The sequence below is a fragment of the Rattus rattus genome, chromosome X (assembly GCF_011064425.1).
Source record: "Rattus rattus isolate New Zealand chromosome X, Rrattus_CSIRO_v1, whole genome shotgun sequence".
NCBI classification, from domain to species: Eukaryota; Metazoa; Chordata; class Mammalia; order Rodentia; family Muridae; genus Rattus; species Rattus rattus.
In genome coordinates this window covers 128527356-128639120 of record NC_046172.1, presented here as the reverse complement: position 1 = coordinate 128639120, position 111765 = coordinate 128527356, and the positions used below count along the sequence as shown (strand labels likewise).

The following is a 111765-nucleotide window of genomic DNA, read 5'->3' as shown; positions in this document are numbered from 1 at the left end:
GGGCTGAGCTAGGCTTGCTTATAGAGCTAGCTGTGCAATGCTTTCATGTGATCTTTCCTGAGAGAGGCATAGCTGAGAACTTCTGGAGTCCTTCAGGGTCCCTCAAGGCTGAGGCCTGGCTGTCTCTACCAAACTGGACTGCTGGTGTATCCATGAAGTGTTTGCCAGTGGATCAAGCTGCCGATAACCAGTGAATTAAACTGTCAATTTCCAGACAACACAGACAGGAAGTGCTCCAAAGAACCTTTCTAAACATGTCCACTTTCCCCATACCTTTTCTTTCCCATTACCTCTGGTGGGTGGTGAGCTATAAAGGAGGTTAAAGCATTTAAGAACCATCATTAAAAATAGGTTTTGAGGGGTTGGGGATTTAGCTCAGTGGTAGAGCGCTTGCCTAGCAAGTGCAAGGCCCTGGGTTCGGTCCCCAGCTCCGAAAAAAAGAAAAGAAAAAAAAATAGGTTTTGAAAAAAGTTAAAGTTAAGGCAAATCCTCCTGTGCCTTTTCCAGAGTGCTATATCTACTCGAACTCCTACCTTCTACTTCCTGCCTTTGCCAATAGGCCATAGGCTTTTTATTTTATCTAATCAAGGGTGACTTAGGCATGCAAGGAAGGACAGTTTTCTTTATGTTTCTATAGAGAATGAAAAAACATATGGTTACTACCAAAAATTATGAAGATTATATATGATCTGGGAAGACCTGCTAGCTAAGACATAAATGTCTCTGCATAGCCAATGAATCTTGCCTACCTGGTCCTCATGACTTATTACATGCTATCCTTTTATATAGCATGAATGGAGATTTATATTACAGTTTGAACTTATAAAGTTGATAGATGCCTTTCACCTCCTCAAACACTAAGTAGAAAATTGTTAGCTGATTTATGTACACCACACATTCCATACATGTTAATGCAGAAATGCACCTACAATATTACCTTTAAAAGTGTGTTTTCAGGGCAAACAGACCATACACCAATGAAGACAGAGCAAGTAGTCTGGGTGAGCCAGTCTCACCCAGTAACTGCCCCACTGTTTCCTCAAAAATTTGTATCCAGGTCAACCTTAAAGCAGCTAGCTAGCTAAGATGGTTCAGCCTCACAGACTTGTTTCAGCTAGGACTTTAGTTAAGCCTATCACACTGAGACTGGACAGCAAGTGAAACAGCCAGCTCTCCCAGGATTTGGTCAATATCCCAATTTTCTTAAGAGTCCCCAAAAGCTTCCTTCACACCAGACAGTAGGAAGCAAATTTTAAGAACACAATGGCCTCATTCCCAAGAGGTGGGGTGGGTGGTTTTTGGTTGCTTGGTGGGTTATAAATATTTGTGGGCATTTAGGGGGGTTGGCTTCAAGTTGTTATTAGTCATAGTCAGGGAGGATTCAAAATAAAGGAGGTTAGATTCAGAGATTCTCACCTCTATCCTTTCCTATCTTTCTTTCCTATCTAGTGTTATGGAGGCGGAGGAGAGAAGGGGATGCTAAAACTTAAAAAAAGGAGGGGGATATAGGATGATAGGATAAAAGGTAGTTTATTGAATCCACTATTCTCAAATATTTTACATTGGAATGGATTACTGTATATTGATAGAAATTTAAGGTTATTTTGTTCAACTCTTGTACATATGCAACTCATTAAACAATGTAAAGTCTTATCAAAGCTATTATTGCAAACTGCTTAGTATAATTAAAAATGCAAGTTAGTATTTAGTCACCTATAAATAATCTTACTTTTAGTCTTGTTAGGTAAAGGTTAGTTAATTACAGAATAAGCTTTATTTTAGCTCATGTTTTCAAATTAAGCAGAGTAAATAGTTAGAAACAAGTACATTTATCTATTTTTTTTCCCATCTTTATTAAAATTTGAGTATTTCTTGTTTACATTTCAATTGTTATTCCCTTCCTGGTTTCCGGCCAACATCCTCCCCTCCTCCTCACACCCTCTATGAGTGTTCCCCCCATCCTCCCCCATTACCATCCTCCCCCATTTATCTATTTAAATATGATAGTCTTCAAACACTTTGCAGATCCACAGATTATGGCATTTAAAGATGTTTTGATAATAAAAGACTTTTCTGACAGTTATATCTGCTCCTAGCAGCAACTCCAATCTACTTCAACAAAGATGGGCATCAAACTTCCACATGTAGGTTGCTTCAAATGTGGTAAAGCGGGCTGGAGGGATGGCTCAGAGGTTAAGACCACTGTCTGTTCTTCCCAAGGTCCCGAGTTCAATTCCCAGCGACCACATGGTGACTCACAACCATCTATAATAAGATCTGGTGCCCTTTTCTAGCCTGGAGGCACACATGCAGGCAGAAAGCTGTATGATGTATACATAATATTTTTTTAAAAATGTGGTAAAACTAGCCACTGAGCAAAAAACTGCCCTTCTGGATAAACAGGATACTAGAAAGTCAACTGCCCAATTTGCAGAGACAAAGTAGGCCAATCCTTCAAAATTTCTGCTTCACAGATAAGCCTGTCAGATATTCTGGGCCTGTGAGCTGAAGAATGAATGCCCCAATGACACAGAGGAACTTTGGGGACTGTCCAGGGAGCCAGCTGTCTCTGCCATTTCTAGTTTTAGAAGCTGCTTGCTCTGCACCTCCTGTTTAATAAGGTAATATAGCTTTCCCAGATCTCTGATGGGGTTGAAGACTAAATAATTATAAAGTTTTCCTTACTAAAGATTAAAGACATAAAAGCTTAAGTTGTTTAGGATCTAAGATGTTTTTAGGTTGATAAAATTCAAGTCATGATAGAAAGTGATTTAGGTATAGAACTTTGGACTCACCAAGATAGGATAGTGGAATTCTTTTTCTAAGGTTGCCATAACATACAGACTGGACATTGTAAATATAATTGATAGTTCTCATAATTGTTTTTCCTGTACTTAGCTTATTAGAAAAAAGGTTTTATTTTAAAAGGGAGGAAATGTATTGAGTTTTGGCTTAAAAACCCAGTTATAAAATTTGTGTTTTAACCCCATGTGTGGGATATGGGCTGCTTCAGTTTGTCCAGTCCTTCACTATGATTGCCTCATGGTCTAGAGGGGTTGTGATTTTTGCCTGCTGCTCCCACTGCTGTTATGTTTGCTATTTCTGGATTATTGGACTGCTGGACATTCTGACAAAGATTAGACTTGCCCCAAGAAACATGATGACCCTAATTAACAGGAAGTAGTCTATTTTGTTGGCCACCAAGAGGTCTATACTGTTTCCTCTCTAACCTTCTTTCTCTCCTACCTAGTGTTGGGGAGTTAGAAGGATGATAGAGCTATAAGAACTCAGTAAAATGATATGCCAACATGAAGCCTTAGTTAGAGGTTTTAAACCTAATGAGGCTGTGCTCCCAGCCCCAAGTTGTTCCTTATCTGTCCTAGGCTGGGTCCCATCTCAGGCAGAGAAGAGTCCGGTCAGGAAGACATAATGGATACCACATGCTAAGAAGTGCTGCTGTGGAGCACAGAGGTGATGTGAGCACCAAGAAATGGGCTACTCACTGGTCCTTTATCAGGCACACAGCAGCACTGAGCCTATAGGAGGCAACTTTTGGTACTGAAATGGGTGAGGAATAATACCAACACATGGGGCTGGAGAGATAACACAGTAAAGATTGTGTACTGCTCTTACAGAAGACTCAAGTTCAATTCTCAGTACTTAAGTTGGCCTGTAACTTCAGCTCCAGAAGACTGTCTTTGTTGTCTGAGAGAACCTGCATACTCAGTCACCCACAAAAGTACACATAATTAAAATAAAAGGTTGGGTGTGGTAACCTTTAAATCCAGCACTTGGGAAGCAGAGGCAGTCTGAGGCTTACCTGGTCTATAATAGTGCCAGGGATGCAGTGAGTCTTGGACTCAAAAAAATAAAATAAAGGTAGTAGCAGAGATGTCAGTATTGAGACACCGAGGAAACATGTCACCGCACAGCTTCTCTCTCAACCAGGGACCTGGAGAGGCACAGGGGTGGTATGCTTGCTCCTCTCAACCTTCTGGCACCTAGACCTGGCTATAGGCCAGGGGTGCCTTATCTCCAGACTTTCTTATCTCCAGTCTTCTGCCCAGTTAGCATTATTCAACCAAACCATAGCTATACTACCCAACTGGCTACTGGACTGCCAGGGTTAATAATTCTGTCTCACTCTTTGTATGCTTGGCTTGTGCACAATACCAGAGGATTTGGTCCTGCAGTGTTGAGTATTCATTACGTGTCATACACACCCCTGAGGCTCCCTGAACTTACAGTGGGAAGTTTATAGAGGCTGTGGCTTACATGTCCAGGAAAACTGCCAATGGCCAACTAAATGTTTGCCTTAGTGGAAGGACAGGTGAACTGATTTCTAAATGCAAAATCAGCAACTGTTCAAGAGGCCCCTCAGCCATAGGCTTATAAGGTACCATGTCTACAGAGGCCCAAGGGGTGTACCTTGTTCTGGAGCCCTCTTTGAAACCCATGGTTTCTGGTTACAAAAGGCCTCTACTAGCAAGTGAACCTTGGGCAGGTCCCAGCTTCTAATCTCCAAAGGTCACAAGACACTCTTGACACACGGTAGATACCAGATGGTTATTTCAAAAAAAGTCTTTTTTAATTGTTCAAAATAGCACAAAACAACATCGCACTATGGTAATATTGAGTCACAAGGGTTACTCTACAATAGATGAATGGGTAGTACTGTCCTCAGAAATCAAAGGGTGCTCGGGAGAAGGGATAGGGAAAACAAAGGGAACAGGCGGAGTGGGTTCGAATTTGACTAAACATGACTTTCCACAGAGAAATATAATACAATACACTAGAGGCCCCAGGGGGTACAAGCCAGAGCTGCTGAACACATTGGCTGTCCATTTTTAAATCCTTCAGTAACTTGCTTGCAAGCATTACTCATTGCCTAAAACTTGGGTCCTGGAGAGAGAAAAAAATCCAGAGCTTGGGGACAATGCTACAAAATTAATTACTGAGTTGGTATTTGGTACCTACCCATAGCCTCTGTGGATAGATATGGCATACCCCACTGCCATCCTGGGCTGCCTCCAAGGGGGTCAAAGTCCCACCTGTTCCCTGTTCCTGCTGTGTTGTTTAGGGTCAGTCTCTGCAAGTGATGCTGATTAAGGTGGACACCACCTTTAAGCCCAAGCCTCTACATGTTAAGTGCTAACCCACAAGGAATGAAGTTTAATTGTCTCACACTGTTCCAGAAGCAGGCAGGGGCTAGCAATAGGATATTGGGGCAGTGTCTACCAAGTCCCACCCAAGACACTCTGTTTCTCTCCTACTCTAGCTGCTCTTTTAGCTTTTCCCCAGGAAGACCCCTGCCAATGATTAGCTGGGGGGGGGTAGGGGGTGAGGGGGGGATAGGATGGAGGGTGGGGGAGGAGATAGGATACACATTCTGTACACAGCTAACAAAAAGGATAAACCCCCACACGCTAAGGCTAAAATTACAATAAAAATGTTAACTTCATTAATTTCAACTTAAAAAATACAACAAATGCAGCAGTTGGTGATGGGGCCCCCAGGCTCAAAAAGGTAGGCCAAAGCCAGGGTTACTGGGGGCCATTCTGTGCCCATTGGGAGGATTTCACAGCCACTGCTCAGATCAACCAAGTCTCCCCCACCCCCCAACCCCTCTCTTTTGTAAGGAGAGAGAGGTGTTGAGTGGGAAACTCAAAGGCCTCTGAGATACTTAAGCTTCCTGTGACTTTGCTGGGCGAGATAGGTCTGGCTAAGCTTGAAGAAGGGATGGGAGGTGGCTGGAAATACAAGGATAGTAACAAAACAAAACAGAGTCAGACAGATACCCAGGATGGATACCTGCTGGGAAAAGCCTCTGAGAGAACTTGGGGGATGCCCTTCCCCCTCCAGCCCTTGGCTGTCTCTCAGGCCAAGGGTAATGAACTACAAACGAGTGCAGGCTTAAGTATGGGAACTATCTCTTTTGTTTTCAGTTTTAATTTCTTTTCCCAAAGTCTCTGAACTGTCCAGTCATACTCAACCCAGGGAGGGCATTAGGTAGGGAAAAGGAAGGAGCACAACTTGCACTTACTCGCCGTTCTTTCCAATCTGCCTTCTGCTTCCTCCCAACAGCAATGGTAAAATGTGCTTTCTTTATTGTAAAAACAGAGGGAAAGGGGGAGACTGAATGGTGGCCAGTAGCTGGTGAGGGTGAAGTGCAAAGGCCAGGTGGGCAGGGCGGGAAGGTGGGCCCTATAGGGCATTCCTGAAGCAGAGGGGTCTGGAGGATCCAGATGCTGGCCAGCTTCCTCACTGACCATCAGCCTTAGACTTCTTTGGAGCAGATTTCCTTATATAATAGAAAGAAAAGGAATTGTCATTAAAGGATCCCAAAAACATCACAAAAACACCAACTCATGACCTTGTATGGATATAATCCCAAGCAGCTGATGAGAAATGGAGCTTACTTCTACTCTAAGTATCCCCCACAGAAGATTCCTGAAAGAGACTTGCTACTTACATTTCTGGAGACGACATGGGCCGCTTGCTAGCTGGCTTGGTGCCAGAGCTGTCTTTACTGGTTTCTGAAAGGAGTGGGATGGACGGTCAGCAGTTCAGGTAAAAAGAACATTTGGGTGTATCCCACTTGTCACAGTCCTGACTGCCCTTATCATCCTTCAGGTTCAGATCTTGCCTCTTAATGCCCCTCCTGAGACAGATAACTCTTGGGAGCTAGTCTCAGCCTGAGCTACCCATTTTAAGGGCCTTGGGACATGCTGTTCTTGAGTCTAACAGCTTTTGCTTTCTTCTAGCCCTTCCTAACCTTTCTCACTTTTAGGTATCCCAGGGTATCCTCTGTCCACCCCTAGAACACAAGAGCCTCTTCTATAATATCCTATACTCTCTCATCCAATGACTGAAGCCTCCCTAGTCTAGTTAGGTATCTTTGTTCCACTCAGTGCTCCCCTCTGTACCTTCCCTAAAAATTGCCCCAGAAGGCTTGTGAACACTTACCTTGCAACCACCTCACTTGTGTGGCAGGGCCGTAGCCCTTTTCATTGCGGGCAGCAATGCGGAAGATGATGGCAGGCTTTGTAGTATAGTCAATGTGGGCGTTGGAGAGGCTGGAGGACTGCACAAGGCAGGAAGGGCTAGGCCCACAGTATACTCGCATGAAGGCCAGCTGGGCTGGGGTAGAGCTCTTGGGCTCACCACTGGCCTGTGAGCTCTGGATGGCCAGGTACACAGAGTACTCGATAATCTTGCCGGAGGTCACAGAGGGTGGCTCCCAGGTGAGGTGAGCACCATCTGGGCTCTAGAAGCCAGGACATAAAGTCAAGCCTTGTCATTTTCAGCCACTGTGGCTTTAGCCCATCCTACCTATGCTCAGAGATGCTCAGAGCAAGAGGGCTAGAAGCTTCTAGAACTGCTAATAATCCCCATAAAAATAGCTCCTCCCAATACAATAGAAATTCCAGGGGCCAGTGAGATGGCTCAGTGGTATGGTAAAAGTGTCTGCTGCCAAGCCTGATGACTGAGTTCGATTTCCTTGACCCACATGATCTCCTCTGACCTTCACATGAGCACCATGGCACAACTATGCCCCCCCCATAAATACAAATGTAATAAAAAAATAAAAACAAAAACAACCCAGATATTCCACATCAAATTTTAAAGAACTTTAAAGAGCCTTTATAACACCCCTCCCCAAACCCATTATCTAATCCATAACTTATCACTTAGCTTCTTGGTGCCTCATTTCTGCACTTGAAAATAGATTAAAAAGACCCAGGCCTCCTTGGGACTTTCAGATTAGATAAAAGATTTAACAATGGAGAGCCTGGCATGTATCTTGTCTAAGGGTGAATGTAGGCTGCCTTGCCCTTCTCTGGTAGACTCTTGGTCTAGCCACCCCCTGGCTCTGTTCATATGTACCTCCCTAGGACAGACAGTTGACCAACAAGGAACAGAAAGGTGGCCCATAGAAAAGACTCACCTTGCTGATTTTAATAGCACAAGGAGCCCCTGGAAAACCAGGCAGACAAGTCTTAAAGGCTGAGATCTCACTGAAGGGGCCCCGGCCACAAGCATTGATTCCAGCAACTCGAAATTTATAAGCTGTGCCTGGCTGCAGCTCCTGCTTCTTTAGCTGGTTATAGTCTGGAACGGTGCCTGAGTCATCCTAAGGAAAGAGGTAGAAAACTAGTAAAGAAGAAAATGGTTTGAGGCCTGCGGTCAAAAAGGATACTTTGGATTAGGGGGCAGTTCAATGCTAGAGTGCTTGTCTCTGGGGCTTGGTGCCATTAGGAAAGGATCAAGTTTGACTTTCTTACTTACTCTTTGGTGGGGAAGGGTCTCCCTCTGGCTGCCTGCTACTTCCTAATTGTTCAAGTGGTTACAAAAGATTAAGTTCTTTTGTGAGCGCCTCTCACAAGGCAGGGAAATTAAGTTTGTTTTTATGACAATTGTCTCACAGGCATGGCAAGATCCACCCCACTATATCTAAGGGTGGCAATTACAGGGCATACTTACATCTGACTGAACAGCATCATCTGGTGGCAGAAAATAGTGTGTCACCATTACACTGGTACCTTTAATGACCCCCACATCAAACCACTGGTTCTCCTTTTTTATAGGGGCTTTGCTGGGTGGGGGTGGCAAGTCTGGTTTCTGGGGGAACAGAAATGAGATGACATCAAGTCCTTGGGGCTCAGAGCCAGTGCTACCCTATCCCCTGGGGCCACTGAACCAGACTTACCACACCCAGGGACTCAATGCCATTTGCCACTTCAGTAAGGGTTGCTGCAGCCTGCATCTTTGCTGGACTGGCTACAACAACAGGCTGAGGAGCCACAAATGTGTTAGATGGAGCCAGACCTGGAAAGAAACAAACTATCAAGGAGAAGGTTCTGTGTTGAGGCAGAACCTCCATGCCACCTTGCTACACCATGTCCACCTCCCATCAGTTCAACTCTATCAATGATTTACCCAAGCCAAAAAGCAACCCAGCTTACTCTCAGTAGCTGTTGAGGGTAGCAAGGCCACAGTGCTGGGGACAGCACTAGCTAACTCATTGAGGCAGTTGCTCTCGATGGATGGGTCATTGAGACTGTCAGCTGGGGCCAGAGCCTCAGTGGGAAGGTGGTGCTGTTGCTGGGCTTGGGCTTGAGCCTCCTGGAGCTGCTGCTGCTGCTGCACAAGAGCTGCAAGCTCCTGCTGTGTCAGCACAATGGGTATGGTGGTAGCCTGACCCTCTTGGCCTTCAGCTGAAAGATGACCCAGTTCTGCTTGTGTCACTGCTGCTGCTGCTTCAGATGTATCCATGGGCTCCCCAGTGCCTGCTCCAGGACCAAGAAAACCACTATTCAAAAGGAACACACGTGTGCCTGGCCCAATGGACAACAATGGTGTCCCTGAAATTTTGTTTCCCTAAGCTTTTATCCTGCCCACACCTTATTACACCCCTCACCACTCATCCCCGTGTCTCCTTCCTAGACTACTTGTCCTACACAGTCCTCTCTTGAGTTACACTGTGTACTCTCGCAGGAAGCAAATCTCATCTCAAGTAGTCCCCAAATGGTGCCTTAGCCTGCTCTGTAATTGTAAGGCGTCACTCATCCTAAGGGGCCTATCCCTCAAATTCCCAGCTGATACCTACCCATGACAGCCTGCTGTGCAGCCTGGAGCACAGCCTGGATGGCCAAGGCTTGAGCTTCTTCCGTGGCTGCAGCTTGAGCAGCTGCTTCAGCAGCAGCAGTCACTGCCAGCTCCTCTGGAGTGAGCCCTGTTACCATAAGGGTTGTGGTGCCCGCCTGGGCTTCAGCCATCAGCTCTTGGGGAAGTGATAACTGGTCTACTTCAGACTGTGTGGGTTGGGGTGGTTGGACCACCACAGTGGCCACAACAGCAGAGGTGGTGGGCTCCTGGCCTGAAGATGGGTCCCCAGTGCTGCTCAGATCCACGGCGGCCTGGAGCTCAGGGGTCTGGGAGGCTGACAGGACCTCGGCGGACTCCCCCATCAGGGGTGTGGAGGCAGACTGCAGGAGTTGCCTTGGAGGCAGCTGCTGGCGAGGCCCTGGTGAGACCTGGAGTTCCTCTGGGGGCTGCAGGATGTCAACAGCAGAGAAGGGCATGTCAGAAGTTTCTGTGTTGGCTATGGTCACTGTTATCGTGGCTGGGATGGGGACTTCGGAAGTCAGAGCCCCTGGGGTAGTCTCAGTCAATGATGAGATGTTCTAGAAAGGGAGAGAAGCCCCCGTCAGAGGGAGAGGGGAGGAGACAAAGGCTAGAACCAGGTATTGGGGCTGAAAAACAAGATAGCCTTTGTTTTTTCCCTGTAGGCCTATGGTATCCAGGACAGGCTGGCCACTTTTTACCCCGATGATAAATGTAAATGGGGAAGGTAAGTCAAGATGCATCAGCAAGGGTGTCATGGCAAGAGGAAAGCCCTTGGGTCAAGTTTCCACTCAAGCCCAGACTACACTGTAGAGATGATGGGGAACAGCCGAGAAGGAAATCAACAGCAGAGATAAAGTGCCAAGGCGCCTCTAAAGGACTGTCTGCCTCCTGACTCCCAGACACCAAGATTGCCCTTTTATGGTCTCGAAGAACCACCAAGGAGCAATACCATACTGATACAAGGGCGACATCTAGTGTCCATTTATGAAAGCACAGATGAAAGGCATAGTGGGCAGAAGACCACAGAAGGGATCCTTGGAGAAGAGGCTTACCGGCACAGAAGGACCTGGGACTGGTGTAGACTGTGTCACAGTGGTCACTGCTCTTGGCAGTGTAGAAGACACAGTTGTAGTGATAGCACTGGCACTGGTGATATTTGTGCTGTCACCTTGGGTACTTGCCACTTCTCCTTGGTCACTGGCAGCTGGTGGAGGGTCTGTGGGTGTGTTAAAGGGGAGACCACTTGACTTCCAGTTGCTTTTACCACCATAGGATTCCTAGGACCACCCCTCTCCCTCATGGCTAAAAGAATATCTGTACCCTAGTCTACCAGATACTTCTACTCACCTTGGTTTGAGCTCATGTTAGAGGTGACAGTGGTGGCTGTGTGCGTTGTACCTGTCTCGTGGGTCTCGCAAGGAGGATTGGAGCATACCCTCTGTGTTGGGAAAGAGGCCAGCAGTGTGGCACCAGCCTGGGAGGTGACAGTGGGCACTGCTACCACCTCTAAGCCAGACTCCAGGGTCCCATGAGAGGGAGTGGCATCAGGAATCAGGGCACCCACACTGACTGACATAGTGGTGCCAGTGGAAGTGGTCTGGTGTGTCTCGCAGGGATGGCCACTGGCAGGCTGTTGTCCACCCTCAGGCTGGCCTGCGCCTCCATTTGATGTGGCAGTGGTAGCTGTGTGTGTGGTGCCCGTCTCATGAGTCTCACAAGGCGGGTTAGAGCATACTCGCTGAGCACTGCCCGCATTGGAGGTAGTGGCGGTGTTGGTGGTACCCGTCTCATGGGTCTCACATGGTGGGTTGGAGCAGACTTGGGTCACAGTAGCTGAAGGGCACAGCAGGGCCTCTAGGGCTGTCATAGTCATGGTGCTACTGGGAGAGCTTGCCTGGAGGCAATCATATTGAGATGTGGGGACCACCCGAGCTGCACCAAGCTCCCCAGCAACCATGATAGAACGGGCTGTGGTTGGGGTATTGGTTGTGTAAGTATGATATGTCTCTGGTTGGCGCCCTGTGGGCACGTCCTTGCTGCTGGGGCCACTTAGCCCAACTCTGACACTTGGAAGGGTTAGTTGCACGAAGGCAGGGCTATGGCTCCCAGTCTCCAGTGCCACACTTGGCCTGAGCAGTGGGCCAGCTGAGCATGGAGCTCCAGTGGCCTGCACAGTCATGGTGGTGCTGGTCATGTTGGTCTGCTGGGTTTGGCACTGAGGCTTCACAGTACCCTGGGCTCTCTCCAATGCCCCAGGAGCCACAGTGATCCGCACTACAGTGGGGGTGTTAGTGGCACGACGAGCGTCTCGCTGCTGCCCAGTGCCCATGCTGGACATTGCTGTAGTGGCAGTGCTGGTGGTGCCTGTCTCATGAGTCTCGCAGGGAGGGTTTGAGCAGCCATGTTGCCCAGCCATGTTTGAGGTGGCTGTTGTGGCAGTGTTGGTGGTGCCTGTCTCATGGGTTTCACAGGGGGGGTTTGAACAGACACGGACCACATTACCATTCTGTTGTCCCACAGCTGAGGTCACAAGTGAAGCAGCTGCCTCCTGTCTGTCACAAACAAACTGCACCTGGGTAGGCTGAGGATGTCCCCCAAGATTAGCCACAACAGTGGTGGTAGCTGTGTTGGTGGTGCCTGTTTCATGGGTTTCACAGGGTGGATTGGAACACACCAGTGTCACAGTGCCAGGTTGTACATCACCCTGGCCTGAGTCAGCGATAGTGACTGTTGCTGTGGGTTGCTCTGTAGTAGGTGAGGCCAAAATGGACACAGGAAGGTCATGTACGGGTTGGGCCTCAACTCCGCTAGGTGCTGTGATCAGAGTCACCTGGGTAGGCTGGGAGACAGGCTGGGGAAAGAGAACAGAGGAGTTAGTGCCTGAACTATGTTTTTTCGAATTTGCCTCCCCTACTATCCTATGATCGCCCATGGTGGTTGGAAACACCAACTCTGCTGCTAGGTATCCAGGGTAAATCTAACATAAGCTTAGCACATTATCTCAAAACAATAACTTACTTAGAGATGAGGGTGAAGGGGCAATGAGGTAGAGCTGGGGCGGGAGAAGTTGGGCTATATTCAAGCCTTTTTCCAGACAGTGTACAAAGGCCAGTAAAATAGATCCCTTATCACTTCTTGTCCAGTTTGAGAGAAAACAAATACTATATGCATATTATGAAATCCTAGTGTCTGCAAACTGGACATAGATCACATATTTCACCAGGAAAGACTCAAGAGATTACACCATGTATGGAAAAGCTATCATAACTATACAGGTCTACAGAACTGAATCTGGAAAGGGGAGAAAGGCTAAAATGCCCCCTACTGTCATGTCGGAGTGCTGCTGTATGGTGGTACATCCTTAGGACCCACTTACCTGCATTGTGATTGTAGGTGTGGTGAGCCCACCAGCAGCTGTTAGTGTAGTCTGTGCAGCTGACACTGTGATAGCAGTAGGGTTGATCACCTGACTTGAGAGTGTAGCAATGGTGCCCAAAGTAGTGATAGGTGTAGCCAGAGAAGCACTGGTGCTATGTGCCCCAGCTCCGGCAAGGCTGGTGGAGACAGTGCCTGTCACTGTGCCTAGTGTTGTAACACCTAAATGGAGGGAAACACAGAGGTAGAATTAGGCCTATTGCTACCACTTTCTACCTAGCAGCCTGTTTCTCTGGAGAGGGCTAGGGAATGGGAGCCCTGCCATGTAGCCACCAAGGACAGAAGGCTCTGGAAGAGAGCACCTGTTATCCTCCCCCAGCCATTGCCGAGGACCTGGCCTGCGGGCTACACACCTGTGGTGCCCTTCACAACCAATGTGGTGACAGCTGGCTTGACAGCGGAGACGGTGACAGGGGTGACCAGGCGAACGCCGCCCATGGGCACAGTGCGGAGGATGGTGCCTGGCTGTCCAGGGGCCCCCTTTAGCACCACCTGGAACACCAGAGCAAAGTGCCACCAATGTCACTTTCAGGCTGACTGGACTGTGCTGCCCCTCTCAGGCCTGTTAGGAGGACACATGTGGTTTGTGCTAGACTGAAGTGTAGAGGGGCCATGTGTGCCTCACCTGGGTCACTCCTTGTTGCCCATGGCCAGTAGCAATCTTGGGGACAGCAGTGATGATTTTGGCAGGTGCTCCTGTTCCTGAAGTCATCACCTTGGTGGTGATAATTGTGATGGGGGACTTAATGCCAGGACTGCTGGTAACACCTGCATTGGAGAAGGGTCCAGAGAAAACAAGCTTGAGACTTCTCATCTTTTGATTCATACTCATCAAAGCAAGGGCCTTTTAAAGCTGTGTGTTTACCTGTGGCGCCTGCCTGGTGATGAATACTGACAGGAATGGTCTTAATGATGGTAGTATTGCGGGGTTGGTGGTGCTAGGAGAGACCTACTGATGCCCAGGATAGGCTTGGTCCCCTGCCCACTAGCCTGTGTGGTGGTGATGATGGTTGTGGGCTTGCCATCTGCTGATGTCACCAGCTTCAGGGTAGTCCCTGCTGGCAGGGGTCCTTTGGTCTGAAAGGGAGAAGTTATGAATTAACAGGAACTACAGAAAGGAATATTAGGTTTAGCTATTCTAACTCAGAGAATATTCTGAATACTGTGGGTGCTGTGGTATCAGCAAGGCCCTTGAGCCATTTGTACTCATGGGATCTTCTATCCTTGTTCCCCAATGTCCTGTTTGTCCCTGTGGGCCTGGGTTTTAGGAACGACTTCTGAAAGTGTGGTGCTCACCTGGATGATCTGGAGTCACAGAGACCTGTAGATCCTTGGCTGTCACTGCTGATCTGAACTGGTTTGGTGCTGGACCACTGACATCACTTTTCAAGATTGGAAATCTAAAAAGGAAAGGATGGAGCAGGCAGTAATCTAGAACCAAATAAGACCATGACCTGGGCGAGAACTCTACTGGAATTGGACCAAGACAGCGAGTCACCAGTGGCATTCACCATAGGCTGGCAACTGTCACACACAGCCAGGTGGTGCCTGTCACTCACCAGAGCACTGCCTCCCGGGACAGAGATGGGGCTCTTCACTAGAGTGATGGTCTTGGTGACTCCGCCTACCACTGTGGTCACCACCTGGGCTTGCTGGGCCACTGTTACAGTCCCTGATTTATGTACTGTGATGATAGGGCGGGTAGATGTGTTGGCAGCAGAGGACACAGATGTCCCCACTTGGGCAGCTGCAGTCTTTAGCATTCGAGTAGCTGGGTTGCTCACCTGGAGAAGCAGAGATGAGTAACGAATATAGCAGCAACATAATGGCTATAGCTCTGCTGACCAACTCCATCCAGCTTGGTTGGCTGAGCAGCAAGAGAACAGCCTGAACTCTCCACAGGTCTAATCTAAGGTTGTACACCCTTAAAGGTAACTGCATGTTCCATAGCCCATGCCACTGATTATAAACCAATGGCCTGAAAGATTGGCCCAAACCTAGAGCAAATGGTCACGGCTTGTTCAATCACCAGACCCAGAAGATAAATGCTCACCATAACAGGTGAGGAGGCCACCTTCACAGTGGCTGGAAGAGTGGTTGTACCAGGTGTCACAGCCACTGTCTTGACAATGGTGGTGCCTGCTGGGACACTTAGCACTGTGGGTGCTGAGGAAGGAGGGATTTTCTGTGTGGCAGCAGCAGCAGCAGCCAATGCAGCCATCCCACTCATCTGTGGGTTGCTGCCAATCACCTGTGGTGGACACAAAGCATGTGAGCTGCAAGGGGTTCTACCTGCCACCTGCTTCCCAATTCAATGACCCTCTCAGAACCTGCCAGGGCTCAGCAGCATCCCTAATTTTCCTAATGCAGGCTCCTCTCTCCTAGTACAAAGGACAAGTAAGTAGGTGCTTGTCAAGTGGTCCTTTTTCTTTTGAGAAAGGGTCTCATGTAGCTTAGGCCAGCCTCAAACTCATACCAAAGATGACCTTCAATTTCTGATCTTCCTGCTTCTACCTCTTAAATGTTGGGATTACTGACATGCATGATACTGACTTGGTTAATGCAATGTTAGAAACTGAGTCTAGAGCTTCATGCACGCTAAGCAAGCCCTCAACCAATTGAGCTACACCCCTAACCCCTGAGTAGATTTTTAACCAAAGAACCATAGACAAGCTAGGCCTGGGGCATATGCTTGTAATCGTAACTACTTGGGAGGCTGATGCAGAAAGATCACAGCTTAGTGATATTCTAGTTCAAAAGTAAAAGCTAGGGGTGTAGTTAGTTTGTGAAGTTCTTAATAGGGTTCTGTCCTCAGCACTGCAGAGATAAATAAAAAGACCATAGCCAGAACTGGAGATGTATCTCTGTTGGCAAAATGTTTCTGTATACTTTGTAAAGGTTACCCTTAGATTATTTTAAATGCTTATTTCTCTATCCCACTATGAGGAGGAATTAGGGGAAGAGAGCTAGAACAAGAAAGGAGAAAAAAATGCAAGTAATATGTCTGGGAGGAAGCCTGATTAGCTTGAAGGTTTAGAATGGAGTAGTAATTGTTCAGTATTTGACTCAAGGCAATTTTAGTAAATCTTAGCCTCTATGTGTAGTTATTGGGGACTAGCTTAGGTGAAGAAATAAAGCCACCATATTAACTTAGTACATACATTTATAATAAAAATTCATTTTACATATCTTAGTACACATGCTTAGCAAAACACAGTAATGGGTTTCACATATAACACTATCAACATCACTGTTGGGTATGGTTCATACTTATAATTCCAGACTCAGGAGGCTAGGACAGGAGAATCTCTAAATAGTAGAACGCCTGGGCTACAGAGTAAGGACTCTGTCAAAATCCAAAACAAAACACACCCTTTGAGTTAAATGCAGCTCATTCTCATAGATTTGGGTCAAACCCAACTAACTAGATTTTCTCCTCCACCTTCTGAATCAGTAAAACCACAATGAAAATGTCGAGGATTCCAACACTTCTGGTTTTTTGAGACAGGATTTCTCTGTATTACCCTGGCTGTCCTTGAACCCCTGCCTCCTTGGTGCCGGCATTAAAGGTGTGTGGCATTTTTAATGCAGTAGCATCTTACAAAGAACAAGAGCATATGATGGGAGCTGGTGGGCTTCATGCATGCTAGGCAAACATTCTGTCAAGTAAACTACACCCAGGAATGGAGATACACACACACACACACCACACACACACACACACTCGCTCGCTCATTTATGTATTTTTAAAGATCCCATGAGAACTTGTTTATACTATTTGGTCACCATAAAGCCCCACTCAGTAACAGATCCTTACCGTCCCCTGGGCACTCTGAGTGGGTACAACCATTCTCACACTGGCAGGCAGGGAAGTCACAGTGACAGGAGCTTTTCCAGCCTGGCTTGCAGGTCTCATGGTGACCAGTGGTGTTCCTGTTGTAGCTTGAGGACCAATCACTTTGAACAGCAAGGGTACCTGATAAAGAAAAAGGTTGATCATCAGGGTACTCTTCTATACATATTCAACATCTGGTAAATTGCAGGCGAACCGGGCTATTCATGACCTGCATGTGCTTTATGTGACCAATACCCGTCCCAACAGCAAGACAGAGAGCACTTTTATGTCCTATTTCAAGAACAAAACCAAAGCTAAAACCAACAAAGAACAAAGCAGCAGCCACTATTCAGGCAATGAATGTCTCCAGTGACTAGGCCCTACACAAATGCCTATGGCCGACTTACCTTGAGTCCTGGCTGCAGTGGGCACAGAAATGGAGCTGCCTGGCACTGTCGGCAAGACCTGGATGGTGGTTGTGCTTGGGGGTGCAGTGGCAGCCTGGGGCACAAGTGTGATGCCTACTTGGTCCAGTGGTTGTACAACAGCGTTTTGGCAGCTGCTGCTGAGCGAGGGCTCTTAGGAGGTTAGCAGGCAGAGGGGATTGACTGGGAGTGGGGAGGTAGCCCATGCAGGCTGTAGCCAGGGAATGTCCATTTTCTGGAGTTGTAGAAGGTAACCACCGGGCTGTTGCCACTGCACCAAGCTAACCTCCAGTGAGTTGGTGTTGGCTCGTACTAGTTGTACTCGGGCTGGGGGTGGTGGCTTTTCTGTAATATAACAAAGCCAACAGTTAAGATAGGCAATAGTGAGGCTTAAACAGTGGAGAATGGCAGTGGCCCAGTACCTTACCTGTCTCCAGATACCACAGGTCCTTGCAGCAGACCTGATTGTTCCAGGCCTTGCGGTAGCCATCACGGCCACTCCAAATATACAGGCGAGTATTGATGGCAACAGCACAGTGGCCTGCTCGAGCTCGAGGAATGTTGTCCTCCAGTGTATCCATCAGGATGGTTTCCCAGGCCATGGTATCTAGAGGTGCACAGGTGCTGGAGGTCACACAGAGGAAAAAGGAACCTGTTCCCCCAACTCCCAAATTGCCCTCTATTGTTTCATTGTCAGGGAAGGTCAAGTTACTGGAGTATCACATTAAAAGTAAATAAAAATGAGGCAAAAAGAGCATAAAAAGAAAATTAAGCCATATATTGGGAAAGTATCTGGAAGATTACTCCTTGCACATAAAAATAATACAATCCGGGGCTGGAGAGATGGCTCAGTGGTTAAGAGTATTGACTGCTCTTCCAGAGGTCCTGAGTTCAATTCCTAGCAACCACATGGTGGCTCACAACCATCTGTAATGAGATCTGATGTCCTTTTCTGGTGTGTCTGAAGACAGCTACAGTGTACTTCTTTCTATATAATAAATAAATAAATCTTAAAAAAAAAATACAATCCTAAGAGATGGGCAAAGGGAAGCACAATAAATTTAAAAAATCAAGTAAAGATCTCAAGAAAATGTGTGCATCCAATCAAAATAAAAGCAACTCAATTATTTTGTTTTCGAGATGGGATTTCACTAAGATCTGGCTGGTCTTGAACCCAAGAAATTTATCTGCTTTTGCCTCCTAGATGCCAGAATTAAAGCTGTACAACATATTAAACAATGTGATATTTGCTGTGCATGGGTAGGCAAGATAGTAAGGTAAAAGGGCTACTTGGCCCTATGTATGGCAGGCTAAGGTCCTGGAGCTATTGCCTATATAGACAAGTCCCTACAAATGAAGTACAAGAAACAACACCTCTTCTGTGCATAGTGCATAAGTGCTTTTGCACTTATGGATGTCAGGCACGTATGAAGAGCCCATTCAAACTAAAAGGAATATTGCCTGAGAGTTTTCTACTCATTGGATATTTCTGGTAATTAACCCATGAGCCAGAGTTTGTTTCCTGCATACCCTAAAAATTTCCCAGGGCCATTCCATCCCTAGCCACTCTAAGCCCGAGAAGGCCATACCCAGGTTGAGACAAGCCAGTGTGTTGGTACACTTCCATTCCTTCTCGTGTGTGGCCACTTTGACATCGTCCATGACAAGGGGCACCCAGCCACCAAATACATACATTCTAGGAGGATGAAGGGGAAAAAAAGCAAGAGAGGATTGAAGAGAAGTACCAAGCTAGAGGCTACCTCTTTTACCCAGAAAGTTCTGAACACGCTCAGTTCTCTAGAAAGCCCCAGGAGTTCCCGAAACTGTTTAATATGGCACTTTAATATGGTATCCCGATGGTTCACCCTTACAAAGAACTGTCATTTTTTTTTTTGATAAGGAAAGCATTGTTTTATTCATCTAAGGTGCCTCCATGGACCCTAGACCTTGGCATTCACAAATAATCCCGATTCAATGAGGAACTACACAGTCAGTACTTAATATGGTAGCCTTACAGGTCAAGAAATGGTCTCAGGCTGCATTACATGCAGTCCCTCTACCCTTAATCTGTCTTTATGTTTAATAAGGAGGGTATGGGCCAGACCTGCCAGAAAAAGGCCTCCTTGGGATTGAGGGACAGTTGATAAACCTGACTTGAGAAACCTTCAGGATCAGGGCAGCTCAGGTCCAGGAAAGAAAAAGAACCTCACTTGTTTTATGGTGGTTTGCAGAGTGGAGCTCTGCGAGGAAGGTGCCACCACTAAGGGCTGGGCTTATTCCCATGTCAGTGTCTCTGCAGAAATGGAAAGATTGTAACAACCGCATCTGTCTTCCTAAATCCCTCAGCAAGCCCTCTAATTTATTGCCCTAGCAATTATGTTCAGCAATTCCTAATGCTGTTCAAGATGATCTGGACAAGGATTCTTCCCAAAAAGTACTGGGCAATTTGTATAAAGGCAGTACCACTCTCAGGTTGGACACTTAGGTTATCAAACTCGCCCCAAACTTTTTTTTTCTTTTCTTTTTTTCGGAGCTGGGGACTGAACCCAGGGCCTAGCAAGCGCTCTACCACTGAGCTAAATCCCCAACCCCCTCCCCAAACTCTCTTTTGCACTTCTACTCCCTGCAGAACATATTTACCCCCATGCCGCTTTAGCACTAGACAAAACCTCAAGTTTTGCTTATATTCAAACACTTGGATGCTGTGACCCTCAGGGAACTATAACCAATATCTACCCCACATAATCCATCACCCACTTTGCCCAAGTAAAACAGTTACAGTAACAAATTTTGTCACACTAGTCATATCCAAATATACCATTTCACATATAGACTGTCCACTGAAAAGTGATGGGACTCTAAAGTGAGTCAGGATTGAGGAATTCCACATTGTAAAAGATTGTACTTTCTCCCTATTCTCTCAAAAGCCATATAGTGCATCAAGCATTACTCTGTTTCCTATCCATTAGTAAGGCTAAGGGGGACAGCTTCCCATGAACCCCACCTCACCACGCAATGACAGCCACCGAAGACCAGCTATCCAGAAGATCGACTTTGCTCTAAAGCTACTGGAATAGCAGCAATTTCTTACCAATGTCCAGGGTCCAAAGGTCCCCTAGCCTGCAGCCACTCATCCCTCCATAGATCACCAGTTTGGATTTCTTGTTATCTTTTTCAGTGTAGACCACAGCAGTATGTGACTCCCGGGGTGGAGGCAGGACACCATAAGTGATGGGAATGTCCCAAGCTACCACTCCAGAGCCTGGCCGTAGTTCGAGAATATATAAGTCATTCAGGTACCTGAGGAAGATCAGTTATAGCAGACCTTGAACACATGCACCACAGGCTTTACCAGGTTATCTCAAAGTGAACAGTAAGATTATTAGAACAAAAGAGCAAAAGGCCATGGAAACCATAAATCTACTATCTTTGCCCCAAGAGAGACTGCTAGAAGCTTACAGGGTGAGTCCAATTGGAGCAATGGAAAGGGTGTATGTGCAAAGCTATGATGTCAGTCTTAAGTTCAGACTCAGTGGCAGCCCTTTTAGGCAACCATGTACATAATACCAGGCATTTTATCTAGGCCTCCCTAGAGTAAAGGGGTGTCAGCTTGGAACTACCTCCACATATTAAGAGCTTTGGCCACAGGCATTAGAAAATACCCATTAGGAAATGTTTAAGCAGAAGCTGCAAAGGAAACAACCAGGTCTAATTTCGGTTTGAGGGATAGGAATCAGGCCAATTCTGCCTCTTGTCCAGCTTTCTCCTACAAGACCTACCCAGGAGTTCAGATTTCAAAGCTAAGAACTTCTTGAAAGGGCACTCATTGACAACCCAACACAGGAGAGAAACATGGCTCTGGTGGAGTCAGCTGGCACAAAAGTAGACCCACCCTGGTGGGATTCCTTCACAGAAAAAAATAGGACAAAGCCTCACCTCGGAATGTTGTTCTTGGGGTCCTCACTATCATTGGCCAGACCCCCAAACAGGTAACATTTGTTGCCCACAAGGGAGAAACTGTGTCCAAGCCGAGGACACGGAGGAGGCCCGTTTTTGGGTGTCTTTGCCTTCAGTCTCTTCCATTCCCAGCGACTTGCCTACAAAATCAATTAATACTTAGGAGATAAAAGGTCACTGGTTGGGGGTCAGGGGCTATTTGTGGCATAAAGAGAAGACTGTCTGGAGTGAGAGAGCACATTGCTGAAACATGTAAGTTCTAAAGAATTTGGTCCTGTTCTCTCCTCTGACACTGTTCAAGGAGGGAACAGCATTGACAGACACTTAAGTAATCTCTACCACTGCCTCTCCTGCTTTAGCTCACAAGCCAGTACAAAGGAATACTATGGAGTTCTACAGGGGTCTGAGGCAATATAAGACAGTCCCAGGCTCTATGTTATTACCTGGAGCTCATAGAGGTCGTTGCTGTATTTTCCATACTCTACCATTCCACCAAACACCAGCAGGCGAGTACCATCACATACAAAGCCATAGGCTGCACACCCTGGAGGGATATCCCCTCTCACAGCTGGGATGAACCACTGGTTGGTCGCTGAAGAAAAGGAAACAAAGTCAAAACATCCAGGAGTGGGGTTGGGGATTTAGCTCAGCGGTAGAGCACTTGCCTAGCAAGCGCAAGGCCCTGGGTTCGGTCCCCAGCTCCGAAAAAAAAAGAAAAGAAAAGAAAACCAAAAAAACAAAACAAAACACCCAGGAGTTTCTAGAGCCCAAGTGTCCCCTGCCTCCTCCATTCTTATTCTTTAAGTCTTGTACTCTCCAACTCCTAGTCTTAAAGAGAGAAGGGGTTGAGCCGGCATACTATAAGAGCATTATCCCAAATCTCTAGCCATTTTATTCAAACCATATGTAGAATCCTGGCTTTCAAACTATTGTACAACTTCTCATTAAGGTCATCTCAGAAAGCAGTAAAGTCACCAACCAAGATAATCCATCAGCCTCTGGGAATCTAGTAGACCATAACTTCCTTCTCCTACTGTTTACATGATCATTAAACTTCTATACCCCAAATGCCTTCCCTCTAGGGTTCATGTTCCTCCTCTTCAGAGCCCACAATCCATTCTCTCTGCACCACAGAGTTAAAACAGTCAGAGCCTACAGCTGAACCTGTAGGTGGTACTGGAAACTTTAACTGTTATAGGCTGATGCCCCCCTTCATGCAGGCAGGAGACAGACAGGGAAGACCCTGAGGCAAGAATCGTCTGCTGACCTCCCAAACCTAGCTGCCTCTGCCTTGACTTCCCCACTCATCTCCTAGGTGATGGTCCACAGGCTCTGTGGCAGTGCCCCTCCCCCGCATCCAGAATGTTTTCAAGCCTGAAGTGGCAACCAAAGCAGAGCTTCTGTGACAGAAATTTCTCAAGAGCCCCTCACACTTCTAACTGGTCTAAGGTGGCAAGGTCACCAAGAAAGGGAGCATCCCTCAGGTACATCCTGGTTTCCCCTAAGACAGTACAGACAGTGGTCAAGCCTTCGGCTGGAATGGAGCCCTCCCCTAGGTTGCCTGGCAGTTTGTTCTTTCACCTAGGTACCTATGTCCTTCACATCTGCAGTGGCAAGGGTTCTGGTAATGTTATAGGCAAACACATTCTTCTACCATGCCACATGTTTAAAGGATAAGTCAGTCAGTCTGTCTGTCCATCCCAAAATCTCTAAGACTGGGGCCAGAGGCAGACCTGCTGCATATGCATGTCAGTCAGGTGAGATCTGAGAAGGCTGTAGGAAGAATTTCAAGTCCTGGATCTGGGGAAGGGGGGCTGCAGCTACCATGGGGAAGGGCTTCGAAGTCAAGACCAGTCCTTCTTCCTAGAAGTAGATGGGAAGTCAGGTTATGTTTTGGAGAAGGGGACACTGGAGGCTTTTGTGGACTAGTCTAAGCTGTTTGTCTGCTTCTCAGCCATACTATCCACACAGGGAAGCAGGTATACTTCCACAAGAAATAGATGTTGGATTTGGAAACCAATGTACTGAGAAAAGGAGGGAAAATGCTTGTTTTGCTTTTTCTGCCCCCTTTATTTAGATGCATTTGGGGACAAATTTCTCTCCCCCAACACCATTTATAAAATCCTGTGCCCTACCTTGCTTCAGGGAGGAGGGTCTCCCCAGGTGCGCCTGGAACAGCTAGCTAGCTATTAAGACTCCTCTGTGGTTTAGCTGAGTCACTAAACACAATACTACAGCCCCCATCCTCTCTGCCATTTTTCTGCTGGAGTGATGCAGCTTGTACTGCACGTGCATACATGTGTCCACACACCCAAATGTTGGCTCTTGACCTACTTTCTTATTCCTATACTGCAAACATGAATCAAGAAATGTAGGAAATTCCAACACTGAGGTATATCAACCTTGCACAAGTAAACAATCCATGGAAGGCCTTTCATCCAAAATTACAAAAAAGAAAAGCTAACAGGAAAGCTCTGGAGGCAGCCTCAATCCGGCACTCAGTTACCTGTAATCCTAGCAACTGAAAGGCAGAAGGAGGAAGACCAGGAGTTTAGGGTTAGCCTGGGCTATAAAAGACCTTGTTTCAAAACAAAAACACTCACAAACAAAAGACCCTCTTTAGAGTAAAATCCAATAGGGACATGAACCTGATTCACTATCTGTCTCATATATAGGCAGTCCCTCACTCAGCTGAGAGCCCTTGTGTTAAAGCATGTAGGTAGGAGTCATGAGGCAAATCTTGGGTAAAAGTTAAATGGCAAATGGGATTGGCCCACAGCTTTCCTATCTCATGCAGATCCACTGACCCAGGTGACCAGGCCAGAAGTTAAGTGTGATGTTCCTGAGCCTCCCAGATCACCAGTTTCTCCTCTGAGACCTAAGAGGTACTAATCTGGCTCTAGAATGTTTCTTCTGGCAAAGCAGAAACCCTTCCCAACTCCCATCAGGAGTCTGTTAGGGAGTAAAGTTCTTGGTATAGAGATAATACCATCTAACCTCACCTACGAATCCCTGTTTAACTCCCTGCAAGTATGCAATTATGTGAATTCCTAGCTCCACCTTATAAATCTAACAGCTGCTCTCCCTTGCTCTCAAACACCCAGTGGGGTATCATGTAACCCAATCCCCAGGTCCCTCATTGTTGATGTACCCTGGCAAGTCCCTGGCCCTCTAGCCTGACCCTCACCAGAAGAGGGGAATTTGAGGAAAGGAGGCCACCTGTTTGCAGGCTCCAGCATGAGATACTTTTTAATCTTCCCATCACCATATAGACTGAGGATACCCATGCAGCAGAGAATGCGGTAGAGTTCAAGGAATTATCTTCCTTTCAGCGTGATTGGTTATACCAAAATCATTTCTGATATGGCAGGCCCCAATGCTGGAAGGCACAGAGAAGCCCCGGGCCTCCAATTTCCCATCTGGTAGGTAGGCTTCGAACCTCTCCACTGATAGGAAGAAAAACTGAAAGAGCCTGGAACCATGCCCAACCCTTGGGAGCAGAGCAAGGGTGATAAAAGACATAACTGAAGGTTTCTCTGAGTAAAAAACATTTAAGTCAGAGCTTTGAAGAGTAAACAGGCTATTTCCTAATCAGCAAAACTAACAAGCTGATAAGGAAGTGAGCCTGAAAGGAGGGCCTGAAATAGATGAGGGAACAGATGTGATACCCATTTGACTTAATGAGATTTAGGTATAGTGACAGAGATAAATGGATGTATTTCTAAGGCACTGGTTTTCAGTCTATTAAGGTTCGCACTTTGTCCCACTTCTACCAGTAGCCCGTGGCAGTGCCCTAGCTTGGACCTGTCACTTCCCCTCTTGGACTCCAATTTCCTTATATGTAGGAAGTCCCATTAAGATATTTTATACCCCCCTTCCCCGACAAATCTAGGAGGGATTCGAATGTGGCTCAGTGGTACAGAACTTGCTCAGAGCTCTGTTTCACACCCAACCCTGAGGGATAGTGACTTCCAATACCCACCAAACAAAAGCAGCCTGGGGAGAGGGAACAATCAACACACCCAGCTTCACCGCAGCACGTTTATCACCTTAGACTGTGTGTATCATTAAGATTGAGGCCTCTTGAGTAATCTGAATTGCCTCATGGAAGTAAAATTCCTTCATGGGCAGTTGCAACCCCTAAGACCTACCAAAAGCTAGTAAAGGGTCTCTCTTACCCCATGGTGACTACCTCTATAGGGCAAAGTCACGTATGTGCCCACAAACCAGTAATTCCACTGGGTAATCCCTGGGTGACTTATACTCCACCCCCTGCAAACTGAAGAGCTGACCAAGACAGCCAAGTGCACACAAATCCTGGATCTCTTTCCTCTTTCAAAGAGGAGTTTCTAGGGGAGCATTAAAGAAGTACTAATGCCACAAAAGCAAAGGGCTATAGGCAGAGGCATGAACAGATTATGAACTCAGGCCTCTTTAGCACAGGACTGCTAGAACTCCCAGCCTAATAAATACATGGCATACCCTGAGACCATCAAAACAAGGGATACATCCATTAAGGTGAAGAATAGGGTATATAGCAGGGTCTGCTAGTTGCTCTCTCAAGTCACCTAAAAATTGATCAGGACAACTTGAAAACAGTTACTTGAAGGATTTCAGGCCTTTGAAATTAACACCAAAGTAGTCAATTGTTTTCAATAAACTAATGAATATGTAGAGGTCCCAGAAAGCCAAGACATAGGCCTGCAATGGACTTTGGAGCTGACTGTAATTAGGCCCCTGCCCTACTTTCTAAAATTGTATTTCCCTGCCAGAAAATCTGCTCCAGGCCTTAGTAGAAGAAAGGCAGTCGTCCAGAAAATGGAGAAGGTACTCCTGCTTCTGTGGAAGGCATCTCTAAAAACAGCTCTACTACTCCACAAGTTGTACCCCTGCCCTTAGCCTTACCTTATTGGGCTAATTTCTGCCACCACAGCTGCCTGGGCTGTCGTAGGCATCACCCCCCTCCCCTTCTGCAGAGGCCCTGAGAAAAGCCCTGCTCCCTGGAGGCAACAGGTGCGGAGAGACAAGGAACTCAGAGGGTTGAACAACCCACCAGTCTTTCAAAGTCAACTTGGGAGGGGGAATAGTTCAGAGGTGCAGAGGCAAGCCTGTACACCAGTCTGGCAGGAGGTGCTGGGAAATCCTGCAGGAGAGTCTGGCTCCAACCCTGTTCCATGAACTACCCCAAACCACGATCTCCTGCCTGCTTTCTGCCTCCACAGTGTGGTGTGTGTGAGATGGAGGGTGGGGGTGGGGTCAATTGCTTCACACTTGGTCCTGCCCACAAATCAAGAGGAGGTGCCTGGGACCGCAGGGGCCCAGAAAGGATGAGGGTGCACGGAAGAGGCTAAGGAGCTGGAAAGGGAGGAAGCACTGCAGGCTACATCTACTGCAGCAGAGGGAAGCTTCTAGTCTACCAGAGGCAAGGGAGCTGGATCTGTCTGGCCACACTAGTATTCCAGGCTCTCACCTGGACACAATGGCACATACTTCCAGCCTTGGCAAGCCCCAGCACTTCTCCCTCAGGGCAAGGAAAAGGCCCTGAAGGCCCTTGGGTAGTCAACTGGCAACTCAGGCCAATCCTGTACTAGACATACAGAAAAGTGCCAAGAGAGGCTACCACAGGGAAGGATGCGACAAAGCTCTGCCCCTAGAGACAGAGCAAAAACCAAGCAAGAAACAACATGTGGCTCCCATAAGGGAGGGGGCAGAGGCCAGGCTGCAGATCAGCCATACCTGCAGATAGGCTCCTCCCAATTTGCAAGGGCTTGGGTTTGGGGAAGGAGGCACCTTCTGGGACTGGTTAACCCCTTAAATCTCACAAGAAAAGAGGTATTGAGCCGCCCTTCAGTCTGCTATGCAGGGCAGGGTGGAGGAACTCAATTGTTATGGCACCAGAATAGGAAAAGAAACAATTTGAACAGAGAGAAAAAAAAACAACAAAAAATCTACAACTCATACAAGTAAATACCCCCCAAAGTGTGCGTATGTGTTGGGGAGGGGGGGGAGCAGTACAGCCATCAAAGCCATCCGTACTTGCCACGAGGATCGCATTGGGCTGTTAAAGTCTTCTGCACCTTTAAAGAGTGCTTCCCTCTTTGGGGGGAGAGAACGGATCTGTGATCTAAAATATTGTCTTTCTCCGGAATGCTATGGGCGCTGGGGATGAGGACTATCGCAGGAGGGGGGAGGATTCCGCCTGCGCCAAGAGAACACATCCGCTGCCGCGCCAGCCCCAGCCCACTGGGTAACGGTGTACGTCTGAAGTCACTGTCGCCCGCGACATCCCCTCCCCCTCACCAGTCGGAGTACAGGGTTTCTCTAAGTACCAAAATGCAACCTTTAAACACAGAAGAGTACGGGGGTGTAAGAACGGGGGTTGAAAAATCAAGGAAAAGGCAGAGATGGCAATAAGAGCGAAGGTAGAAGAAAAACACACCAGGGGAGTGAGAGATAGGAGAAGATGGGGAAGAGAAGGGTTAGGAGAGAGATGGAGGGAAGGCTAAGAGAAACCCAGGGCAGTAGCACTCACCAGTGTTGTACACGTGTAGTTCGTCCACTATCCCCTCATTGCCGCCGCCAAACACCACTATAAGCTCCTTGATAGCTACTGCACGGTGGCCGTGGCGGGTCGCGGCAGGACCCGACCAACCCACCCCCGTTTCCAGCGGGGCTGTAGAAAGCACCGCTGGCAGGATTAACAGGGGACACAGCCGACCCTTAGTTCGGTTAGGATGCAGTGGGAAGAAGTCACTGAACGGGAGGGATACCCTTAATTCTTCACACACCCCCTTTCGTCTAAGGCAGCTCTCACGAAGAAGCGGCTCCTTACACAGCGGTGGACGACTCCATGGAGGCCGCCATCTTAACTATCCTCCTTCCTTTGGCTCTTCCCCCCCTTCTCACTCGGCTCGTATCCTTAAAAGCTTCTCAAAACTGCAGAGCACCTATTTCCGAGAAGCTGGAGGCCACTGAGCGCCGTCGCTCTAACTATTTGCCTGGGTGTTCCCGCTTAGAAGCTCGAGCAGGAGGCTCTGGGAGCCGCCATCTTGAGCCGCCTCTCTCTCCTCCCTTCCTCAGTCGTAGCCCTCCCCCGCCGGAAATGGCGGAGCCCCGGCCCGGTTCCCACACCCCCCGTCCCCAGCACTGGCTGGCTTCCGGGGCGGGTGGAAAAGAGCCACAAATGCCGCGGTTGTCTCAGCTCCGTCGGCAGTCAGACCACAATTGTGGAAGCCGCCATCTTGAGACCGTCCTGCTTCCCCACCCAGCACTTAAGACACCGACCGCAGAACCCCAACGTTCCTAAATAATAAAGGCGTGTCAGAAGCTGGCGAAACGGACTCGAACTCCCGGGTGTTGTTCGGGGTCCCGAGCCGTATGGCTCGTAAGGTTTAGCACCTCTCCCTTGAGTCCGCCTCTGCAATTCAGGCTGCGCCGGCCGCCCTGGGAGCCGCCATCTTGAGACTAGCTTCTCTCCCCCCCCCCTATTCTCTTCTTCCTGGACAGTTCTTCCACAGCAAACCAAACAAAGCAGCGTCAATCCTCGCTTCCCTCCTTAAAGACTCAGCTTCCCACAGGAGCCATCGAAAGAGCAGGAGTTAAGACCAAGTGACAATTGTACAGCAGGAGAAGCGGTAACGGCAGGGCGATCATGCCTCCTCCCTGGGAGCCGCCATCTTGTGTGAAGAAGTAACAACTAAACATGGCGGCTATCGGGCGAGGGGGCGGAGTCAGAAGACGTCACCGCTCCCCCGCCTTCGCATGTCTTAGCCTCTGCTCCCAAGCCTCTTAAAGGACCCAAGGCTCATAAGGAATTAAAAGCTTCTGTAAAAACCAGTGCGTTTTCTACTTGCAGGCGAGTTGGTGCCGTTGTGCAGTAGGCTAAAGACAGTAGAGTTCGGGTCAGGAGCGGTAGCGCCCCGCCCTGCCCCTCCCCCCCCACCAGGGCTCCTCCACGCCTCCTCTCTGGGAGTCGCCATCTTGCCACTTCCCCACGCCCGGTCCTCTGCGGGCGTCAATAGCGACTTTTAGCACAAAACAAAGATGGCCGCGGCATCTGGGGATGCCCGGATGAAAATCTAACTCTTCTCCCCACTCACTCGCTCGGCCCCGCCCCCTGGGAACTGTCTCTCAGGTCGCTGATGGGACACAAACCCGAGAAATGGCCTTTAACTAGCAGTGGAGACATGGCTCATGGTAGTTAAGGGTGGCAAAAAAGGGACACTGCGATTGCACCCTTTGCTGGGAAGCAGCTGTTTTCCCGCCCTGAACACTCAGCGACGGTCAGAATCCGGCTACAGCAGGGAGCTGCAGGCGGGGCCAGAGCGGAAGGTGACGCCATGAGCTCACAGGGGCGGAGCTGCCGCCCGCTCCCAGGCCCGCCTGCAACACCCCGAGGAGTCGCCGCCTCCTCCCGCGCCTCCCGAACAACCGGGCCACGCGCTCCCAATTGCAGCGCGCCAGACTACCCCCCACCCAGAGGCCCAGCGAGACTAACGGCGCCAGAGCGAGGCGAGCACGAGAGCAGTCTGTCCCACTCGCGTCACCCGCCCCGCCTTCTTCCCAGGGCTTCTCGCCCCGCCTTTGCGCAGGCGTACAGTATCTTTACGGGTCCGCCCTTTTTTGAGATTTGAATTTTCCCCAGCAAAGCCAGAGAAGTAAAAAACCCGGATGGTGAACGCTGGTCTTTTCGCGCCAATATTGTAAGCTCACACAACAACCTTGAAAAAAGCGTTACGAGGGGTTGGGATTTAGCTCAATGGTAGAGCGCTTGCCTAGGAAGCACAAGGCCCTGGGTTCAGTCCCCAGCACTGAAAAAAAAAACAAAAAAAAAAAAAAAAAAAAAAGCGTTACGGTCTTCATTTCTACGTTCCAAGTCTCCCAGGAGGCTGCTTAGGCACAGCATTGTCATCGCTGTCATAGGCAGGTTGTAGCACAGGGGTCCTAAACTGATGTCTCAAAGCCTATACTAAAAGCAGATGATTTCTTCGCATTAACCTTTCTTTTTTCCATCCTTATTTTAACTAACTTCTAGTGGCGTTTCCTGTAATTGCAAATGTAGGAAGCAGAACATGGAGTATCAGAAACACCTGTGACTTTGTGATTAAAGGACATGTACAGATCAGTATAGGTCCTGTAGCTACTTTGTACAGATCTAGAAATTAAATTACAAGCTCTATTGGCAGTCTGAATAACTTTGATGTTACTGTATTGAGCCTGCTGTAGATCTTGCAATTTGTTATCAATAAGACATTCAAATTACCATATCATACTGTAAACAATATGTATTCCTTCCATGTATTAAATTTACATAGTATTCTCAGCTTTAGTTTATCCAATTGCAAGGCCAGAGATGTGCCCCTATTTATATGGTTGTACCATCAAGAGCTGGTGACCTTAGCCAGTTTCTTTTATAGTCCAAACTCTTCCCTGTAAAATAAAGGAACTAAGCTCCTGTTCTTCCAGGGGCTTAACTGAATTCAGCATGTTTTGCTCTCAAAATCAGAAGCTACTAACTAGTTCCTCTGGGGTCTGTGGGCTTATAGGTGGCTAAGGTTATCCAAATCTTCTGGGAGTGTCCCGTTTTATGCTTTCACATCTGCAGAAAAATCTCATTGGACAGTCCTGGGCACAATAGGATGATCTCATAAATACCACAAGCCAAAAGGCCACCTCTGTTCATTGCCTGGAGGTGACAGTGGCTGCTGCTTAAATCTATACAGCCACAAGAAAAATATGCGGGTAAGGAACATGTATTTCATGAAGATGCTCCTTAGCTGGTAAGTTGTTACACTTAGCTGGGCATAATGGTTGAAATTGGGAGCCAATGCCTGCTAAAGAACGAGTTCCTGTAGAAATAAAGGTGGGGTGAAGGCAAAATACAATATCACACTTGGCAGGATATTCCCAAAAGACTCAAGACCTAAGGGCCAATGCTACTAGTCTTCCCTGTCAGTTCCTTGGGGGAAGCTCTGAAGAGCTATTTGGTGTGGAACAAAAGTCCTGGCAGTTCAAGGGTACAAAGAATTAAGCTACAAAGTAGCCAGCTTGATTTTCCTAGGAGACTTGGGCAATTGGTTTCATGTATGTGACTTTCTTCTGGGGGACTCTGGTAGACACTGATCCCATTTGCAAGAAGGATTGATTTATCTATACCCTTCCTGGATGCCCTCCTCAGTCGACAGGATCTGACTCCTATCAGCGTTTCAGCATTCTACATATGTTGGAAGATAGTCAGGCTTATGTGGGTGCCCATATGGGTGCAGGGAAGGATGCAGAGACACCAGATGAGGCCTCAGCTTGTGTCCTAGCTGAAGCCTCTTCAAGGATACCTGTGGATGGCACTTTGACTCTAACCAAAAGTTTGGCTAGATGGGACATGATGAGATCCAAGGGTACTTATGAAAGATTTGGGGCCTCAAAATATAGACCATGTTAAACCTGGTTTGGAGGTGAGAATCCAAGAGCAGATGTGGGAGCCAGACATGAAGACACACTCAGGATGAAAGCCTCAGGGCTGGAGAGATGGCTCAGTGGTTAAGAGCACCGACTGCTCTTCCCGAGGTCCTGAGTTCAAATCCCAGCAACCACATGGTGGCTCACAACCATCTGTAATGAGATCTGATGCCCTCTTCTGGTGTGTCTGAAGACAGCTAAAGTATACTCATATATAATAAATAAATAAAAAAAAAAAAAAAAAGAAAAGCCTCAGTTCGGGGCTGGGGGATTTAGCTCAGTGGTAGGCGCTTACCTAGGGCATGCAAGGCCCTGGGTTGGGTCCCCAGCTCCCAAAAAGAACCAAAAAAAAAAAAAAAAAAAAAGCCTCAGTTCCTGATGGTGGTAATGAGTTTCAGCAGTGGGACCCACATATAATTAGACCTGGTGGTCCTTCCTAGCAACATACACTCAGGACAAGTAAGCCTCACATTAGGCCCAGCAGCCATGTCCCCAGGATCCAGAGAACTCTAGATCATATCTGAGAAGCCAAAGAGCAGATAGGTTTGGTGAGAAGGTAAGAGAGGAAAGTAGAAGCCAACTGTGCCCCACCCTAAACTTCAGGAAGGAAGTTGGATATTTGGCCTTGAAATTAAAGAGTACTTGCTCTTGCCTGTAATTCCAGGACTTGGGAGGTTGAGACAAGAGGATGGGGATGGTAACCAAGATAGGGACTAGCCTGGACTACTACAGTAGGGGTTTCTGTCTTAAGAAACAAACAATAGGGGTTGGGGATTTGGCTCAGTGGTAGAGCACTTGCCTAGCAAGCACAAGGCCCTGGGTTCGGTCCCCAGCTCCGAAAAAAAAGAAAAGAAAAGAAAAAAAAAAGAAACAAACAATAAAATACTGTTCGTTACTAAGTAGTTTGATATATATAATGGCCTATTCTGGGGCTGAGAGTGAGGCTCAGTGGTACTTACTTAGCAGACATGTATAAGGTGCTATACATGTTCATCCTCAGCAGTACTTCCCCTCAAAACCCCTGAAAACAAAACCAAAAAAAACAGTTTTATATAATAATTATCTGGCTCCCATGATTTATTATTTGTTTATTTATATACTACTGGGGATTAAATACAAGCCTTTATATATTCTAGACAAGGGTCCTACCACTGAGCTATATCTCCAACCTTTTGTTTTTTTTAACTTTTTGAGTCAGGGTTTCATTCAGGCAGACATCTCTTAAACTTTTAATCCTTCTGCCTCAGCATCCCTATCCTCTGAGGTTACAGATATGAGCCATGAGGCTACACTTTTCTTCTTGAAGTTGAGAAATTTTGTTTTATTTGATTGTTTTTCTTTTAAGTGTTTTTGTTTTGTTTTGTCTTGATACAAAGTTTTTCTCCGTGTAGCCCTCAGCTGTCCTGGAACTCAGTCTGTAGACCAGACTGGCCTCAAACTCAGAGATCCACCTGCCTCTCTAGTGCTGGGATTAAAGGTATGCACCACCACACCTGGATCCAAAAAAATTAAAAAATAAGTATATTAAAAATAAAGCTGGGGTTGGGGATTTGGCTCAGTGGTAGGCGCTTGCCTAGCAAAGCGCAAGGCCTGGGCTCAGTCCTCAACTCCAAAAAAAAAAAAAAAAAAAAGCTGACCATGCTGGCTTGCTCCTTTAGTCCAAGCATTAGGGAGGTAGAGGCAGGTGGATCTCTTGTGAGTTCAAGGCCAGCCTGGTCTACAAAGTGAGTCCCAGGAGAGCCAGAGTTGTTACACAGAGAAATCCTGTCTTGAAATACCAAAAATAAAATTAAAATAAAGCAAAATTTAAAAACTTGGGTGTGGTAGCTCATGCCTGTAATCTCTGAAGGCCAGAAAATAAGACAGGTAGATTATCACCCCTATGAGGCCAGCCTGGATTATAAATTGAATTCTAGGGCAACCTGGGCTACAGAAAGAAACCCCATTTCAAGGAAAATAGGATGGGGGAAGAATACTATGCACTGGAGACATGGGTATTGGCATCAAGAAAGAGCTGCCAATTTCCACATTTTATGGTTCTGGTTACATGGCTGAGAAAAAGGCAGGACTGGAAGGCACATATCTTGGCATTACAGTGCAGAGAGCCTAAGGCTTTTCCTTGAGTCTCTGCTACCTCTCAGCTGCAACTGGCTGTGCATATTTTCAGAACACTGAGTTGAGCCTGTTTCCCCTTCATTAGAAGTGGTGGCACATGCCTCTAATCCCAACGCTTGGCAGGTAGAGGCAGGAGGAAGTTTAAGTCAGCCTGGGCTATAATGTGAGAACTCTATAACAAACAAAAACAAAACAAAACAAAAACAAAGCAAGGACCTCTGGAATTGAGATACACTGTATACATGTATCAAAATGGCAAAGAATAATAAAATACTAAAAACAAAAAACAAGGACCTAGCATGGTGTGATGGTGCACATCTTTAATCTCAGCACTTTGAAGCAAAGGTAGGTGGACTTCTTTGACTTTGAGGAGAGTCTGGTATGCCTATCTAGTCTCAGTCCAATCAGAGATACATAGTGAGATCCTGTCTCAAAAAATAAAAACCTAACATCCCATGAGATGATTTATGATTTATCAAGGAAAACTACCTCCCACTAAGCCTGATGACTTGAATTAAATACATTCCTAAAACCTACTTGATGAAGGAGAGAACTGACTTCTGGTTTCTACGTGTGTGTGTGTGTGTGTACACATGAGAACACACACGCAAACACACAGATACATTTATTTTTAAATTAAAAATGTATGCTTTTAGTCAGGCAATGGTGGTACATATTTTAATCCCAGCACTCAAGAGGCAGAAGCAGGTGGATCTCTTAGTCAAAGCCAGTCTGTTCTACCAAGCAGTTCCTGGACAGCCAGAGGTACATAATGAGACACTGTTCATTGTTTCAAAGAGCAAAACTGAACACACACACACACACACACACACACACACACACACTTAAAAAAAACAAAACAACTTGCACAATTGCCTCTGCTTCTGTGACTGTGTGAATATAGGAAGTAGAAGGTAATTTGTGGCTCAGCCCTTTTGGTAGGATAGGAGGGGAAATCCTCATTGTCCTCCCTTAATTTGGCCCAGATTCCCAAACTCAGACTTCACCCAATGGAATTGGTTTAAAAAGGCCCTGGGACCAGCCTGGAAACTTCTACTTGTGGAATGCCACTACAGGGGAAGACTTCTAATTTGTAATGCAGACATGGAAAATGTCGCTCCACACATTTTAAAGCAACTAGTACAGTAAGCAGAATTTTTATAGTATATAGATGAAAAAAGACAGCATAGGCACCAGCAAAGACAAATCCAAGGTCCTCAGGATAAAGAAACTTCTAGAGCCTTCTAGAGGTTGTGAACTAGAAGGTGAACACACTGTGGATACTGTCTCACTTTTATTTACTTTTTATGGTGAAAACTGTTGGTGGAACTTGAGGCTGAGAATTGGCAAGATGAAAATTCATTTTTGGATTTTTTAAAACCATATTCTTTCTGTAACCACAGAGGGAAAAGGCACACTAGGTCTCATGCCAGGAGAACTCCGTGTAGCTGACTTTGGCTACTTTGTGGGTTATTCTTTCTTCTACCTTCTCTACCCAGTTTTTTTCTGACCATTTCAACCCCCTAACACTAGATAAGAGAGGAACAAAAGGATAGGAAGGAAAGAGACCCCTGAATAAAGTCAGGGGTCAGAAAAGGGGTGACATTATTGTTAGACCACTTCCTACTGACTAGGGATATTGAGTTCCTTGAGGCAAGTTCGATCTTCAATGTCAGGCTGTCCAATTTCTTTTTGTTGTTTCTTCTCTGTGCACAACTGTTTAACAAACCATGACCAACAACCCAACAACCCTCTCAGGGCTCTAGCATTTATATACTCTCTGAAAAGTCTCAATTCCAAACATCATACAATTGCATAAACTGCATAAACTGCAGCTGGTAAAATCACACCCCTGGTAGAGCACAAGGCATATCAGTTAGCTGCTGTGGACAATCTGAAGCAGTCCCATATTCCACACCTGGGATTAAAACAAAAACAGTTTCTTATATTTCTGGGTTTTTTGTTTTGTTTTGTTTTGTTTTTAGAAAAACCAAAATGCCAAAATTGTCAAAAGGTTCAAGAACCCAGTCAGTCCATGAGACTTGATGTCTCTACTGGTCTTTAGTATGTGACAGAATTCCATAGAAGTAAGTTCTAATGCCGGTGAAGGAATGGACTTACCACCCAGAGGAGGAACAAGCAATCAAAGAGAGTAAGCTTCCTTCTTCCATGTCCTTTACACAAGCTGCCAGCAGGTGTGGCCCAGTTTAAAGGTGGATCTTTCTCAAAGATATGGATTAATGGTGGCTCTTCCCACTTCAAATGATAAAATTATGAAAAAAATCTCTCGCAGTTATGCCCAGCTGCTTAGTTAAATCACAGATGTGGTCAAGTTGACAACCAAGAAGATCGATCACGAATCCACCTCTTATCAACATGACATTCAGCAATATCCTCTTAAGTCGTGCATAATTTCCAAATGAAAACGATAACTAGGTCATAATTATATCTAGCATGATTAACTATCCCTTCTACAACCCCAAATACATTATAAATTTTAGAATAGGTGGCAGTGTCTCTTTAGAGATACTCTTTTAGTATCTCAAACTTAAGTATAATCATTAATATTCTCTTAATTGATGTTGCATTACATGATAAAGAAATAGAGGAAAGAGTGCAAATATCTACACAAAGATGTTCTTCACAAAAGTTGACAGAAACACTGAAGTCATGACTGCAACTAGTCATGTGGCCTTAGCTGGTATTTATAACTTCCTTCCTCTGCTACCCATTCTGTATTTCCTGCACCGTCATTAAGCAACTCAGCTGGTCTTTTCCTGGAGGTGTGGCCCATACCTTCCTTCCTGAAGGGTCATGCCCTTCACCATCCTGCCTGGATTAGGTGTTATACTTTGCTATTGGCTTTAATCACAGGACATGGTAGCACCAAGGGATGCCCTCAAGGATCTCTAGCACTTGAGACAATCTTTCTTAACTCCATTGTGGAGAAACAATCCAATCCCCCTTAGTAACCAGCCACCCTTTCTAACACTGTTACTCCTTTCTTAGCTATTAGTTTAAGGGCATCAGAAGCCCAAAATGGCCAGAGGGAAGTCTGAACTTCCAGTTTAGTGGAATATTTGTTAAGTCCCTAGTCAGGGCGCTCCCAACTCAGGAATCAAAACTTCTGGTCAGCAGAACTTAATGTCCTTAGAAACAGGAAGCAAACATTTTTCTAGTGGGTCGCTAGGGAATAGTGAGTGGAACTATTTCTTTTTTCCACCTCGATTCTTGTAACTATGGATCCTGGGTATGGGAGAAACTGTACCATATATTGATCACTGACTCAAAACATATACTGCCTTCTGAAGAACCCTACCCCAATCTTCCAGGATGCTGCCACCTAATTGGCACTGTAACTGAACCTTCAAAGGGCTATTCCATGTTTCTATCAGACCAGCTGCTTCAGGATGATGGGGAACATGGTAAAATCTGTGGATTCCATGATTGTGGGCCCACTGTCACATTTCTCTGACTGTTAAATGAGTCCCTTAGTCAGAAGCAATACTGTGTGGGATACCATGACGGTGGATAAGGCATTCTGTAAGTCCACGGATGGTGGTTTTGTCAGAAGCATTACATGCAGGAAAAGCAACTGCATAACCAGAGTAAGAGTATCTACTCCAGTGAGAACAAAAAGTCGTCCTTCCCATGGAGGAAGTGGTCCAATGTAATTAACCTGCCACCAGTTTGCTGGCTGATCACCTCAAAGAATGGTGCCCTACCTGGGGCTCAGTGTTGGTCTCTGCTGTTGGCACATCTGGCATGCAGCAGTAGCTTTAGCCAGGTCAGTCTTGGTTAATGGAAGTCCATGTTGTTGAGCCCAAGCATAACCCCCATCTCTGCCACCATAGCCACTTTGTCTGTGTGCCCACTGAGCAATGGGCACAGGGGGATGTTTCTGGGGAAAGGGCAGACTGTGCACTGAACTGGTCATCTTCTCCCTTGATTATTGAACTCTCCTCAGCTGAAGTCACCTTTTGGTGAGTATTTACATGGGATACAATATCTTTACATCCTTCCATTTAGAGAGATGTATCCACATCTTTCTCAGATGGCTTTCTCACCAATTTTCCAATCATGTTCTTTCCAAGTTCATGACCATTGAGTCAGTCCATCAGTTCAATCCATGAACCCCCGAACAACCACACATCTAGATATTTCTCCTTCCAAACAAAATATATAGCCATGTGTACTGCCCCGAGTTCTGCTCACTGTTGAAGATTTCTCTTCACTGGTGTCTTTCAGGGTTGTCCCAGAAAAGGACTGTAATGCTGCAGCTGTCCGCTTCTGGGTGGTGCTGGCATAATGTGCAAAACCATCAGTAAACACCTCCTAGGTGCATGCTTAGCTGCAGCCAGAATTGTAATGGGGGTAGAAATGATAGGCATTTGGGCAACTTCTTTATGTAACACTTGTGCCTTCAGGGGCCTGCTCAGGCCCATCACATATATCTTACATTTGATAATGGATTGTTGCTGTATACATTCTTCTTCATGACTTGGTAGGTCAGATAACACCCAGCTCATGTCACATGGCAACTTGGTGGCCCATTGTCAAATATTCAGCTTCCACTAAGGCCCAGTAGCATGCCAAGAGCTGTCTTTCAAAGGGAGAATAATAGTGGTAGCGCCTTGCTCCAGATTCCCAAAGGTCTCTTCTGTGATTCACCTATAGGAGCCTGCCAAGGACTCCAGACTCCATCCCTCTCTGCCTCTGATACACAAGTACTATCATGTCTGCTGGATCATATGGTTCAAGTGGTAGAACAGCCTGCTCATCAACCTAGACCCATTGAAGAACCTTCTCCCATTCCAGGCCCCCCACAAAGCTAGCTGCTTTCTGGAACAGAGTAACACACCCAAGAGAGGAATGTGCTGTCTCTAGAATCCAAATAGACACACTAAATGGTATGCTTCTTTCTTGGTAATGGGAGGGGCCAAGTGTAATAACTTATCTTTCACCATAGGAGGAACATCTCTGCATTCCCCACACCACTGAACTCCTAAGAATTTCACTGATGTAGATGGTCCTTCAGTTTTGGTTGCATTTATTTCTATCCTCTGATATGCATATGTGTTATCAATGAGTCCAAAGTGGTTGCTACTTCCTGCTCACTTGGCCCAAGCATAATGTTATCAATATAGTACACTAATGCAATAGCTTGAGGAAGAGACAGATGATCAAGATCCCTTCTAACTAAGTTGTGATACAGGGTAGGAGAGTTAATAAATCCTTGAGGCAAAACTATAAAGGCATACTGCAGGCCTTGTCAACTGAAAAAAAATTGCTTCTGATGGTAGCATATCAATTGTTTTTGCCCATTTCAACTTATTTCACCTAAAACATGTCTAGTCTATAATGGAGACATTCTTACCTTTTTTGGAGACTTTCTTTAAAAGTACATATTTTTCTGTGTTTGCCATGGCATGCATGAAGTCAGAGAACAACTTGTGGGAGTCAGTTCTCTTTTGCTATGTGATCATGTGGTTCCTAGGGAGCAAACTCATGATCCCTCCAATTCTAGACCCCAGGAGTCTTGTCTCTGTATTCTCAAACACTGTTTATGCATTTCTTATTCACTGGGTAAACAATGCAGGACTATCCTGAACAGATCAAATGGATAACTGAACAGGTGAAAGGAGAACCCCAAAGAAAAAGGACACCTTGTCTTCACTAAGTGGCCTGTGAGACCTCAGGCCACTCAGGATGCTCAGAGGCACCTCTTAATTTCCCAAGGCCTGGTTACCAGAGCCTCCTGGGCTGTTATGTGACCATTGCTGTGATTTCTGAGATGCTTTAGGGCCTGGGTGTCTAGATTAGATGCTCTGTTGACAGCTGGCTGGGTAAGTCTCAAGTGGGAGCTCACTGGTGAGTCATAATGAAACCCACATGTGAAGAACCCTCTGGAAATGTTAGCAAAAGGCTCAGATGCAGTGCGTTAGCCTGCCTCTGTCCACCTTTCAGGATCTTGGTCCAGTGATAATATTTTTGGAGGCTGAAAGTGGCCTCTGCTTGAGAAATAACATTGTTCCATTAGGAGTGCTAGCTTAAAGGCATTTAGGAGGCAGAGGCAGGAGAGACTCTGTGAGTTTGAGGCTAGTCTGCTTTACATACTGAGTCTCTGGATAGCCAGAACTATATAATAGGAAGACCTTGTCAGAAAAAAATAATTAAAAATAAAAAATACCTAACATTCTTCCAGGAGTGATGGTCATGTCTTTAATTCCAACAATCTAACCCCACTGTGCTGGAGGCAGAGGCAGGGAGATCTATATGAGTTTAAGGGCAACTGGTCCTATATTTGAGTTTCTAACCAGTCAAGACTACATTATGTGACAATATTTCAAAAGAAATAAAACAAAACAAAACGTTCTAATGAAATACAATCCATAGATATAATAATTTGATACTTACATGCTGAATAATAATGGTAGAAAAAATTCAGTCTTTATTTTCTGTAATTAAATCATTGTGTCTATAATAGCAGAAAACTTATGTGTAGAGTAAAAACAATGCAATTCGTGAATTTAGTAGTTTTGAATCATACCAAAGATGCTTTTGACATCATGAGTTGGCATTGTAGGACATGATATAGCATGTCCAGCACAAAGTGAGTATGTAAATCCAGAATGGTACTACATACCTGTAATCCCAGCACTTGGGAGACAGAGGTAAGTTAAGGATTTTAACTAAGAAGTTGAGACCAGTCTCAGTTAAATAGAAAATTTAAAGTCAACCTGGGCTACAGGAAATCTTTTTTCTCCTAGACTACATGAGATTGTGTGTGTGTGTGTGTGTGTGTGTGTGTGTGTGTGTGTGTGTGTGTGTGTGTGTGGGGGTGTACATTCACATGTGCCACAGAATGTGTATGGAAATCAGAGGACAACTTGCAGGAGTTGGTTGTCTTCATTCATCATGTGATCCCGGGGATCAAAGTCAGGCTGGTTGTGTTTACACAGAGAGCCTTCCACCCTTCCCACTGTCAGCTTTAGAAGAAATAAATGAATGTAGTGCCTACTAGCATACTGAAGCTTACGCTGGCTTCCAGGCTCAGTCAGTCCCCATGGCTCCTTTTTGCTTTTCTCACTCCCTCCCCCTCCTCTATACTTCTCCAACCCAGTGACTTTGTTTCCCTTGCCCCACTCTCTGATTCCTATAATAATCTGCCATTTTGTCCACATATTTTCATTTTTCTTTCTCTCTTAGTGCTATGGCCCCCCTCCTGTCATGGTGTAGTTTAGTAATGGTTAGTCTACTACTTTTTCTCCCTGCTCTGAACTCTTCCAGATATCTCTGGATGTACTCTCCATCATATTTACAATAAAAACCCTCTCAACTATACCTTGGAACAGTCATGTTCTCATTTAATTCACCCATAAGCCCCTACCTTGTTTTGTGAGAAAGGGCCTCAAACTGGTCTAGGACATGCTCATTAGGCTAGACTGGTTATCCAGCAAACCTCAGAATCCTGTCTCAGAGTTCCCAGCTCTGGGATTACAGGAGGCCCTGGGATTAAAAGGACAAAGCACAAGAGGGAATCAGATTCCATTACAGATGGTTGTGAGCCACCATCTGGTTGCTGGGAATTGAACTCAGGACCTCTGGCAGTCAGTGCCCTTAACCACTGAGCCATCTCTCCAGCCCAAACTTCTGGGTTTTATTTAGCTCCTGTGTCAGGCAGCCTCCTCACTGGAAACAGGTATGCTGAGATGTGGATGATTCAAGGCAGTTTCACAGAGTCCTGACAAACTCGACTACACAATATAACAACACAATACACATGTGTTGTTAGCAAAAAATCCTTCATCACATGTCTTTTCATGTACTTACTTTAACAAAACATCCTTTCTCTTGTATATGTTTTAATAAAATATTCCTTCATGAGTCTGCCTTAGTCTTTTACCTGTGTCCACTTCAATAAAATGTTCCTTGACATATTTGCATGTCTCTGCTAAGTGACTTTGTAGCTAGCAGGGCCTCTGTGGGTCTAGAGAGTCACAGGCCTGGTGGATGTGCTGGAAGGCTTAGACTTTTTAATCTTCTTGTATTTTTCTGGTAAATTCTTCCATTGCCACCTTCTCTTTTGATCTTTGCTCCTGTTTCTCTCCAGAGCCCTGACCTCTTTTCCTTATACCTCTTTTTTCTATGCCTCGCCCAACTTCCAGCAGCGTTTCAGCCAGTATGTCTACAGTTGCCTGTTACTGTAGGCTTTCCACGCAGCCACTTTGTTCCCAGAAATAACGACTCTAAGACTTATAATATGAATAAAAGCTTAGGCCAATAGCTTTGGCTTATTCCAAGACTAGCTCATAACTTATTTAACCTGCTTAAATTATTCTGTCTTCCACATGGCTGGTTACCTTCTTCTCAGTTTCATGAATCTGACTCCTCCTCAGAGTTTGGGGCAAATCTACGACCTGACTCATTCCCAGAATCCACCCCACCTCTCTGACAGAAGTCCCACCTCCTATTTCCTGCATCAACTCATTGGCCATAAACTTTTCTATAGGTGATATTTTACAAAAGATTCTCTCTACAGTTGCCACCACCTCAGCCAGTTCAGATCCATTTTCCTAAAAGACAGTCTTAGTTAGGGTCACTATTGCTGTGATGAAACATCATGACCAAAGAAACTTAAGGAAGAAAGTGTTTATTTGGCTTATACTTCCACATCTCTGTTCATCTTGAAGGAAGTCAGGACAGGAACTCAAACAGGGCTGGAACCTAGAGGAGCTGACACACAAGCTGTGGTGGGGGGCTACTTACCGGCCACCAGTCCAGGGATGGTACTACCTACAATGGGCTGGGCCCTCCCATTCAATCACTAATTAAAAAATGCCCTACAGATTTGCCCACAACCTGATCTTATGGAGGCATTTTCTCAATTAAGGTTCTCTTCTCTTTGATAACTTTACCTTATATCAAGTTGACATAAAACTAGACAGTACAAACATAAATCCTTATGCACAAGGTCCTAGCACCAAATAATTTAGCAGTGGCATACACATGAAATTATAGTATTCTAGACATAGAAACAGGAAGAACAGTTCATGATCATTCTCAGTTACATACCCAATTAGTTTGAGGCCAGCCTATGAACCATGAGGCTCTGTCTCAAAATAAATTGATAGAAAAAAAACAAACAACAAAAAAGAAAGACATGAATTCCCTTGCTTCCGCTGTGCTTATGGGGTTAGAGCACTTAGATTTGGGCAGAAGAGACCAAACTCCTTCCCAAAAGGCTTACTGAAATGACTGCTCCCAAGTTTCTGGGCCTGGTATGTCTACAGGATTTACCATGTAACTGAGCTGGTGGGGTGACCTCGTTTCCTTTTTTTCTTCTTTGAATTTCTCAGCTTTAAATCAAGGTTGTCTCAAAAAATTAAATAGGTGTGCCATATGATATAGCAATTCCACTTCTGAGAAGTTTCCTAAAAGAGTCCTTTTCCATCCTTTTAGGGCTGGGGCTTCTCATAACAGGGATGACCTTTAAGGACACCGTGCTGTGTGAAATAAGTCAGGCACAAAAGAACAAATACTGTTCTGATGATACTTCTGGAGATCACTAGAGTACTCAGATCAAGACACAGAGTGGTAGGTAGCAGGAAATGGAAGAAGTGAGGGAGAGAATTAGTGGTTAATGGGCAAAGTTTCAGTTTTGCAAGGTGGAGGAGATCAAGTTGGGAGTGCTGAATAACACCTAGACTCACAGTGTTCAGGAGGTAGAGGTAGGAGGATTGTCATGAATTTAAGACCAACCTGGACTTCATGGTAAGTTTGAGATCAAACTGGGCTACAGAGTAAAGCCTTGTCTCAACAACCTAAAAAAGAAAAGATGAAAAAACTCTAGATGATGGTCATGGCTACATGGCACTGTGAATATAACTTAGGCTACCAAACTATATGCACATTTCCAAGGGTTAGGATGGCAAGTTCATGTTATGTGTATTTAGCTACAGCACTAGATGTTGAACCCAGGGCCTTGTGAATTCTACTAGGGATGGGAGCTACATTCCTAGTCCTATTAGCTATCTTTTAAAAAAAAGTTGAGATTAGGGTTAGTGAGATGGCCTGGTCGGTGAAAATTACCTGGTGCCAAGCCTGACAACCTGACTTTAATCCCTGGGATTCATCTTCTAAGGAGAGAATTGCCACAAACTTGGTTTTCTAACCTCTATACATGCATCATAGAATGTAAGTGTCCCTTCAATAAAGGTAATGAAACAATTGAGATTATCTCTACTTTTTAGTAATAGGTGTTAGGTGAGCTTACTAAGAACTCAGCTTCATTTTCCTCTTTTGTGAGGTACTAGCTGGAGGTGAAAACAATTGAAATGGAAACTTAAGGATTCTTTGGAAAGTCGGTGGATGGCTTTTTGCTGGGGCAAACAAACATGTGAAGGAACATTTAGCTGAAGCAGACACAGGAGAGAGGATGCACTGAAAAGCAAGCATGTGAAAGGACACGTGATGAAGGATTCTTTACTAACAATACATATGTATTGGTCTGCCTTACATTGCATAGTTGAGATGCTTTTGTCAAGACTCCATAGAGAAACTGCACCAAACATCATCTGGTGGTGTGTTGTAGGTTTTTTTTTTTAAATCACTTCCACAGACTTAGGATGATTGGCAGAGTGATGTCAGCCAAGACAGATGCATGTGCTGAAGCAAGATCCATGGAGGACACGTGATGTTTGGAGGGTATGAATAGGACTCACCAGACAGTGAAGGAGGTTGAGGTTGGCTTGCTTATAGAGCTAGCTGTGCAATGCTTGTGGGTCTCACACCTTCACAGATCTTTGCTTTCCTCAAAGAAGCATAGCCAAGAACTTTTCCTGGCATTCCTGCTGGCCCTGGTTCCCCCTGCTGAATCATCTCAAGGCTGAGGCCTGGTTGTCTCTGCTAGGTAATGCCACTGCTGCTGATTTGTGTTTGCTACCCTGACTCTACTGAACTGGTCTGCTGATGTGTTCAAGAAGTGTTTGTGAGTGGATCAAGCTGCTGCTGCTGACCTGTGGACTAAATTGCTGATTTCCTGACAACACAGATGGGATTTTGTCCAAAGAACCTTTCTAAACAGATCCACTTCCCCATATCCTTTCTTTCCCACTACCTCTGGTAGGTGGTAGACTACAAGGGAGGTAAAAGTGTTTAAGAACCATCATTAAAAATAGATTTAAAAATTAAAGTTACAGACAGTTTAATAAAAGTTGTACACTAAGCCAGACAGTGGTAGCACATGCCTTTAATCCCAGCACTGAAGAGACAGAGGAAGGAGGATCTCTTTGAGCTTGAGGCCAGCCTGGTTTACAGAGTGAGCTCCAGGACAGCAAGAGCTACACAGAGAAACCCTGTATAAAACAAACAAACAAACAAACAAACAAACAAACTACATACTAAGCAGGCCTTCTAGTCTACTTCTGCTTCTTGTGAGGAGGACCACTCCATTTCTGAGGCTATATGATAGATGAGGGAACCCAAGTCACACTGTTAGCAGCTTACAATGATTGTGGACTTACTATCAAAGAAAGTAAGTTTACAGAAACTGAATGACCTTCAAGTTTGAGGAAGTAGGAAGTGGCCAGGATGAGGCTTTGGACTTCTGTCACATTTGTTTGACACTATATCCCAAAGAATCCTTGATGCAATATCCTAGGGTCTAAATTTCATTTTGAGAATGTATTTTTTCAGTGCTGGGAATTGAACCTAGTGTCTCATGAACATTAGGTAATTGTTATATCCCTAGAACTAGACAATAAATTTTCAAATAATATGCACATAAAACTTCATCACTGCAACAAAATGTCTCAGAAAATAATTTAAGAGAAGAATCTGGAAATGGTGGTTCATGCCTATAATCCCCATTTTTGAGAGGTAAAGACAGGAGGATCAGAAGTACAATATCATCCTTGGTTTTTGACTTTGTGAACAGCTTGGGACACATGAGATGCTGTCTGAAAAAAAGGAGAAAAAAAGACATGCTAGGTAACAGCTTACTAAAGAAAGAAACCTGGTTCAGCTGTCTATACTAACAGCAGATAGAATGGATACTAAGTTAAAACAAAGACAGCTTAGGGATAATGTTAAAATAAGCTCAAAATGACTCAAGCAAAATCTGATGGGCTGCCAGGGAAAAACACACAAGTCTGGCCCAGTATTACTCACAAGCCTCTTTTGAAGATACTCTCTACTAAAGCAGACAACTATTCTGATTACAGGTGTCTGCCAGGGAGGTGCAGAGGTGACATCTCACATCAATGGGTTGTACCTATACACTGGCAGCAGCAGTGTGAGAAGAGATACCCCACTCCCCAGCCCTGGCAACTGTTGGATATGGGAGGATATGCCTGTGACCCCAGTACTTGGGAGGTTAAGGCAGGAGGATCTCTTCCCTTCTGAATGTGGTAATAGATAGCACATGGTCAGAGTCCAGTGTCACTCAGCTATAGTCTGCAAAGCATTCTCCATATATCACAAATGAAAATAAAATAAGAATTAAAATACTCTCAGGTTCTGGGGCTGGGGCTCACTGATAGAAGTCTTGCCTGGGGTTGGGGATTTAGCTCAGTGATAGGCGCTTGCCTATGCGCAAGGCCCTGGGTTGGTCCCCAGCTCTGGAAAAAAAGAAAAAAAAAAAAAAAAAGAAGTCTTGCCTGACATGCCCAGGACCCTAGGTTCAACCCAATACTACAAACTAACTAAGTAAATCCAGTAAGTAGCACCCTTATGGTGTGTTTCAGTTCCCTGCCTCAGGTTCCTGCCCTGCTTGACTGTCAGTTTTGACTTCCCTCAATGATGGATTATAATGGAAGACAAATAAGCCAAATAACCACTTTTCTTCCAAGTTTTTGTTTAAGCCCAGTGGTGATGGCACACAACTTTAATCTGAGGCCTTGGGAGGCAGAGGCAGGCAGATCTCTGTTGAGTTTGAGGCCAGCCTGCTCTACAGAGCAAATTCCAAGACAGCCAGGGCTACATAGTAAGACCTTGTCTCAGAAAATAATGTTCCTGAACTATACAATATTACAAATAGCATAATAGTTGTCTTTGTTGTTTTGAGACAGGGTTTCATTATGCAGTCTAGACTGGCCTGGAACCCACAGTCTTCCTACCTCAAGACTCCCAAGTGCCAGGATTTCTAAGTGGCATGGACCTACATGCCAGGTAAATAGGAACTTTTTTTGTTTTGGTTTGGTGAGACAGGGTTGTAGAGGAGTGGTTCTGATGCTTTGATTTAATAGGGAATCTGTGAGTACTGACATTGAAGGTCTTTGTCCCCAATTGGTTCTTGATCAATCAATGAAGATACCAGTGGCCAGAATGATGGGCAGAAAGAAAGAGGTAGGACTTCCAGGTTCCTGAAGGCTAGGAGAGAGGAGGAGGAGACTCGAGGTACTTGGAGGAGAGAGATGGGACAGACTCAGAACTTCTCAGAAATGTCGGCAGAAAGGGAAAGTGGCCCATGGAAGGGCAGCCCAAAACTGTCTTGGACAGCAAGACCAATAGGTTTCACAGACGGTAATGGGGCAAGTAAGCTGAGGGAAGATTTAGAGATGTTGAACTAGGAGTAAATGCAAGGGCACACTAGCTGTAGGAAGCTGAGAAGAACCCAGTCATTGAGCCAGTTAGGCAGGTTAAAAATGAATTAACATGCATGTGTCTTTCATCTGGGGATCTGAGATAAGCGAGAGTCAGGAGCACAAAGCAGGACAGCCAAAAACAAAACAAAACAAAACAAAAAAAAACCCCCAAAACAAACAACAAACAAACAAAAACAACCCCCCCCAAAAAAAACAAAAACCAAAAAACACTGCTACACAGGGTTTCTTTGTATAGCCCTGACTGTTCTAGAACTTAATCTGTAGACCAGGCTGGTCTTGAATTCAGAGATCCACCTGCCTCTGCTTCCCAAGTGCTGGGATTAAGGGCATTGGCCACCACTGCTTTGCTCACATGGGAATTTTTGTTTTGTTTTGTTTTGATTTGATTTGTTTTGTTAGTTTTTCTTTGAGACAGGGTTTTTCTGTGTAGCTTTGGCTATCTTGGAACTCATTCTGTACACCAAACTGGGCTTGAACTCAGAGAGATCCACTTGCCTCTGCCTCCCAAGTGCTGGGATAAAAGGTATTCACCAGGGTTGGGGATTTAGCTCAGTGGTAGAGCGCTTGCCTAGCAAGTGCAAGGCCCTGGGTTCGGTCCCCAGCTCCGAAAAAAAGAAAAAAAAAAGGTATTCACCACCACTACTGGCTATATGGGAATTTTTGAAACTGACAACAATTAAAAAATTTCTATGAAGCCAGGCATGGTGTTGTACACTTTTAATCCCAGCACTTTGGAGGCAGAGTGTCATGGTTTGAATACGCTTTGCCCACGGAGTGTCACTATTTGGAGGTGTGGCCTTGTTGGAGGAGGTGTGCCACTGTGGGTGTGGGCTTTAATATTAGCTGTCTGGTAATGAGTATTCTGCTATTCTGCTAGCAGCCTTCAGATGAAGATGTAGAACTCTCAGCTCCCCCTGCACCATCCTGCCTGGATGCTCTTGATGGTAATGAACTGAACCTGTAAGCCAGCCCCAATTAAATGTTGTCCTTATAAGAGTTGCCTTGGTCATAGTGTTTGTTCACAGCAGTAAATCCTAAGATACAAAGGCATTCAGATCTCTGTGAGGCTAGCCTGATCTAAATAGCGAGTTCCAGGATAGCTAGAACTACATCGTGTCTCAATCAAAACAAAACAACAACAAAACGGAAAAATATTTATGTCATACAACATGATTTTTACTTTGAGACAGGGTTTCATATATACCAAAATGGTCCCCAAAGCACTGTATAGCTGAGGATGACTTTGAACTCCTGATCTTCCTACTACTACATCCTAAGTGCAGAAATTACAGGCATGGTCCACCACTCCCAAGCAACATGATGTTTTGACATAGGTATAGAGTATGCAACAGTTAAATTTAGATAGGAGGAACCAGCTAACATATTTACAGTTTTTAATAGTAAAACATTTAAAATCCAGATTTTAGCACCTTTCATAGGTGCTAATCTAACAACAGGACATTGTTACTAAGTGCAGTAGCCATGCTCTACTCTACTCTAGTATTTACTCCATCCACTGGCATTTTGGGTTCTCTTTCCCTGGTAAATACCATGTACCATGCTATTCTCTTCTGTTATATCAACTCATCTCACCATCACACTGCCCATGGCACTAGTGAAATTCAAGAAAAATATTAGCAAGCAACAAGGTGGTGGTTTTGAGTCAGAAGTGCTCAAGTGAACTATATCACAATCTGATATGGTTTCAATTCTAACTCTAAAGCACTCAGATATTGAAAGCATATCAAGATGGAACTTCATGAAAAGATTCATACATGGATGATATCATTTGTACTGTTAGGAAGTAGGGATGAAGTGTGTGATGGTTTTTATATGCCTAGCCCAGGGAGTGATACTAGTAGGAGATATGACCTTGTTGAAGTAGATGTGCCACTGTGGGTTTGGATTTTAAAACCATCATCCTAGCTGCCTGGAAGACAGTCTCCTAGCAGCCTTCAGATGAAGATGTAGAACTCTCAGCTACCCCTGCACCATGCCTGCCTGGATGCTACCCTGCTCCCACCTTAATGATGATGGGCTGAACTTCTGAATGTGTAAGCCAGCCCCAGTTAAATGTTGTCCTTACAGAAGATGCCTTGGTCATGGTGTCTGTTCACAGCACTGAAACCCTAACTAAGACAAAGTTGATCACTGGAAGTGTGCCTTTGCAAGAGATATCTTATTCCTGGACCCTTCCTTCCTCCTTCTCCAGGCTTTCTGGCACCATGAAGTAAGTGACCTTCCACCATGCCTACTGCCATAATGTTGTTACCCTCCTGGCTCAGGCCACAGCTTAACATGGACTGAAAACTATGAAATAGTGAGCCAAGACAAATCTTTTTTCCCATTTAAAAAATAACGTATTTTGGGACTGCAGACATAGCTCAGTACTTAAGAGCACTGGCTATTCTTCCAAAGGACCCAGACTTGATTTCCTGTATCTATATGGCATCTATCAACTGTCTGTAACTCTAGTTGTAGAGGATCCTAAACCTTCTTCTAACCTCAGGATCCTGCATACATGTGGTGTAAAGAAAGATATACACTCTAGCAAAACACATATTCATAAAATAATAAATAATAGACATATCTTATTTAGGGCATGTACATATACACACACACACGCAGAAATACATAATTAAAACTAAAATAAGTCTTAAAAATCACATTTATTTTTGCAGGGTCACATATGAACATGTTTGTGGAGGTCAGAAAGAACTTCTTTTTTTTTTTTTTTTTTTTTTTTTTTTGAATTTCACAGAGCTTTATTGGACAGAAGGCCACATTTCTACCTGTTTAGCCACCAAACATTTAAACTGTTAATGCTCTGAGATCCTAGTGACCTTCATGATCTCCATTGGAGCTTGAAGAGAGTATGACCAGGAAAGCTCAAAGCTTCCTTCCTTAAGCATAGGCAATATTAGTTACAGTTAAGCCTTCACACTGGAGGTGAAAATCATACTGGAATTTATCACTAAACCAAATTTACTTTTCCTTCTTAAATGTCTTTGCTACATAGTTTCACTTTTCTGGTGACTTCTTGTTCTTAACTTCTTGGTGTATACAATGTCTTCATCCTTCTTCAGAGTTTTTGCATCTTTCTTGGCACCTAGAGCTTATGTTCATTGTCCAAAGTGACTCTAGTTTTTCTGTATCTCAAATACCTAACATCTGAATCTCCAGAGATTCCTTTCTCTTTCTGAGTCTTTATCGAGATTTCTGCACCTGATTTGCTTGTTTTCTCTTCTGCTTCATGAGGTTGGAGAATCTCAGTCTGTCCTCTAGACCTCAAACATGTTCTTTTCCCACTGACTTTGCCCAGAAGAACTTCTTTCTGTTTGTTCCTTTGGTTGGTTGGTTGGTTTTGAGATTGGGTCTTACTGTGTATGTAGCCTGGCTGATCTGGAACTTTCTATATAGATCAGGCTGGTCTTGAATTCATAAAGATATGCCTACTTCTGCCTCCTGAGTGCAAGTCCTAGGATTAAAAGTGGGTGCCACCATTCCTGGGCAGAAGACAACTTTTAAAAATTGTTTTCTTCTTCTGTTTCCATTGTAGGTCCAAGAAATGAAAACCAAGTTATCATTAGGCTTGGCACCAGGTGCCTTTACTCATTAAGCCATCTTGCCAGCTCTATTTCCCATGTTTTGTTTTAAAGACATTTCTTGTCATAGTAATGGAAAAATAAACCTCATTAGTTCAGAATAAATTTCATAGCTACCTTTTGACACTATTGGCACAGTCACATACTGTGGATGTCTGCTTACATTCCCTGAGATACAGCTCAGTTCTACATGGGAAATTTCTCTTTCCAGTCAACCACACAGCACAGTAAAACACTTTCACCATTATTGTTTATCTTCCACAATATACCATCATAGTCAAATATGTGTTAATTGCTAGTTTCTGATCAATAGAAGATGGCTAATAGTTAATATTTGGGCTGGAGATGTAGCATAGTGTTCGCCTAATGCACAAAATGATGGGTTTCATCCCAAGGCATGTACCATCATACCTGTAATCCTGGCACTCAGAAGGTGAAAGTTTATAATCTCAACTTTTGGGAAGCTGGCAGGAGGATCTTGAGTTCCTACCTAAAAACAAACAAACAAACAAACAAACAAACAAACAAAATCTCTAGAGCTGAGGATTGCTTTGTGGTAAAGGGCTATTTATGAATGAGTCTAGGGACTGAACTCAGGTCCTCTGCAAGAACAACTAATAAATTGCAAATAGAACGATTATAGGATTACACCACATAACAGTGGCTTTCTATGTAAAAATAAAGAGGGGGCTGCAGAGATGGATCAGTGGTTAAAAGTATTTGCTGCTCTTACAGTAGATCCAAGGTCAGCTCTCAGCACCCACTTGACAGGTCACAACCATTCAGGGATCCTGTACTGTAGGCATAAACTTTTTGCACCTATTTTAACAAATGTTCAACCACCCACCAGAGGTAGTGGAAATGGTTATTAATATACCAGCAGTCCAGTTTCTGGATAGCAAACTTGAATCTGCAGTGGTGGCACTACCTAGCAGAGACATCCAGGCCTCAGCCTAATTGGCAGGAGTGACTAGGACCACCAGGGATGCCATCAGAAATTCTCGGCTGTGCCTCTCTTAGTGAAGCAGAGATCAAAAAAGGTTGCAAAGATAGATATGCAAGCAAGCCAAACCCCTGCCACTCTCTGTTGAGTCCTATTTATACTTTCCAAACATCATGTGTCCTCTACGGGTCTTGCTTACCACATGTCTTGCCTGAACATGTGTGTCTTCTTAGCAAAACTCTATGTGAGTCTAACAGCTGACATCACTCTGCTAATCCACTGCTTCAGGAAACTCTCGAGAAGATTTTTGGTGCATTTCTCTCTATGGAGTCATGGCAAGTGGAGCTCAACAATGCAAGTAAGGTGAACCAATACATGTATGTTGTTAGCCAAAAATCATTTATCTCGTGTCTTTTCATGTGCTTGGATTAGCAAAACATTCTCTCACCCGTGTCTGCTTCAGGAAAACATTTCTTCACGTGTTTGCCCCAGCAAAACACCATCCAACACAACTACTTTCCAAAGAACCCTTAACTTTCCACTTCATTGTGCCCTGGAACTAGAGTAAATGACTGAGCTGTAATATGACATCAAGAAGGCTCTATTCCAGAATTATGATGGTAATTCCAAATCAAGAAGTTAAGAACATTTATTCTGGGGTTGGGGATTTGGCTCAGTGGTAGAGCGCTTGCCTAGGAAGCGCAAGGTCCTGGGTTCGATCCCCAGCCCCGAAAAAAAAAAAAAGAACATTTATTCTTTTGAAGGGCCTGGGTTTGGTCCCTAGCACCTACAAGCTAGGTCACAACTATCCTATAGCTTTAATTCCAGGAGATTCAACACCCTTTTCTGAGGACCAAGCATGTACATGGAGTATAGACATACATGCAGGCAAAACACCCATACATATGAAATAAAGCAATAAATAAAAATTTAATTAAAGTAAATTTAGAAAAATGTACAAGAGAGTACTATTTGATTCAAATTTCTAAAAGCAATCTTGCCAACAAAAATATCAAGAAGAAAAAAAAAAGCTGATGTCCTCCTTATCTCAAATAATTGGTCAGATTGGCAGAGTCTGTGCTTGTCTGGGCTGTGGGGTCATGTTGTGAGTTCCTGCCCACCTGCCTTGATTTTTGCCAGCACAGCAGACTGGAACCAGTGGGTGGCAAGGTCATTGGCTAAGGCTGTGGGAGTCCTGGGAGTCTCCTATTAGGGAGGCAATAAATGTTCCCTGGTCCTAGTCCCTGGGCAGGCTTTGTGTCAGGATGTTGCAGTTTCTATCACTGGGACTTATTTAGGACTTAACATGATGTTCTTGTTCTCTCTCTCTCTCTTCTCTCTCTCTCTCTCTCTCTCTCTCTCTCTCTCTCTCTCTCTCTCTCTCTCACACACACACACACACACACACACACACACACACACACACACATCTCATTATAGCCCAGGATGACCTTGAACTCCTGATTCTGCTTCTACTTAAGTACTGGTATTATAGGTGTATGTCACCATGTTTTTTTTTCCTGGCTCTTGACCTTGGGTTCAGTCATAGGGATCTCTCCTGTAACTAGTTTTGTACTAGCCTCAACTCTGACTTGTTATTATTATAATTTCTTTCTCCTCCTCTTCTTCAACAAGGTCTCAACTATGTAGGCCTCTGCCTCCCTGAGCACTGTATTAAAGACACAATCTGCCACATCTAGCAGTCACAACTCTTTAGAAGTCTGAGCACAGTTTTTGTTTTCCAGTAACTGCCCTTTGAACTAACTTGTACCCGGTTTCCCTTACGTTACCAGGCCTAAAACTATTACTTTGAAGGCCACTCATATTTACTGTCTTAGTTTGGTTTCCAAGCCCAATGAGGCTCATTTTTAACCATTTACTTTAGAATCAGCACGAAGTACTCCTGTTAGCATTTTTTTTTCCCATAGTTACCTGGCAACAGCAAGGTATGCCCGACTCACTATAAAAGGAGCTGCTTTGGGCCGGAGAGATGGCTCAGAGGTTAAGAGCACTGACCGTTCTTCCAGAGATTCTGAGTTCAATTCCTAGCAACCACATGGTGGCTCACAGCCATCTGTAATGGGATCTGATGCCCTCTTCTGGTGTGTCTGAAGACAGCTACAGTGTACTCATATACATTAAATAATATTTTAAAAAGGGAGGGGGCTGCTTGCCCCCTCCTCTTTCTTGCTCTCTTACCTTTTGCCCCCTCCTCTTTCTTGCTCTTACCTTCTTCCCTCTCTGTTTCTTCTCTCCCCCATTCACTCCCCTCTCTGCCTTTCTCTAGCCCCCTCAACTCCCCTCCCCATGCCACTATACTCTATTCTATACCTGTGGCTGGTACCTCAGGGGAAAGAAAGTCCTCAGCATGGGCCCACAGAGGCACCCCTTCCCCCACACCATACTGCATCTCCACCAAACATATCCCTGGCTTCTTTTTCTTTTCTTTTCTTTTTTTTTTATAAAACACAACAACTTTCTGTCTAGCTATTCTTCTGCACTGGGCTGTAACTCTGTAACTCTCCTTGTTCCCTCATTCTTGGGTAGGTAGTTTCCTGCAGCTCTTTCCATGTCCTCTTATGAGAGACTCACAGCCCAGGCCAGTGAGACTCCAGCATTGAGCTGGAGTCAGCAAGCAACAACTGAAGCTAGGACCTTCCCCACCCTATATTTATTTGTTTCAAGAAAGAGTTTCTCTGTGTAGCCCTGGCTATCCTGAAACTTGCTATGTAGACCAGGTTGGCTTCAAACTCACAGATCTGTTGGGGTAGAGGACAGGGTATGCCAGCCACACCCTGTAATTGGTAGGGACTGAAGGATGCTGGGAGAACCTGGTGGCCAGATCCATTTTGATATGTTATATAGGCACTTCAGCCATTTGTCCCAGGGTTCGAGACTTAACATTTTACATATACAAATGTTTTGCCTGCGTGTATGTATATGTACCACATTTGTGCTTGGTGCTCAGTGCTCACAGAGGTTGGAAAAGTGTATCAGATCCCCTGGAACTGGAGTTCAAGGTAGTTGTAAGCCACTATGTGTTTGGAATTAAACCTAGGCCATTGACAAAAACAGCAAATGCTCTTAATTCCTAAGACATCTCCCTGCCCAATATGGTAGTTTACTTCAGAATATGAGCTACTACTGTATTTAAGGAAAAGCTGACTTTTCCTATTTGATTTTCTGCATGAACATGACTACTGTTTCAGGAAATTCTTGTCTAGGAAGAAAAAGTTGCAAACTTACTAAAATACATCCATTCATCCAAACATTACATTATTCATCTCATATTTACCTGGGTAACAACATCCTGCCTTGAACAGATTGCTCAGTGTGACTTTTCAAGGTGATCTTCAAAGTGGTCACCTTGCTTTATTCCATATCCCCTAAATGAAAGTCCTACCCTAAACCTGTCATGCTTAGAAAAGATATATGTGTACGTGTGTGTGTGTGTATGTGTGTGTGTGTGTGTGTGTGTGTGTGTGTGTGTGTGTGTGTGTTGTGTGTAAAATAAGGGCTGCAAAGATGGCTTAGCAGTTAAGGGCACTGGCTGCTCATGCAGAGGACCTGAGCTCTATTCCCAGCCACCTACAAGGCAGCTCAAAATCAGTTCTAGTTATTCCTGTTCCAGGGGATCTGCCAACCTCTTCTGATCTTTTTGAGCACTGCCTAACTGCAATACACACATCAGACAAAAAAAATTCATATACATAACATAAATAATTTAAAAAATAAAAAAATACACCTTTTGGGCTGGAGAGATGGTTCAGAGGTTAAGAGCACTGACTGCTCTTCCAGAGGTCATGAGTTCAAATACCAGCAACCATATGGTGACTAAGAACCATCTGTAATGGGATCTGATGCCCTCTTCTGGTGTGTCTGAAGACAGTGACAGTGTACTCATATAAATAAAAATTAATAAAAAAAAATACACCTTTTACAAATTAAAAGAGGGCTGGGGATGTAAGTTAGAGGCAGAGTAATTTCCTAGCATGCTTGAGATCCTCAGTTAAAGCCTCAATATTACAAAAGAAAACAAAACTATAAACCTGTAGTGACACTTTGAGAATTCGGGTAGACTTGGTGGCTTATTAGGTAGTAGGAGTTAAAGGTGGCCTACTGTTATAATTGGGAGATCTTAATGCTTTGTTTTTAGATTTTTAAATTATATTTTTATTTATTTTTGTGTGCATGTATGGGTGAACACAGTCAGAGTACAACTTGTGAGAGTTGGTTATATACTGCTACCTGAAAATATATTCAGGGTTATATAGTCATGCTTCATCTTGAATTCAATATTTATCTGAAGACAACTTTGAACTTTCCTTCTGTCTCTACTTCTCCGGTGCTGAGATTTCAAATGTCAACACACCTCCATTTAGGTTTTGTTATTATGTTTGTTTGATTTTGTTGTGCTGTTGTTTTTCTTCACAGGGTCTCACTATGTACTTCTGGATCTCCTGGAACTCACTATATAAATTAGGCTGGCCTCCAACTCAGAAAGATCCACCTGCTTCTGCTTCCTTATTGCTAAGATTAAATGGTGTACCACAACACCCAACCAAGTTTCTTAATTTTGTAATCTGAAATGAACATTATTTCCTAGTCCTGTGTTCAACAATACTGGGATCAAACACATCTTGCCTCCACAACCAACAATCCTGGGACCTGGTAATCTTTCTTTCCCTTTCCTGATGTCAAACTGATAGACTAGCTTGACTCCATTTTAAGATTATGCATATATATATATATATATATATATATATATATATATATGATAAGGTCAAAATAAGCTCATTTGATCAGGTCTTGACTCATCTGCTGGAATTTAACATGTTCCATATGCTATACCCTGACCTCCATCCTAATAAATTGAGATGTTCTACAAGTAATTTTGAAATGTTCAGTCAAGTTCCTATGGAACCCAAAGCCCTTGCAAACTCCCTAGCCTTGTGGTTTGGAGATTAATACAAACCCCAACTTTTTCTGTGTTCAATGATATTTTCTCAAACCCCTCTTTAGGGAGATAGCTTTGACAGAAACTAAAGCTTGCATAATTTGACCTAAGGCTTTAGGTAATGGCCTTTACTTTCTTTTGGTGGGATTAATAAAACAATACTGGGAAGTAGCAAATTAGTTTCAGGGGTCAGGAAATTCTTCTGGAAAAAAGTAAGGCTTAGGTGGACCAATCTAAAACTCTTCTGTTAGAAGTGCCACCTCTCTCAGGTCTCACCCATCTCAAAATCCCACCTACTTCTCAAAAACTTTTGGCAATTCCTAGCATGATTTCCTCAGCTGTAAATTGTGTTCTCTTCCATGGATGTGAGTCCAATAAGCTCAACCATTTGGCTTCATCTGTAGATCTTTCTTTTTTAATATTTATTCTTATTTTATGTGCATTGGTATTTTGTCTGTTTGTATTTCTGTGTGAGGGGATGTCAGATCCCAGAGTTATAAACAGTTGTGAGTTGTCATGTAGCTGGTGGTAATTGAACCTGGGTCCCCTAGAAGAACAGTCAGTGCTCTTAACCACTAAGCTAACTCTCCATCCCCTGTAGGCTTTTTCATTTTGGAGGGTCTACAGTCAAGACCTCAGTTGGGAATAGGGGGTTGGGCAGATCCTCTTCAGCATCTCTTAGTGGCTCTGCTAGCTACTAATAGAATCAAAATTTAGCCAAGTACAGAATAGGGTCCAAAGCTACCTGATGACACAGAGTCCGCGCAGATGCAGCACAGGGCCTCTCAGAAATAGGAGAGACACATCTCTTGCTTAAGCGAAAGCAATGTAAAAACAATATGTTCTTCAAGCTCAGGCCTGAAATCCCAAAATTAAAAAGGTTTAGGGACAATTGTTAAGACTTAGAGACCGGGGTTGGGGATTTAGCTCAGTGGTAGAGCACTTGCCTAGAAAGCGCAAGGCCTGGGTTCGGTCCCAGCTCGAAAAAAGAAAAAAAAAAAAAAAAAAAGACTTGGAGACCAGCCTACATGGGATACAGAATGAGACCCTTTTTTAAGGAAGAAAAACAAACAAACAAACAGAAAAAGCAAACATACTAAAAAAGGTTCCTGTTCCTTGGGCTGTGTCTGGACCCTGGAGAAGCCCTTAACAGGTACATGTTTGGTTATGGCTTTTACTGTATTCTATTTTCCTCTGCTTCTCCCCTGGCCCTTCTCCACACTGGAGTCTGGCTGTGTTTCCCTAGGCTGGTGTCTAAATTCTGGCTCAATTCATCTGCCTGCTTCAGCCTCCTAGGTTGCTGCTACTACAGGCATGTACCTCTATGCCAGGCTTGTATAGATTCTCATGACTTTGAAGTTTCCTATTTTTCATAGAAAGCTGTTTAGTTAATGCAGGCTTTTGGATGTATTGGTATAAAGTTACAATGTATTTACATTTCTTTTGTTTTCTTTTTGGTGAGGCATGTCTAATATAGTTGAGGCTAGTCTTTTTTTTTTTTTAAATGTTTTCTTTTTCTTTTTTTTTTTTTTTTTTTTTTGGGGCTGGGGGCCGCACCCAGGGCCTTTCGCTTCCTAGGCAAGCCCTCTTCCACTGAGCTCAATCCCCCACCCCCCGGCTAGTCTTGAACTCCTTCTACATTCCAAATGTTGGGATTATAGGCATTCACTGATATAGATGGCTATGGTTTAATATTTTCATTTAAAAATTGTTGTGAGCCACCATGTGGGTGTTGAGAACTGAACCAAGGTAAATGCTCTTATGATACTTTAAAAAAGCCACTCATGTTTTCTAAGGGATAGGAGTGTCACTTAGTGTCAGAGTGTATGCTTAACATGTATAGAATACAGGGTTCAATCTCCAGCACCAAAACTTTTTTTTTAAAGACTTATTTTATTCATATACTCATATGTAGCTGTCTTCAGACACTGTAATCAGATCCTATTACAGATGGTTGTGAGCCACCATGTGGTTGCTGGGAATTGAACTCAGGACCTCAGGAAGAGCAGTCAGTGCTCCTAACCACTGAGTCATCTCTCCAGCCCAGCACCAAAACTTTAAACATATTTTCTGCAGAAGAGTATCAGGCTGACAGATACACATAGAGAACTATATCTAACAGAGGCTACACATTCTTTTCAAACATACATGAATAGGAAAATATCATGTGGTAGACCATAAAGAAAAGGCCAATAAATTGTAAGAAGTGGAAATTTGATAGCATTCCTGACCAAAATATGAAGAAAAGATAATAAATAATCCCTCTTTGGAAAACCTCCTACTGAAAATGGAAACATCTCCCTTGTAAGTGAATCTCTGCAGACACTAGGCATGAATGTGGTACATATACATACACATAAAACAAAAATAAATTAATCAAAAATAAATAAATAAATAATTATGAAGTACAGCAAAGTGTTTTAAAGCCAGATATGCAGGCCAGGCCGGAGGGTTTTTTTTGTTTTTGGTTTTGGTTTTTTTTTTTTTTTTTTTCGGAGCTGGGGACCGAACCCAGGGCCTTGCGCTTGCTAGGCAAGTGCTCTACCACTGAGCCAAATCCCCAACCCCAGGCCAGAGTTGTTAAACATTAGTTTTTATGTAGAAAGTATCAAAGACATGTTACCAATCAGAAGAGAATATTTTAACATATATGCATAGACCAGGATTATGGGCCAGAAAATATGGAAAGAACTAGACCCATCAATAAGAAGAAAGTGTATACTAAGGAAAATTAGACTAAGGGTTAAGTGTGTAATAAAAGGCCAGTGAAGACAATGAAAGGGACCCGGGTGTAACTTTAATTATTTTAAACCTTATTTTTAATGATGGTTCTTAAACACTTTAACCTCCCTTGTAGCCACCAGAGGTAGTGGAAAAGAAAGGGTATGGGGGAAGTGGACATGTTTAGAAAGGTTCTTTGGAGCAACTCCCATCTGTGTTGTCAGGAAATCTGCTGTTCAGTTCATAGGTCAGCTGCAGCAGCTCAATTCACTCGCAAATACTTCATGGATACACCAGCAGTCCAGTTCAGTAGAGTCTGAATAGCAGACAGGAATCAGCAGCAGTGGCACTACCTAGCAGAGACAGCCAGGACTCAGCTTCAGCAGGAGTCAGTATGAGGAACCCAGAAGGACACCTCTCTCACTCTGCCAATCATCCTGAGTCCTTGGACTCTCTCACTTTGTGTGACTCTCTCACTCTGCTAATCATCCCAAGTCCGAGGAAGCAGCAAGAAACTGCAGTACACCATTAGAATTTTTTTGGTGCGTTTCTCTCTATAGAGTCCCAACAAATGCAGCTCAACTACACAATGTAAGGCAGACCAATACTTGCATGTTCTTAGCAAAGAATCCTTCCTTCATCACATGTCTTTTCACCTGTTTGCTTTAGCAGGACATCCTCCCCATGTCTGCTTCAGGAAAACACTCCAAGGAACCCTTAGGTTTCTATTTCACCTGGGAAAGTAGCTCAATTCAGAAAGTGCTTCCTGACAGCTGCACAAGGCCCTGGGTTTGAACCTCAGCCTGAACAAACCAGGTGTGGCAACGCAAAGCACTCTCAAAATGCAGGAAAATTAGAACTTCAAAATCACTGGGGTTGGGGATTTAGCTCAGTGGTAGAGCGCTTGCCTAGGAAGCACAAGGCCCTGGGTTGGTCCCCAGCTCCGAAAAAAAAGAACCAAAAAAAAAAAAATCACCCTCAGCTTCATAGGAAGCTAGAGGCCAGCCTGGGTAACAAGGAAACTGTTTCTCAAAACAACAACCAAAAAGGCAAGGATATATGAAAATGCCACAAGGAAACCTGCTGATTATTATTTATTTATTTATCTATTCATTTATTTATATTTGAGACAAGATTTCTCTGTGCAGCCCTGACAGTCCTGGAACTCCCTCTGTAGACCACCAGGCTGGCCTTGAACTTACAGGGATCTACCTGCCTCTGCCTTGAGAGTGTTGGGATTAAAGGAAAGTTACTATGCCCACTTACATCTCCTATTTTGTAAGCTAATTAAAGGAGTGGAAGAAGGAAAGGTAGGTAGGGATGAAGGAAGGAAAAGAGAGAGGAGAGGTAGGGAGGAGAAATGGGAAGGGAAAGGGGAGGGAGGGGAAAGCTCAAACCTCTGACAACATGCAAATAAGTAACAACAATGTGCTTTTTAACTTTCTAGATTTGCAAAGGTGACCCTTTTGCTAATGTCTAAGCTTTAGAGGTCACTATGGCTACATGTACTATGAGCCAGCATTCTCTTTCCTAAACATATACTTGTTCTAGACAGTAAAAGAAAGCAGGCAACATGGTGGCAGCATGTGAGTTGCTTCTGACCCAGGCTGGCTTCACTGCTGCAGTCTTGCTGTCTTGCTCAATGGTTGCCTTAGAAACAAGCTGAGGAGAGGGGGGAGTCAGTTATCTCCGGCAGCCATTAAAGCAGTGACTCAGCAAAAAACCCAACCCAAAAGGGAGACTTCCAGTCACTGTTTTTGCCTGACTTTAATTCTCTCTGAGAGAAAAAACAGTGAGGGCATATTTCCAGTGCCACAGCTGCAGTCTTAACGATATGATATTTTAAAACTGTTTATTGGTTATTTTGTTTACTTACAATTCAAATGTCCCCCTTCCTCTCCGAAAACCCTCCATTCCACCCGCTTCTTCTGCCTCCATGAGGGTGCTCCCCCACCCACCCACTCCCTCCCAGCTCTCCCGCCCTGACATTCCCCTACATTGGGAGGAGGGGGGAGTCCACCCTTGGCAGGACCAAGGGTTTCTCCACACGTTGATGCCTCTGCTACATATGCGGCTGGAGCCATGGGTCCCCCTATGTGTACTCTTTGGTTGGTGGTTTAGTCCCTGGGAGCTCTGGGGGTGGGGGGTCTGGTTGGTTGATATTGTTTTTCTCCCTAAGGCGTTTATTTTTAAAAATGAATAAATGTGGTACAAAGATGCAATCCTTCCCTTCTGGTTTCTAAGTGAGCAGAGTAGCTTCTCTCCCCTGTCCCCATAGATTAACAGCCCCTTCCAGGGTCAGACTGTCCTTATCTCTACTTAATGTGCAACCTCTACTGACTACAGCTTCATTCTAAACCTTGCTGCTGACAGTGTAAAACAAGCTTTTTTTTTTTTTTACAGACAGTTCCAACAACTTGTGTCCTATAAACCAGAGCAAGACTCTTTTTAGAAAAGAGGAGGAAGAGGAGGAGGAGGGAGGGGGAGGAGGAGGAGGAGGAAGAGGAAGAAGAAGAAGAAGAAGAAGAAAAAGAAGAAGAAGAAGAAGAAGAAGAAGAAGAAGAAGAAGAAGAAGAAGAAGAAGAAGAAGAAGAAGAAATAAAACATTACTAATTAGCTAAGTTATCAGTCATATTTTAACTCAGGAAGCCAGATGAGTTGGTGCAGGAGAACTGGGAGTGTTTTAAGGCCAGCTTTGGCCAACTCTGTCTCAAACAAAAAACCAAACCTAAACCCTAGGAATAAACAATTCAACTGAAAAACTACGGGACACAGGTTTGATTCAATGTTGTTCTGCTTTGACTGGGGCCAGACCTGTCTTGGAGGAGGGTAAACCAAAGGGAGTTTAACATCTGAGATGGGAAGGACAAAGATTAGTTTTGGGAAGTGATCCTTTGTAGTGAGAATTCTGGAATTTTGGTTTCTTTAAAAAAAAAAACAGAAATATTATAAGAATATGCTTTTGTTTTAATCCCAGCTGTAGGGATCTGGGGGTGCTTGGAACTATCCTCAGTGTCTGACTATGATTTGCCTCATGCTCTAGCAGGGCATGGTTTTGCCAGCTGCAAGATAGTTTCTGCAATTGTGTCACATTTGGCATTCTGGGAACTTTTCAGAGGGCATATCAATGCTAGAGGACCATAGGCAGGGTTAGGGGTTGGTGGTCATTTGGTGGGGGTTGGTTGCAGTTTGTTAGTAGTCGTTCTCAAAGTAAAAACAAAAGGAAAGAAATTAGACTCAGATCTCTCTCTCTCTCTCTCTCTCTCTCTCTCTCTCTCTCTCTCTCTCTCTCTACTATATAGGTAGTTCAAAGCAGATTGGGCTACTTAAGACCCTATTTCACTGGGCAGTTGTGGACAGAACCTGAAGAGTTGAGGTCAACTTCTAATAATCCCATACACACATGGATGCATGCTACATATACGCATGCACCTGTAACCCCAAGTACACAAGGCCGCTGAGCTATATACTTTTTTGTCTTCAAATAATATCTTATTAGGTAAGTATGATGGTTCACACCTGTAATCCTAACACTTGGGAATGGAGGCAGAAGGATTAGAATTACAAGGTCATATTTAGCTACATATGGACTTCAAGGACAGCCTAGAGGCCTGTTCCAAAACAAAACATTCTATGTACTTAAGAAGTAATTATCTTGGCTGGAGAGATGGCTCAGTGGTTAAGAGCACTGACCGCTCGCTCTTCCAGAGGTCCTGAGTTCAATTCCCAGCAACTACACTCACGACTGTCAGTAATGAGATCCAATGCCCTCTTCTAGTGTGTCTGAAGACAGCTACTATATACTCATGTATATAAATTAAATAAATAAACCTTTTAAAAAAATAAGTACTTTTCTCAAAAAAGTTTAATAGGGTCTGGCTGGGCCAATGACTGTTGTTGATAGTGCAACATACTAAGAATGAATAGGAATCTCAAATCTTTTTTTTTTTTTTTTTTTTTTTTGAGACAGAGTTTCTCTGTGTAACCCTGGCTGTCCTGGAACTCATTTTGTAGACCAGGCTGACCTTAAACTCAGCGATCTTCGATCTTCCTGCCTTTGCCTCCCAAGCACTGAGACTAAATGTGCTTGAGCCACCACTGCCTGACTTCAAATTTCATTTGTCATTTAAGTTTTATAGTGTCTGTAAGGCATCAAAAAGGACAAAGCCAGCAGGCAATTGGAGCTCAAAAAGAAGTCACTGCAGATATCACACAGTCTTTAGAGCCTGAGAGAGAACAAGATGACTGAGTAAAGGCAATAGTGCATGTGAGGGGTTTGAACCTTATAGAGGTAGGAAGAGGAGAAATTGTGGGAAATCTCAATGTCACAGGCACAGCAGTAGGGATCATTCAGAAGGAGTGTGAGTCCAGGTCCCAAATGTTACCAAGAGGCCCAATAGCATAATATAGAGCCAGTTTGATTTGTCAAGGTAAAGATGGTGGGAAGTGTACAGAAATATTATTTGAAGTAGGATCAAGCTTGAAGGGGTGAAGGAGAAAATAGGAAGAAGAAAACAGACTATAAAAGAGAAAGGGTTTGGGAGTTGGGGATTTAGCTCAGTGGTAGAGCGCTGCCTAGGAAGTGCAAGGCCCTGGGTTCAGTCCCCCCAGCTCCGGAAAAAAAAAAAAAAAAAAAAAAGGAAGAGTTTGTTTCCAATAAAAAAAATGACAATTAAAAAAATAAAGAGGAAGAACGATTTGACCTAGTCTGCTTTCTATTGCTGTGATACATACAGGACCAAAAGCAACTTGTGAATGAAAGAATTTAGTTCAATTTAGTTCAGATTACAGTCTGTCCCTGAGAAAAGTTAGATTAAACTCAAGGCAGGAACCCGAGGCAGGAAAATGAAGCAGAGGCCATGAAATAACACTGTTTTACTAGCTTGCTCTTCCTGGGCTTTTCAGTTTGCTTTCTCAACCCAAGACCACCTACCTGGGACTAGCACTTCTCATGTCAATCTTAATCAAGAATATATCCCAATGAAACCAGGAAAGGGAATAACAATCGAAATGTAAATAAGTTAATAAAGATGAAAAAAAAGAATATATCCCAAGACATGCTGACAGGTTAATCTAATTGAGACAATTTCTCAATTTAGGTTCCCTCTTCTCAGGTAACAAAAGTTGACAAAAACTAATTAACACAATGGACTATTTGTCAAATTGATACACCAATAAGCAATGATCTTTCTTTTCTTTTTTTTGGTTCTTTTTTTTTTTTCCGAGCTGGGGACCGAACCCAGGGCCTTGCCTTCCTAGGCAAGCGCTCTACCACTGAGCTAAATCCCCAACCCCTGATCTTTCTTTTCTTATTTATCTCCAAGATCCCTTCTTATCAATAAAAATATAAACTGTTTCAAATGTTTAAAATCTCAAAACACAGCTAGATGGTGGTGGCATATGCCTTTAATCTCAGCTTGAGAGACTGGTGGTTCTCTGTGAGTTCCAGGCCAGCTTGGTCTATATAGCTAGTTCCAGAACAACCAGGGCTACATAAAGAAACCCTGTCTTGGAACTGGAGAGAGGCTCAGCCCTTAAAGACTAGGTTCACAACCAAAAATATAAGAACCCCTGTCTTGGAAAAAACAAACAAACAAACAAACAAACAAACAAAAAAACAAAAAAAGGAAAATAGAAAATTAAAACACTTTAAAAGTTTAGTCTTTTTAAAGAATCTAAAGTTTCTCACTCAATTGTGGGCTCCTGTAAAAAAAAAAAAAACTCATATACTTTCTTACTCCAAGAGGAAAGAACCAAGGCACAGTCATCAATTCAAAGCAAAACTAAACTACAACAGTATAAACTAGTTAATGTTTGATGCTCAGGATTAAGAATCTAGGTACCAAAGGGCTTAGGCAGTTTCACTTCTCTGGTTCTGCCCTCCACATTACACACAGCTTGTCTCAGAAAGCTCAAGCCTACTCAATTCCATACCTGTCATTGACTTTGGTGTTCATCCTATGGTTCTAGCATCTCCAATATACTGGTGTCTCCACTGCTCCTGAGGTGCTACTTTCATCAATAGCCTCTCCTAGATTCTCTTCAGAGACTCTAAGCCTGTCACACAGTGAGTCCCTTACACATTAGCAAGCTGTGCTACCAGCTTGAGATGCAGCTTTTGCTCCATTTGAACCACAGTTTCTGTGTACTGACCTCAAGGAAATACTTCCCAGAAGATTTAAACTCACTGATGTTGGTTTCTTTTTAATCACAGCTGATTCTTTAAATCATACATTTTGACCACACAGTGTGTTTGTTTGTTTGAGACAGGGTTTCTCTTTGTGTAGCCCTGGCTGTCCTGGAACTCACTCTGTAGATCAGCCTGACCTCAAACTCACAGAGATATCCCTGCCTGTGAGTGCTAGGGTTAAAGGCATGCACCACCACTCCTGGCTTGATTTTTAATTCAAAACATCACACTAACAACCCTGATAGAGTCTTTGCTTTCCTTTGCAAGTACAATGCTAGGCCTCCATAGTCTGCTTTGCTGTCTACATTCTTAGCTTTTGTGTCTCACAGAACAACCCATTAAGCTTTGAGCACTCAATGAGTTTCTAGCCCAAAGTTCCAAACACTTTCACTATCTGCCCCCAGACATCATGGTCAGGGCTGCCACAGCAGTATCCCACAAACCTAGTATCAATTTCTGTCCTAGTTTGCTTTGTATTGTTGTGATAAACACTACAACCGAAAAACAACTTGGGGAAGAAAGAGTTCATTTCATCTTACAGCTTATATAGTCCACCAAGAAGAGAAGCCAAGTAAGAACTCAAAAAAGGAACCTGAGGGCAGCAGGAGTTGAAGCAGAAAAGTTTTGCTTACTGGCTAGCTCTCTATAGCATTCTCAACTTGCTTTCTTTAACTTGTTTGTAGACTAGGCTGGCCTCAAACTCACAGAGATCCACCTGCTTCTGCTTCTTGAATGCTGGGAAAAGGTGTGAGCCACCACACCCAGCTCTCAACTTGCTTTCTTACACAATCCAGGACTACCTACTTGCCCAGAGGTGGCATTGTCCACAGTGGACTGAACCTTTCCACATTATTATTAGTTAAGAAAATGTTCCACAGCATTGCCGTAGGTCAATCTGATGGATACATTTTCTCAATTAGGATTCCTCTTCCCAGTTAACTCTAGTTTGTGTCAAGCTGACAAAAAAAAAATAATAATGAGGAAAGGGTTGTAGCAGGACAAGGGAATTTTGTTGAATGAGTCCCTCCTTTTGACTTTTCCTTTTCTTCATTGTCCTTATCTGTTCTTCTTTCCTTCTCTCTCCTTCTGGAACTCAGCTATGCCTTAGGAGTGTAGAGTGGTTCTCAATCTGTACTTCTAGACTCTTTTGGACAGTAGTGAAGGACCCTATTACAGGGGTCACCTAAAACCATCAGAAAACACAGACATTTAAATTAATTCATAACAATAGCAAAATTGCAGATATGAAGTAGCAACAAAAATAATCTTATGGTTAGGGGTCACCACAGGGTCACAGCACTAGGAAGGTTGAGAACCAGTGCCTTACAGGATGCTTCTGCCTCCCACACCCATCCCTCAGGTACACACCCTTCCCAGGGTTGGGTCCTTTGAGGAAAATTGTGAGTGCTTTCTAACATAATTCCAAGGTTTCTTATCTTGTTCTTCAAAACATGGTGTAGCATTTACTTCAGATTACTATTATTGCTTGCTGACATTATTCAATTAAATTCTTAAATTATCCTTTATATGCCTCTATGGAAAAACAAGTTTTTGTCATGTGCGGCTTATTCTTGTGATTGCATACAACTTGTATTCTTGAGAACTTTACTCGGGTGACCTTAACTCTGAGTATAAAATGTCTGAGGCTCTGCATAAAGTTGGCTATTTCCTCTAGAGCAGCAACACCGATCCTTCTGCCTCCACCTCTCAAATACTGGGATTACAGGTATATGATATCATACGTGGCTTAATTTTTTTAATTTAATTTTATTTTTATATATGTGAGTGTTTTGCCTACATGTTTGTTTATATATCCCACTGTGACTTCAGATGGCAGAAGAAGGCATTTGATCTCCTGGGACTGGAGTTAAAGATGATTGTGAGCCACCAGGTAATTGCTTAGAATTGAACCCTGGTCCTCTGAAAGAATAGCTAAAGCTCTTGACTACCAAGTCATGTCTTCAGCTCTGATTTTTTACTTTTTCAGAGACAAGTCTCAAATTGTAGCTGTGATTTGTGGATTTTGTGGATTTGGAAAGCCATGGAGTGCTTTAAGTGGGATTTGATGGACCATCCTAGTAGGAATATGGAAGACTTTGTTGTTGAGGGTAATTTGAACTATGGAAGCCTGGTTCTAGAGGTTTCAGAGGAGAAGAATTGTAATATGTGGCCAAGCAACTTTTTTTTTTAAAGATTTATTTATTTATTCATATGAGTACACTGTAGCTGTCGTCAGACACACCAGAAGAGGGCATCAGATCCCATTACAGATGGTTGTGAGCCATCATGTGGTTGCTGGATTTGAACTCAGGACCTCAGGAAGGGCAGTCAGTGCTCTTAACCACTGAGCCATCTCTCCAGCCTCAAGTGACTGTTTTTGTGGTATTTTGGTGAATTATGTGGCTGCTTTTTGCCATTTTCCAAAGACTGTGACTGAGGCTAAGGTGAAGAGATTTAGATTAATTGCTTTGAAAAGGAAGTCTCAAAACAGCCTGGTATAAATTCTGTTGTGTGGTTACTAAAGTTCACTGTTAGAAAAAGCATTTTAGGGGCTGGAGAGATGGCTCAGCGGTTAAGAGCACTGACTGCTCTTCCAGAGGTCCTGAGTTCAAATCCCAGCAGCCACATGGTGGCTCACAACCATCTATATTGAGATCTGATGCCCTCTTCTGGTGAAAAAAAAAAGAAGAAAGAGAAAAAGCATTTTAAGGAAAAGGAGCAAGTTCAGGAAGGAAAAATACAAAATATATGGTTGAAGTATTAAAGGAACACCAGGAAGTGAAATGGAGCTGAATTCTGTGTTCAAGGATATTACATTGAATTAAGGGAGTAATGACCTTGGGGCAAGATCCCATCGATTTAAGTTAGCTCCAGGCAATTTAGTACAAACCTTTAATCCCAGGAGCAAAGACAAACAGATCTCTGAGTTCAAAGCCAGCCTAGAAAAGAGCAAGTTCTAGCTAGGTGAAGAAAAACTTAAATCCAGGCTTGGTGTGGTACATACCTTTAATCCCAGTGTTTAGAAGACAGGCATGCATATCTTTGAGTTCAAAGTCAGTCAATGGAGCAAATTCCAGGACAGCCAAGCTTAGGCAGTGAAGGAGTTGGAAAAGAGGAAGCTGGTAATAATGTAATAGAACAAGAGGGGCCATGTTCCAGCCCAAGCAAACAGCAGAACTCTGCAGCTTTGGCCATGTGGCTCTGGCTTTATAGTCCAGAATAAAAGGGACTACTGGGACAATTGATGCTGGTCAGCTGGAGCTAAGAGATTATTGGTGATTAAGAAGAGACCAGCATCACTGAGGTGAAATCTTCTGGGAAGTGTTTTCCGAGGGCACAAAGAAGCTGTGTTCCAGAGATAGCCAAGGTTGTACCTCATGCTATAGCTGTACTTGGTAATGTGTAAGAGCCACCCAGGTGGTACTGGTTCTGAAGGCATGAAGGGGGGTCATGAAGAACAGCTGAGGCTTGGCACTGTGAGAGGCCATGGAGCCACTGGTGAAGGTGCAGCCTCAGTTGCAGTTGATGACCCAGGACTGAAGGGGTCCGCAAGGGAGTTGAGGCTTGGCACCATAAAGAGAGCCTATGAGAGGCTATTGGTGAAGCCTAGTTGCAGCAAAGACCCCCAGTGCATTGGACATGCCAGTACCATGGGGTGATCACCAAGAACAGCAGCGGCAGTGGAGTGGATCAACCTGAGCTTAGAGTGCCACCGAGAGCAGAGCTGGAGAAGTGACATCAGCCCTTTGGAGGAGCCCAGAAGATCATGTGAGGATCCCAGACGTTGGAACGAGAGGCTGTAACATTGAGGTTGCCTTGGAGACCCCAGATGTTCAAGATTTCAGAGCCGTGGGCTATCTGCTGAGGAAAGCTGCTGACAGGGAGTGGAACCAGCCCGGGAAAAGAAGTCTGTTGCAGTCAACGAAGATGAAAAAAGGAGTTGGAGATCTGAAGACCCCGCTTTGACATCAGACGTGGAGATGAAGAGTTTAGAGCTTGCCCAGTTGGTTTCCTGTCTTGATTTGGGGATTACAGTTAAGTGATTGGATGGATCTGACTACTATAGACTATGAAGGCTTTGGAAGTTGGACTAAATGTACTATTTATTATACTATGGCTAGAAATGACCCCCATAGGCTTGTTCAAACACATGAGTCTATGGGGCCAGGTAGTGGAATGTGATGGTTTGTATATGCTTGGCCCAGGGAGTGGCACTGTTAGGAGGTGTGGCAATGTTGGAGTAGGTGTGGCCTTGTTGGAATAGGTGTGTCACTGTGGGTGTGGGCTTAAAACCTTTACCTGAGGAGCCTGGAAGTCCCACTAACAGCCTTCAGATGAAGATGTAGAACTCTCAGCTCCTCCTGCACCATGCCTGCCTGGATGCTGCCCTGTTCCCACCTTGATGATAATGGACTGAACCTTTGAACCTGTAAGCCAGCCCCAATTAAATGTTGTCCTTATAAGAGTTGCCTTGGTCATGGTGTCTGTTCACAGCAGTAAAACCCTAACTATGACAGTAGCCTAGCTTGGCCTTGAACTCATGGTAATCATCCTTCAACCTCTCAAGTACTGGGACTGCAGGTGTGAGCCACTGTGCTTGGTCATAAATAGTTCTAAGACCATCAAAAATGGGACAAGTTATACCATGAAAAAAAAACCTTTAAGAAGGTAGAGCAGCCAAGTGGTGATGGCATACACCTTTAATAGCAACACTCAGGAGGCAGAAGCAGGAGGATATCTGAGTCTGGTCTCTAGAGTGAGTTTGAAGATATCCAAGGCTACAGAGAAACCCTGTCTCACCCCTCTCCCCCTAAAGAAAAGAAAGCAAGAGTGGCTATATTAATGCCAGATAAAGCCAACATTTGAAGGGACATGACCAGGGACAGAAGGGTACTTTATAACAATAAAAAGATACATTAAGGGGTTGGGGATATAGCTCAGTGGTAGAGTGCTTGCTATAAGCACAAGGCCCCAAGGTTCGGTCCCCAACTCGAAAAAAAAAGAAAAAAAAAAAAAAGATACATTAAGTGTCCCATGCCAGCGGGAACCAGTTATTCAGGGTCGAAGGGCTTTCTACCTGTGGGCCAAAATGGGGGTGAAGAGAAGAAGGAGACCAAGCAAGATTCTGTTGTCAAGGTCTCGTTTATTGGGATGAACATTGCAGCTTTTAAGGCTTTCAGGTAGGGGGAGTGACCTTTGTGAAATATGAAGGAGGGGGAGATGAGGGTATAGGCAGTGATAGCTGGAGGCAAAGAAGTCAGGCGATGAGGTCAGGTGGTGGAGACACTGGGTGTTGACTGAGGAGATAACTGGTATCTGCTTGAGCTGAGGCATCCCTTGAATGTTATACTCCTGTGCCGTAAATTCATGGGAGAGGCTTTATCCAACAATCTTAAGACTTATGGCAGTCATCTTACGGGTGAGTCTCTGTGGCCAAACAGCCCAGAGTCACTTTGAACCAAGCAGTCAAAAAGCGGCTAGGCCCAAATCCAATATGGCTCCATGCATCTCCCCCATCTTTCTTTTATAAAAAAAAACCATTAGGTGGAAGTAGTGGTCTGAGAGAGATCAGACATGCCTCACAGAGTGCCCAGCTCAGCCATGGCAAGTCACACTTGCAATTAGGACTGCACCCCAATGGCTAGGAATGAACTTATGCTGTAACACACAGTTCTGTGTTTTATGGGGGAGAAACTGGGCAGAGGAGCATTTGACCGGCCCGTACTTTTAAACGGGGTGTAGCCACCTCTCTCTTAGGATCGACCTCTCGAACCCCAGCCTTATCTGTCATAGGATCACCTTGTCGCCCCCAAGGTTCCTGTCTTAGATTGATCAAGGGTCAGAGGAAGTTGCCCGTCCCTGAGGACAGCTACATTGGATCATCTTCTCATTCCTCTTACTTGAGCCCAGGGGCGAAAAGAGTAGGAAACCAGATGGCATTAATATAAGAGATTGTGAAATTGAGCCTCTCCCGATAAGTAGTGGCACCTCATCTGGTTCTCCTCGGCTGCTATGGCCATACCAAAGAGCCTAGTCAAGCCTCTCCTGTAATAAAATTTAGAATTCCCAATTGTTAGCAACTACTCCAGAAAGTTCACCCACTGTGCTTGCCTAACAATAGATTAGGGAGGGTAACTCAGACACTGCAGACACAATGGCTGCAGCAGTAATGGTTTCTATAAATAGCAGCCGAAAGTGCCAAGGTCTTTCCCAGGACAGTTCAGGATCGGTCATTCTTCTCTGGAACAAGCAGTAGTGCACAGAGGGTTGGAGCGCAGGCCGCGGTGGGACGGGACACAATGACTGCAGCAACGCCAGAATTTCTGTGATGACAAAAGATGAGTGGGAATCCTCCATATTCCTCCAAGGACACAGGAATGACTCCAGGGACCCGAACCAGGAGAGCTGAATCTTCATGCTCCCAGGATCAGCAAGTCTCAGCAACCACCTCTGGCAGCTGGCATACTCTTGTAGCATCCTGTAGAAAAACACAAAGATTCCCTCTTCCCCATATAAAATATCTGAACAGGATCATGCCAATATGTGGATCTTTCTATTTCACCTAGGCAGAAGTATGCCTAGTTGTAGTGTGCCATAAATTCAGAGTGTTCCTTGGCATCCAAATTTTAAAATTGAAATAAAAGGTGCATATTTTAGCATACAGGGATAACTCCCCTTTTTATTTATTAAAATATTGTTAAAATATTATTTATTAAGATAAGTCCTTGAGGATTAAATTGAGGACACTGAGCACTTGTATTTATAAATTGACTTGTATACCAAATTATTATCTCCAGCATTATTGTTTTGGATATATAAAGAATGAGATTTTTTGACTAACTGTTTCTATATAAGGCCTATAATCTGCCTGGTATCATTGTCCTCCCTTGCTAAGGGGTCTAGGCAATCCAGTTTGAGTTCTTAAATGGCCTATAAAGGAACAGTACTTAGTGCTCTTAACCACTGAGCCATCACTCCAGCCCCTCACCAGCTTTATTTACCTAAACATAAGCATCCAGATTCAGTCATACTAGAAATCCCTGAGCTGGTAAGGTGAGGCTGGGCGTTGAAAAAAGCAAATGGAGTCTTCCTCTTTTCGTGGAGAGGTGTGTTATCAACTCCATTACCATTTTTCAAAAGCTGGGTCTATGGTTTAATTTGTTGTCTCTTTGTCTCTAAAAGGACAGTGAGTTGTCAGACATTCACACTGAAATCATCACTCACTGATTTTATTAGAAAACCTGTCTCTAATAAAGCATTAAGTAATTGAAATCAATTGTAAACCACAAGCCACACATTGGCTATCAGTATATGAATTGAAAGCTTGGTTTTTCTTTTTAACATTTTAAAAAACTGGCTATATACGTGAATTAATAATCTGTGCTGAAGCAGGAAACTCAAGAGAATAAACAAGTGATCCAATCATACATGTAGCCTTTTCATTAGATGAACCACCCTATAAATACAGTAAGCTCATTTCCTATGGTTGCATGCACAAATTTATAGGAAATACAAAAGCATGTAATTAAAATTACCAACTTTGCCTGAAAAATTTGTATATGTGATAGGCCAAATATCAGTATTTTGTAATAACCAATTTAATTGCTGTTTGGAATAAGATATGTTTTACCAGGTTTCTTTCTTTTTTTTTTTTAAATACTTTCAAGACTCTAGCCTACAATTCTGTATTAACACAGCTGAAGCTTTATCTCCATAAGCCTTGTGTTTGCAGGGCAACAAGGTAAGAAACCATGGGGATGTAGAAAACCAGTTTTGTACCAAGACTCTCGTTGCTCTCTCTCTCTCCTTCGTTTTCTAGGCTATCTCTCACCTTTTTTAGACTGTCTTCTACAAGTCCAGTCTTATCTACATAAACACAGCATTCCTCTTTTAAGGCTGTAAAGTCCTCCTTGTTGTAGGAAGATTAAGTCTAGGCCTCTTCTGTTTTATGAGACTACTTCAGACAACGAGGCAACTGGAGTCTTTAAGTTAGCTAATCCATCTCTTAATTCAGCAATATCCTTATCTATGGCTTCCACTAAAGCTGGTTATAGTATTGATGGGAATGCGAAAAGTGATGCCAGTGCCTGCACCATTTCCCCTAGACCTAGGAGAACCGAGAGAGTGATGGCAGTTACTGGTTCTCTTTTTGCCTTGTGAGGCATATCCGAGAGCCCTTTTCCCAGGATTTAAGAAAAGTCTCTGGCTCATGTATGCTGAGTCTGAAATAATTGAACCAGCACACAGTAATCTTTAGTCTTTAAAATTGAGATGTTATAACATATGTGGTTAGACCAGTGGAACATGCTAGATAAAGTATACTTGGGGGCTTGTAAATATGTATTTTGATTGTCATTGATTATGGTATGATTACATATTTCTAATAATTGTTTAGGGAGGACATGTTCTTCCGAGGAGGCAGCTTCTATCCCTGAGACTTCTGTGATAGTGAGTTCTATGGTGTTCCCAAGAGAGACCACCAGTGTCATTAGTATATGTGATGTTGCCAAAGTGGCTATACCCTCATAGAAAGGAGGGTTAGCTGAAAAACATCCAGCATTCCTCATAAATAGAGGTATTTGTTTCCTGTTCATGATATACCAAGGCAAGAGCTGAGGCGTTAAGAACAGATAAAATCAGGCTTGTGGGACATTGGCCCCAACAGGTATAGTGGGCTGAAAAAGGGTAGTTGGAGGACTAGAGGTGTTAAAGGGGGCTGAGTCACCACCCTGGGCGACAAGGAACCCTGCTATGCAATTGAGGGTTAGGCCAATGGAGGCCTTATATGTAAGTTGGGGGTGGTTTTAATTAATCTAATTTTGAAGGTTACTCGGGGTCTCTATTGGCAACATACATCCGGAGACCCCCTCAAACCCCTATGCCAGTTTTCTGGGGTGATCTTTTTCCCAGCATCAGTAAAAAGTTATTGTAAGAGGGTTGCACCAGCCCTTGGAAGGCTTCGGTGTTCCGGCATTCCTGGGTTAGAGTACTGTTTCTGTTAAATTATGCCACCCTTTTTTAATGTGATATAATCCCAAGAGGAGGTGGGTTTTCCAGTATCGTCTCCTGTGGTTTCCACACCCCAGGAGGCACAATAAATTGATCCTGTATCCACACTTATAGTTTAAGGGGCGATCTCTGTGGGATCGGGACAGGCGTAAAAGTCAGTTTCCCTAATGTTGGTGCGTCGATGGACAGTGTCACAACCAACATATCTTTCATTAAAACTAGACCCATGAGGGACTTCAATTAGGGGTAAGTATTTGTCTGCGAGGCCCCAGTAAGAATTTCCTCCTGCAGCTAGTTTATATAAATCTGGACTCCGCCTTAAGATAGCCCTAAGTAATTCTCAACTCTCTTTTGTGTCTTACTAAGTCTTTAGCATCAGGATTCCAATCTGGACACTATCTGAACCTACACACAAAGGTCATGACTGCCTTTTAGAACTTTAAACTTATACAGGTTGTGATCCCAGATGCACAGTCCCAAGAAGTATTAGGAGTACTAACATATGCAATGTTACATCATTTGCAATGAAATCAAGCCTATCCCACACCTATCCCAAAAGGAACCCAGGGCAAACCTAGAATTCTTGTTTCTCAAACACCTCAAGTGAGCATTATAGATTTCCTATAACAGCCACTAACAAGCATCCCAAATGGGATGGTGAGAAAACAAGAAGAGAATCAGAAAATAGAGGTCACTGCTGAAGGGCAAAAGCATTTAGTCACATGAAAGACAATCAAAAATTAACAGACAAAAAAAAAAAGAAAGTGCACAAAACAAAAAACAAACGGCGCCACAAGATTGCCCTGGCAGGCTGATTCAGATGGGAGCTTCCATAGGCTCCAGCAAGACAGATGAACAGGAGTGGATTCACATCCTCCTCCTTCCCAACAAGAATCTCCCATTGTCAAGTCACAAGTAACACAAAACAAAGACCTAAGACACACAGACAAAGACCACTCTGGAAATACAGACAGCCGGAAGGCGGGTCTTTTGTCAATACATGAAATCGCCAGATCCTCACCGGCACCCAGGCAGGAATCTCCCAGGCGTCCTAGGGTCCTATACACCTCCTGGGGCGTCTCCCAGGGCAAGCGCAATCGGTGAGTCCCAGGCATCCCCGCTCATTGTCTCTCTCTGAGACCACGATCCTCCCTCTCAGCCTGAAATGGGAGCATCTGCAAAACCAGAACTCCAGAACTAGGAAACAACTACAGACCCAAGAGTTTAGCAGCATAAAACACAAGACACAAAGACACAGACCTACCTCCCTGAATCGGAACACGGATCCTTTTCTTACAATAAGACATTTAAACACTTTTCCAATCTTATTCCAACTATAGCCGAATTAATTTCTGCTCCTTCAATAATAAACCAAGGACAAGTTTCTCACACAAAAACAAAAAAAAAAATTCACTTAAAATTAACCATGGACACTTTTCATCAATTAAACAAAAGAACTTGATTAAATCCTTTTTCTTAACTCTTAATCCTCTCTCCCTGGTGGTAGCAGTCTCTCCTATGAAACAAGCCTCCTAAATCCCTTCCCCATAGCAATTAGGCGACAATTATTCAACGGTCCTTACCTCCCTCTCCCAGCACGCCTGACGTCTTGACCTGAAAGAATCCTCGATTCCGCTGCAGCTCTCTGCTCTCCATCGTCCTGTAGTCGGCCTTGCTTGGGGTCCCTGTTGAGCACTTGTCCCGCCAGCGAAGAACAGTTATTCAGGGTCGAGGCTTTCTACCCTGTGGGCAAAATGGGGTGAAGAAAAGGAGACCAAGCAAGATTCTGTTATCAAGGAATCTCGTTTATTGGGATGAACATTGCAGCACCCAAGGCTTTTTCAGTAGGGAGTGACCTTTGTGAAATATGAAGGAGGGGAGATGATTATAGGCAGTGATGGCTGGAAGCGAAAGTCAGGCGATGAGGTCCAGGTGGGTGGAGACACTGGGTGTTGACTGAGGAGATAACTAGTATCTGCTTTCGAGCTGAGGCATCCTTAGATATATTATACTCCTGTGCCGTAAATTCATGGGAGAGGCTTTATCCAACAATCTTAAGACTTATGGCAGTCATCTTACGGGTGAGTCTCTGTGGCCAAACAGCCCAGAGTCACTTTGAACCATGCAGTCAAAAAGCGGCTAGGCCCAAATCCAATATGGCTCCGTGCAATTAAGAATAAGTGTATTCAATGAGAGAGCTTTGAAATACCTGCAACACAAATCTAGCAGAGTGGGAAGAAAGAAATCTGAACCCATAGTGACAGGTGAACATTGCAATAACTTCCTCAGTCTGTAAGACCGAATCAGGAGATGGAAACCTATTGAGGATATTAAGACTTGTATTACTCTAAGTACTTTGACATACTCAATGCAGAACATGCTACTCAACTACAGAATAGGGACTCATCAAACACACAGGGCACCTTGCAAAGCTGACCCATATGCTATACCTTAAACCAAGTGTCAATTAAATTAATAAACTGTGACTACAGTGGAAACACACACACACACACTAGCAAAAAGATAATTTGAAAAACCTTACAGCTGTCCTTCTGTATTTATAGTTTCATATCTATGGATCCAACCAATCAACATTTCTTTTGAAGCTTGATGATAATTTTAAAATAAATTGTAATAGAGTTTAAAAGAAAATTTCGTTGGTATTTAGCTCCAGTGGTGAAATTACTTGCCTAGCAAGCGCAAAGGCCCTGGGTTAGGTCCCCAACTAGGAAAAAAAAAAAAAAAGAAAAAAAAAAAGAAAAAATTTCAGAACAGATAGGAATATAAATTCAGCAGCTACCCAGAGAATGGAAAAGAAGAGGAAAAACAGGTATTTTAGTTCAGTTAAGCTAGCTTGGAAATCAAGTACATGGTGGACAGATAGGCACATAGCCAACAGGGGAACTTTAGAGAAAAAGTAACGAAGCCCGAAGTATCAGAAAAAGCATATGTAAGTCCAGTATCCAAAAGAAAGAGACAGAAAAGGAGAACTTATGGTTTGGACTCAGAAAGCTGGGCAAAGCCAACAGCATTATGTTGCCCGCTTAAGGACTTTGCTCCAACAATATTTTTTTTTCTTTTCTTTTTTTTGGGGACCGAACCCAGGCCTTGCGCTTGCTAGGCAAGTGCTCTACCACTGAGCTAAATCCCCAACCCCATCAAACAATATTTTTTAATCTCATTTATACTATATTTTTCCTCATTGTAATTCTCTAAACAACACAATGTAAATAGTATTTTCATAGCACTTACATTGTATTAGGTATCATAAGCAATTTAAAGATGCTTTCAACTGTAAATGAGCATTGTTATATTACTCATACTCCAGAGAACAACCCTCACCAGTGTTCATGCAGATAACCTTCATTAAACCCAGTAGAGTATAAAATGCCAACAAAACAAGTCAAGTACTAGGGTAAAATTCCATTTCTGTAATCTCTCCTTTGTCAAGACTATCAATTTGAATAAAATTTGGCTTTGCAAACCTTCCTTGCTTTTTTTTTTTAAAGGATTTATTTATTATATATAAGTACACTGTAGCTGTCTTCAGACACACCAGAAGAGGGCATCAGACCCCATTACAGATGGTTGTGAGCCACCATGTGGTTGCTGGGATTTGAACTCAGGACCTCTGGAAGGCTGTCCAGTGCTCTTAACCACTGAAACCATTTCTCCAGCCTGCTTTGGTTTTTTTTTTTTTTTTTTTGAGCTGGGGACCCGAACCCAGGGCCTTCTTGCACTAGGCAAAAGGCTCTACCACTAAGCTAAATCCCCAACCCCTTGTTTTTTGTTTTTTAATGAGACAGGATCTCCCTGTGTAGCCCTGGCTGTCCTGGAATTCTGTAGATCAGGCTGGCCTTGAACTCAGAGATCTGTCTGCCTCTGTCTCTGGAGTGCTGAGAGTAAAGGTGTATACCACCACTACCTGGTCATTCCTGCCTTTTTAAAAGGAAGTCACCAAGGAACTTGATAAGAAGGGGTTCAGCAGGAGTAGGAGAGAGAAGAGAGGAAAATGGGGGTGAAATGACAACATTGCATTACAAGCTGTAGGCATAATGCTATAATGCTATAAAGATTATCCTTGTATTATTCAGATGCTGATTTCTCTGCCCGCATGTCCGGTTGCAGATCCAGACGTGGCATTGTAATGCTTATTCTAAATATCTCCTGTCTGAATGTTGTGTAAATGTTGCTCCCTGTCAATAAAAGCTGATCAGCCAATGGTTGTGCAGAGTCAAAAATAGGGTTATATTGCTGGACTTCTGATCCTAGCTGGGGGAAGGGAGGGGAGACGAAGGAGGGGAGGAGGAGAGGATTTTGGCTGGGAGATTAGTTTAGAGGAATAGAATAGATTAACAACTACTCAGCTACTGTGCTGTAAAGTTTATTAAATAAATCTTATAGTCTCTGTCTCATTTACTTGGGAGCTAGCTGGGATAGAGAAAAGATTATCACTTTTAGAATTCCAGTATTCCAGTAAAAATAAACATGTATAAAACTGTCAAAGAATAAAACAAAAAGAAAAATGGATTGTTAATTAAAATAATAATAAAGTCAAGTCCCCATGGTTAGAATATTGTAAAGAATGATGTATATACGTTATATGTCTATTTATAGCATTTTATACAAGAGCATTTTTTTTTCTTTTTTTTGGAGCTGGGGTTCCTAGAACCTATGTCAGGTGGCTCAAACTGCCTCTAACTTCCAGCTCCAGAAAGGATCTGCTTCTGGCCTCTGAAGACACCTGTGTTCACATGCATATACCAGCACATAGACACAGAATACATAATTAAAAATGCTTAGTGATTAAGAGCACTTGTTGCAATCCTACATGGAGGCTGTGGTAGATTGGATATAAATGGTTCCTATAGACTCATGTGTTTGAATGCTTGGCCACAGGAAGTGGCACTATTTGGAAGTGTGACCTTGTCAGAAGAAATCTGTTAGGTGGAGAAGGGCTTTAGTTCTCAAATGCTCAAGCTATGACCAGTGACAGTCTCCCACTGCTGCCTGTGGATCAAGTAGTATTCTCAGTTCCCTAACACCATGCCTGCCTGGATGCCGCCATGCTCCCATCATGATGATAATGGACTGAACCTCTAAAACTATAAGCCAACCCTAATTAAATGTTGTCCTTTATAAGAGTGGCCTTGGTCATAGTTTCTCTTCACAGTTATGGTGGCTCATAACTCAATGTAACTCCAGTTCCATGGGATCCAATGCCACATTTTGGGCTCTTGTAGCATTAGGCAAACACATGGTATACATACATGCATTCAGGCACTCATACTCATAAAATAAAGACTTTTTTTTGGGAAAAATAATAGTAAAAGTAAAATCTCAAAACACAAGCATTTTTAAAATTGTTGAGGCTATACCCAAACTAACTGGAACAAAATGATCAAATTATACTAAAAAAAAATAAATAAAATTAACAAGAGTAGAAATTGACAAAACAGAAGATGGACAAATAAAAAAATAATTCCAGAAAAATTATTAGAAATGCTTCAAATTAGTTTTTAAAATTATCATGGGCTGGAGAGATGGTTCAGCAGCTAAGAGCACTGACTGCCCTTCCAGAGGTCCTGAGTTCAATTCCCAGCAACCACATGGTGGCTCACAGCCATCTGTAATGAGATCTGATGCCCTCTTCTGGTGTGTCTGAAGACAGCTACAGTGTACTCAAATACATTAAATAAATCTTTAAAAAAATAAAATTATCATTAAAATTGAAAAGTCTTTATCTTAGGATGACTGAGAAAATAAGGAAGATAGGTACACCTGTAGTCTCAGTTACTGGGGAGACTGGGTTAGGAGGACTGCTTATGCCCAGACAAGAAAAAAAAAAAAACCAGAAAGAAAGAAAAATAAACATTACCAGTACTTGGAATGGCAGCTATCACAATAGATCCCATAGATGCTAAAAAGGATGAGTTGATATTCCTTTTATTAAATGAGATGGACAAATCACTGAGAGGTTAAGTACACACACTTAAGGCTAACAGATCTACCTGCCTCTTCCTCTCTTGAATGCCAAAAGTAAAGTGAACCCCATCACTCCCTTGCACTAAACTTCTAAACTGAGCTTTCTGAGGTAGGTGTTAAGAACTTTCTAGTATAGCTCATGAAGTCCTCGGCTCAATACCTAGCATATGAAAAAATCCAAAATCACAATCCCAAAACAAAATCATCAAACAACCAACAGCTCACACAGAGAATCCCTGTCTCAAAACAACAACAACACACAACAATAATAACAGCACCCAAACTGAACCAAAATGAAAGGTGAATCTAGGTCCAAATGGCTTCCCTAATTGAACCTATGGAATTCATAAAAAACAATATGAGTATGCCCAAACTTTTTAACAAAATGAAGGGACAGAATATTTTCCAACTTACTTTTCTGAGGCTCAGTTACTAAAACTAGAAAATATATTACTAGGAAACTGCAGTACAATCATCTGTCACAAATATAGGTACAAAAATTGAACATAGATAGGTGTTGGTGAGATGGTTCAGCCAGTAAAAGTCTAAGCTGCAAAATGATCCATGTAAATGTGGAAGGGGAAAACTGATTCCCAATGTTGTCCTTACACACACACATACAACTTGTACAGAGAGGCACACATCACTTTTACCCCAGCATACAGGAGGCAGAGGAAGGTGAATCTCTGAGTTCTAGCCTAGCCTGGTCTATGTAATGTAATGGTCTAATGTAACTATGTAAACAGGGCTACATAGTGAGACCCTACCAGAGAGAGAGAGAGAGAGAGAGAGAGAGAGAGAGAGAGAGAGAGAGAGAAACAAAACAAAGCATCAACAAATCAAAACCCCAAACCCCTGAAAATGTTAATAAATGAAATTCTGTAGGCAAAATGTTATTGTGTACTATGTAAAGATTATACTGATAAACTGATGTTATTCAAATGCTGATTTCTCTGCCCCTATATCAAGTTGTAATCTGCTCATGGCACTGTAATGCTTATTCTCAGAATCTCTTATCTCATGTTTGTGTAACTTTAAGTTTTTCAATGTCTTATTTTTAATGATGGTTCTTAAATGCTTTATCCTCCCTTGTAGTGGGAAAGAAAGGATACCAGGGAAGTGGACCTGTTTAGAAAGGTTCTTTGGAGCATCTCCCATCAGTGTTGTCTGGAAATCAGCTGTTCAGTTCACAGGTCAGCAGTGGCAACTCCATTCACTCGAAAACAATTCACAGATACACCAGCAGTCCAATTTGGTAGAGTTGGGTTAGCAACAGTGGTAACATGACCTAGCAGAAACAGCCAGACCTCAGCCTCGGCTAGAATCAGCAGTACAGAACTGGAAGAACACTAGAAGTTTTTGGCTGTGCCTCTCTCAGGAAAGTGAAGATCAGTGAAGACTCAAGACCCAGAAATGTGGCACAGCTAGCTCTATAAGCAAGCTCAGCCTCTGCCACTGTTGAGTCCTCCTATATATAACTTCCAAACATTATGTGTCCTCCATAGGTCTTGCCTCAGCACTAATCAGGCTGAGTCAGCAGAAGTGGCAAGAACAATAGCATACTTCTAAAAGTTTTTTGGTGCTTTTCTCTCTATGGAGTCGTGACAAATGCAGCTCAACTCTACAATGTAAGGCAGACCAATACATGCGTGTTGTTAGCAAAGTATCCTTCATCATGTGTCCTTTCATGTGCTTGCTTTAGCAGAACATCCTCTCTCCTGTGTCTGGTTCAGCGAAATGTTCCTTCATTAGTCTGCCTCAGTCTTTCACCTGTGTCCACTTTAAGGAAACAGTCCTTTATGTGTTTGCCCCAGCAAAAAAAATCATCCAACAGACTTTCCAAAGAGTCATTAAATTTCCACTTCAAGTTTGTGTAGATATTGCTCCCCATTTATTTTCTTATTTGTCAATAAAAACTAAGCAGCCAAGAAGAGGAAATAGGGTAGGACTCTGCCAGACAGAGGGAGAGTAGAGAGTCGGGGAGGAAAGGAGGATTGAGCCATGAGGAGAGGGGTCATGACACTATGGTAAAACATCTTTAGCAGAGAGAGGCAGATCAATACTAAAATTTCAAGTATCATGGGGATTTTGGTGAGAGGCAGCCAGATTATCTTAGAGGAATCCAATAGGTTAATAACTGCTCAGCTAATGTGCTATAAAGCTTATCAAATAAATCTTATAGTCTCGTTTATTTGGGAGAACAGCTGGGATAGAGAAAATTTACCACTTTTAAAATTGTATTTACAGAATTCAGCAGACCAATACATTTTCTAAAAAATGAGAAAATAAAAACAACATGTGGTGACCAAGCCAGGTTATGCATCTAGTTTAACATTTCAAAACCAATGTGACCACTGTATGAAGAGAAATTCCATGTTTATCTCAATAGTCTCAGAAGCATCATTTGAAACATTCTGTAACTCCTCTTCCAATTCAACCTTTACAAGAAAAAGAACAAGGATATTTATTTTCTTTTTCTTAATAGAGCAAACAGATTTGTTAAGAAAAGTGAACTCCTGAGAGTGGGTGGAGTTCCCCACTTGTATTCAAAATTTACAGGTCCTAGCCAATGCAAAAAATGAGAAGAATAAAAAGTCAAGTTGGGCATGGTGGGGGATGCCTTTGCAGAGGCAGGCAGACCTCAGGAGTTTGAGGCCAGGCTGGTCTACATATCAAGATCAAGGACAGTCGGGGCTATATAGTTAGTTCTAAAAAGAAAATTAAAAGGCATATAGGTTGACAATGAAGTAAAATTGTCTTTATTTTCAGATGGGATGATTGTATACAAACTATCCCAGAGTAATCATCCCCAAAACAACTGGGACTAGTAAGTGCATTTAAGTAAGGTCACAGAATAAAGATCAGAGTCAAAACTTAATTAAATTTCTATATATGATTGAGGAGTAATTCAGACATCATTTCCAATAGCATCAATATCCATGAAATCTGCAAGACACGAAAGCAAGGGGAGCAGCATTGGGGATCTATCACCAGTCTGGGCTTGGCAAGAGAAAAGAACAAATTCCAGGGGCCTGAGTTTCAGGAGGAAACTTAAGAACCCAGAGATATAAAGCATTAGGAAAGCATAAAGCTTTTAGTACAACAAATTCCACAAGTTTAACCAGACAGTGAAATGTATGCTTTTATTACTCAAGGACAAATTGGATGTCACCAATTTCACAGGAGCATGTAGTGTGACTCGTGACTCGAACACAGAATCACTGTAAGCCTGGGCTATAACCCTGGGTGACTTGTGAAGACACTTGGTTACACAAAAACTTGTTTCTTACAATGTAACATTCCTCCCTCCTCAAATACTTAGCTTTGCTCTCAGTTTCTGATTTCTTGGGGCTTCTCACTGTCTGGGCTGGGCTTTGCTGGACCTTTCTGCCATAAGCAGAACCTGGGTCTACAGCTCAACCTGAGCATCCAGTCAATTGCAGGGTCTAGAAACAGCCTGCCTAGCAGGCAGTAGGCACATGAAACTAGCTCACTGGTATGTGCCAAGGTTTGCACATACCCACCCAAGATGGTGATGGGGGTTTTACTGGACTCTTGGGAGAATCTCAGAGTGCTCATTTTTAGCTAGTGGACTGAACTGTAAGACACTCATTATTATTATTACTATTATTATTATTTGCATTTTAAAAGCACAATAGCTTCTTTCTCTTGGGGTTCTAGGGAAGTTCATAGGAATGGATTCATAGTTAGGCTGCGGATATTCTGTCTAGCTCTCAGGGGAGCCAGCTCCACCATACAAACAGACCCACTTGCGTCCTCTGGGCCTGTGTAGCTAGCAGTCTTCTGTTATATACTACCCAATCCCTTAGGTGCTCTGCTTGCCTTGCTCACAAATGCTGGCCCGACACTGCCAGCCTTATCAGCTTCTATCAGGTTCTTTGGCTGGCCTTGTCTGTGCTCATATTATGAGAATAACAGGGTCCACCACCCTCTCTCCTTTGCCAGGGTGGGCCACCACACCTGATGCCTTTGGAGTACTGAGGAGTTTGTACACCATGAGAACTTCCAACAATGAGAACTTTGACATCTGAGTCTGAGTGAATAAATCAGCTCTGGAATTCATCACTTTCTTCAGGTCTCTTTCTCTTTTCAGGTTCTAAATCCAAGCCTATGGAAGAAGAAATACCACTTAGTAAGTTGGGGACAATTTCTTGTCTTCCAAATGCCCTGACCAGAACCACGACCATAGAACTTATAAGGCACCCTCCCACCCCCAACTGAGCATGTGGGAGGAGACTGGAACCCAGGCCTTTCACTTACTAACCAAGTGCTCTACCACTGAGCTAAGTCCACAACCTACTCCACCCTAACTTTTTTTGGGACGGGGTGGGGTGGGGTGAGTTTCTATCTGGTTGCCCTGGAACTTGCTCTGTAGATGAAGCTGACCCCAAAGTTAGAGATCTTCTTGCCTCTGCCTCCCAAGTGCTGGGATTAAAGGCGTGTGGCACCACTGCCCAGCTCCAGGCAGTCTTTGGAGCCAAGGTTTTCCTTTTTGGTTAGTTTGCTTTTTGAAAAAAAAAGATTTTTACTTTTATATGTGTGTGCCTGAATGAGTTTTATATGTACCATATGTATATATAAAGGTATTTGTGGAGGCCAGAGGAGGAACTCAGATCCTCTGGGACTAGAGTTACAAAGATTTGTGAACTACCTAATGTGGGGTCTGGAAACTAAAGCCAAGTCATCTGCAAAAGCAGTTCATGGCCTGATCTACTGAGCAGTCTCCCCAACCTCCTAGTTTGGATGACCTTTACAGGCACACTCTTATCTCCAGCCAATGCATTCTTTTTCTAAGTAGCAGCTTTTCATATAGTACCTGTAGTAGAAAATTCCTGCCAGGACTTCACATTTTCTGGGAGCATGTGGAAGGAGACTGGTACCCACAGATGAAGGGACTGTGATATTAGTGGGAAGTAAGGGATTGAGCCAGGCATCTCCCTACAAATGAGCAAAAGCTCGGAGCTCTATTCTTAGTGAGTGGGGCGTTTAATTGTGCAGCCAGAACAAATGCTCTGTTGTTTAGGGTTGGCATAAGGAATTGTACTTGTGTGCCCTGAAGTTGCAGAGTATGAGCTTGTATGCATGTTTGTATGTATGTAAGACAGTGGTGGGAGGCTCTTTTGGGGAAGCTGAGCTAGAGCCATCTGCAGGTACCTGGGAAAAAGCCTGATGACAGCAGTTGCAGGCTATCCAAGACCCCCTCTTCATACAGGGCCAGCTTTTGTACCATCTTCTGTCGGGCTGGGTTGATGATGATCTGTGGTGGCTCTGATGACAGCAGGGATGAACTGCCCATCGATGAGCCTGGGCAGAGACAGTAACTTCTTTTTTTCTTTTTTCTTTTTTTTTTCGGAGCTGGGGACCGAACCCAGGGCCTTGTGCTTGCTAGGCAAGCGCTCTACCACTGAGCTAAATCCCTAACCCCCTAAGTAACCCCTAAGTAACTTCTTAGCTGTCCCTGGCAACCCTGAGTGACACTATAGCCTCCAGAGTCTTCCCAGCCCCCACTGCCTGTGATGCTGGTTGCAGGGTAGAATTCTCCAGTAAATTCTGGGGCCCAGACTGGGAGGGATCAGATCCCAGACTAGGCTCCCAGGCTGTAGACAGAGCTTAGAATTCTACACTTTTGACTTTAGGCATGGTATTTAAGAAGGGCTAAGAAGGGAGATCCTAGCCCCAGAGTTACCTTCCATGGTCGTAGGCTGGAAGCCTGGGCCACTCCTCAAACTTGATTCTCTGGTAGTGCCTCCTTGTGTACAGCTAGCCTCTCTGAAGGACACAGGGCTTGGGTGGGAATCTGGAGTCAAGTGCCAGGAATGCAGGGTAGCAGAGAGGCCAGGAACACTCTCATCACTCTCCACTGGCTGGTTGGGACTTCTCTGGAGTTGCTGGGCAGCCTGGGCTGGAGCTCTTGTGGTCACTACCAGAGGCTGCCATGGTTCATCCCCACTCTGGGCACTGCCAGTGGTGGACATGTAGGAGTTCTCCTGTGGGGAAGGAGAGCCATGGCCGGCAACCTCTAGCTTCCAGGGAGGTACTGCCTGAAGCCCTTCCAGTCTCTTGTATACCTGTGTGGGGAGAGAAAGCCTTTCAGTATGGGCAGAACATGGGTTTCTGGCTGGACAGGACAGCCCAGACCTGACACCCTGTGGTCAAACCATACAGCGATTCTGCTGCTCCAGGTTGGCTTAGACTTGGCTGTGTTCAGCCATAGGAATGACAGATAACACAAAGCTGGTACCTTCTGCAGCTGGGAAAACACTGCCCTTTGTTCTTTTGTCTCATCTCAAGGACTGTTGAGATACATGACCACCAAATCCAAGAACTCTATTCTCAACCATCACCGGAAGAGGTGGCAGGTAAGTAAAAAAGACAAAGGTAGTGAGTGGCACAGTGCCCCCACACAGAGCCATATCCTTCTACCTGTTCCTGGGATCTGAGTCCCACCCAGCAAAGTAGCAGCCCTTTACCACTTAGTTCCAAAGAGCGCCTCCCCAAACAGAGCCAAAGGGGAAGCAAGGACATTGGGAGTTTTGCCTCTATAAAGAGATCAGGTAGACACTTTGTAGCTATTGCTACCAAGGAGGGTAAGTACCCAAGTTTTCTTGCTGGCCACTATGTCCCCATTGGTAGTTGGCCTCCCCAGGACTACCTGGGTCATGGGTGGCCTCTTCTTGGCCCGACGGTGCATGCAACAGCAAGCTAGTTGAGCCAGGGCCAGGCCCAACTGGGGTGGGCAGGGCCCAGGTCTGGAGTCCAGGTGCTTCTTATAGATCTGGGCAGCAATTGGAGCAGTCCAAGCATCCGTGGCTACACCCATCCACAAAGTAGGCTGGGTGCTTTTTAGGGTCACTCCCGCCTCTTCAGCCTCATCTTCAATCAGGTCTTTCTGTAGAACAAATACTGTCAGCATGGCTCTGCCAAATCTTCCAGGCCACTGCCACTCAGTCCTATCGTCTCCTTTCCCTGGATTCATTAAACACCCACTGTGTGCCTGGTACTGTCTGGGGCTCTACTGATAAGAGCCACAAACCAAACACTCTGGACCTTGTTTTACAGTCCTGATATTCCATTGCAGCGGGGGAAATAGATGCTGACAAACTTAGTAGCAAGGTCCATGGGGCCTGAGCAAATAGTACTTGAGTTGGGATATGCTAATGGATGTAAAAGGTTAAAGGAAAGAGGGATGGGTAGAATCTGGTTCAGTTTGTTTGGTGAGTTAATTCCCCCACTGAGCCCAACAGTGGACAAAAATAGGCTCCATCTTGGAGAAGCAACAGGAGATGTACAACTCTGTAAAAGGTGACAACCTAGCATTAGCCAAGCATGTTCTGGGCCCAGAAATTGCTGGAATAGTGTTCATGTGTTAAAGTCTGTTTTCTATATGGGAAACTGAGGCTCAATGAAGAGCAGGAGTTTGATCCATGGCTACTGTATAGATGGGTCTAAAACTCAGGTCTCTTGTCTCTTCTTTATATGTTTGTTTGAGACAGGGCACCATGTAACTTACTCTGCCCTTGAACTTACTATGTAACTGAAGATAACTTTGAATTTCTGAACCCTACCCCCTTTCTACCTTCCAAATGCTAGGATTACAGACATATGCCACCATAATCAACTAATTTTGTTGTTGTTGTTGACAGAGGGTATATAGCCCCAGTTGGCCTCTAGCTCCCAGCAACCTTCCTGCCTCAGATTCTTGAATGTTGGGACCAAAATCATGTGCTCAGATACTAAGCTTTCGGTCTCTTATTCCTTAGCCCTATTTCAGTGTACAGCATGACAGACAGGAATGTAGGGGTATAGGTCAGGATAGCTTGGAGCTGTTGCTTTAACAGCCTGCCTATCTCCCACCTTTACTCAGACCTGCTTTCTCTAAGTTCCATTGCAGGTTTGGTCCCAGGGTATCAGGAATAACCCCCTCTGTCCTCAGCCCAAGGCAGTTTTTCCCCCTTTGATGGGGATAGAACCCAGGGCCTTAGATACAATAAAGCAATCACTCTACCACTGAGGTTATATCCCATACTCAAGGCCTATGTACAGAATAAAGACAGGTTCTTCCTTGCAAGGTAAAAGAAACTGCTTGGGGATTCATCCACTTCTAAAGGTGAGTCAGCAGCAACAGTAACAGGCTACTGTGGGGCCCTGTACCCACTGGTTGCATCTGCCCTTCCACCCCCCCCCCCATGTCCCACCTTAGGAGGCTTACCAGATATTTGGTTTTTGCACCTTGTGTCCTCACAGCCCTCTGACCAGCAAGGGTCTCCAGTATTACCTAGAGGGGATGGGATGGACAGTATCACCTTAGCAAGGAGAAATTGTATACAGAAAAGAGGCTTGTAGCATGGGCATGGATCAGGGCTGATGGGAAAGCTGTCCTGGGACAGGCAGGTAAAGACCACCTTCCAGCAAAGACAGCATTGGTTTTTTTTCTCCTTTTTTCCTAGGCATGTTTGAATCTGGCCTGATGCTCTACACCAAGCTGCATCGCTGTGAGGCCAGCTTCAGTGTACTCTTCCTCCTTAAGGACCACCAAGACCAGTGTCAAGATCCGATGGGAAAGGGAAACAGGAGGGTAAGACAGCATTGTTATGGAACTGAAGCTTAAACAATTCAGAGTGGCTATATGAAGCAAATTGATGCAAACTATGAACATAACTTAGCTCAAGGGAAGATGGAGGTGAATGAGGCAGGGTGAACCCCAAGGTCAAAGTTATGCTAACTTTTCACTAGGTTTGCCTCTGTCCTAGGCCTAGAATTCTCTAGGCTTTCCTGCCTTTACTTACTGGTGGTTTTCCCTCCCCAGGTCAACAGAAGGGCTGGTGGCTTACCACCCCAAAGCTGAAGGTATCGGTGTCCACAGCCAGCCGGCCTGTCTTGATGTACTCCTCAGGCAGGTAGGCGAGGGTACCTCGAACTGTGCAAGTCCGGGACCACAGTACTGCTCTGGCTTGGGTTGGCTCCTACAAAGCGGCTGAAACGAGCCAGACCAAAGTCTCCCAGCTTGGGCATCAGTCTCTCATCCAGAAGCACATTAGAACTTGCAAAGGGAAGAATGGCACCAGTTCAGGTCCTACTACCTTTTTTTCTGTCCCCCACACCTAAATGGTCCTGATAAACTGGATTAGAGGCTCAAACTGACATACTGCTTATGGAAAGAGTTGGCATTGCATCCCAGCTGTTTGAGGGCCAGCTGTCCCTGAGCCCCTTCACATGTTTTGGTTTCTGTTCACCACTGGGGTATATTTCTATACCTGCACCATGCAGGGTTGCTTATAGTCCTAAGTACTCTCATCTCTGAGGTCCCAGGCAACACCTGTCCCTATATCCACAGGACAGGGCTGGAAGAATATCACAGGGACACTCAGAACACAGCTGTTCATTGAGCAGGGGTCACTGTTTCCCTGGCCATAAGACTCTATAGCTCTTCTGAGCCCTTCCTCACCTCTTGATGTCTCCATGGATAAGGCTGGGGCTGTCCTGATGTAAAAACTGAATAGCCCGGGCTGTGCCCAGAAGAATGTCCAGTCGTTGAGGCCAGGAAAGTGGGGAGCAGGCTTGGGTCTGGAGTGGCAAAGATGGAGGCACAGGGGCAGCTCGGGGCAGCTGTTCTTTGACCCCTCCCATCCCCACAACCTCCCCTCATCTGTCACTCTGGCTTGGAACAAGCTATCCACTTTATTCTGAGCCTTAGTTTCCCTTTGTGGAGAATGAGGAACAAGACTATTTATGACCTAATTCACAAGCAAGTGGAGTGCCGAAGGTTTTGGCAAACACTGTACAGCTGGGATAACAGCTAGGGAACATTTCTCAGGACTTAAGACAAAATGCAATGGGTTCAGGTTCACCTGACTGCACAGAAAATGCTGATGCCCTTCTCCCTCTCCTCTCCCAAACAGTTTGAGAAGGAAGTTCTTATCCTGTATATGTGGTGGCTTGTGTGTTTGATACTCAGGCATGGCTCAAGCTTGGAGTCAGTCTGACAGCCTGTCTCCATTGGTCCCCATTCCCCAAGAGCTACATGAACTAAATCCTTTAGCTACTCTGCTTACAAAGCCAATAACTCCCAATAGAGGAACAGTAGGGAGAGGCCAGAGGAAAGAATTGTGTGGAAAATCTTGGGTCAAGCTGAGTGTAATGGTACATGCCTATAATTCTAGCATAGAGTCGGTTGAGTTAGGAGAATTGCCAGTTTGAGGCTGGCCTGGGCTGGGTAGTGAGGCATTGTCTCAAACAAGCAAATAAAATGGAAGAAAGAAAACATTGGGCAAAACCTTGAGTTTGAAGGGGAGCCAGAAGCCCAAGTCCTGCCTGTCACAGGCTAAGGGGCTATGCTAGTAATGGTGCCAGATCAGCTAGGACTACCTGAAGGTGAAGCTGATCCTCTAAGGAGCCATTGGGCAGGAAGCCATAAACAAGGCAGTAGAAGCCACTCTCTGCACAGTAGCCAGCAAAGTCCACGATATTTGGGTGACGTAAACCTGTTACCAAAGAGTAGAGTCTGAGTTCTTTAATTTTCTGGGTTCCATTACTTTTCATCAGACCAGGCTGGGTGGGCAGCCCTTGATGTTCCCTCACCTGGGCCTGGCAAGGCCTTGAGGGCCCAAGGGAGCCAGAGCTTGTGTTGTGCAGCCCTAAAGACTGATGAGGCCCTGGTGTGGCCCTCCTTGTGCCCCTAGACTGGAGGGACCCCCCGAGGCTCACCTTGATAGCTGTTCCACCTCTGTTAGGAAGCTCTGTTTCACCACAGTCCACTCTAGGTCAGCCTCCTGTAGCCCCAGGCATAGTGGGGGAAGAGGTAGGGAAAGTAGGCAGCATAAGCCAAGCTTGCCAGCTGTTTCCAGGCCCACAACAATGGAAGGCTTGGGGTCCTTGAACTGGAATCAGGGCTGAAGGAATTGCTGGGGGAGGCTGGAGGCAGGGAACTGTAGAAGTGAAGTGCTGATGGAGGGAGGAACTGGACAAACAAGGTGGCTACCCCACTGTTACACCTACCTCCTTCAGTCTCTTCACAGCATATGTAGTATTTCTCATTACTGCTCGGTACACACACCCAAAACCACCCTCTCCAATCCTGAGTTCTTCAGAGAAGTTGCAGGTGCCTTGGGAAATCTCACAGAAGGGCCAGCAAAATGGGGAGGGACGAGCTCTTTGGAGGCCAGACACTGGGCTCTCTGGGCTTGGCTGCTGGAAGAGACATGGATTAGGCAAGGACCCTGCCTATTCCCCTTGGTCCAGGTTGAAAGCTCCCTTCAACACTAGTTGTCTCTTAGATGACCTGGCTGTGCTGATTCAGGCTCTGTGGTACACCAAAGATAAGTTTCTTCCTCTTTGTCTGGAAATTTCCCTGGGGGTTAAGGGACACCTACCTTGATGGAGGAGGGGGCTGAAGATTGTAGTGGTGGCCCGAGGGAATCAGAGAGTGGAACCTGGAGGAGCTCTGACTCAGAATGGGTCTGGGAGCCTGGAAAAGCTTCATAAAGATGGCAGTGAGAGGCAGAGACCAGCAGCAGTCTACAGCCATGTCAGTACTCATGGTGGCCTTTTCCTCACGCATATCAAGCCCAACACCCGGGTTCTTTTTACCTGGGGAGAGGAAGGTGGAGGCAGAGGACTGCAATTTCCGGGGGCTCCAGTCCTCAGTCTCAGAGCCTGCAGAGATGCTGCTGGGCCTTGGGGCACCGATGCTTGGGGGCAGAACAGGGGCAGGAGGGTGCCCTGGGATAACAAGGAAGGAAAGGAGGGTGGTGTCTCAGGTCTCTCTATCCTTATATGTAGGGTGTGGGAGCTCCCATATGGTCCCCTGTCTCAGGAAGCTCTGTACCCGTCACCCCTCTTGGGTTCCCATCCCTAGGGTCCCTGGGGCTATGCTCGCTCACAGGCTGTAATGATGTCCCGCGCACGCAGCAGCTGCAGGTGCGTGAGGATGTGAACGAGGTCAGCCACACGCGCGTTGCGGTTGATCCAGGGCCACAGGACACTGGCCGTGCGCTGCTCGGAGCGCTCACACAGCCGCAGCTCTGTCTGGTCACGCACGATCAAGGCCGCTGCGGGACGGGGAACATCAGGCTTCAGCTCCAGAAGCCTGGGTCCACCGCCCCACGTCGGCCTGCCGTCACCCACCGAACTGGCACCAGTCGGCGGGCTCCAGGGCGTCCATCACTTTGTAGAAACGGCACATAACCCAGGGAGGCACCTCGTACAAGAAATGCTGGGCGCCGGGAACCACAGGCTCCCCGGGGCCCGGGCCCCCGGCCATGACCGTTGTCGCCGCCCCCGCCGCCGGGCCGAGGCCTCTCGGGGCCTCGGCGGGCGCGGGCCTTAGCCGGCCGGGTCCACAAACACTGACTCACTTCCCCTTCAAGCCGGCCTCGTGCGACACCCGGCAGGCGGAAGAGGCGGCGCTCCGCCCGCCGCCATCTTGCCCTCCTCGGCCTTCCGCCACACGGGGGCGTCTCGTGAGGCCCTTAACTCCGGGAAGGAGCTCTGCTAGAGAGGAGGGCGTCCCTAGTGGGAGAACAGAAGGCTGTGGTTCTACAGGGACGGCGGGCTTCCAGCAGTGGGAACCATCTGAATAAGGCTGAACAGGATGAAGAAAGATTTCCAGTTCTGGAGACAAAGGGCATGATGTTTTACACGATGTTCTACAAAGGCAATTTATGCCAAGCCCGGTGAAAGCCACAGAGAGGCTCCCCTTGGGCTTTACTTGGGGAGCAGCGGAGACAGCCGAATTGTTCAGTCAGGGTCAAATGTGGGTCACAATATAGCCCTCTGGCAGACTCTAGTCATTTGGTGGTAAGGATGGATGTCCTGAGAATGATCTGGAAGAGTGTATACCAAGAGTGCTGCTGCTTGTGTGCTAGATCCCCATGCCCCCACCTCTGCCTTCAGGAACCTTCCAGCAGCTGGGCCAGCAAAGTGTTAGATCACAGAATCTGCCTGTGCAGGATCCTAACTTGCCAACTAATACATTTGTGTCTCTTAACATATAGACGGTTGTCAGCTTTTTCTTTTTCTGTTGCACTTTTATTTTAGTTTGCACTTCTCCCCATAAGGACACTAGGATCTAGCAGCTTCTCCTACCCCCTTCTAGAGCAGTTGTTGGTGATACCACCTGATGTAACTTTTAGCCATGTGAGTGTATCTTGCCCACTCCTCTACTGTTATCCATTCAGGGATTCCTTTGGCCTTTTTGGTCACTCTATGGCACACATCTCAGCACATAGTACTTTCTCATTATGCTCTCTTTAAATCCCCTTTGCATGAGTGCACTACTCTTAGCCATTGCCACTCACCTGCATGGATTGTATGGCTTGGGTGGAGCTCACAGCTCATGTCGTTGTCCTCGGGTTCAAATCACTAAAGCCCTTAGAATCCCAGTTCTTTTATGGCTGTTAGGAAGATGGCATAGCCAGTCTCTGTCTACCCACCTGAACTTGTATACACCAACAGCCTTAAGCCAATAAGAACTCTTTAGATTTAGTTGGGCTTGGTGATACACCCCTTTCAATCCTTGCAACCAGAAAACAAAGGCAAATGGACCTCTGCGAATTTGAGGTTAGCCTGGTCTAAATGAGTTCCAGGGCATCCAGGGATACAAAGTGAGACCATACCTCAGAAAGACCAAAACTAAATAAAAAAAAAGCCCTTTTTAGTGGTGTCCTGAAAAGCACTTCTCATTCTACTCTGAAATTGAGTTTACATATACACCCCTGCTGTAGTCCTTCCTGACTAGGCTGAACATAAATAGCTGTGGGGAAAGCTTCCTAAACCCAACTCTCTCTTAGACACATCTTGAGCTTGCAATGGAGTTCTGTATCTCTGAACTTTTCTCACTTCCCACTGCCCAGGAAGATCCACAGGGAGCAACTTGGCAATCCTTGTTTCTCCAGCTGAAAGCATGCTTGTAAAGCAGCAGCTTTCTTCTCCTGATTACAGTTTCCCCAACAGACACTTTTTGTCATATCAATCCTAACTTAACTGCAAATAGTTCCCTGTCACTAGCCTGTCCTCTAAGGAACTAATAGTAGGTTTCCAGAAAGGTCTACACAAGATCCATGGCTGGCTCCCACTGGGGCCTCTTCTCTGAAGCCAGTTATTGTGGACACTCTCGAGATGAGGTCAAATTAGATGGGTGGTGCATACCTGTAATCCCAGCACTCCAGAGGCAGAGATAGGAAGATCACTAAAAGTTCAAGTTCAGCTTGGTTTACAATGGGTAGTTCTAGGCCAGCCAGAGCTACACAGTGAGACCTTATAATAAAACAAAGCTTGGTATGGTGACTCATACCTGTAATTCCAGCACTTGGGACGCTGAGGCAGATTACCCTACATACTCAGTTCCAGGCCAGGCTGGAGTAGAAGTCAGACCCTGACTAAAAACAAAACAAAACAACTCAAGAGGTCAACTATATGCTGAGCTTCCAGTGGTTTCTCATGGGTCAGTCTGTATTAAGATGTGCCAACAACTCCAGTATTCAAAATTACCATGTGTATATGTGTTAAACTCTATGGGCAGAGATTTGGTCCTTTTTATGTACTAGGGACTCTCAGTGTCTGGTACAGACCTGGAACACAGTAGATGCTCCATGTCTACAGGTTGACTCTTCAACCCTTTCATTACCATGTAACATTTGAGGCCAGAACTTCAAGGTAGCTTCTAGTAGGTATGCCCACAATTACACATGACATGCCATTATCTTCTCCTCAAGGTCATATCAACGTAAGGCTGCAGAAGGCTCATATTCTTACAGGAAGCCAATGACACGAAGCTCCCTTTGGGCAGTTCCTCATAGTTGGAAAGAAAAAGTGTTAACACTATGGCATACCAGGACCTAGCAGTTGCCCCTGCCACACTGGACAGGAGAGGGAAGCTATGCTCTAGGCACACTTGTGTCAGGCCTTCCTGTCACATGCTTGTATAGTATGCCTGGAAAGCATTGACACAGAGCAAACTAAAGAGGATGCCAGGGAGGCCAATAGATGGATATAGGCTTTCCTTCCCTCCCACACCAGTCCTGAGAGAGGCTACTAGGATTCGGGGATAGCTGAATCGACCATACCATGCTGTCACGTGAGCTGGAGGGGACTGGTGACTTATAATGAAAGCCCAGACCTTGAGTCACTTTCACAGAGAGATTTATCGAGAATGCTAACAGCACAGGATACAGTACTTCCCAACAAAAGGTGCAAACGCATCACTTAGAAAGGCATGCTGAGTATTCTTTGCTTTCACATGTATTAAAAAACTTACAAAAATAAAATGAAACTCAAGTGTATGCCCATCTTTTCAAATAGTAAAAGAACCTTATGATAAACCACTTGATTTTACAACAAAAGACACAAACGGACATTTTTATGTAAATTTATAAGGCAAACTCTTTATATAATAAATAGGTTACAGGGGTTCAGTGGGGTGTGTTTTTGAAACGTATACAGGTACATTCAGACAGGTTTACTGAAATGGTACAAATTTCCTTAATAAATTGCCTTTTGTTTTTAAATATATCAGTGCTTTCAGTCATTTGGCTATACACAAAGAACCTTTTGTTTTGAACACTACAAAAAAGCAATCAATATTTTGTTTTTAAAACGACCTACTTATTTTTTAAAGTAATTGTCCCAAAGCACAAAAACTGAAGGTGAATACCACAGAGGGCTTTTCAAGACCCCTCCAGCTATATCTGTCCTGAATCTTTCTCTCTGCCTTGTCTGTCCCAACCTTAGATGGGTTTTTGAGCTGGTGCCAAATACAGGGTGGCTTGTCACTGGCCGCACTATCCTATAGATCTCGCTTCCCCCCAACCCCCCAGGCTGGCAGACAGAAGTACAGCATGGATTTAGGAGGGGGATGTACCCTGTCTGGATCTTCCAGCTAATAACTACCATAGCCAACTGGTCACTACAGGTAGCACTGTCCTCACATGAGGCTACAAGGGAGCACAGATCTGTTCCTCTACAAGAGCCTGGAACAATCTGTAATGAGGATAACACTTTACTGAAGATGTTTGCCATAGAAGAGAAGGTGGTATCTCATGTCAAGATTTTGTTGGGAATCAGATAGCATCAAAGGAGAGAAGTCTCTGCTATCATTTTATCCCCCAGGCATGGTGGGAGCAGAGATATCAGATTAGTGCTATGCACTAGGGGACAGCATAGTGTGTGACACAAGTGTCCTGACTGGTTATGCCTTGGAGACAATAATGTTCATGGCCTTGGCTTATCTATTAAGAGGTATCTCAGACAGGGAGAGGCTAATTCATCTTCTGTTGTCTCCCTGTGTCCACAGTGGGGCATCCTCCTGAAAACTCAGGCCAAGACTTTCCATACTCAGTGAGCTCAGCTCTGCTCTCATATCCCTTTCTCTCCTGGCACTCCTAGATTATTACAATAGTAGTAATAATCTGGGAAGGGGAAGCAAAGAATCCACTGGGTTGAAAAGCTAGCTGGTTTTGCTTTGACTTTGAAAATGGCAACACATCAGCTTCAGTCTCTTGACTTGGAATGGAAATCCAGTGCTTAACTTATGATAGCTTCTGGCTGATCTGGGCAGGGGGTCATCTCTTCAGATTGCCCTCTTGTCTTATTCACCACCCCTCCTTCAAAATGCTTCGTTTGTAATAAAAATGTACCTAGAAGCATTTGTCTCTGGAACAATTACTTTAAACATAGTTACAATACAGACTTCATTTCAAACACAGAAGAGATTTACTTAGCAAAGTTCCTTTCACCCACCAAAAATTACACAAATAGAAGCCTCAACACCACAGTTAAAGAGGACCAGTAGAGAGAACCTCATGTTTGGAACACAAAAGGAAGAATAAAACCAAACCAAACCCAAACAGAAAAACCCCAGAAAGACAAGGAAAGGGCAAGGAAAGAAGAGGAAGGAGAGCAAACACAGCACACATTACAGTGTCCAGGTACACAGGGAGCCCAGCACAAGGAAAGGGCTCGGCACACATTGAGTAACAGTCCTGGTGATATTTGGTCATATATTCATCAACTACTGACTCTGGAGCGTCTGTTATTGATTGAAGCAGTGACAAATCAAATGGAAAAGGAGGCCGTGCTAGCAAGGTAAGGAAAAGGCTTCAAGTTCTGCAAGCCTTTTGCACTCCATTGTCCAGCTGCCCAGAAACCTTGAACCAGGTAGCCTGCTCCATCCAGGCAGGGTTAGAGGTCACCAGGTGAAGCTAACTTGGGTGCTGATCACACATAATCCATAAAGCATGCTTGGACATACATGGTCACCTACCTGTCAGTGGCCAAGTAGCCGTTGACGACAACCCTTTGGCCTCTTCTGCTCCCATCCCATGCAGGCTGGGGAATAATGTTGTGATGCTCTACTAATACTGATTACTCTCTAGAACAAGGCCCTAGGATAGGGTCTCAGAGGCTTCCCCAGCTCATCTTTCAAGAGCTCCAAGGGTAGCCCAGCCACCCAAAGGGCCTACAAATATCTCTGCTGTGTTCTGGCCTCAGAAGAAGCAATAATGAGGGGACGTGGTAGAGGTGTGGGACAGATTTTGGCTCTGGTGATTATAATGCTCTCTGCTTTGGAAGGTTCTGGACTTTTGGGGGGGTGCTTTTAATTATTTAAGAATGATTCTTTTGCAAAAAGAACTGTTACAGCTAAACTTTCTAGCAGATATTGCTCATTAAGAATTACAAAAGCAAATGCAGTTATTCATGGGAGCAGGGAGAAGAGAAAGGGTTGTTTCTGGAGTCTTTACTACTTCCTGGAGGAGACCCATTGAGCTGTTAGATGTGATGCTAGAGTCCCCTGGCATTCTACCTGGCACAGCTTACAGGGTTTGGAGACAGATCAAGTCTCCTATCTCCTCTCTAGTTCCTGGATTCAGCAAAGCCTTGAAGGTTTTGAAATGCTCTGAGTCCTGCTAACTAGGGAAAGCCTGCCACACTTACTGTACACAGGCTCTCCCTGGCCAGGGAAAGGGGGAGGGAGTTGGGCCACCCCCATGCATGCTAGCTCCCCATCCCTAGAGGTGGGGATTAGGCTATGCCTACTAAATTCTGGACTTCAGCATATAAAGGGAGTGTTCTTGTCTCCCAACCCCATGCTGAAATGAGCTGTCCTATACCCAGAATTTTGGGGCCCCTTTCACAACAGAGGAGAAACAAAGCACAAAACCTGGGTGCAGCTTGGAGCTTCCTTCACTTAGCACAGGGAAGCCTTTGAAAGAAGCAAGGAAAGATCACAGATCTGCTTGGACTGAAGAAGTGACCAGCAGACAGATGTTTTTTTTTCTTTTTTTTTCTTTTTAAAATTTTTCCCTTGTCCTACTCTATGGTTATCAGAAATATCGTAATTAAGCAACAGGTATAATTTTAAAGGTTTTTTTTTGTGTGTGTGTGTGTGGCGCCACAAGCAAAATGAGTTTATAATTGTGCAATATACAGAGATATATATATATATATATATAAATTCAACTGCTTTGTGTGTCTAGTTGGTGCATAAAATAAAAACAGGAAAACTAAAAGCAAAACTGAAAAACAAATCAAAAGCCCAGAATAGAAGAGTCAAAGCAGACCTATGCATACAATCTCTAAGTTACTAGATATAATCAGAGTCACCAGGAAGAACAGCTTTGCCACTTGACACACAAACACTGCAGGGAGAAGGACTATCAGTGGGCAGGAGCCAAACTTCTTTGCCTTTTCACCGCATTTGCTCTCAGTGCTAAGTAGGGCCTGATAAAAGGTGAGAGGAGCAAGGAGCAAAGGTCATTTGCAAATTGTCCAAATGTTCTTAAACTCAAAGATGGCACTTAGTTCCCATGAGGGGCTGAGTCCTGCTTGTGCAAAGCCTAGGGGCCTGTTTTCCTCCCAGAGCATTTTCACTACCAGCCTGGCACTTCCTGTCTTCTTTTTCCTCTCCACTCTACGGACTCTAATACCTCCCCAGAAAGCAGAGAGACAGGCTTAAGTAGGCAGGGAGAGACTCTAGGGTGAGTTTAGGAGGGCATGCCAAAGTGCTTGCCACACAGCCATTTCATATGTACCAAGATCCTGAAGGTCGGGTAGGTAGAGTGCAAGGGACAGGAGGCCCCAGGGAGGGATGCTCTGTAGGAAGCAGACCTCCCCTAATTTGTGCACTGGTACTGGGGCAGGCTCAGTTAAGAAGAGAGCAGACACTTTGTGCTGGGCCTTCTAGGTCACTGAGTGTTCGAACTGATGCACCAAGAGCTAGTCTCATGTAACTTTGGCATCTGGCAGACCATTAACCTCCATACCAAATGACAAGGTCAGAAGTGGTATTCTGGGGTCAGCTACCCAAAGAGCGATTGGCTTTCCAATGCTAAAACACTTCAAATTTCAAGAGGCTCCTGGTTCTATCTCCTCTGATGCTCCCTTTGCTCAAATCACTCATTAGACACCTCAGGTCAAAATTAAGTATTTATAGATCAACATTTTTTCAAAAGTCTCCTCTTACTCATAAACATCAAAATGTAGTTTTTGTTAATTTTCTTTCAAGGTTTTCCTTCTAAATTGTTCAGAACTGGTTTTCGTATTCAAGTTTTCCCCCACAGCATATAATTTTAGACCCTGGGGGAGGCAGTATTCTAGCAATTTATAACAATTAGACTAAGCCTTTTCTATATAGTACCTAAAAGAGAAAGACATAAAAATGGAGAGAATCAACAAATCTCTTCAGAGTGGGGCTGGTTTGCTGAAGCAGAGAGCGGGAAGAAAGAGCCAGAAAAGGATGTGGATGGAGGAGAGGGCTTGGCTCAGGCATGGGGCGTGCTGCATCTGCCCTAGTCCCCACACTCCACAGGAACTTTAGAAACTGCTTTTTTCTGAGTTTCAGTCATCCGCCCTAGAATCTGTAGTGTTAACCTGAATCAACAAACAATCCAGGGCAAAGTTATAGGCTATAAACTGATGTACAAAGTCTTCTTGAAGAACTGGCACCTGTGATGCCTCCTCAGCCTTAAGAGCCTAGCTGGAATGCTCTGGAAGGAGACTGTAGTTAGAGAAGTTCTGCAGAGTTCAGACAGCTGGACTCCACTCGGGCTGCATGAAATCTGGCTGGTCTTATCTGGTCAGTTCCAACTCTTTTGCTTTTTTCCTGGAGGGTTTAATCCACTTATTACAACTTATTTAAAATCCAGAGGTCCTGTCAGCTAAGGAAATTCCTTTCCTGCCAAACCTGGCAGTCTGTTTCTGGTTACTGCTTTGTTTCATCACTGCCAGAGCAACAGAAAGCTGAGTAAAGCAGCAGCAATTTCGGTTGCTCTGGTTCCCACATCCAATGTTCATGGCCTCTAGTCTGTTGTGATAGCACTGAACAGAATTGTCTGTACCCATGCTGGGATCATGGGCTTGTTTGGCACTGATGGACTGACGGAGATGGTATTTCTAGATCTCCCCTGTGCCTTTTGATATGGAAATACAGCACCAGCAGAAAGGAGCTGTACTACTACATCCTGGCTGTGACCAAGAGTCCTCAACTCACTGCACATCAAGGGCAGCAGTTCCACTGGTTAAGACAGACTCCAGAATGGGCAAGCTTGGGCCAGGATGACCATAGTTGAAGGATATACAGCAATCTATCTGGGAGAGGTAGTAACTAACAACTAGAAGAGGGTAGGGAAGACTGGATGTGACCTTAGTGACCTAGCCCCAGGTATCTGAAAGCTGTTGGTCAGTTTCTGTATTCTTCACATATTCAGCGAAAGATACCACCCATACTTTACAATGTTCAAATACAACAAAATAAAGGTCACACTCCAGGTTTGAGCCAGACATAGCTGGTAAGAATCCCATGACTTAATAAGGCTTTTCCCTCCAACCTTCCGTCAACCTGACTGCAAGGCAGAGGCAGCCTGAGAGCTAGCTATACAGGGTCCCTGGCTTCCAGGGGAAAAACCCTACCAAAGCTGCCTGCTTAAAGGAGACTGACTAGTTTGTGGATGAGGGAATGGGGAAAGAAGGAGGAAGTAAAGAAATCCCTAAGGAGCTGCAGGTACCGCCACCTGCAGTTTTGAAATCAGTTCTACATACAGGAAAGTGGGGGAGTGAGAGGGCTGTAGATAAAGCCCAAATAAAAGAAAATGGCACCCAAAGTGCTTCGATCCCAACTGTAAATGTCTAATCAATCTAGGTTGTCTTCCAAGGATGAGGGATCCCCAACTTAGGAGTCCATTTTATTGGACTAAGTAAGCATAACAGGCAGAATCCCAAGCAAACCACAATAGACAACTTGGTGTCAACCTGGCTAGGTGCTATAAGGGTATGGAAAAGTGTCCTTGAAGAGTGCATGGGGCAGGTTGGGGTGGGGCTGCAGGGGCCTTTTGTCATTGGAAGAAGCAGGAGTTCAGAAGGACATATCCTGGACCCTCCAGAGTTCCTCTTCCAACCCCTCCTCCCTCTCCAGGGAGGAATCAGAAGCAAGACTAAGAGGATCAAAAGCAGAGCAGGCAAAAGGATTGCCTGACAGAAAGCTGGTTGCAGGGTTTGCTTTTATAGCACAAGGAAATGGATACAAATACACTAGAAAGTCCAGCTATGATTCGGCAAACAGAATGGGGCAAGATCTCTCACTTAGTTCTAAAACCATTCCATAAGAGACAAACATGGTTGTATCTTAAGCTATCAATTGGAACTGTCAACTACGGTTCCTGATCACTAAAGACTGGCCAGGAAGTGCTAGACGAATTCTATGATGTTTCACTCTTCCATGATTACACCGCAGGAAGGAAGCTGGGGAACGTTAGTGAAAATACACAAGACAACACACACTTGACAGTTCATGGCAGCAGCTCACATGGGACGTGCCTGTGGGTGTTTCTGGAAGCATAAGACTGCTGTCTCATTTGCTACTTTGATAAGGTACTTCTCAGTCAGACAGATTTCGATAGATATGAGACATCTCTGTAAACACAGAAAAGGATATACCAATATGATGAAGATATGCAGCTAGATAAGGACTTCCTGAACAGAGGTTAAATCCCAAATGAAAACTGACCAATTAAAATCCCACAGCAAAGTCAAGTTTATAAAATTCACCACTATACTTATGGAGCAGAGGTTGAAATATGGGATGTGCTGACACTGCCCAGTCCCCAGTGAGCAAGAGGTTAAGAATCCCACTAGAAAAAGACTTGGGGTGTGTGTGTGTGTGTGTGTGTGTGTGTGTGTGTGTGTGTGCTTGGCCAAAGACAAGACGTCAGAAGAAGGGCCAGGGCCCTGGTGTCATTCCATGCTCAGGTCTGCATCTGTCCTGACAGGTACCCTGCCCACACTAAGCTTGGCATTAGACTTCTGAGTAGGGTTGAGGGTAATGGGCCTGGAGCCCCTGTTGGGCCATGCAATGATTCTGGCAGGCCATATGGGCCTCTGTATCTCCTTGAGCTACCACATGTGACCCAGATGCTCTAGTCCACTTTTCTAAAGTAGAAGGTAAAAAGGCTTATTGTTTAGGGTCTGAAAGCCTTTTGACTTTTCTTAGCAAGAGCAAGAGCTTCCTACCTTCTTGTTCTTCACAGAGGCTAGGGAGGGCTCAGAAGAGCCCATTGCTTGCTCAAGGTTAAACATGATACCTGGCACTGGCACTGGGAAGTTAAAGGGCAGAGAGAATCCTAGGACTGCAGCTGACTGCTGTCAGGTAAGCATGTGGTTGGGCACTGCAGCTGCCTGGAACAGAAACAACTAGAAGCTAGGGGAAGAAATGAAAACATGAAATGGAAGAAATGGAAGGACAAAAGAGAAAGCAATCAGGAAGTCCTTATAAAATTGCAGCAAACACTTAGAGTTTCGGAGCTTCGTGGGAACCCTATGTGCTGAGCCCACTTTAAAACAAGCCCAGGTATATACATATACAGGTAGTTCTGAACACTGCCATTGTCTGGTGGCTTGTGGGACAGTGTCACCATTTCAAGCCAGTTTGCTTTCAGAGCATCTATTTGTTTTGAAGTGGGAACATGAAGACTCAATAGTGCAAATAATTCTAAGCTGTCCCTAAAGGAGAACTGGAAAGCAATTGGAAGAATATTTTCCTTTCTTCCCCCTTAACTACTAGTCAGAGACTGCTCTCTTGCTCTGTGGCACTAGGCCTGGCTTGACTCCACCTAGCCTGTACTTTGTCCTGCTGCCTCCATGGCACTTCTTTAGCATGAACTTCTAGGGGAGCATGCCTTGTGAATAGATGATGACACTTTACTCTGGGCCATCCTCTTCTGTGGCTCAGGCCAGTTTATAAGCCAACAGTTTAAGACTCATCTCTAGCCATGGCAGAGCTGGATCAGACAAATGCCACTTTCATTTTTTGCAAAATGTCCTTGTCAGTTTTGGATTGGGTTGGTGTGGAGCCAGAGTTGTGCTACCACAGTTGGAATTACTGGGCCGCAATCACTTGCCAACTCTATAGTCTTCTCCCAAGAGTCCTATAGTTTCTCCTGTGTCACACCTCCCAGTCCCTCAGATTGGGAGTTGGGGTGGTGTAAAAGTCAGGGAAGCTATGGACAGGGCATCAATGGCACCAAAAATGGGAGTGTCCTCTCAATTGCCCTCTCTAATGAGCACACAGGGGATAGGGGTGGGGCGAGGGGGGAGGGGGGTTGTTGTTGGGGGGAGTGCCTGGTCAACAGCTTGTCTGGTCAGTAGTATCTGCAGCAAGCCTTGTTGAAGGAGCCTAGTTTAGAAAAGTGCAAAGCTACTTCTGGCCCTGGTTAGGTCTTCAACCTGACTGTGCTTGTCGGTAAGAAAAACATCCCAATGCTCCAACTACTCCCACCCCGAAGCCACGAAACTCTAAGTTTACTGAAAGAAAAAAAAAATTTTTTTATTTCAGTTAATCGGGAAGCTTTGTCAGAGCCCTACCCATAAGGAGAAGAGACAACAGCTGCCTTTATTCTTGTTGGTTTGCTTTGCAATCCGCTCTATGTAAAGTCAGCTAACTCTCTCGGTCACGGGCGTCCGGCTGTCCACAGGCTCCTCTCTGTTTGGCCTTGGCATGGAGGATGAAACAATGTCTTTGCGCTCTCCCTCCCCTCGGTGTTTGTACTTTTCTGCAACTGTGGTGGTGGTGGTGGTAGTGGTGGTGGCGGCGGCGGCAACCATGGGCTGAGTCTTAGCTGGCTCCTTGGGGCAGCCATCGCTTTCCAGTGAGCCTGCTCGGGGCATCTTCTCTTCTTTGCAGATGCTGCTGCTCAAGTCCTGAGGCTCAGGGGGGCTGATGGGGTCCTCAGAGCTCTCAGGCTCAGGTGGGGGTGGAGGTGGGAGCAATGGCATAGGGGCCTTTGGGGACTCTGCGTGATGGTGGTGATGATGGTGCTCCTTCTTAGGTGGTGAGGAGGCACTGCTGCTGCGCCCCTTGGGGCTGCTCTCCTTGCTTTTACGCCCAGGGCTCTTGCATGTCTTCAGTCCCTTTCCACTCTTCTCACCAAGTGTAGACACCAGCAGAGGCTTCACCACTTCCTTGACCTCAATGCTGACTGTTTCCCGGGTCTTGCGCTTCTTGATGGGGAGCACAGTCTCCTGCACAGACCGTATAGAAGATTCCTTCACAGCTTTCTTTTTGGCCTCTGCAGCAGCAGCTGCCACCACACTCCCAGGCTTTCTACCCCGTTTCTTAGGAATGGCCTGGGGGTCAGCTTCAGCTTTTCGCTTTCTGCCAGGGCGTTTGATCACCATGACCTGGGCAGATGTGGTAGCCCCACCTCCCTCACCCTTACCCCCAGGTGATGCTTGGAAAGGCATCTTGACAAGAAGTTTCCCAGGGCTCTTCTCCAGGACTCTTTTCACTTGAACACCTTCTGATGCTGCTGCCTTTGGTCTCCCAGTGCCGCTCCCTTTGGGGCGTCCCCGACCCCTGCCAGTTCCTGGAGCTTTGGGAGATTTGGGCTTCTTAGGTGGTTTCTGTTCTCTCCTGGAAGGGCTCCCTCTCCCAGTTACAGTGAAGTCAAAATCATTAGGGTCCAAGGAGGTGTCTCCCACCTTTTCAAAATATGCAATCAATTCTACTTTAGAGCGAAAGGCTTTTCCCTGGGGACTGTAGAGACAAACAGAGAGACAAACAATAGTCAGAAGCTTTTTGACAATGTAGAGACTGACTTAGAAAATGTAGTACTGACAAGCTTTCTTCTAAGACGTAAGTGAACAACAAACTGAAGTGCTAAAATTATTGGAGGGCACACCTAGGTCAGATGCATGGGTAGAAATCATGTTACAGCTTGCTCAGAAGCCAATGCAGCTGAATCTGAAAACAGAGGACCTGCCCACCTTCAAGCCCACTTCTCTGTACTTCCTGCTTCTCCACAATACTGAAACCAAATGGGTGAGGCCTGGTACTTGGTAAACATTGGGCTGGGTCCAATCTGTTGGTTGGTATCTAGACTTAATCCAACACCAACACATTTCTGCATTTTAACCAAGGCATGGTGTCCAGCCTCTTTGGGAAGCCATTTCAGTGCAATAAAGCTTTTCCATCCTAGCCTTCCCACCCACCTGGCCTTCCCTGTTCTGTAGACACAAGACTTGCTCTCACTTACTTGATCAAATATACATCATACTTTCCAGCAGATCGACCAGACTTCCTTTGTTTAAGCTTTCGCGTCCAACCTTCAGGCAAGGTGGGGTCATCATACATAGGTCCCCGGTCACGAATGATGGAACGTCGCTGTTTGGGAGAAGCAGAGGCTTCTGGTACTGCTGGGGCAGAGCCTGAGCTTTCTGATGTCTCTGCTTTGCCTGCCTCTGCTGGCTCTGCAGAATGGTGGGCTGAAGGCTGTAGTGGTTCATGTTTGCCCTCTTTGTCTTCCTTCTTGTCTTTCTTCACCTTCTTAAACTTCAGGGGTTTCTCTTTGAGGCCCTGGAGATCCTGGTCTTCTGACTTTTCCTCCCTGAAGTATTAAACAAATATGTAAGTATTACAGAGAGCATAGCTTTCTGCACAGTAGTGAGTATAGGTGAGCTTGAGTGCCACACATGAGACCCCTGGCTGCTGCATATTCTCTCTGATTTTGGTAACTTCCCTAGGACAATGTATCTTTGGGCCAAGCTGGGGCCCAAAGATTTCTTTAGCAGCTTTAGGCTGTTGGTGATGTTGGTCAAACACATTTGACTTTTATCATACTTCTCCAAACCCTAGTTCTAATGCTCTTAAAGTGGCACATTTTTTTTTCTGGAATATAAGCACTGTAGGGCTGGTTTCTTAATATACCACTGTCAGAAGTCAGTTTGTAAGTTGCACCTAATGGCCCCTTGAGCTTGCCACATGACAAGACAAAACATGTAAGATAAATAAAATGATATAGCAAAGCCAGAAAAGGGCATTGGATCTCTTGGGACTGAAGTTACAGATGGTTGTGATCCACCCTGTGATTGCTGGGAAATGAATCCAGGTCTGCTGGAAGAGTAGCCAGAGCTCCTAACTTCTGAACCATTGCTTCAGCCTCCTGACTTTCCAATTCAAAGCAAGGACTGCAGCAAGAGATTTCAGCAGTGTAAGCCCCAGTTTCCTCATCTCAACATTAGATAATATAATCTCATCCCTGATGCATTCTTTCTGTGAGAATCATGGACAAAAGGCCCCAAGGTACTGTATAACTATAACTATACTAGGCAGCAGTTAGTCAATTAGCAACTGCTGCCTAGGGGTTCAATATGAGAAAAAAAGGAATCTTGGGTCACACGGTCTTTTTTTTTTTTTTTTTTTTCTTTTTTTTTTTTTTCGAGCTGGGGACCGAACCCAGGACCTTTGCCTTCCTAGGTAAGCGCTCTACCACTGAGCTAAATCCCCAGCCCCGGTCACACGGGTCTTTACCAAAATACACCCCCCAAAAAAACCTCACCAACCACCAAAACCAAACCAAACCAAGGGAACCAAAACAACAAAACAAAAAACAAAACCCTATCCTTAGCAGAAACCGAAGAAAGAGAAAGATGTATTAGAACAGTGTATGGAAAATGATAACTACCAATTCAAGTATAGGACACCTGCCTATTCTTACTTGTGGACAGAAATAGCCTCCTTCTACAGGTTTTGGTTCTTTGTGGGGTCCCTTCATGTACTTTAGGGTTCAAAGCCTGTCTCTGATGCTTTAATGACCACTTTAGGGAAACACAGCGAGTCTTTCTCTGACTAGAATCTGGCCACACTGCACCTCTGAGCTACAGGCCAAACCAAGAAAGGTTTGGAAAGAAGTAGCAGCTGCCTATTGGTCTAAAACTAAGAGAATTAGGGCTGTGATGTGCGCTTGGAAACCTGCAGTCAGCTTACAGTTCAATCTTCAGACTGGCTTATTCAGACTCTCTCAGTGACAGAAGAAAAGAGGGGGGTACTCACCAGCAAAGCTGGCAAGACAAAAGCCAACAGGTACTCATCACATGCATGTAACTTCACAGGCCCCCTTTGAATATCAGTGCTGCTTCCCTGATTTTGAACTTGAGTTTGAGAAAACTACTAGACTAACAGGGCCGGCAGGCTTCTTTGGAATTTTCACTTGTATTGTGAAATATGTGAACCACCATCAAAAACAAACTACATGAGCAAAGGAACACTTTCTAGAAATCTAACAAAAAGGGCATATGATTTTCACTAAAATTTTATTTTTACTAGCTAAGAATGCAGGCCTCTCAGAGCCTCATCACCAAGGAGACTCGGAGAATCAACTATGGGACACCTACATACTAGAAGGTTGTGTAGCTAGATGAGTATCATGATCTTTTTTGATGTAAAGAAAATAAAACAAACTGCAGACATATTTCCCATATGGATCAGGTGTATAGGATTGTAGGTTAGCTTAGAAACTAACGAAGTCTAGAGTAAGTGAAAACAAGGTAAGAGCTCTGGTTGAACACTTCTCAGAATATATTTTTTTCTAATGAATCATAAGTCTTTACATAACTAAGAAGTAACAAAGCTATATTATAATACATGCAAACAAGAACAAAGAAGCTTAACTATATTATCAAATATAATGTACTACACAAAAAGACTAACTTTTGACCACAATACTTTTGTAGTGGGATATATTCCAAAGCCAACAGTAATATTCCAGGGGCAGTATATACATTAAACCAGCTCAAAGGTGAAATGGGTGACTCTGATTCTGGGACATCCTGTAGTGCCGGTAAAGCTAGGGATGGGAGTACAAAAACAGTGGGGGGTGGGGGAGTCAAGAAAAACTTTTAGCAATAGCCTAGGCATGGCCAAGGATGTAGGCAGTAATGAATTTGGGATCTGTACAGTGGGGGAATCAACAAGGCAGAACTAAGTTAAGAACTGTGCCAATGGATTAGAAAGAGAAGTCTGAGTGAGGAACAGGCACTCAATAGCATTTCTGCAGCTACTAGCTATAAATGTGGGGGCCCCAGTTGTACTTTATTGAGCTATATCCTTTTAAATTGAAAACATTTGTAGCAAATAACGACTATATTGTGATTTTTAATTCTGCATACCGAAAGGCACACAGATGTTTGGGATTCTATTTTCTCATTGCTAGTTAAGGAGGAAGGAAAAGGGAGGAAATTAGAAATACTGAGATTGGTCTATCCATGAATCACTCTGTAGCTAAGACCAGCCCCCTGACCTCAATTGTCCTCAGTGCTGGGATTACAAACAAGTTCTCTATTTAAAAACAAGTACCAGAGCTGGAGATATGGCTCAGTGGTTAAGAGCACCTACTGCCCTTGCAGAGGAACCAGGTTTGGTTCTCAGCTTTCCAGCATCCTCATGACCACTCAGAACCACTTGTAATTCCAGTTCTGGGGGATCTGACACTCTTTGTTGCTGGCCTTTGTCAGCTCCTGCATGCATGTGGTGCACATACAGACAAGCAGGAACACACATGACATATAAATTAAAAAAAATTAACAAAACCCCACAAAGCAGCCTTGATTCTTTCTGATGTGGAGTGAAGGTAAAAAAGATATAAATGCTGTAATTCCAATGAGCTGACACTTGTTCAAGGGCCTGTTCAGCCCTAGGGTGAGTAGTCATCACTGTAGGATTCAACGGAGAAGGGCTAGGTTGTGATGCCAGATGACTTCCTAAGGTTGCCCTCCAAGAGGGTCTGTGATGTTTAGTGAAGGACATTTCCAAAGAAACCAAATACCCTTTTATCCTCTCTCTCATCAAACCATACATGTGTTTCTTTTGTTGTTCTCTAGTCCCCAACTCCTGTCCCTCCATCTTTCTATGATTTTTTTTTTTGAAGAACCAAGCATCTAGTTCAATATGTTTATATAGTTCAAAATTAGAAATATCCTCAGAAAACCACCATGTTCCAACTTTGGAATGTTCATAGATAAAGGAAAAGTAAGACCAACTACACAAAGAAACTTGTCTGAGGTCACTGTCCATCCGGTTTATGGCCAGGTAGAGGACTTATAATGGATTTAGCATCACTACAAATATGTGCATTTATCAACTGCTTTTGTTAATGTGTCTTATACTATTAATCACTGTGATGTCCTTCCACAGAAGGAAAAGTGACTCATGATATCCTCCATGTATCAACAGCAGCTTTAGGCCTGCTTTTTCCTGTCTTTTCACTTGGAGATCTTTCATCCTGTAGGTTAAGATGGCACTTCTCAGACTTTCCCGCTCCTGCCACTCTCACCTCTTTCATCGAGTGCCCTGGAAGCAGAGCACATTATCCTTCATCTCAATAAACATAAACTATACCACTGCACACACCAATTCCCATCTCCCTGCTCAATGCTCAGCAAAAGAGTAACAATAAACATATGCCAAGTGAAGTCAGGGCATAGACTATGTGCTACATCTGCCTTTTTTTTAATGTTTGTATCTCTGACTAGAGGCTAAGTTGGTACTTCAGATAGGCTTTGAATAAACTAGCAATAGCATGTTGGACATCAGGGGCTTGGAATTGGTAGAAGATGAGGTTGGGGAGGTCCTTGAGGGTCCTAGAGTGACAGGATGGTAATACAGAAGATGATTACAACAATAAAGACTGCTAACTTTCCAGTTAATATAGTACAGAACTCTCCTGTTGAAACACCTAAAAATGCTGAACCAAACGAATATCTTAGAGAAGACATTACAGAATGTCTTAAACACACCTACAAGAAAGGAAGGAACATACAGACTAAAGAGTAAGAAGACTAAAGAGAATTTGAATGTAACACACAGCCCTGGATTGGATTCTAGTTCTAAAGATACACACACAGCATTAAAGGGACATTTGGGGAAATGTGAATAATGCTCTACATTAGCTTATTACTAAACTTCCAGACTGTTGTAATTATGCTGTGTGCTATTAGAAAAGTCAGCCCTAAGTATTTATAACTGAACATCATGATGACTTCCAACTCTCAAGGGGAACATGATTCAGGGGGGAAAGTATATGTATGGTAGCAATGTTATAACATGTTTCAAAAGAGGAAATGACATCAATATCATCAGAAGCTCTACTATGGCAATTAAAGAAATCCCTTGAGACAGTCTTTATTATGTAGCTCTGGTGGTCCTGGAACTCACTATGTAGATCAGGCTGGCCACTAACACACAGAAATCCCCTTGCCTATACCTTCCAAGTGCCGGGACAAAATGCACACCACTGCGCCCAGACTGATGGCAATTTTTTTTTAAAGTTATGCTAGGCAGTGCTCTACTGCTGTGTCATACCCTTAGCTCTAAGAGTAGTATTTCGGGGTTGGGGATTTGGCTCAGTGGTAGAGCGCTTGCCTAGGAAGCGCAAGGTCCTGGGTTTGATCCCCAGCCCCGGAAAAAAAAAAAAAAAAAAAAAGAGTAGTATTTCGAAGTAGTAACAAGCAAACTTCTTAACAAAGAGAGTAAGTGCCTTTGTGTTATAAGGAAACAAGAGAAACTACAGGACTTAGAAATCAGATGCAAGAGGATCACTGCAAGTTCTAGCCCAGGC

The 111765-nt window shown here is 44.5% G+C and overlaps 3 protein-coding genes and 1 non-coding gene across 6 annotated transcripts in view; all 4 read right to left on the bottom strand.

Annotated features, from left to right (window-relative positions):
- Positions 1-4565: 4565 nt before the first annotated feature.
- Hcfc1 (host cell factor C1) lies at positions 4566-76540 on the bottom strand. Its single transcript, XM_032889509.1, is given in 30 exon segments — positions 4566-6301; positions 6473-6536; positions 6967-7267; positions 7949-8134; positions 8485-8622; positions 8711-8829; positions 8967-9293; positions 9611-10187; positions 10683-10846; positions 10978-12481; positions 13007-13227; positions 13419-13557; positions 13691-13833; positions 13931-13990; positions 13993-14016; positions 14019-14162; positions 14384-14465; positions 14625-14849; positions 15119-15316; positions 16883-17041; positions 17285-17670; positions 17753-17932; positions 18915-19074; positions 19608-19618; positions 20417-20625; positions 21262-21422; positions 21726-21874; positions 27815-27977; positions 27979-28001; positions 76468-76540. Coding segments are annotated over 30 exon segments (6330 nt in total). The 3' UTR covers positions 4566-6261.
- A 7061-nt stretch (positions 76541-83601) lies between these two features.
- Irak1 (interleukin 1 receptor associated kinase 1) lies at positions 83602-93273 on the bottom strand. Its single transcript, XM_032889781.1, is given in 17 exon segments — positions 83602-84998; positions 86045-86194; positions 86577-86958; positions 87314-87414; positions 87417-87429; positions 87543-87779; positions 89100-89165; positions 89722-89823; positions 89825-89930; positions 90336-90454; positions 91256-91371; positions 91581-91659; positions 91886-92077; positions 92260-92363; positions 92477-92608; positions 92770-92937; positions 93014-93273. Coding segments are annotated over 17 exon segments (2265 nt in total). The 5' UTR covers positions 93150-93273; the 3' UTR covers positions 83602-84936.
- On the bottom strand, positions 89338-89467 carry LOC116889482. Its single transcript, XR_004386433.1, has one exon. It is a non-coding gene; the product is annotated as a small nucleolar RNA SNORA61 (small nucleolar RNA).
- Positions 93274-104673: 11400 nt separating the features above from the next.
- Positions 104674-111765, bottom strand: part of Mecp2 (methyl-CpG binding protein 2) — a 54375-nt gene continuing 47283 nt past the window's right edge. For all 3 annotated transcript variants that reach the window (XM_032889634.1, XM_032889633.1, XM_032889635.1), the window contains 2 exons: positions 106408-106758; positions 104674-105908 (listed from right to left, as the gene is read on the bottom strand). In XM_032889634.1, coding sequence (XP_032745525.1) covers positions 104807-105908; positions 106408-106758 — 1453 coding nt within the window. In that variant the 3' untranslated portion in view covers positions 104674-104806. The remainder of the gene's footprint in view (positions 105909-106407; positions 106759-111765) is intronic.